This window comes from Ascidiella aspersa, chromosome 4 (assembly GCF_963924565.1).
Source record: "Ascidiella aspersa chromosome 4, kaAscAspe10.2, whole genome shotgun sequence".
NCBI lineage: Eukaryota > Metazoa > Chordata > Ascidiacea > Phlebobranchia > Ascidiidae > Ascidiella > Ascidiella aspersa.
In genome coordinates this window covers 13321375-13438417 of record NC_139450.1, presented here as the reverse complement: position 1 = coordinate 13438417, position 117043 = coordinate 13321375, and the positions used below count along the sequence as shown (strand labels likewise).

The 117043-nt window shown below is 38.0% G+C and overlaps 6 protein-coding genes across 6 annotated transcripts; 2 read left to right on the top strand and 4 right to left on the bottom strand.

The window, feature by feature from the left end:
- Positions 1 to 2868: 2868 nt before the first annotated feature.
- On the bottom strand, positions 2869 to 75347 carry LOC146148004 (hemicentin-1-like). Its single transcript, XM_083386408.1, has 108 exons — positions 75285 to 75347; positions 73134 to 73706; positions 72560 to 72671; positions 71937 to 72054; positions 71403 to 71525; positions 70730 to 70871; positions 69872 to 69988; positions 69135 to 69272; positions 68526 to 68623; positions 67841 to 68006; positions 67286 to 67442; positions 66710 to 66831; positions 66306 to 66447; positions 65844 to 65971; positions 65540 to 65690; positions 65027 to 65151; positions 64038 to 64192; positions 63463 to 63625; positions 62674 to 62925; positions 62017 to 62168; positions 61542 to 61662; positions 60686 to 60961; positions 59308 to 59514; positions 58637 to 58743; positions 58438 to 58567; positions 57428 to 57677; positions 56132 to 56301; positions 55485 to 55630; positions 55099 to 55230; positions 54830 to 54971; positions 54391 to 54552; positions 53945 to 54017; positions 53468 to 53667; positions 52827 to 53018; positions 52008 to 52200; positions 51555 to 51724; positions 50695 to 50852; positions 50303 to 50429; positions 49747 to 49853; positions 48867 to 49044; positions 48008 to 48178; positions 47434 to 47547; positions 46785 to 46978; positions 46050 to 46176; positions 45621 to 45763; positions 44850 to 45082; positions 44154 to 44284; positions 43334 to 43530; positions 42434 to 42625; positions 41612 to 41804; positions 41105 to 41227; positions 40358 to 40522; positions 39591 to 39741; positions 39118 to 39254; positions 38316 to 38514; positions 37722 to 37878; positions 37464 to 37579; positions 36073 to 36262; positions 35373 to 35522; positions 34870 to 35040; positions 34329 to 34444; positions 33409 to 33614; positions 32553 to 32645; positions 32071 to 32267; positions 31136 to 31261; positions 30130 to 30285; positions 29701 to 29782; positions 29418 to 29533; positions 28498 to 28672; positions 27825 to 28015; positions 27203 to 27409; positions 26805 to 26892; positions 26314 to 26447; positions 25709 to 25889; positions 24830 to 24983; positions 24118 to 24239; positions 23666 to 23798; positions 23440 to 23540; positions 22963 to 23189; positions 22463 to 22600; positions 21765 to 21891; positions 21043 to 21239; positions 20799 to 20933; positions 20032 to 20204; positions 19101 to 19329; positions 18416 to 18532; positions 17688 to 17820; positions 17130 to 17290; positions 16473 to 16644; positions 15769 to 15939; positions 15167 to 15337; positions 14444 to 14614; positions 13056 to 13226; positions 12453 to 12623; positions 12046 to 12192; positions 11526 to 11647; positions 10841 to 10978; positions 10357 to 10491; positions 9841 to 10006; positions 9161 to 9280; positions 8611 to 8745; positions 8168 to 8290; positions 7610 to 7738; positions 6816 to 6944; positions 5596 to 5718; positions 4654 to 4777; positions 3877 to 4035; positions 2869 to 3276 (listed from the first exon to the last, which is right to left on the bottom strand). The coding sequence occupies exons 2-108, from the start codon at positions 73582 to 73584 to the stop codon at positions 3072 to 3074; spliced, it is 16704 nt and encodes a 5567-aa protein (XP_083242534.1). The 5' UTR covers positions 73585 to 73706; positions 75285 to 75347; the 3' UTR covers positions 2869 to 3071.
- Positions 75348 to 81296: 5949 nt separating this feature from the next.
- LOC146148003 (uncharacterized) lies at positions 81297 to 93105 on the top strand. Its single transcript, XM_083386418.1, has 21 exons — positions 81297 to 81525; positions 82492 to 82550; positions 82613 to 82656; positions 82789 to 82844; positions 82973 to 83080; positions 83515 to 83659; positions 83742 to 83795; positions 84046 to 84156; positions 84432 to 84532; positions 84953 to 85106; positions 85666 to 85841; positions 86260 to 86449; positions 86776 to 86814; positions 86924 to 87028; positions 87405 to 87469; positions 87953 to 88027; positions 88633 to 88798; positions 89197 to 89269; positions 89598 to 89646; positions 90671 to 90860; positions 91600 to 93105. Exons 1-21 carry the CDS (start codon positions 81476 to 81478, stop codon positions 92245 to 92247), a joined length of 2658 nt encoding a protein of 885 aa, XP_083242544.1. The 5' UTR covers positions 81297 to 81475; the 3' UTR covers positions 92248 to 93105.
- Positions 93106 to 93546: 441 nt separating this feature from the next.
- On the bottom strand, positions 93547 to 95718 carry LOC146148002 (casein kinase II subunit beta-like). The gene is made up of 3 exons (XM_083386435.1): positions 95594 to 95718; positions 94658 to 94847; positions 93547 to 93936 (listed from the first exon to the last, which is right to left on the bottom strand). The coding sequence occupies exons 1-3, from the start codon at positions 95604 to 95606 to the stop codon at positions 93846 to 93848; spliced, it is 294 nt and encodes a 97-aa protein (XP_083242561.1). The 5' UTR covers positions 95607 to 95718; the 3' UTR covers positions 93547 to 93845.
- A 1196-nt stretch (positions 95719 to 96914) lies between these two features.
- On the top strand, positions 96915 to 102057 carry LOC146148001 (uncharacterized). Its single transcript, XM_083386425.1, has 6 exons — positions 96915 to 96979; positions 97585 to 97750; positions 98149 to 98221; positions 98550 to 98598; positions 99623 to 99812; positions 100552 to 102057. The coding sequence occupies exons 2-6, from the start codon at positions 97718 to 97720 to the stop codon at positions 101197 to 101199; spliced, it is 993 nt and encodes a 330-aa protein (XP_083242551.1). The 5' UTR covers positions 96915 to 96979; positions 97585 to 97717; the 3' UTR covers positions 101200 to 102057.
- A 441-nt stretch (positions 102058 to 102498) lies between these two features.
- Positions 102499 to 107884, bottom strand: LOC146148000 (casein kinase II subunit beta). The gene is made up of 5 exons (XM_083386427.1): positions 107599 to 107884; positions 107051 to 107201; positions 104546 to 104621; positions 103610 to 103799; positions 102499 to 102888 (listed from the first exon to the last, which is right to left on the bottom strand). Exons 1-5 carry the CDS (start codon positions 107736 to 107738, stop codon positions 102798 to 102800), a joined length of 648 nt encoding a protein of 215 aa, XP_083242553.1. The 5' UTR covers positions 107739 to 107884; the 3' UTR covers positions 102499 to 102797.
- Positions 107885 to 112563: 4679 nt separating this feature from the next.
- Positions 112564 to 114939, bottom strand: LOC146147999 (uncharacterized). The gene is made up of 4 exons (XM_083386431.1): positions 114603 to 114939; positions 114023 to 114186; positions 113676 to 113758; positions 112564 to 113225 (listed from the first exon to the last, which is right to left on the bottom strand). The coding sequence occupies exons 1-4, from the start codon at positions 114617 to 114619 to the stop codon at positions 113136 to 113138; spliced, it is 354 nt and encodes a 117-aa protein (XP_083242557.1). The 5' UTR covers positions 114620 to 114939; the 3' UTR covers positions 112564 to 113135.
- Positions 114940 to 117043: the final 2104 nt, after the last annotated feature.

Genomic DNA, 117043 nt, shown 5'->3' with positions numbered 1-117043 from the left:
TATAGACTACAGTAAACTAAAACAAAAAATAAAAAATTATGAAACCATAAATTCAATTTCCTCATTAACAGGCAAGATATCAAATTACAAACAAATGTCGCTGTTCTGGTATTGTACCCCAGGCCAAAGATTTTGGCATTATGAAACACAAAGAGCTCTTTTTGATTGAAGGACGCATTTTCGTGAAAGATGCGATGTAATTCGATAGCTAAAACACAATCCAAAAGGCGAACAAAGTTAAAATCTTCAATTTTTACTAAATAGTGATGAATATTTAACGTTACTTTGTAAAGGTCGTGATTATGAGCAGCTTTTCCTTTTGAAGCAAATACATGAAAAAGCATGAGAAACATGTTGAAATGTCATATTCACATTTACCTTGTTTACACTTGTCCTGAGCAAAACAACCTGATACGTTACGTTTGATTATTTTATACCCCAGGCAATGCTACTATAGTATAAAACATAAGCATGCGAAGTTTTATTCCGCCTTGCTTAGCCCAATTTTTAACGAGTACTTTAGATCTTATCTATGTTGACAATCCTATTCTGTCTAAGGTCCCCCGAAGACCACCTCGTGTACGCGAGAGATACCTACAGGACCAAACAAGAGTGGTTGCAAGACAAAAAAGGTCGTGGATAACGATGGACACTTGCGAATTATGAAGTACGTCGACGACGCGGACTTGAGTGCGTGAAAAGAATAAATGTACGCCATTTGTCCGTTCTTTTATCTGACAATAACTTTTTGTTTAAGCCTTCCCCTGAGGCTTCAATTATTTAACTGCTATTACAGATGAATCGTTTTGTTTTTGTTACAGAACCATGCCTTACCTTTCGCCGCAACAACTACCCATATAACCTTGAGAATGGCACAATGCATTACGTCATCTGGTCGACCAAACCTTTGACCCCGGATGAGAGCAAGCGTATCGTTGAGATGTATTTTCCGCGATCCGATTACGACATCATCATCCTGGAGTCCCCTAGAGCTGTGCAGTCGGTGCCGAACACCCACCATTACCAAGTGATAGCACAACCGCGCCGAGTCGGAATGCTCTTTGTTCAAATACCAGGTTACGACCAGGAAGTTTCCATTATCTAAGGTCGGGATGATTTGATGGATCCTTGATCGAAGTTTAACAAACCAGAGTACCGGTATACATTGAAAAAAGGATTAGGCTATGTGACTATGTAGTGTTGCAATAACAAAAACGCCTACCATTCCTTAAACCAAAATTTTGTATTCGTCATCTTTAGCTTATCCTTGGTCCTGGTCCCTGAGTCGTCGAAATGTTTTTTGTCGAAGAATGATCATTTTCACTTAAACTATAAATAAGTGAAAGATCAATCTTGAACTATTTGCATTCATACACGCATGTTTTTTGTAATATTTCTCACCTGTATTGTTAGGTGTGGTCAGAGTGTAGCAAGGATCCCATTTTAATATACCAATTCGCTGCATAATGTGCTTTAACTTCAAAGGAGACATTCGATAAAAATATGGTCAATATTCCCAAAACATTTGATATTTTGCAATAGGAATAACATTCTTTAAGGTCGCACTCAGCATACTATGTTATAAAACATTAGGGCGCTATTTTTTTGTTGCAAAATCTATTTTCTAGCAGGGAGTGGACATTCCAACCTTCTCGGTTCAGACTAGTTTCGATTGTAAGTTTTTTTTAACTAGCGGATCAGTGCCGGTTTCGGTTCGCAGAGCTCCGGTTAAGCTCCGGTTAAGCTCCGGTTTGACCATTGTTACTAAACCGGATAGCTTCGCTTCGTGTGCAATATAATTTGCGTTAAACCTAAAACAGTAGGTAAATAAATGCATAGAATAACTATTATTGAATTGTTACTCGCATTTAATCTTCAACGAAGTCTTAAAAATGCGAGCTGTGCAATATTGAAACCTCTTAAGTAAAGGCCAAGCAAAGCCATGGGTATAACAAATCGGAGATAAGGGCGCTAAATGTGCTAGTGCTAATACAATATTTAACAATATTGTTTACAATTAATACAAACGCTGACGTTAAATAATTCACATATGTTATTTAAATAATTCATATGCATTCGGTTCGACGCCCTGTTTTAGAAAACCACTGTGTCTGAAGTGAATACTGCGCGGCTAATATTTTAAGCGGAAACTTTATAGTTGTTTAAATTTGTTTTTGTTCTAGTTATTCTACTGTATTTAGGCTTTTTACGTACATTTGTAACCTATTTCACTCAAATCGATTGTTAACTTTTTTAGGCAATTTACCATGTTGCTATTCGACTTAATAACAAACAATGTTCGTTTAAGTGTTTGTTGTCAGGCAACAAGTCTAAAATGTCTTTTAAACAATATTTTAAACCATAAGTAAATCAAGTAAACTTTTGAAAAAAAAACTTTGGTAAAATAATAAATAGTTAATGTGATAAGAACCAAACATCACGAAAAGTTTTCTTAAGAATAACTGATTGTAATTTATTCAAACAAAAATCGACTAATTTTTAAGCCACAACTTTAAATTACTTATAAACAATAAACATATTTAGGCGTTTATCCAGAGGCGTAATAGACAATTTTTTGTTTTGAATTTGTAGTTGATCTTTGTTTCTTCTTTTTGCTGCAAATATATTCCTCTATAAACAGAAAAAGCTACAGAAATGATTTGGCCGAGTTTTATCAATTTCCTGTTTTTTTATTCTGTAGTTTCTTCAGTAATATTAATTATCATTCACAGACCGGCTGAATCTGCTTACTCTAATTTTGCAAAATAGCTAATTTCTTATGTTTAGTTTTCTTTGTGGTATTAACGTTAAGTCTTTGCTGTAATCCAATTAACACATTCCCAGTCAAGAGCTAAGTTACCGTACATGTTGAAGAGGAACTACAGATTTATTGGTGATTGTTAGTAAAGAGGGCGGCTTGAAATACAACAGCGGGCGCGAACGGCGAACAAAAATGAATAAGTGAAGCTTTGTACAAAACCAAGGCAACATAACAAAACAACAGCGACGGCAGCAACAATGAAAGTCCATAAAATACACCTTTGCCGTCGCGCGCCCCTCTTCTCCGTCGATTAGAATGCGTACGCGGCGACGTTGATAAAGATAATGAAACGGGTGTGATACTCGATAACGTTGTCGTAGGTCCTCGAGGTGGCCTCCGCTTCCACGTGGTAGGTCCTGGATCGCTGCAAGGGACCGGTGGTGTACACCACGCCTTTGCCATCCACGGTGGTGCGGATGTCGAACGGACCGCCGAACGTTTCGCGCGCGCCAAACCTGAAAAGAAGTGACCCTGGTTGAAACAACAGGCTTGAACTTGCGAGAGGGGGCCGCAAAACGCCAAACAAGCGCTTTATAAATAAGAGCTACTTGTTTACAAATCAATACTCCAAGTAACAGAGAATAGTTTGTGCTCATTTTTAAATCAATGAAACGCCACTGACTTGATCAGTGGTTGTCCACCAGTGGTATACAGGCCTCCAAGGGGCCTACAAAGGTTTGTATTTTGTTTAATTGATAAATTACAGTGCTGTATATAAAGCTGACTAGAATTTATATGTAATCCTTGTTTTGCAAAAATATAGGGTAGGCTTAATAAAAATTAAATTACATATTTTGCACTTCAAAAAGGTTGGGAAACACTGTCCTAGATAATAACACTAATTTGCACTTTATTGGATCCTAGTTTCATATGATTGATTCTTATTCGCCAACTCTAAGCGTGCAAAATTTTTCATCCAAATCCTATAAACACACCCATGTTTTGCATATCGGAAAATTAAACTTCCAATCTAATACGTACGCCAGCAGCAGCAGCAGCTCAAACACTGCGGACGTCGCATCATCGCGCGACACCAACAAAATTTAGCGGCTTACTTGGTGTTCGGGTGCAAGTCCCCGTCGCTTGTATAGACGGCCAGTCGTACGAGATCAGTGTGGGCTCCGATTCCGTGAGCAAGCGCCACCGTTTTGTACTCGATCGCATACTTGGCTTTCAGGTCGCACGTTGGGCCCACGCACCGCTGCAGGCAGTAGCTGTTAAAAAAAAGGGTTCAAAAGTTATAGCAAAAGAGCTGCCGGAAGCTTAAATACCATATTTACCGATCCTGGTTTTAAACGACATACGAGAAGAACAGGAATGAAAAGCGATACATATTAAATGGTGTCAGACCCCACCATGAGTAGGTACGTATACCCGCCGATATAAGTCGTTACTGATGAGCTTCCCTATATACTTGAGATAATTATAAGGACCGTCTGCTTTGTAGTATAATCTATTTCAACGAATTTTAAACGACACACTTATATAGATTCGAAGACGCAATGGCCGAAAAGGTATTGCTTCTTGGTTTAGGTGCATATATGTAAAAACAAACGCTATAGGACCAACTGGATATAAAAGAAAATCAGTGGACTTTTAATTTGGAAAACCATAATTAGATTTCAACGAAGTATCATTTAGACGATATTTAGCAGGCCATTACACGAACATGACCATGACACCGTTCCTTTTTTTTGTAAGAATAACAGTTAAATGCATTAGCTGGTTTTGTTTTAGTTCACCGACGGATTGTTAAGGTAAATCTGATTCAAATTCGCACGACGCTAAAGATTTGGCATAATGCCGGAAAAATTTGTTGAAATCTCACTTACCCGCCCCTGGTTCGTTCGTAGTCATGTGGACAGGGAGTGTTCAAACATGAGGCAGATCCTCGCTTGTTGAAGCACAGTTGATTGGGAAGGCAATTCAACCGCCCCTCTTCACACTCGTTAATATCTGAAAACATGTAAATCAAACCGTTAATTCCAATCTTTTCAACACATAACTGATGGTTTCGCAATATGGAATGTCGAAAGTCTGCCAGCCATTCGTTGGAACTCGCTTAGGCCTACATCGCCTGCAGGCTAAGTTGGCCTACATCATCCAGACCAGGGGTTCTCAACTTTTTTTTTTCGTAGCCCATTAACGTTGCAAAAAAATTCGGTGGCCGAATAAATTTTTATGAAAATAAAAACTGTAAAATAGGTTTCAAACAAAACACAGCAGAACATATTTCAACACAAATTATTTATTCAACCGTGCATTAGTGAGATACTTGCGGCTGAACAACAAATTTACATTCCTTTTTATTTCCTCCCCAAGCCACTAGTCCTGTAAAATAAATTATAGTGACACAAATGAAACTTAGACTGTTTTTTTTTCAATTAGTCTGTGGCCTACCTCAAATGTTCTGCTGGCCCACCAGTGAGCCATGGCCGACTGGTTGAGAACCGCTGGTCTAGGCCAACGTATTGGCCTACATCGTCTCAAATATAACGTTTAAGACATTGTAACATTCTAACTATTATTATTTAACATTCATTTATTTGTCAGCACTAGGTCTGATTATTACAAATCAAGAGGAATCAATGTTTTTTAAATTTACATTTATAAACAGTGTTCGTCGAAAAGGGCTGACTGTTTATTTTTCCATGTTAATAAAACAAGGAAAAAAAACACCTTTTTGTCCAAAAAAAGGTAAGACAAAGTCATTTTTGATCAATGATTTATGTCATTCTGGCCAAAGACTAAATTCAACAAGAACTTTAGCCAACCTTCGCAACTCTTCCCGTTTGCAGCAAGTCTGTAGCCGACCGGGCAAAAGCACTTGAAGCTTCCGACAGTGTTGTTGCAGCTGAATTGGCAAATGCCACGGACCTCCAAGCATTCGTTCATGTCTGCGAGAACATGTGACATATATTCTCACTGGGAAAAGTAAGGTTCTCCCAACACAATAAAACAGAAACATTTTTTTTAAGTTCTATGATTCGTTGCGACAAACAAATTGTGCATTTATTTTTTGCTTTAAACCTATGCCTAGAAATCTGAGTAATTTATCGTTTTAGTAGACATATTTAACCTGAAAGAAGGTTTTTCTACGATGGATAGACACAAGAGCTCTGTCAGTTGTGGTATAAACGTCATCAAAATATTTATAACCGACATGCAAAAATGATCCCTTCTCAATGGTTTGAAAGCGAAACATGCAAAAACAGCGTTTCATGCGAGAGCCGTGCGCAAAACAATCCCATGCGATAAGGCCGCGCGAACCTTGGCACTCTCTTCCGTTCCAGCGCAATCCAACAGGACAGGCGACGTGGTGGTGGCTCGGGGGCCTTTGTGCAGAAAAGATGACGTAGGGACCTCTCTTGGGGATCCGGATGAGGCCGGCACACGACTTGGAATCGGCAAGGTACTCGGTCCCGGGGGGACAAATGCATCGAAACGAACCGACTGTGTTGATGCAACGGCCCGGACACGGCCTGGAGCTGTACTCGAGGCACTCGTTCAGATCTGATTTTGTTTTATTTTTATGATTTTAGTTTTTACATTGTTCGAGGCTCGGGAGTCGGTCGCGGCGGGTTAGTGGCGAGTTAGTTGTGGTTAGGGTGCGAATTGAAAACAGTGTATATGTTAGGTTCATGCAAATGGTTGTTTGAAGAAAATTAAAGCGTCGATGAAGGTAAAACTTTGGTTGGTTAAAAGTTTTGGGGCATATTGGTTATGGGCTAGCAGTAAAATGTTGTTATGAAGCACATGCATGTGGGTAACATTATCAAACGTCTCGAACGAAACTTTAGCCTTGATATCAATAAAGTTTTTTTCAAAACAATCTAACAACATTTGTCTTTATCTGAGCGTGATTGAAACTGCAAATTGAAAGTGTCAGTTAGTTTTTGGCAAAACTGCCCTTAACGACATAAAAAGTATTAGGTTGGTGTTAAAAAAGGCGTTAGGGCTTCCGCCGGACGACGAGCTCACTGACGACACCTACCGGCACACGGTGGATTCGTTCCTGTTGCTTTGAATCCTGGGGGACACGTGCACGTGTAACCGCCTCGTGTGTTGCGACAGATCATACCCGGACCGCATTCGTGTCTATCGCTCCTGCACTCGTCGATGTCTAAGTGAAAAAAAACAAACGTAAAGATTTTATTCGCTTATTTTTTTTACCCAACTGCTACCTTGCAAAGGACGCTGTTCCAGCCTGTTCTCGGGCGCAGGAGTCATTACGATATTATAAAAAAATATTACGACTATTACTACAACGAAGTTCTTATTATATTGCCCAGCGCTTTTTGCGAAGGGACGGAAAACTGTAAACGGTTAAATGATGCGGGATGGACAACATTTTATATACAATTTAATAACCTTGGTTGTCGTTGAATGAAGGAAATTTAAATAATTAACTAACAAACACTGAACCTTATGAAAACGTTGTTAATTTAATTTAAAATCGCACCCGACAACGTTTCATCAGTAGTTTATCTTTAATGAAGCAATATGCTGCGGGCATTATACGTATAGTGTGATAACCACTGACCTAGCGTAAGAGATAAAAATACGGCAGTTAAAACATGTTTAAGGAATAAAATGTATTTAATTTGAATACACAATAAAATAAGTACTAAAACTAAAACAGAAGATTTTAGTCTGATTTGCGACACTAGCCGACAAATTCGCCAGGCCTACATAGTGGGTGTTAATTATTCATATATAGAAAGGACGTTTTTCTAATTATTAAACAACCGCCAAGAATGTCACGTATATTACTTAAGATTCACTTACCAACGCAGACCGCGCCAGGGTAGGGTTTCTCCATTCCGGTAGGACAATCATCGATACAGCGGTACCCGCCTAGTGTGTTTTTACAACGCTGGTCGTCGCGGCAAGCTTTTACCAGACACTCGTTTATATCTGAACACAAAAACACGTGTCACCTTTACCATTCGCAATAACTTCGTAATGCGATGTCATCTATGAAAAAGCGAGATCGTGAATATTTAGCTTTTTTACCAGTAAACTAGGATTTCCTAAGGTAAAACAAAACTGAAGTATATGTCAAAACCAAAAATAAAATCTGCACAACCAACCCTAGAAAGACCAGAAATACGACACTTAGAAAATTAAATTCTTGTGGGTCAAAAAAAGCCTGTTTAAACATTCGCGCGAATAAATTAGGTCATAAGTTAGACTCATTTTATAGGTTAAATTCAATTTGACATTAGGTTAGATTCAATTTGATGATAGGTTAGATTCAATTTGATGATAGGTTAGATTCATTCGTCGGAAAACCGTTGGGACAACGCGGAAGAAATTGCAGTCATTAAGGCACCGGAATCTCACCTTGGCATCTGCCTCTCCCCAGTGAGCGGAATCCGTGTCTGCATGAGCAAAAGTACGAGCCGATCGTGTTGGAACACTCGTGCTCACACAATCGCTCCAACGAATCCTCGCACTCATCGATGTCTGTAAGGCGCCACATATAAAACGTTTAAGACAAACCTTACCATCCTGAGGTACAAAATTCTTACTCTAACAAAGAAGATTTTTATTCCATATAATTTCTAAATTCCATATGCATGACTCTAGGCTAGAGTTTCCTAAACTTGGGTCCATGGACTCCTTGGGGGAACACGCAAACCAAACAAATTGTTTATCGGATCTGTGTTAAAAAAAGAACCCCTGCTCTAGGCCATTCGGAAAGTATAACACAATCATGACTAAGAAAAAGCGAATCAAGCAATTTAAAAAAAAAAAAAAAAAATTTTTTTTAGGTTAGCGTTTACCTTCACACGTCAATCCGTCGTCCGAACGCTTCGAGCCTTCGTGACACTTTATCACGCATCGGTAGGAGCCGAGGTTGTTGAGGCACACAGTGTTCGGCCGGCAAATCACCTCGTTCGTTTCACACTCGTTTACATCTGGCAAATAGCACGAGGAAGAAAATGAATCGCTTACATCACAAGCACGTCTTTAGCGATTGAGCGTTAAAAACGACGCATTTTTTCGGTATCGCCAACGCCATAACATCAAGATGGCACATACGGTAACGGTTTCAACGACTACCCACTTGCAAAAGGCAATATGGGCTTTAGAAAGATTTTAAATTTGACTTCATGTTCGTTTGTTTACTTAGGTAATGAAAAGATTGCTTTTCCTAGCTCCATTTGTAAGCATGTGATCTGTCGAACCCACTTTTTTGTAAAACCCAGCATTTTATATATTTTTGTAAAATTGCACTTAGGGTGCTGGAACGCTAGTACTTCTAAATGCTGAAGTAACAATGTTTTAAAAACACACTTACATACACAAGAGATTTTTCTGTATGTAGCCTACCTTTGCAAGTCCGCCCGTCCCAGCTGACGTAATATCCCGTAGGACAAGAGCAGCTGAATGACCCGAACGAGTTGAGGCAGATGTCAGAGCAAGGTCTCTGCGTTTCACACTCGTTCTCGTCTGCAACAAAAGAAAAATCTCACAAACGGTCGGACACTGCGAATTGCTGCGGAAATTGTACAAGGCTAAATAAGGCCATACCGCCAACACAAGTGAAATTGTAAAGAAGCAACATGTGTGTATCGCCACTCCACTGTTGGAACAGCAGCATGTGTGTCTTTCATTCCACAAGACAATGGGCACATGTGCTACTTCAACGGTTAGTTAAACCAATTTTTAAAGCTATTTGTTTTTTAAGCATTGGTTTGCAATGCATTAAGAAAAACATCTGTATGTACCAGTGTTCTAAATGCGTCCGTGATAATAATTAATTAAATAGTTTGTATTGATCCTTGTTTCAACAATAAATTAATTCACGTAGTGTGTATAATAATTTTCCTTGTCTCAAAAGATTTAATGGAGAACTCCATTATTTTTAACAAGCAAAGGGGTTTTTAAGTGAAAAATGTTTATCATTGGACTTCATCCAACGAATTTTTTTTTTTTTGTATAAAAAATGTGCATTTGTCAAGCAGCTGTTAAACACCTTAACAAAATCCACCCGAACTCCCAATCCTTACCCGTGCAGTGCGTTCCACTCGAATGCAGAACGAATCCGGAGGGGCACCTGTCGCTCGGCTCCCCCCTGCCGATTGTGACGTCAATCTGGAAAGAGAGTTCCTCGCGATCGATGTCGTACACTGCCAGGATGTCGCTGGCCGAGAGACGCTCGACAAGGAAGGGCATCTACGACGTCAAAAACAGTTTTTAGAAAGGGTGTGAATTTTGGAAAAAGGAGGCGGGTGATTTATGCCTATGTTTTTGAAAAACTGGCATCCGACAATTTTGACAGAAATCCATTAGTGATAAATTCAAATTCGGGTTAGTTAATTTGGGCGACGTTTAACGATTCACGACCACATTGCATTGATCGTTGGCTTCGCATTAATTTGCCATGAACAATTTGGTCATGTACTATATTACGTTCCGCTTAAAAAAGAAAAATAAGTGTTCGCTTTTTCAAGGGAACACCTTCTAAGTGAGTCTCCTTGGACCAAATAACTACGACAAGGACCGTATTTTTGCACAACGCTTACTTGGCCACGAGATTCGTTATAGGTTATGGAGTGATTCCAGGTGTAGGGCATAATGTGGCCGTCTAAGCTGATTAGGCGATCTGAGTATGCGTACAAGGAGCCGTCTCCGGTTTGCACGTAATCCTCTACGTAGTCCTGTAGAAAGAAAACAATATTAACCAAACTCTTAACATTAAAATACAAACTTAAATAGGTGGCTATCGTGACGCTAAGACGGTGTAGAACAGCATTTTGACAACGTTGAAAAGTAAAATGTACCATTTCGGAACCAGTGGAGAGCGGTTTTGTTCCAAGTGTTATCAAACGGTTGGACCATTCATACCTTAATGCCACTTTCATAGCACAATTACTACGATTTGATCAGTCCTAAGAAAAGGGAATATGATGACACAGCTTACACAATTCACTTAATGATAACGCCCCCAAATTAGGGATCTCCGTGTAAATTAGGTATCCCAACAACACTTTCTGTTAAAAAACTTACCTTGATGCTGACCCGGGTGAATGGGTTTATTTCTGGGAAATCACCTTCCAGCTGGGATTCCATGATTAGCCTGCCTCTAGAGTCAACTCCTCTTGCCCGGTGCTCCATTTTCACCACTTTGCCGTTGGCGAACTCGACCTGGTATGCAAACCAATTGCGTTTGTTAGTTTGTCGTAAAAGTGTTTTTAAATACTTTTCGAGTTCTACAGTTTTGTGTTTTTTTGTCAAGTAGGCCGACGACAACAATACGACCTGATGACAATTTGTTACGAAGATTGCAGTCGATTTAAAATGTTAAAAACTGGGTTAAAGCACAATGTTACCAAGGTCTAAGGCAGTGATTTCCAACCAGGGTAGTTATAATGCTCATAGGTGCCAGAAGAGGTTTAGATTCTTAAGGATTCTGATTTTTTCTGTAGGTATCTAGATACAATTATTTGGATACAACAAATCAAGAAAAGTTTTTTTTAACTTTGAACACTTTTGATTTCATTGTAACATTACAGTTAACCAGTTGAGGACAATAGGGAAGCCGTACTTTATATTTGTTTTCTGCAGCTTGCTGTAAGCCAAAAGGTTGGGAACCACCGATCACGAAGTAACCTAACATTTAAAGAGTTAACAATGGACAATACCAACGCTATATAATTAAATGCAAAATATACCGTTTACTGTAGTGTCTTACCATCACGTTGCGATCGAATTTACCGCCGGTTAAAGTATAGCCGTTATATGCTCCCTCTATTTCCCGAGCCATCGTCCAAAATATTGGTGACAGGACCGATATCTGTGTCCGCAAAGCCGGGCCTAAAGAAATATCACACACAGTTAACATAATAAACTATATTCGTATTGAAAGGGGCCCTATATATTCAGTCAGACTATAGCTTTAAAAGCTACTATGTAAGCTACTATTTCGTAAAAAAACACATAAAACAACAAAGTTAAGTATACCTTACGTGCAAAAAATTTACTAAATGTGGCATATTAGCAAAAGGAAGGAATGTTTAACATGTATAGGTTTAACAACGCGACAAAAATCGAGGATTATTCTTCATTAACATATTCAATCAGATATTTTTTTTATTCTGTGCAAGGTTATCAGATATTTATCGTACAAGTCCTAGGGGTCAATCCCTCTCGGAGGAGGATGACGGAGCAGCATATTGCTCCTCCGCAGTTCAATTTTTTTTGTAATAACTAACCAACTGTGGGCGGAATGTTTGAAATTGTTGCCACAATCCTTGTCTTGTCTTCGCCGATCTCTGTCCCGTTCGCGAATATGTCCGATCCGCCAAACGAGATTCCGTTCACAGTGCCAAAGAGCACCCCTTCGCCTTGCAGCGGCCGATCTGTTGCAAAAGCGTACACGTTAAACAGGGTTAAGAACCAACATCGTGTTCATACAAGAGGGCAAATTATACCCTAACGGACATATCTTTCTAAAAAATGAAAATATTGGTAAAAGTTTTGTTATATTTAGGGCGTTGTACAATGTACATGCATTATCATTTGGTTTGCTGTTAAAATAACTGAAATCAAGTTTTTCGGCGAAACCTTTTTTGCAGTTACAAGGCAGTTTTAAAAACAAAAAGACCGGAGTTCGCTATACCTCTGCATGCAACCATCTTGCATACGTCGGTCTGGGATGAGTCGCCCTGGCACCAGGAGCCGGCGTGTCGGGGTCGCGGGTTGTTGCACCTCCTCGTGTGCGTACGAATTCCGCTTCCGCACGTTTTGCTGCAAGAACTCCATCGCGACCAGGCCGACCAGCCGCCGTTTACTGCGAAATGCGCCCAGGACGGTTAAAATACAAATCACCTGGTCAGCTAAAATTTTAAGCCTCGATATTTTGGAATTACGATTGTGGAAGAATGAAATTCGGAAAACTTACTGCTTTATACAATTAAGCGGCTAGCTAACCATATACACGAATGTATCGTTTAGCTTGATTTTAAATGTTATACAAATTATAGGGCATTTTGTCAAAACGCCATCTTTCATACCTACACTACACATATACGTCGCCACAATAAGACATACAATATATGTTGATAAAATACGAACATGATTAAAAAGTGGGAAAGAACATTTGTTAATGGTAGAGACCGGTAGAATAATAAAATTAAAATTAGGAGAAACTATAACCATATAGAAAAAAAACTTTTATGTTTGGACTCTTTTTACGCAAACTACACTAGTTGCGACTACGTACCCGGACATGCTCGGAGTCCGCAGGGCTTCAGTGCCGTGTCAGTTCCGTAGCAGAACCTTCCCCCGAACCTGGGCGGTGGGTCGGAGCAGGATCGGTATCGATTGGCGCGTCCGCCTCCGCAAGTTCTCGAGCAGGTGCTCCAAGGACCCCAGCTCGCCCAGTTGCCGTTCACTGCCCCGAAAATTAAAATGGTAAAATACCTCAATGAAAGATGCACGCACAATCGCACATATGTGTTTAACAACTGTGATCTAGCCATTCTGAAGTTGCTTTGGCCAACGATTTCCTCAGTTGGTAGAGCGACGGTGGCAGTATGGCCGGAGGTCATAAGTTCGAGCCCCATTGCAGGCTAGAAATATTTCCAGCCCACCCTGCCTGCATCATTGGTCGACAAATTTGGTGAGTCTGCGATGGTTTTCGGTGTAGGCTACTTGTTTTGAGACCTAACTGTTGCACACATGTGGAACATTAAAATTTCCGATCTGTGTCTGGGCAAGCTCACTAAAGCGTATTGTGGTGTAACAAATAAAACTTCATCGATGGCTTGGAATATATTACCGTTCACAATGTTGAATAGGTGCAAATTTATTCATTCACAGCAAAAAATTCACATAAAAAAGGTGCATTGTGACGTTTGTTTCTGTGACTTTATTAACAAACTGGACGATCGTAAGTCTAAAAAAATATCCAGTCGATCCCAATCAAACATAAGTTGGCCACACCTGAAACTTTATATGAAACATTAGCAATGTTGGATACTTAGCACTTCATTTCAATACCAAAACCCTATATTTTAGACAAAAAATATCTCGAACCGATCCGATGTCAAATGACATAATTTCTATGCTCAAACAAGCAAAATATACGAAATGAGAATGTTCATAGGTAATTTTTTTCAGGTTATTAGACCAAATTTTGCTCCTACTATATTGTTTGATAAACAGCTTTAAATATTAACTTACTGCGTTGGATCACAAATCATGGCTAAAATTCCTATATTAATTTAGGATCTTGGCCACAGATACCACCCTAGTTTTGGCCGAGTGATCGATACTGCCACTATGATCAGTATCGCCTTCAAACCGATAATATCGGAGATCCCTTATGAAGATTGCAAGACTTCAAATCATCCCCGTATCAATCGGTTTAGCACACTTTAGCTGCTTATCACAAAACCACAAATTTAAAACCAACATCAACAATACGCATTCTGGTATATTATTAAATATAAGTGCGCCAAAGGTGTGTCGATAGATTAGAGATAGCCTAATGCATTATTGGCTGGCCGTCTTCAACAAACACAACCAAAGGGCAAAAAACGAACAAAATATTACTAGTTAGTAAACTAAGACACTATTAACAAGTCGATAGTAGGTCAATAGATTTACCTGAGCAGGCCTCGATATTGCAGTTGTCCTGTTGGCGATTGGACCCAGGACATGGCTCGCCCCCAAGACTGGGAGGGGGCTTGCTGCAGGTCCTTTCGCGCACCCTCTGGCCGCCCCCGCATGACACGCTACAGAAGTCCCACGAGCCCCAGTCGGACCACGCTCCGTTCACTGCCGAAAAATAAGGGGTGATTACGCTTGTAATTGAAAAATTTAAGCGGACAATATTTTTCATTTCGACGATATATCGATTATTGTGTTTTTAAAGTGTCTTTCTAAAACGGTACATTTCATTTGGTTTACATTTCGATTTTGTGCTATGCTATTAAGAATGCATCAACGATAACCGCGATTTCCAATAAAACGTGCGTCACTACTATACTTGCGCGAATGGTTCCGACAGCGAGAGAAGTTTTTATAACGATATCGAGTCAATACATTACCAGACAAATGTAGTAATAAAATCAATTGGATTTACAGACATATATATTACAAATGATACCTTTGAAAAGGCTTACCGAAATCAGTCGGCCTAACCAGGATTTTTGTGAAAGTAAAATAGACAATTATTGTTATGTAATTTTTAGGGATATATAAAATCCAGGTAATTTCTTGTTCAACTCGTTTTGTTACGCAAACGCACTAAACTTGTTTTGACGTATTAAAAATAAAAAACGCAAACATTATCACATAAAAAAACTATTAGAAAATCCGCAAAGTTACCCGGACAAGGTCGGACGTTACACATTCGCGACGAGGTTTCAAGACCAAAGCACTGGCGACCGCCTGCCGATGGGGGTGGGTTGTTGCACTGGCGGAGTCGCATTTGGGACCCTTCTCCACACGACCTTGAGCAGGGAAGCCACAAATTCCAGTTTGACCAGCCCCCGTGAACTGTATAAGATACAAAATAAAACTGAGAAAACAGTTTTTGCTACCAATAGCAAGGTAATGTAAAAAAGAATTTCATTACTCGAAAATACTACGCAGGATTAGCGTGAAAATTTGTTTGGGTTGTTTTTATGCCTTAATTATTTTGGGGGTGGACTATTTTTCCTCGAATCTGCTCGGCAAAGCTTAGTTGTATCTTAGATATGACAAACGAAAATAAGGTTACGTGTACATCTAATACAGCAAAAAACTTTTGTATTATGTAAATTATTATATAAAATAAAACAAAATAAATATTATGTAAATTAAAAATAAACTTTCTCGTTATTTTTTACCGACACACCATTCACACCGGCAACGCCATACTTTCTAAAGCAGTATTTAGCCTATTGCTTTTTTCAGCATGTTTCATCCTACTCTTTATGTACACTTACCTTCGCAACGTTGATCGACGCACATCAACTTCTCCGTCGCGTCGCCGTTGCAGGGTAATCCCCCATACTGGGGTGACGGGTTGTTACACTCACGTGACCTTGACCTCGTGCCGCGGCCACAGGTCACCGAGCAATCTTCCCAATCCGTCCAAGCGCTCCAACGGCCATCGACTGCGAGAAATAAGTTGGTCTTTGGACAAATACGTACTTAATTTGTGGCATTTTTTTTTAGGTTGATACCACCATAATTGTGAGAAAAAAACAATATTATCGTTGCATTCGATAAATAAAAGAATTTTACTTTATAGAACAATTAAAATGTTTTCAAAAGGCGATTTAGATGCAATTTTTTAGTTTGAAACTTTAATTTTATGACTTTGCATGACAGTCTGCAACGGTAAATATTTCCTGGGAAAAAGTGTCATGTATAGAATGCTGTGTCATGTTTTTTACCATACATTAAACAGGCTGGAGTAATATTTTAAATGACAAAAAAAGAGTATAATTTCTTACAAACACAAATTGCGATGTAATCAAATTAAATAAAACAGTACACAGGATGCCGAATGACAAGACTTCCAAAATCACTTTCTAACATAAAAAGAAAAAAAAAACAGCTAATCTATTTTCCACAACAACTTAACAACTATTATTTGAGGTGACATGAAAATGCGCTGACTAATTAATCCAACAACAAAACCTACCAGGACAGGGGTTCTGCTTGCACTCTTTCCTCATGACCGGTGTCCCGAGGCAGCTGTAGCCTCCGTTGGCAGGCGGTGGACTGTCGCAATTTCGGCGCCTTTCCTGCTCGCCAAATCCGCAAGTAGTCGCACAAGAGCCCCACTGACCCCACGCGCCGTAGCCGCCATGAACCTGAAAGGTATTTTATGCCTTTAAGCGCAGTTATACTTGTATGGAAGCGTGAACTTTTTTGTTAAATGTGACTTTTTGGGGTAGATTTATTTATTTGACAGTGTATTATTGCGGTTTGATCCAACCAAATGTCGATTTATAGTACAAAATGCAAATATTCAAAATCGTTTTTTGTATTTATTGTGTACTGACGAAGATGCTGAGATGTAGTATTCCGAGAGCAGATGATTGGAGGTTATTCGCCATGTACAGTATGAGAATATTTATGAAGTATTTTTTTAGAAAAATGTGAAAAGTCACAACGCTCAAAGTGGGGTATTATACAAAATATGAGCTTGTGTATAGACGTAAAAGGCATATTAAGTATTATGCCTGTACCAGATTTGAAACACAAAGAGAGACCGTATGACAAACAACAACAGAAGCCTCTTGTATCCAAATGGATGGATGTTCAACAGGGCAGCTATAAACACATAAAAGCTTACCCGGACAGTGACTATTGCTTGCGAGTATACGGATCCCATAAAGTTGCTAGCTGAGCACTCGTACTGGCCGGTGTCATCCAGACGCGAGCTGACCAAAAGTAGAGAATAGTTTCGAAGTACAGTAGCTCTTTCCGATATGAAGCGACCGTCTTTGGTCCAAACTAGAAAAAAGAACAACAATTTAGTATAGATTAAATTGTCGCAGTCAAACATATTTTTCCTTTAAAGTGCTTAATAGGCTGTTCATATATACTTAATCAGGTGAAATATTTCTCTTCATATTCAAATCCGGTGTTATTTTTTATGTCTAATATTCAAAATTGAATTAAACTAGCCACTTGTTTTTCTTTTCTTTAAAGTGCTAAATATTCATGTTCGACCCGGTGTCAATGTCGGAGTTATTATCATATAAAAACAATAAAAAATTAAATTTGAAGCTTTGATCACTTTCATGAACATGTACAACTGTGCGAAATAAGATTGTAAAGGACAGTATGGTATAATCCAAGCCTGTACGGATTTATCTTCCTAACATGTTGATTTCTGTCCTATACTCACCAATGTCAGGACTAGGCTCCCCAATTGCCAGACAGTTTAATATGAAGCTGTCTCCGGCGTCCACCAGCACGTCTTCCGGCTCCACCGAAAAGCGAGGTGCCATCTGCAGCGTCAGTTTCACGTCCATGTCGATCTGACGGATGGCGAATACAAATTTACCAACAAAGATTATACGACATAATGTGTTTCCTATCAAAAGGCCACAAAATAACCCGAAAAATCTTAAATTCCTGAAATAATGAGTAAGAAGTGTTCTAAACAAGTCATTTTTAAATCACTCAAGTCCAAGTCATGTCATTTGTGAAACAATTTAACAAAAAATAAAAAGTCCCTGTCTAAGTCATTAGTTGCTCAAGTCAAGTCCCAGTCCAGTCATTATTAGAGCAAGTCATTTTCAAGTTAAATCACTGATATATTATAATAATAAAACGACAAACCATTTAAATTGATAATCTCGTTCGATTATGAGCAGTTATTGAACTCAAAATCAAACAAACAAACATGTAACAATCTAATCGTATTGCAAAACTTGAGATAAATAAAAACTTGAGAATAGCTCACTTTTAAAATCAAATTAAAACACTTAATTTCAACCAAGTCACATGTCAAAACGATTTAATTCCAAGTCAATTCGTTTGTCCCAAAGACTTAAGTCAAGTCATTGACTAATAAACACTGTCGAGTATCAAAATAGCTCTTCGTAATATATGGCAAAGCTTTCCACTTACACTTCCAGCGTCGTTAAAGGCAAGACACGTGTAATCACCAGCGTCGTGCATCAACGTGTTGTAAATCATGAGTGAACCGTTGTGAAACTGGTGAATGCGATCTCCAAGGACGACCTCCTGCGAAATGGATGAAGTTGACGTTGAATACATTATATTACAAATTGTTTTTACCGTGTACTGATTATAGCAATGGAGAACGTTTGGAGTTTTAAATAATGCTGCAATAAAAGTACGAGCACATAACACTAGTGTTTCCACCGTCTAAATAGTTTTGTGGAAGAGCAACAAAATGTATATTTAATTACGTGTTTTTTAATATCCGCAAAAGGAGTAGAAAATTAAATATTCTAATAAAAGTGACAATTTTGGAATAACATGTCTTCTAAACAATAAAAAAAAGGTTTCTTAAATAGATATTTGTCTAAGTTAACCAACCTGTCAGTTCTGTTAAAAGGTAACACAGTTTTATTGTTGGCTTGTTTTAGTTAAATATCTGTATTATATAAAAAGGGATTAATAGCTATTTGTTTTATAAATGCAAATTCAGAAGCAAATCGTATATTTTAACAGTAACGAACGCGAGATCTGTTCGCGCCTGCATGCCCAGCGGCACCTAACATTAGTTGCACAGTACATCGATTTGTTAACACAGTCCAATTCCTTTATTTATTTTTGCTAAACCCACCTGTCCGTTCTTCTTCCAAGTGATCCTGGGCAGCGGGTCGGCGCGCACCGGACAATCGAGCCTCGAATTCCCGCCGAGCAAGTCGATTCGTTCTGGGTCGAAGTCCCCGTCCAGCACGGGCGGCGACTGTACATTGACGACTGCGACAGCGCTGCGGAAGCCGGCCGGGTTGCTGGCCTCGCAAATGTAGCGCCCGGCGTCGGCGGGACGAGCGTTCTCAATCACCAGTCTGAATGGCAAAGTACGGTAGTTTGGTACATTTAGGTTTGGCATAGGGTATTAAAAACACGGGCTTGGAGCTTTTAGGGCATAGAAAGGCTGGCTGCCGACACGACCGTGAAACAAATGTATAGCACGTAGGCCGTATGCTAGACATTGTTTGTAAAACTGGGCCGCGACCTAAAAGAGATCAGCAAGTAAAGGTGCAGTACATGTAGTGCATAATAAAACATAAAATATGCATATTTAAAATAGATTCCTCTGGCATATATTTCTTTAACCAACGTTTCGGCTTACTATCCGGCAAGCCTTCGTCAGGGACTAACACACAAAGCCAAACAGGGCGCAAAGTAAAATCACACAAGGAAAAAGGAGATAAAATGTCGCTGTGTATTTTGAACGCGTCTCGGAAATACAGCATAAATGCATTCAAGGGTTAAAGCGTCAGCATTCGTCACCAAACAGTAATTAAACGAAAAAAAGTTAACAAAAATATTAAGATGCATGGCGTTTTTATTCTGACAAAATTTCTTAAAGCATGCTAGAGACAAGTAGGAAAATTTTTTGCATTTAAAATTTTTAAATATGCAAACACCTAATTACACGAAAATTTACACGAAAACATCAATAAAACCTTTAACGGAAGAGCCGCACAAAACTGGTTTTGAAGAGCCTCGCTTTGGCCACTCCTAAAATAGACGTTGTAAAATACCTGCTGCGTCCAAGCGCAAACTCCAGGCTGGGAACCTCAACGCTGTTGAAACGCCAAGTAATATCTGGAGTGGGGATTCCCCGCGCGGCACAGAGCAGCTCCAATCGTTCACCGGCCTCTACCTCGACGTCTTGGGGCAGTTCGGTGATCACGGGCGGGGTTCGAACTAATGCCTTCAAAAGAAATCGTGCACGGTCAGTAAAAGCAATGGTTGTGAAAAATAAACCTGGCGGTATATGGTCAAAAACAGCACAACAAGTTAGTTATCAGATTTGAGTGCGACATTGTTAGTGGTGTAGACATGTGGAGGTATTACACGTGCTGTAACCGTTTGTTGGGAAACTGAACTCACTACGAGTCATTATGGCAGTTTGGAGTTAAACTCCACTAGATGTATAAAAAACATAATTTGTGTTGTAGCCCCAAAAGTTATTGTTTTTTTGTTGATCGATTACGAAAAAATAGTCATCTCATAAGACGAGAAAATTCGAGTCGGATTATATTATTCTTTATTAGTAAAAAGGTAACATTGTTTATAAATCATTCATCGAATAAGTTTGTTTCAAGGTTTACACCTTATACAATTAAGGTAAGTTTAACACAAGGCGGTCCTTAATTAGATTTGTTTACGTTTTTGCCTGAATATATCGAACATTCGCAAAACTCTCTTTCGCTGCAATGCAAAAAAGCCTAAAACTATCTGTAGCTATATGTCTGGTGTGCAACCTTGTTTAACGATTGTCAAAAAGTTAGGCTTTGTAACACACCTGAAACTCTATCGAGCTTCTGCCAGCCTCATTGAAAGCAGTGGCGATGTAATGCCCACTGTCTGTAGAACGCGCTTTCTGGATCAACACCGAACCCCCGCTGTTTTGCTGAATCCTCAAACCGTCGACATAGAGCTGCGCGAAAAACGGACTTTAAAAACAAAATCAAAACAGCAAAAATATCGGAAAACTGTTCGATTAATAAGTTTTATAATTGGTAATTAATTTAAACTAAAAAACCCACCGGAAGTCCATCTTTGGTCCAAGTGACCTCAGGTCGGGGTTTTCCGTCCACGGAAACTTCCAGATGAATACGCTCACCTTCATTAACGGTGATGTCAGGGTCAAGTGACGTAACAATCGACGGCGGGGACTGGACAACCAGCTGAAAAAAGCGACTCGCCGTCCCTGCTGGGTTGCGCGCGGATACCGAGTATAGGCCTGTTGAATATCGAGTAGTGAGCATACGGTTAGAAATGCAAAATTGTTGCAATAGTTGCGTTGTTTATGTGTGTTCTCACAATATATTTAAACAGGTGTAACAGCCATGCACAAAAGTATATTGTAATGTCTACTTTGTTGGTTCATTAGGTAAGAGTGTGGGAATAAGACTTAAATAAGTTTCAACAGACATTTTCACATAAATATACAAACATACACATATTTTTTTAATTAGAAAATAATTGGGCACCAATTTATTTTCGATTAAGCAAAAAAGGCCATTCCGTTTATCACGTGCGTATAAAACAAAACTATCGAGACTACCAAACAATAAAAGTCTAAAAAGATGTATTTTCGCAATCGTTATATTAATACACTCAAAACAATTCTTCCGCTAGCTATTTTTTACTACGCTTTACACGAGATAAAGCGAACGGTTGATCAGGCGTGCATAGAACCCCGACTTGAAACAATGATTTTCTTTCAGAGATTATAAATATCAGAAGGTTCATTTGTGCAGCTTACCAGCATCACTAAGCGACACGACGGCTATTTGCAAAGCTCCGTCCACCGACTCCAGCGTGTTACCGTTCCTCGTCCACGCAATAGTGGGAGACGGATGCCCGGCAATCTCTACCGGGATCGACAGCGACTAGATAGAATGTTTTTGTTGTTATTTTAAGTGGCGAAGTTTTTGTTTGCGATATTGTTCCACAACACTTTTCAACTGAAAGCGATTTAATTATTGTCCGACACTGGCTACGGTATCGTTGTCCGAAAATCGGAAGATTGAAGCAATAGGTTTATTTGGCTCGATGTTAATTTTGTTTTTGGACACCGACGTGATTATGCAAAGAACGCAGTCTCATTTTTATTTGCAAGTTAGGGTTTCAATCCGGGATTCGCAAACCGCCACAGGTTCTAGGAATATTTTCAGAGGTTCACCAATGACAGTTGAGTTTCAAGTGGTTCTTTTTCTAACACAGGATACTAAAGAACAACGCCTATAGAGAACAGTTATTGAGTCTGTAAATAACTAACTTATACAATTTTTTTTTGTCCGTAGACTTTTAAGGTAGTCGAATATTTTTTTTATAATTAAGTGTTTAAAAAAAGAACGACTCATAAAGAAAGACGTGGACGAACTGCACATACAACATGATTTTACGTTTCTTCCGCCCAGACTTAACATACTGTAAATATACGTTATAAGAGCTACACACCTCTCCTACAGTGGCGATCTTCGTATCGGGAAAGCTGGTGTCAAACTGAGGCACCGTGAAAACGTCGAGGCTACGGTCACTCAGCGCCACACCGGCCGCATTCTGAGCCACGCAGGTGTAGGTTCCAGCGTCGCTGGTCTGTATGAAAAGCGTTTAATTAAGATTTAATAAGAGATTTTTTTATAAAAATTTTATAAAATATTTTTTTTAAATTTAATAATTTTTTTTAATTTTACTGCATCACAGTTGGACGATTAAAATACGTACACAAAAGAGGAGAATGACACACTCCTGGTTGAAACAGGTAAACATATCAAATTGTTGTTTTATATATTTAAAAAGACACTTTTATGCGTGAGCCATTGGTATGATTGTAAAAAACATACCAGACTTTTTCGGCGTTTATATGAGGGACGTTGCGTGGCTAATTATTGCGCGTTGTTGTACACATATTTTACTGATTAAGGCTTAGTTGTTTTTGAAAAAAATAAAAAAAAAACCTGGGAGACGCTTATCAACAGGCTGTTGTCTTGCAAATAGACGAATCGTTCGTCCTCTCTGTCCACGACCACTGCTCCTTTGCGCCACGTAACGGTTGGCTGCGGAACGCCGGACACGTCGCAAGGTAGCGATATAGAGTCGCCCTCGAACACTGTATAGTTTCGCTGGCTTTCGGTGATAGTGGGCTGGACACGAACCTTGAGGTCGACATCGTAACTTGCTTGGCCTTATTGAAAAAAACGACAGATAAAACAAAATACGACTAGCGTTTGAGCGTATTAAGGATATTCACAAGGGGGCAGAAGATTAATTTCAAGTCCAATAAATGCAAAACATTTATTTTTAAGACAATAATAACAAAAATTGGTTAAAAATACAATAAAATAGTCGGAAGACGCAAAATAGTGGCAAAAAGCAGCTAACAATTTGTCTGCACTCAATAAAGACAAGAAGCACGTTTCAACGCAACAACTTACCTGCCACATTAACCGCAGTGCAAGTGTATCGGGCGTCGTGTTGATAAACGATCGATGTGAAGACCAGGCCGTAACTGGAGTCGACGTAGATGTCGTTCAAGCTAAAGACGCAGAACAAGATCACGGATGGTAACAAAGACATATCACATTAATTACAAAACATTAAAATCGAATTTATACACTTCATAAATATGTCAAATTTATACTATTCATATAATATAGCTACTTGTCGATATTGAGTCCGTTCTTTGTCCACGTGGCCTCTGGTGAGGGGGTACCTGTGACGTCACATGGTATTCTGAGGTACATTCCCGGTTCCTTGGTGTAAGTTGTGGGCGCGTCGGCAATTGCTGGTTTAACTTTAAAAATATTGTTTTAAATAGTAAGGCACATTTCTTGATACTACCGTTAGTTTCATAGCACCACAATAATTCCAGCTTTAATGTTTTACGCATTGCTAAATAAAGAGTAAAACTATAAGGTTATTATGATGATGTAAGATACGAGCAGTTGTAATTCATTGGTTGACATTTCAGAGTATACTAATTTTTAAGAAAACCACAACACCTTAAAACACCTTACGTCCTTTCATGCATTGAGAACAAATTTTCGAGTTATATTTTAAGACATCTTACACTGCCACCTTAAGGAAGACTTAGTGCCGGTTTAACGCCTTACCTTGCACAAACAAGGCGATGTCCCGGTAGGTGCTGCCTGCTGGGCTGTCTACCACGCATCTGTAAGAGCCGGTGTCGCTAACAGCTGCTGAAGCTATGCGAAGTGATCCGGATGGTAGCACGCTAAAAGTCCAGGAAGTAAACTTGAGTTTACAATGTTCAAGTTATATTAATTTAAGGTGCGATTCGAACGGAATAACGCATTACTATCGATAAGTGTTGTAATGACTTAAGTCAATGACTTGACTTAAACGCACCTAAGTCACTTTTTTGAAAATGACTTAACTTGACCTAAGTTTTTTGGGCAAAATGACTTTACTTGCCTTAAGTCTTTTGGGAAAGTGACTTGACTTGACTTGACTTACGTCTTTTAGACAATTGACTTGGGTTAAAACTAAGTGTTTTTGTTAAGCATTTTTTTTTATTAAACTGGGTTATTTATTCTAGTTTTTGCACATGAAACCATTTGTTTGCCCTCCATTGCCTTTTTCGGAATATTTTAGTTGAGGTATATATCATAATCGGACGAGTATGCCCAATTTTAATAGCTTTTAAGTGTAAAATTTTTATGACAAGGACCTGGGACTTAAATTGTTATTTATTCAAAAAGTCTTGACTTGGACTTAAGTTATTTTTCAAATGCCTTAACTGGGACTTATCATTTTAAAATGACTTGTTTACAACAGTGTTATCGATGCAAACTCATTGCTTACCTGTTGGAAGGGTCACCCTCAGTGTCTAGCTTCTCGCCGTTTTTGATCCAAGATACGCTCGGCTTGGGCAGGCCTGTGACCTCGCAGTCCAGGGTCACGGGGTTATTAACGGTCACGGTAAGATTTGTAGAGCCAGGCAAAATACTCGGAGGAACTGCAATATTAAAAGAAAAGTCTGTGACTGTTCCGAGTGCAAGTTTTTGACATAATATATTCGTTTAACAGAATTCCAAAATAATTAATCAATTGTGCCGTGGAAAAACTGTAGACACATAAGTATGTAATTGCTCAAAAAGCAACTAGTTTTACATTTTCCTTTTATTTCTAGGGTAGGGTAATTTATGTATCTAAATATTTTTAACGAAGTGCGCATTATGGTCGAATTTCCCCAAAGCATATTAATATTTTAGCAAGAAAAATTAACACCAAAATGATTTTTAAATTGTACACTGCTACACAATATCATTGGCAAAGCGTCTACCAAACCGCCTCAAATACCTAATGCCCGATCCAGTGGTTGTCCACTGAGGGCCGCGGTGTGCCATTTCTAATGCTCAAGGGTTCAGATAGGTATTTGAGAATTTTTAAGAATCTCATTTTATTCTGTTGGTATGCTTCTTGATACAACTATTTGTGAACGATTAGAGACCATTATATCAAATGACATTTTCCCACTTGTTTTAAGTTGATTGTGTTGTTCTATTTCCCTTTATAGTGGCATTTCAGTAAAATACTCGACGAAAACTTCAGACGGGGTGAAAATCTATGTGTTATTTTAGAGGGATGCCGTAAGCCATAAAAGGTTGAAAATCACTGGCCCATGCAATTGTGTGTGTTTTGTCTGCTCATAACTCTTTCAGAAAAATGTTGACAATCGACCTTCAACTTCGAGTTGTATGATCCTCCTTGCCGATCCAGCTCCGTTGGACACAAGACACACGTATCTCCCCGCATCCTCCACCATCAAAGCGTCCACCACGATCGACCCCTCTTCCTGGAAGAGGAAGCGATCTGGGACGTTGTCGGACGAGATCGGGGCGCTGTCCTTTCTCCAAGACACCTGTTAACATAATTATTTAGTATTGCAATAGGTGAGATATTAAAATCGCAGTAAAAATTTACTAACATTTTAAAGATTATCGCTATATGTACAAGAAGGTAGGGTATAAATTACTGAAGCCTTCTGTAACTGTAAAACATGTATAAATGGATTAAAAGTTGTTCCTAGGGAATTTAAAGGATGCCATTTTTTAGTCAATAATGTTTGCAAACCTTTTAGGCTATTTTTAAAACTGAAATCAATACAAATCATTCGGGAAAGAGAAATATATTTTCACTTAAGACATTATTGTTTGACCACGAATAAGGAGTTAGATTTTCAAAGATGTGTAACAAATAAAAAACTGCTTCAATATTTTAATTAGCGCAACAGATTAGTTATATTAGAATTTAGAACAGCAGCATTCAGTGGATTCTTTACCAACCTTGGGAACGGGGAATCCTCCTGCTTGGCACGGAATCTTAACAGTGTCGCCTCTAGTACCAGTTATCAGGTCGGGACCGGGATATATCGTTGGCGGGTCGTAAATTGACAAATGGATGTCCTGTGACGTGCTACCTGTTACACCAAATCATTTTTGTAACGTTTATAAGGAACGCATAATGCCAATATCAAAGACTCGATTATGTAAAAATATGCGTTCATGTAGATCACGATTTAAAAAAAAATCCATAAACGACATATTGTGGGTCTATTTGCATTACTTTTCAACACTTTATTGTATTTAACGTAATGAAACCGTTACTTGTTTCGCCTTGCAAATGTCATATATTGCAGTAAAAATGACATAAAATAAGACGCGTTTAACGTAATAATAATTATTTAATTAAACAATCAATGACTTTATATCCCAAAGTGCGATCTTCAGATGTAGACGGTTAAAGGACTGGACTATGTATAGAGGTATAGACTTACCAGCGATGTTGGATGCGATGCAAGTGTAATCACCACTTTCCGATAATTGAACGTTGAACAGATCCAAGAATCGGCCATCATTTTCCAGCTGGGATATTCAAATAGTAAGTTAACTTGGCCTGCTCTAGGCACCTGCGCCAACTTATATGCGTGGAACTTTGTTGGTATTGCCTCCTAACAAGCAGGTCTAATGAAATTTCACTTCTGGCTTCATTGTAGCTCTTAACAGTACAAAATACTGTTACACCTCTCACTTATAAACGAATGGTCTATTTCGAGTTTAATATCCACGAGTGTTATCCTTCATTTCAAGCATAACCAGTTTGACAAAAATACTTGAAATCACATTCATATTAATCAAACATAATGCAAACAATATATTTCCGAAACATCCATACCTGCCGTCCATTCTTGAACCAGGACCACACGGGCGGGGGTACGGCGTCCGACTGGCACTCCAGGGTCACATTGTCCCCCACTACAGCGGTCACGTTCCCTGACCTCTGATCGATGGTAGGGGGCAGGTTTACGATGACGTCGAAGTCCTTTTCGACGGTTCCTGCCGGTGACGTGGCTATGCAAGTGTACGTGCCCTCATCGGAAAGCTGGGCGGTAGTAAAATGTTACACGTGAATAAAGAAACATTGACATAATTTGTCGATTCTCCAAACTGACACTAGGCTTTATGACGTTTATGTGATAATGCAATACAATGGTTTGTTATGTCAGTTTTACATTTTGTAAAATACCCTTAAAATGGTAAGAAAATACATAGTTAACCAAAGTAAATATAGGAATTAACAGGAAACGTATAGGAAAGTACATCGCAAAGCTTTTTTCTCATTTTAGCATAACAACATGGGAGCAGTTGAAAACACATGGAGCTATAAGCCTAAATCAAGATGCTGCGCATGGCAATAAACGACATCGCCAAACAAAACGACTTTGCCAGCAAAGTGGTTAAAGTCACTTCGGGAGTTATACTAGTCCTATCTACAAGGAACATTTGGCGAAACTGACCTGCGCACTTGGTACAAACATGCGACCGCCGTTCTCTGGTATCCTGGTGTTATCCACCAATGGCAGGTCGTCTTTGGACCACGTGAGAACAGGAATGGGCGTGCCGTTTGCGTCACAGACCAAATCGATGGCGTCGCCTACGTTCACGCTGATTCCTTCGGTTTTGTCGGAACCGGTAATGCTAGTCCGATCTAAAAAGGTTCAGTTCTTGTTTAATAAAAACATTTATTAAAAGTCGCACACAACTTGTACCATCTAAATTATTTCTACATGTTTCCATGTTTACGGAAGAACATAAATCAAGAAATCCGAATCGATAGGCGGCGCTGGATAACAATAGTCGCTATAATAAATAACAATTGATTACAAAGTGTTGCAAACTAGTGTAATTGGCAAAAAAATTAAAAGCCATGCTGAAATGCAATCAGCATAAAACAAATTAACACTTATCTAACTATTTAAATAAATAAATCAGGTGGCACTATACAAAGACAAATTGTATTGAATTCTCGACAAGCTTTCGCACAACCGTGATTCTTCAGGCCAAAGTGTCATATAGTGCCACCTGATTCATCTATTTAGAATTAGAAAAATACGGCTATCGACAAATATTAGACTATTTATTTAAACATCCAATTTCAAATAGTTTTATTTTAACACAATAAACCATTACCGTAAACGTTCACGTCAAAGTTCTTGTCGGCGCTCCCGGATGCTGAGAAAGCCATGCATGTGTACCTCCCGGTGTCGCCCACTATCGCGCTGCTGACGAATACTTGCTGCGAGTCGAGCAGGGTTCGAACCCGCAACCTCTCGTTCGAGCTCAAGTCGGTCAAACGTGTCTCGTCCTGAAAGCGAGCAAACGAATTGGTAATATTTAAAGGTATTTTGAAAACAAAAAAATAACCAAATTTTTCAGAATTAAAAAAAAAAAAACAAATTTGGCTTTGTAGTTCGGATAAAAACGTTGCCTAATGTTTCTTTATATGGAAGAGTAATGACAAACCTGCTTTAATAAATTTTAAAGATTTGAAATACAACCGAACACATGGGATACTTTAAAACTGTTTATTATAGCGGTATAGTCGATTAAACATAACCTTTTGGAATAACTTACATTTTGATTTAATAAGATTAAAACATAACTGAATGCCATGTAGCACAGTAGGCCTATGCCTTTAAATTTGCCTATCATTTACTCACAGGTACTTTATTATCCCTTATAACGCCTGTGCAAAATAATTTATTTTTAAGTAATCTATATTAATCAAGTTTTAAAGTCATTCTTTAATTTAGACAGGAACTTAATTGTTTAAACCAGGGATATCCAACCTTTTAACAGAATGGGCCGCAAATTTCGATGCCTGTTAAAATGCGGCCTTAAACTCAAATACAGTCTCAGAAAAAATATAAATTTTGGCCTTGATATTCTAAATCTAAACAATTGTTTTAAATAAAAGCTACTGAAAGTGAGAATAAGTGGTTGGCCGCACGTAAGTATCAGGCGGGCCGCAGGTTGAACATCCCTGGTTTAAACAATAATCGCAAACTTCGTCGTGCTTCTTCTAACAGAAAATAAAGTTACAGACAGACCTTATTCCACGAAACCGAAGGAGGTGGTATTCCGGTAACTGAGCAGTCGAGCAAGATGGGCTCATCCACGAAAACAGTAATTTCCTGGTCGTCGTCAGAAAGGAACATGGGAGGAACTGAAAAAGATTTATTGATGGTAATGTAACTACACAAAAAACAAACAGTGACCTATTGAAAACGGCGTGATTTGTTGATGTTAACGTTGTACTTAGCAACTGCTGTTTTCAGATATACAGACCACCAGCAAAGTTGTTGTCTGGCTGTTAAAATAAAGTACACTTACTGTGAACGTCCAGTTTAAAGTTGTCGCTTACGCTTCCGGCACTGTTGGTTGCAGTACAGGTGTAAGTAGCCGTGTCTGATTCCTGTTTAAGCAGAACGTTTTTGACGAGGGTGAAATTTGTTTAGGAATTCAAAAATGGAGATATAAAAGAAAATGTGTCGGACACTTTGCAATTTTTAACAATATCCGAAACCATAAACCACATAAGGTAAGCCAAGATTCAAAACGTTACGATACCGGGTCTACAATTAATATTGGAATTAAACAAAAACGATCCAATAAAATCGAAATTAAAAAAAACGAATCATTAGAAACACCAGACTTGACTTTATTTTAAATCGTGTTTCTTCACTTAAACTTCAACATCAAGAAACTACGATTTACGTGGGATTAGTAATAATAAGTGACAAGCTAAAAATTCCGACTTACGTGAACGTTTAGTATCTTCAGTTGCCTTCCTCCCGCCAGCACTTTGACGCGGTCGGAAAGAAGAAGCGGAAGACCGTTTTTAAGCCAGCGAATCTCAGGGGAGGGAAAGCCCCCCTTAACCTCGCAATCGAAGCTGGTCTGAGTCCCTGCCAGAACCTGAACAAGGGATTGTATGTTAATGTAAAGGAATCAGGTGGCACTATGTAAAGTCAAATTGTATTAAATTCTCGACTTTCGCACAACCGTGCTTCATCAGGTCGAAGTATAAATGAATATAATTAAAATGCACGTAAAAGCACAAGCGCGTGTGAAACGCGATAAAAAGGTGACGTCTAGCATTTACACAGGTACCGACTCGCAAACGTGCGACTGACACAAAAAAATAATAACAGAGGTCTGCGCTGTAAAGTTCATTGAGTGTAGCAAGACGTGCTATGAGCATAATGTGACATAAGGCCGAAATCTCAATTGAGCTCAACATTGATGGTATCAAACTTTTTTATTATGCTTTGTTCGACTGTAAGTTTGGTGCCGTTCCTTACTTTTTTGATCACCAAAACTCGGAGGCATTTTATATTAATGCAGCACGTTATGGTAAACTAACATAACCAAACTGGGTTTTACGATATTTTATTCATTTTATATGTGGTTAAATTTTTACGATTTTACGCATTTCGGTAAACCAGGATGTATTGAATTTTTTAGTTTAGTTACCCTAGAAAAAAACTATATCGATTTTATTTAACCTTTTAAAAGATAAACATTACATGATAGACAATTAATAACAAATTACGCATAACCGGCGTAAGTTTTACAATTTCAAATATTATTCAGTTTATGTGGATGAGCAGTCAACAAAAAATGTCTTTAATTGTCGATTACTTTATAATAAAAATAAAATTATCCATTTAGGCCCAAATACCTGCAGTTTAGGTATAACTGATCCAAACTCTAGAAAATAATCTAATTATTGTAAAAGTGAAAGCAAAAGTTGTTTTTGCTTCACCTCTGTATGCTCTGTTTCATCGCCACCAGTCATCGAAGGGGGAACCAGGATGTTGACGTGAAACGAAGCGCTTTCAGATCCCGCCACGTTGCTCGCTTGACACACGTACTCCACTCCGTCAGTTACCTGTTGTTGCAAAAAACATAAATGAAAAACATTGCGGGTTGCTCATAGAGTAGAGATGTCAACCGCGCAGCGTTTGCGGGCGCCTACGCGATTTAGCTAATTAACGCACAATAAATATAAACATTTAGCCGCGCCGTGCTGCAAACCACATGCGGTATGTAAAAGTCTCCTTAAGTTAATTGAAATAACAAAAAAGTGAAATAACAAGCAGTTTACACATGGATGTTTCATCCTTAAAAAGTTAGCTGTTGTCCAAACTTTTATGCTTGAAGTAGCTTTCTAGGTGTTTGTATAGTGTTTTTAAAGTGTTGGAACATATTGCTTACTGTGCTCAAATTTTGCGGGCAAGATTTTGAAAATAATTTGCCTAGCAGCGCAGCTTGCGAACAACTTATTAAAGTACGGTGCGGACAAAGAACATACATTTTATATTCTCACCATCTCTATCATAGAGGTGTATATAGTATTTCATATTTTTCTTTGGGGACTACATTTTTGATCGATTTTCACGGAAACCCGTGCACAAATGAATTGTGTGTAAAATGTAGACATACAAAAAGTTTAGAATTGGTTGAAATAAATGTTAACTTTTTTTGTTTTATCGCTTTATTTAAATCTTCGGAACAATTTTATATTGGAAATTAAAACAATATTATAACAGTTTTCGAAAGCAGTGTCCTTATTACCACCAAAGTAAGAATAACATTAGCTTTGTGATTATTGACAATTAATCAGTTATATAACCTTACACATGATATGAAAGCGTGTTTTACCGTAATTAATTTCGGTGCAGAGGAACAAATAATTACCTGAGCGTTGTAAATAGTCAAAGCTTGTCCGAGGTTGGAGACCAACAAGTTTTCGTGCGAACTTTCGGTGACCCTCACCCCGCCCTTGAACCACTCGATCCGGGGTGCTGGTGTACCGCTCACGATACAATCCAGCACCGCGCTGTCGCCCCTCACTACGTCAATGTTTTGAGGTGACGTCACGATAGACGGCGGAACTGGAGAAATAGTTATTTAAGAAAAATATAATTGATAGAACGTAATTTTCTGACAAACAAATTGTAATAAGTTAAGTGTACAAAAGTTGACGCAAACAATTATAAACATACTAACTGTACGACGTTTTTTTGAATAAAGTATTTATCTAATAATGACACTCAACTTATTTTGTAAGATGACAAATGACAAAAATAGCAAATTACAAAATCCAGAAGACATGCATTTTAGAATACTGGCGTTAAGGACTTACGATGAACCTGCTTAAACTCGTGGTTTGCACTTACCGTAAATATCGAGTTTAGTAGCTTGGCTGGCATCGCCGGCAACATTGGACGCGTGGCAAGTATAAATCCCCGTATCCACCTCTTCTGTTCGACCTGTTTAACATGTTAAAATAATGAACGTTTAGTCGACAATTGACAGAAACAAGTATACAAAAAATATTTAGTCATGCAACGTAAAAATGAACGAAACTTCATTTCAAATATTACAATTAATTGAAATATTTGTGCAACCGAATGCTACGATATACAATGTAAATATAGAACAATTGGGAATTAATTTTGAAACAGAAAACATGTTTTTCGTGGGACCACCAACGTCTAAACCAGGGATGTCCGACCTTTCAGCAGAATGGGCCGCATTAAAGGGGTGACGACACCCGCTCTTCGAGAGTTCACTGGCGCGCAAATATGCAAGTAAATCTCGGCCTTATATGCAAGTAGCCTAAATCTCGGCCCCATTTGTTTTGGCGAAGCGCGAAAATTTAAGTTTACATGCCGTATCATGCCATGGTACGCACCTTTGGGCGGAAATTATTTCCTTAAAATGGTCCGCAAAAAACACACACATAGAAAAACACACATCTTGCTTAACAATGATGTGTGCACAAGCGTTTGATAGATGTTGAAAATTAGACTCGCTTCTAGTCTCTTCTACACGTTTTGATGATAGTCGAAACAATTGTTTTAACAAAAAGGTTACTGAAACTGAGAATAAGTAGTGGGCCGCACGTAAACATCAGATGGGCCGCAATGCGGCCCGCGGGCCACGGGTTGGACATCCCTGGTCTAAACGTATCATATAAATTGAATTCACCAGTCCATTCATGTCAGTCCAACTCTGGTTATAATCACTTACCAATTTGTAGCATTGCCCCTCCTGCTCTCAGCGTAACGCGCTCGCCGGTGCGCACTATTTCGTTCCCCTTCATCCACGTGATAGCGGCCTTAGGAACTGCGTAAACGTCACAGGTAAGTGTAAGCGAGCTGCCCACGTTCGACGTCCGGTTTCTAAACGCCGGACCGGCAATGCTGGGAGGCACGTTGACCGAGACCTTGAAATTTCTACAACAAGAAAAAGTGATTTAATGATTAAAATACTGTACGATCTAAGAAGGCCGAATATGACGATTCAAACTTGCGACACGGTAGATAAATATCTACGAAAATAATTTTGTTGTACCCGATTTCAGCAGCACTCTGGGAAAGCAAAACTAAAAATTTTCCATCGTTTGTAGAATGTCCTAGATAAAACATTGTTATTTAGAACATATGCTTTTCTGCTGCCAATAACGCATGAATTTTAATTGAACACTAACGATACAAAAATGTTTAAAGAAAACTTGAATTCCCAAAAGTAAGGAATGGCACCCAAGTGAGGCTCACAGTCGAACAAAACCTAATCAAAAAGTTCGATGCCATCAATGTCAGGCTCAATCGAGATTTGGGCTTTATGTCACATTAAATCTTTATAGCATCATTTGCCACACCCAGCGCACTTTGAAGCGCAGATCTCGTGTTATAATCGTTTTTGTGTCAGTAACACTTTTTTGCGAGCATGTGCTTGTGAATATCTTAGACGTCACCATTATTAACGCCTTTTACTCGCGCTTGTGCTTTTACGTGCATTTTAATTGTTTTGGTTTATATTTTGACCTGATTGAAGCACGGTTGTGCGAAAGCTTGTCCAGAATCCAATACAATTTGTTTTTATTTTGTGCCACCTGATTCCTCTTTATAGAATTAGACAAATATGGCCATATACAAAACTTAAATTACCTTGATTCAATTCCCGCCGGGTTGGATAGAAGGCAAACGTAGCTCCCAACGTCTTCTTCGTCGGCGTCATTTACCGTAAGGATCTGGCCGTTTGCGGAAAGAAGAACTCTGCCGTCCTTTAATGGCAATGTGTAGATCATTAAAAAGGCAATAGAGTTGACATCTATTATAGGCACTGAGCTCAATGTAATAAATGGCTGTTCCAGACCAGCATGTTCTGTTTTGGGTTGCACTTTTTTCACTCTTTGATGAAGTAAAATTAGCCCTTATAAGACGATAGGCAAAAACATGCGAGTGGTAATTAATTTCACTGTTTTTTTCTGACAAAACTGAGTTTTAACCAGGCAGTATTTGGAAATATGTCATTTTTTAGGGTTAAATATCATATTATGAACTTCTACAACAAAAACGCTAAGATTTTCTTTAACTTAAATACAGGAGTGTTTACTCTTACGCAAAAAAAGGAATAAGAAACTTCAAAGTAGTGAATGATGCAACATAGCGTATTTCAGGGTGAATATTCATAAGGAATGGCACGTACCAGTTCAACGTCTACAGGAAACCCATTCTTGGTCCATTTTACCTCCGGCATGGGGTAAGCGTTCACAGCACAGGATAGAGTAGCGATTTCGCCCTGGTTGACTGTGATGAAACCAACTGAATCGGGTAGCACTGGTGCAACATGTGTCACAACGTCGTACGTTTTCATTGCCTAGATTAATTGCAAAATATGCGTCGTTGATTGTTGCATTTTTGATTGATAGAGCAAGTGTTTATTATATTACCTCCAACAACACGTTACCGATAACTATAGAGGTTAACTTACGTTGGGTCTACAGTATACTTAGCAAGATAAAGTTCGGAAGATTAAAGTGGAAAAAAGTTCTCTTTGTTTAATTTTTATTTCGCTTTCAACGAAATAACAAACTGTTGATTTAATTAAACAAACATGTGAAATTTGGCAAACGCCCACTTAAATACAACCATTTCGTTTCACAAGCAACATAAACGTTCATTATATAACATCACAAAATGGAAGCTTACCTCTCCAACAGGGTTAGTGGCCACGCACGTAAACGGACCGTTATCAGTTGTCTGAAGTCTGAGTACAATGAGTAGCCGGCCCTCGGATAGAACGGAGTAGCGCGAGTTAGAACGATCTAGTGGCAAACCGTCCTTCTTCCAAGAGAGTGACTGCAATGACAAACATGAAATGGTTCAAAACAGTTTCAATCGCCAGTAGACATTAATGAAGTGGATTGAATGGATAGAGATAGTGGTAATTTACTTCTTAGAAAACGGAAAATCCTACAAAGTTGCCTTGATAAAAGGGAAGACAAATCGTATGCATAAAATCGATTTCTTTTTATCTTTTAATAATATAAAAAGTACATTTTAACCCGGCCTGCAAAGATTGGGCTACTACTCATTGGTAATCGTAGCAATTGGACATAAATAAATGGTTTTCAATCCAAACACGGATCCGGAAAGTGAAAATCATAAAGCTAACGACATAATAAAGTTTAACGCCCACAGTTTATCATCAGAGCGAGTTTTTTTAACTGAACACGCTCACTGTCGTTTGTAACAGATCTATTTCATAGGCAAACCTAATTTTGAAGGCAACCCAAAGTTTGCACCAAAATAAATTTGCACAAAGTTGGTATTTTGCATTCTCCGACAATTTTAAATATATTAAACGCTCAAATCCCTATTGCGGTCAAAAGTAAAACCTCTCGTCTACCGGTTCGGGTATTCCCCTTGCGTCACACAGGAGCACAACGGCGCTGTTCTGGAGCGCGATCCTCCTCTCGTACTCGGGACCCGAAATGGTGGGAGGAACGCGGACGCTGACGCGGAAGATCTTGTTGTCTCTTCCTGCTTTGTTCTTGGCGCGACACTCGTAGTGACCAGAGTCGGAAAGGTCCGAGTCGCTGCGAAAGTCAATAACGAGTGAGGCAAGTTGGTAAGGTACTACGTTGACAAATATCGTAAACCGTAAACAACCTAAAAATGCACAATGTTGGGTGACTTAGTATTGCATATATTACAAACTTTACTGTAATCAACTCCATATATGTAAACATCCCAAGGTTTTTTATTTAATGTTCATTTGGCAACGCTTATAAACGTTTGGATAAAGAGAAAACATAAACGGAAAATGCATACGGGAAACTACTTTTGCGAAAATAGTCTACAAAAACTGTTAATAAGCATTAAAGAAATACAGCATTGTATCGTATTTCGAAAACTTTAAATCTTTAGGAAACCAAGGTATTTTTGTTCAGATAATATTTTAAAGATAGGGTAGAGCATTGGGTAGAGGGAAGAATTTTTGATTTTAGGGAGGAAATTCGTTCCAGGGGGGATTTGGGAAGAAAAAAGAGGTGAAAAAGTCGAGAGGTCATTTAATCGTTTATACGGAATAAAAAGCTTATTTAACTGAAATAAATATAATTGTAAAGTGTCTGTAATGGTTTATTGTTTCTTCACAGCTACAGTCATTTATCCAGTACTAGATTGGTGTCACGAAAGACAATCTAAACACTTGATACAAAACAAAATGCTAGGATTTAATTTTCTGAATGCCATTTTGTTAAAATCAAGTCTTTTGATTGGACATAGTAAGAAGTAACAGAGGAAAATACCGTAAAAACAAAAACTAAAATAAATAAAAACAAAAAATATTTGAGCTTTTGGCGCATCTACCCGTCATGTATTACTTTCTTTGACTAGGTTTGTACCTTCTTTGACTAGGTTTGTAGTGAATATTCGTAAGATGTTCGGAAATTTCTAACTTTGTTAGTTTGCCGCAAAGAAGTAAGTTAATTGCTTTAAGGGGCTTTATTCGCTCTTTGCTGTCTTGGTTTCTGTAGCAGATATGTCTATTGTAGTTTTTTTATTATTATTTTAATTTTGAGTCTGTTTTACTTGAGGTTTGTTTTTCTTTCAGCAGGATACAGTGAAGTGATAAATAAAAAAGGTAAAAAAATATTGATTTTTGATAGTGAGGAACTGCCTGTGTATGGGTTTGTAAGGGGGGAATATGAAAAAACTTTGAAAACCACGGAAGTAAAGAAATACATTTTTGATAAACAGCAAGAGGAATAAATATGAGTTAACTCTTTCACGCACCTGACAGTCAAAAGTCGACCTCCCGCTTGTACTTGGTATTTCTTCTCGTTGATGTCGAGCTGAATCCCATTCCTGTACCACTTGATCGTAGGCTCTGGGTTACCAGAGGCCGGACACTAAACATGAAAGTGAAATGTTCATTCAATCGTTTTTAAGGTTTATTATCACAACTCTAGATTTGTGCTATTGCAATTAAATAAATCAGCACCGCAGTTAATTTAATAAGAATACCTATGCTAAAGTCTTAGGCCAACTTACGCTGAGCGTAAACTCGTCCCCAACTCGAGGCTGGATGTTGGTTGGCAGGTTGTTGTCGTCGATGGTGGGAGCCACGTTGACCGAAACCTTCGTGTCCTTCTCATCGCTACCCACGTCGTTCGTTGCAACGCAAGTGTACACGCCGGCATCGGAAGCTCTACGAAGAAAATACAATTGTTCAGGCAACTTATAGTTGGTTTTGGTCCTTGTTCATGGTCTGGGCTTTAATAGTAGTGCGTGTGGTTCAAGCGCAAAAAATAGTTCGATGAGAAGACATATAAGGCAGTCTTTTTATCATTTCTTCCCACAAAGAGAGTTTATATACACGCACCCTCGAGCTGAAAATCTTAGATGGATATCGTGTTTTTTTTTTCAATTTGCAAAACTATAAATCAGATGACACCATTGAACGACAAATTATTTTTCAATATTGAATATTCTATATAGGACCTTCCTCTCATGAAACTAAAGTATACATAAATATAAAAGGTAAAAGTTCGGCTAAAGTATAAACTCGACAAAAAGTCCACTAAAAGACAGAGTTCGAAATTCAGGCAACATATAATACTCATAACTTCAGGGTGTATTTTATACCGGGCGCTGATGATTTGCAAAGTTCTTCCTCCTGGATAGACGTAGACACCGAGGTTTTCGGGGGTCAAGGGTCGGCCGTCTTTGAGCCAGGTCAGTTCCGGGGCGGGCACGGCGTTGATCTTGCAGTGTATGTGCAGGGGAGAGCCTTCGTTGACGTCCACTACGTCAGTGGTGTTGCCGTCGGCAAAATTAGGTGACACTGCGATAAAAACATACCACAACTTGTACGACCGTGTAACGGATTAGCTGTGGAGCATAATGGTTGGAGGTTGTAGTAAGATGTAAAAGGAATATCAAAGCCCATACAGAACAAGGTATCATTTTGAACATTTCAAATAACTCTTTATTATTTTTAACAGGATTAGCTGTTGTTTGGTTAATGCCGATAACCTATAAATTGGACTGTAATATCACGAAATATGGTTGCTTCTCATATTGTTTATTGGACAGTTACTATCTAATTGTAAAACGTTTCACCGCGAGAACTTTTTCTTAAATAAATCAGGTCCATTTCAGAAATCTCAAATAAAATTAAAAGATTATTATCGATTTAATCACTTTTCGATCTGACCATATTATTATGCCCATATTTATCTTTTAATTACTAATTTTAATAATCTACATATTGGGATTGTATAGAAGCTTTGAAGAATTTTATCTAGAAATTGGATAAAGTTAAACATAATTCTGTGAATGGAAACGTAAAAAACATCTCATCAAAACGCAACTATTCGTAGACCAATAATAGACTAATAAGGCGTAGAACCTTTGCATTAACTAAAAAGCAATCTTCAGTTCTTACCTTGAACTTCGACGTCGAATGTCTTGCTATCGTCCCCGGCCACATTGCTCGCCACACAGCGGTACCTGCTCGTGTCCACCGTCTTACTGTCGTCTATCTCAAGCAGCTGACCAGCATTTGACATTCGTATGCGCGCACTGCAACGAACGTTTCTCGTGTATCCGAAGAACTTAGCGAGCTTGTTTCGACCCGATAATGTTACAATGTTGTTGACCACTACTTTCGGACGTGTTGTTGTAGTAAATAGTTAACAACTTGTGGATTGCGAAGTACCAAAAAATGTGTTCTAATTATATTAAGAATTTCCAGAAAAAATAAAAATAACTGGTACGAAAGTATTAATATGAAACTTTAAATAGCATGTAGAAAAATAAGTCACTTCATCAGAAAATACAGATACTTCCTACTTGTTTGTTTATTTTTTGTTTTATTCTATGGGAAATAAACCTTTGAAATACAAATGATTTACTCACCCTTGTTCCAATTGAATTCTTCCTTTCCACCATCTGATTTTCGGGAAGGGATTTCCCTCGATTATGACACAGCGAAGCGCGATCGTGTTATTTATCGGCACACCGATTGAGTCTGGGAACCGTTCATCAGATCCCTCAATGGACGGGGGAACTGCATAAAGCGAAAATTTGAAAAACATAAATGTTGAGCTTCAATTTAATGAATTATAGTTAATAATCGACGCGTCAAAGTCGAAAATCAAACATAGCTGGTTTAGTGTGGCATTTTGGTGATTTGCAATAAGGACCAAGTTGAATGTCCTTTAACAACCACTTGGATGTAGCACAAAAACACAAATGTGTATGCAAGCATTTCTTCCCAGAAAAATTACTTTCAAACGCAGGGGTTATTATACTTGGGTCCATGGACCCCTTGGGGGTCCGTGAACTAGTGTTAGGGGGTTCATGAACGTCTAATTGAAATATTAATGTTTGTTTAAGAAGTAAATTAATTTATCAAAGAAAACAATTTAATTAAAAAAAAGGTTTTGCAGTTACTGTATTAATACTCCATTTCACTTTCACATGTTTGGACCGAAATCAGCAGATTTACAGAGTCTTTTTTATATTGTGACGTAAATTTATGACGTAATTTTTTAATTATTTTTGCCTACCGTGGTCCTAACGAGCCCCCAAATAAATTTTAGGGGTCCGGTTGTAAAAAAAATCTGAGAACCACTATTGCAACGCAATCAATCACATAACCGCGAATTGTGGTCCATATTTACCGTTTACGTGTAAGTCAAAGCTCTTGCTTGCTTGGCCGGCTTCGTTGCTCGCTACGCAGGTGTAGGTGCCCTCATCATCCAGTACAGTGTTGAATATCCTCAAGTAGCGCCCGCCAAACTGAGAGGTCATCGTCGTGCTATCGGTCAGGTTCAACAGAACACCGTCTGCGCGCGTTAGTTTTGTTATATTGAAGTAATTGTATAGATAAAATATGGAAGTAATTGTAAATCAACAATCATTTAACAATCACCGCATGCGTAGGCTACTATACAAACGTTTGGTTTACTTTCACTGTAAAAATAGACGTATTTTTGTTCACAAATAGTTATAAGTGTATGATCTCTGTTAGTTTATTGTTGGAAGTTGGTTTATTTATAAAATATATTTTTAGCTGTTTTTACTTATTTTTAGTTGTGTTTATCTAATATTTGATTATCATACTCAATTTCATAATTGAAGAAAAATCAGTAAATAATGGCGACCTCTTGTTTATACCATGTTCAACCATTTTGACAAAAAAATAGGGGCGAACCCCTTGTGTATTACACATGTTTAACCATTTTGACGAGGTATTATGTCGGGTTAGTACACAGTCACTAATTTGTATCGTTTTTAACCGATAATCCTAAAAATCCTAATTTTTTAAATTCGTAAAATATTAAATTACTATTAAACCCAACTGAAAAAGGTAAAATGTTCGCTATAGTAATAGGGTGATATTTAATATTTATGCTGCAAAAACCTACCCTTAAGCCATTGTATCGTTGGCGACGGGACACCATATGCCGAACACCGGAGCAAAGTCGGGGTGTTCACGTGAGTAGTGACGTCATTGGGTGAGCTGTCGTCATCGCTTATGACTGGAGGATCTGTAACAAACTTTGTATTTTAAGAGGCTCTTGGTAAAATCGCTTGGTAACTAGGACAAACATGGATTCGGCGTCCTAATATAGCATAAATATTCTGTACAAATTTTCAATAGCTCTCGGTTAAACACCGGGCTATCTTTTCGAGTTTGAATAAAAATACTTACTTCGCGATTCATTAGTGACAACAATAAGACTTAATTGTATACATAACAAAGCACAACTAAAAAGTAAACAGTTAATTTGCACCTTAACAACGTTACCATTTTCAATCACAGGCTATATAAGGTGGGCTCACCAACGAGAGAAAAAGTTTGTAAAGTACAAAATCTTGATAAATGCGATAACATTTTTGATCATACGATCAAACGAGCTTCAATAGCTTACCTCGGACATTGACGTGATGCTGCTTCGAATCTTCTCCAGCTTGATTGATGGCTCGACAGCTGTAGTCTCCCGAGTGCTGGAGGTCGGCTGAAGCCACCATGAGATAACGTCCTCCCTCCTCCAACGTGTAATCCTGATGTCCTCCGAGCACTCCGTGGAGAGAGGTGGCGATCCGGTAGCCGTTCTTCTGCCACTGTTAGGCCGAAAGAAATGTCACTAAGTTTGAATGTTTTGGCGAGGAATAACACAGTGTCTTGCGTTGCACAAGAAGATGCCCTATAGTGCAAGGCCTGAGTGAATACATACCGGGGAAAATCGCGAGTTATTTTTAGATACAAATTATTTTGGATAACTTGCTCTAGTAATTAATTCTGAACAGACTAATAATTCAAAGACCTGTTACCTTAAGCATGAGTTGTTTTGCTTTTGAATATAGTACGAAAGACATATTTTTGTTATTTAAGCATGAATTTTATTGCTGCCCTATGGCAAAAACATTGCTCTACACCCGGGATACCACACAGAATAACCGAATAAATAATTTATGGGCAGACTGTTGTTTTTAATTATTTTGTCTTACAAATGTCATTTATTAGATTTTTGTAACGCTTCCCGTGTGACTCGGCATTTTATTTTTTTGCAGAATGATAGTTATACTTGGAAAGTATTGTTTTTATTCCTGTGCCAAAACTATAAACTTAAAAAACGGGCAAACTTGCCGGCATTGCTTCGGACAACACAAAACATCAGTTTCCTTGGATCACCAACGATACCTGTCATTCTGTACTATGAGGCACTACATCCTTAAAAAAACACTTTTACCTCTACGTCAGGCAACGGAAATCCCTTCACTTTGCACTCGAGGGTGAAGGCCGACCCGCGATTGACGTCATGACTGTCGGGTACGTCACTTCCTTCGATCGAGGGCGTCGAATAAACGTCGAGCTCAATTTCTCGAGCCGAGTTGCCGGCCACGTTCGTAACGACACACGTGTAAAGCGCCGCGTCCCCAGCCTGCGTACAATTATTTTTAATTGAAATCTGTATAGAATTAGACACCGAAATTTTTATTGTTGCATTGGTATTTAGCCTGGAACGCTTAGATCAGGGGTTTATAAACTGGAGTCCATGAACCCCTTTGGGGTCCGTGAACTAGTTTTAGGGGGTCCATGAAGGCGAAGGCCTAATTGAAATATTAGTGTATTATTTAAGATGTAATCAAGTTTTCAAAGAATGAGTTTAATTAAAAATAAAACGTTTTAACACAGAACGTATTTAGACTATATTTCACTTTTACATTTTTTGGCCGAAATTAACATATTTCTGAAGTCTATTTGTATTGTGACGTCAATGATACATTTTTTGAAAATTTCAATGATACATTTTTTGAAAATTTCTTGTTAACCGTGGTCCACGCGAAGCAAAAATAAATTTTAGCGTTCCGCGGTAAAAAATGTTTAAGAATCCCTGGCCAAGATCATGTTTCATGTAAAATCGTAATTCCATAGTAAATGGCAAACCAAGTCTGTGGGCTACTACTACCAATAAGGTTGTACGAATATTTTCGATAAGACATTCCAAACTAGGGCGTTCTAACTAAAATAAAACACTTTTACTTTACCGGGTAAGTAGAAAATATCCCGATTTTCTATCCGGCGGTAGAATAGACAAGAAAAACCTATGTGGTGACTATGAGGTCACAATTTTACAATCAACCCTTACCTTGGCATTGGAAACGAACAGAACCCTTCCCTCCGACTGGATCCTCACCCTGGGTGTCGGGTTCAGGGGTTCGCCGTTTACCAGCCACTGTATCGAGGGAACCGGAAATCCTTCGGCATCACACGTCAGCGAAATGTTGTTGCCTTGCGCCACCCAGCGGTTCTCGCGCTGCGAGTTATCGCGGACCGTCGGTGGAACTGAACAACGGATGGATTAAAGGTTATGTACATACTGTAGGTATGACTATGAACTCTTCAGCAAATTACAAAAAAATGTTAAGCTGTACCGGGTCTTAAACTGGATCCCTTAAGGTAGTATCCTGCCAATATTTCTCCCGGGTAACACCGTTTTTTTTTTCGGGAAGTAAAAAACAAAATTATTACTTACACCAACACTTATCAGGTAACTTTTAGCATACTGCCGATGCGGAGTTTAATTCGGGCCCTACCTCTTAGTGGCGGCACCATCTCCCTTTGGGAATGGTTGTCCTGAGGACTGGGCCTAAACCTAATACTGTCACTTCAGGCATTACCGGTCTCCTTTTTGGCCAATTGGAAGAAGAAGCCACTGGCCCTTAACCTTTAATTTACTCTTACTTTCTTTACTTTCTTTTAGTTAAACAACAGAAGATACCCTTATCAAAAAATTTTACATTGCAAAAGAAGCAAGATTCTCGAAGTTCAATTATCAAAAAATTGCGTCCCTAAACTTCAAAACAGGATATTGTGCATCCTAATTATGCCAATTTACATATTTCGATAAAACGGTTGCGATTAAATATCGTTTGCAATGCATTCATTCTTTGGAATACAGTCGTTACCGTTGACATCGACTTGAAAGTGTTTCCTGTCATCCCCGACCTGATTCCTCGCCACGCAAGTGTACTTGCCAGCGTCCTCGATGTCCGACCTCTCCACCACCAGGAACCGGCCGTCCTCGCTTAATTCGGCCCTTAGTCAGGAAAAATCAAGTTTGGATACTATCATAAAATATTTTCTCTTTAACCAATAGAAATAACTGGGACTTATACATTTATGGTATGTCGGGTTTCATTCCAGATTACGCCACCATTTTACTGAAAAATGCAAACCGAACCGAAATGCAACCCGTTGACTAGCACAACGCATAACACTCTAAATAAACAGTTATAATTCTGGCCTTTAATCCATACTAAATTTAAAAGCGGTTCTCACATGCAGCGGTAAGCCTTTAAAACATACGACGTATAGCCTACTCAAGCTAACCACGATACCAATATCTGACCATATGCGATTCTATTATATTTAACGTCAGGACAACAAAAAATGTAAAATGTGCAACGCTGTAACAAACTTTTCTATGAACCCTCATTTCCGCTTATGCATAACTCATATATTACGACCGTCATTCTGAACAGGCTAACTCTAAATTATTGCGAGAATATTAAGTAACGCTTCGTAGTTCTCGATAGGCTTGTTCGTTAAATACACCAACCAGCATAACTTAAGCGTTTCGTGAAAAACATTTCAGTCATTACCTGTCGAAATAGCGCGAGAGGGGTCGGCGATTTTTCAGCCACGTAACCTGTGGGGTCGGGGTGCCACTAACTTGACATTCGAGCACGAGCCGGTCGTCACGGTTGACCACCACCGTGACGGTATCGCCGTTGTCGACGATAGAGGGAGGCTCGTACACCACAACTGAGAAGGTCTTCGTGTCGTGGCCTGCCACATTGCTCGCGTTGCACATGAAGGTTCCCGAGTGCGAGACCTGAGCGGATGCATAAGGGAAGAGAAGAGGAAATTGGGACCAAAATTAACGAAACAGAAGACGAAATACGTTTTTAGATACCAATCATGTTGAATTTACTTTCTCTAGTGACTTTATTCTATTTAATGATCAAACACTCTGACTTTTTTGTATATGTAACATCCTTGTTTTGAACGTTTTTTGCATTATTATTTTTACATTTTTTAACATCCTTATTTTTTTATTTAAAGATAAACTGCATAATATGGTTTACGTAAACATTAGTTTAATTGCCCTTTGCCAAAAATAATTTAAATATAATCTAAGTAACGCATCATTAAACGCAATATATTTAACTTAGAATAATTACTTTTAGTTCAGATATATGTTATGCGTTATGCCAAACGTCGAAATTTTGCAAAAAAGTAGACAAAAGGTGAGCTATAATTAAATCAACAATTATATATAAATTAAAGACAGGTTAAATGTAAATGTAACCAAACAAAACGAACAACCTTCTGGATAACAACCTTCACGTGGAAAATTGTAGCCTACTTACCTTTGCGGAGTAAATATCAAGCACCCTGCTATCGGAGAGCAGAGCAGAATCGTTGGGGAGAGCGTGGCGGTCCATCGACCAGGAAATCAAGGGTAGAGGAATACCGTCCGGGTCGCATACCATGTGGATGCTGTCGCCCACAACTGAAAACGCATTTGATTTGATATCATTGTTTAGTAGACATTTTCGTGCACTTTGATAAAAAATGTATTAATAGAAAAACTACTGGGAATAGATATTCTATTATAAAAGAAAAGTATACGTAAAGCATAACGAACATGAAGTGGCTCAACACAAAATCTAACCTTTATTTGAAGCCTAAAATAACCAACTAATTAGTTTCAAACGGATAAACGTCAGTTTCAAACGGATAAAAAGTTTTCAAACGGATAAGTTTTTAAACGCTGGCAGCATTGATCGTTTACCTACCATGATTAAGAACGGTATGGGACGGACCGGATATGGTGGGTATGACGTGAACCCTCAGTCGAAAATACTTTCGCTGTTTCCCGGCAACGTTTGTCGCTTCGCAAAAGTACATTCCCGCGTCGTGTTCCTGAAAGATTCGTACAAGACAGAATTCATAAACATCAAACACAGTTTGTTGGTTGCTTTTATCATTTCCACAGCAAACTGTTCGTTGAGCAATAACTACTCTGGTGTTCAAAACACAAGGTACGTTACAGCACAATATAATTTGCAAAATGTTTACATGGCATTTATCCCTGTTGTGTGAGTTTTAAGAGTTTTTAAAAAAACGCCGTTATCAACAGCATCTATTGCAGTGTTTCTCAACATTTTATGGCTACCAGCAACCCTCAGAAATGACAAATAGATTGCGGTACCCCAACAAGATTTTTCCGTAGGTAATACACCATAAGGTCACAATAAACGGAATTGAAACAACACACATCAACTGCACTACGTATGAAGTTATAATTGGATTTATTCAACTCAATTGTTTGAAAAAAAGTTGTAAGTCTTGAGCAAAAATCTGATTCTTAAAGATTCTCAAATATCTCTCAGCACCCTTGAGCATTAGAAATGGCACCAAGGGTGAGAACCACTGATAAATTATCCTAGTCGAAAAAAACTCCGTCATAAACTACGCACAAGCTACCCAAGTAGCTTTTTAAAATTAAAATCGAGTCTCGGCCAACCTACCTGCGTCCAAGAGATGTCGAGCTGCCTGTCGTTCTGCGTCAGCCTTAATCCAGGCCTCAGTAGGAGAGAGCGCGAGTCCTTGAACCAGGTGATGGTCGGTGGTGGGAAGGCGTCGATGTCGCACTGCATCGTCACCGGCGTGTTTTCGATCACGGTGATGTTCACCACTCGGTCGCCGTCGATGCTGGGTGGCACTACGAAGAAGATATTACAAATTCGGAAGGCCGTGTTACAGCTTGCAGCGCTTTGCAAAGTTTTTCTAACATGTTCCGTCGAATGAGAAGGCCTGGGACTAACATTAATGTTTGTTTAGGAATGTCTCACATTTTAGGCGTGAATCTATAATGACGAAATACATTTCATTAATTATTTTATTCAGAATCTTTTGAAAGGTTTTTACATTTCTTATAAAATATTAGGATGAGCGAATTGAGCGTGAATTATTTAAATAAATAATTTGGTAAACGTTGTGATGTTGTCGAATCTAATTGTGCAAAAGCCTCCCATGACGGACCAGTAATTCAATTTGAAATATATAATTCGTATGGAAGCCATAACATTTGAAAAATAATTAAAATATCAGAAATTTCATAAAACTAATTTTAAGTTTTTATTGCAACCAATAATTCTATTGCGGATAGCTACTTACAGTAAACATCAAGATCGAAATCCTTGGAAGATTTCCCGGCGGAGTTTTTGGCTTCACATTGATAAACTCCAGCTTCGCTTTCCTGCGCTCCACTGATCTTTAGTCTAGTTCCTCCTGCAAATAAACAAACCATGTAAACTGTAATTTAAAGCTTGTGTTTGATTTAAACCTTGTTTACCTACAATTGGAAATTCGAATACCTTCGAATTCTTTCTCAACAATAATTTTAAGTAGAGCCAAAATACATTTATATATGGAGATAAAAAGTCAATTTGGTATTTTTTTAAATGATAGGTCATTAAAAACACACAACGAACAATTTAGATATTTTGTAATATTAACACAAATTTATGTACGAATTTGTAATGTAGCTTAATAATGAATTGCAAAGCCAAAAAGTTCGAGTAGATCGACAGCATCTTGATTAAGACGTTTCGATACAAGCTTGTATCATTTTCAGTTAGTGGGAAACGTCTTAATTAAGATAATGTCGATCTACTCGACCTTTTTGGCTTTGCAATTCATTAACACAAATTGTTTTCAGAAAAACAAAACCTAACAATAAAATTCTTACCGGCTGAAATAGTATAATCTCCCGCCCTTACAGAGATAAGCGGCTGACCGTCTTTTAGCCACGTGATATCTGGAGTGGGGATTCCCGTGACGTGGCACTCCATTGTGACGTTGTGGTCGAGTATGACGCTGACCTTAGTGACGTCGTCTTCTCCACGAATGGAGGGTGGTACTGCGCAAAGAGGTAATAAGATGACGGAATAGGTAAGTATAAAGTAACCAATCTCAAGGAAACTGCCAATGAAAAGCAGATCAAAATAACATAAGGCCACACTTGGTCGTAATGCGTTCAATTTTATTTCTATTTTTAAAAAGCCCGAAGTGTGAGCAATCGAAATGTTAGCGTGGTAAAGTTACGGAAAATCCAATTTAAATAAAATCTAAGTAAGAACACAAAAGTGTTAAAAGTAGAATGATTTTTCTACCACCCCAAAATATTTAACTATATGTAAACATAGTTTTAAGACATGGCCTCGTGAAAAAGGAACATAATTTTGCCGATATTCCTAATTCTTTTACGGTAAAAAGCTTTTACAATATTTATTGGTAAGATTAACAGTGAGTTTGCTAAAGCGCATTTAGATATAAGTGTTTTATGACCTAATTAATTATGTAAGCATTCTAGTACTTGTGGTCAAACGACTTATGCAAGCCTTTATGTTATGAATAAATTCCCGTACAGTGTACACTGATAAAGACTTCAGTATCGGATCGGATCCACTAGTTTCCAGTTAGTTTACGGAACGCCGTTCTGTACCGTGGAAGCCATACTTTCACCAGTGGTTTTAAGTCATTGCGACATAGACATGCTTGCACAAAAAATATACCGTAATTACACGCGACGCCTAATAATTACTCACCGATTACGTCCAGGTGGTAGTCTTTCCGGGACTTCCCTGCAACGTTGCTTGCCTCGCACCAGTAGCTGCCCACATCGCTAAGCTGGGCGCTGAGTATGTGCAAGCGCTGCTTGTTGTTCGTGAAGACCAGGCCCCGGGAAGCCTCGATCAGCTGATTGTCACGGTTATACCACTTTATCTGTGACAAGGAAACTGGTATGTTACAATGAAGGCCAGTGTTGTGAGCAAAAAAAAGTCCAAGTCAAGCTTTTTTGAATAAATAAGCAGTTAAATTTCAGTCAAGTCATATTTAGAGCAAGTCAAATCCAAGTCGGCCTGGTCGTAAAAATTAAACGTTAAAACTATTAAAATTGTTAAACTCATCCGATTATGCAATTACAAAGAAAATAACACAAAACGAAAACGTACAGCTAGCAAATTGTTTTATATGAAAATACTTCATTTCACTTCAACATTTTTCCAAAAGACTCAAGTCAAGTCAAGTCAAATCATTTGTCCCAAAGACTTAAGTCAAGTCAAATAATTCTACCCAAAAATCTTAAGTCAAGTCAAGACATTTAAAAACAGTGACTTAAATGCACTTAAGTCATTACAACACTGTTGACGGCGTATGCCAAAAGCTGCTTCGAGGGTTTTTGTTTTTGTTTGATTTCATGCTTAACCATCGGAAAATTTTCCCCTTGGTTGGGGATTAACAGAAAAATGACACAATTCGAAAAACTTAAAAAATTCGAGTTTGATCACACTGTCAAAGACAGCGAAAATTAGAACATGTACCCAATGAAGAGCAATCAAAGCCATAGCAAAAATATCTTTTTGCAAAGTCGAGCAAGCTCCTTTACCAGAGTCGCTTTAAATTTATTTAACAACAGCTACCAACCTCGGGTGTAGGCTTCCCCTTTTTAATCCTGCATTCCAGAACTTCGGAGCGCCCAATGTCTATGACCTTCGAGTGCTGTTTACTGTGACCTTGGATGACAGGAGGTACTAAAATGCAAAAAAACACATATAAAGTAAATTACCTGGGTAATTTTATTTTCGTAAAGTAAATGTAGTTTAGAAGCAAATTTGGCGATTTTAATTACATAATATTACAAAAATTGAATTAAAAAAACTATTGATTGGAAAAATAGAACTAGCTATTAAATAAACAAACAAATTGTAGATAGATAATGATTTGCAAAGCCAAAAAGGTCGAGTAAATCGACATCATCTTTAATTGACTAAGACGTTTTGATACAAGCTCGTAGTCGATCTACTCGACCTTTTTAGCTTAGCAATTCATTAACAAGCTAGATTACAGATCCGTGCATAGTGTACCCAAATTGTAAACAGTTGTGGCGTTCCTTTAGAACACATATGCTGAATTCTGTACTTTAATCACTATAAACACACAATAAAATCTGTTTAACAGAAAGGGTAGTTTAGAAACTTACCGTACACCACTAAAGACATCTGGCGGCTATCCTTCCCATCCCTGTTACTCGCCACACACTCGTACGCCCCTTCGTGGCGACCGACGTCAGCTTTGGAAACTTGCAAAACTCCGCCGTTGTCCCTCAACTACGTTGTACATGATAAAATCAGTGTAAAAGAATTCAATTTTGATTCACTTGAATTCATTGTGTAAACAGGCATTCATTGGTAAGCCATACCATTGTTTGTTTAGAATCGCAAGATTTATTTTAACTTCATTTATTGATTCTACCAATCAATAAAGGCATCATTAAAGGCCCTGACAAAAGAAAAATCACTTTAAAATTGAGACAGCCTTAATATTGGTTTGGGAACATAAGCTTGATATAAAAATAATCAAAGGGTTTCTTACCCTGAAATATTTAACATCTCCGATTGGTTGCCCATCCTTCAACCAATGAATGGCAGGAAGCGGGATGCCGTTAGCCACGCAGCGCAACTCGTATTTGTCTCCTTCGTTCACTGTGTGTTCGACTCGGTCGACGAGCGGGTAGATCAGAGTCGCTGGAACTACAGAGGCAATTTAAAACAAGCGTTGAAAGAAAAGCACGGCTGTCAGATCCTGGTTTTTATTAGGAATAGCCAATATTTTCGGGACGAAGTCGATTTGCAGCGCAAGTATAAGACGAGTATAGGAAGTATATATAGGAAAACAAGGCAGGTGTGTACAAAATGTGCCACCTAATAAGGTCGGCATTACAATCCTATATCAGTGCTCTTCAACCTTTTTTTTTGGTGAACCCTTAAAGTTGTTTGGGCGAATTCATGCACCCTGTATACTTAAACTGAGGTAAACAGCGATATAAAAAAATCATTATGCATAGCATTATCATCATGTCAATTAAAGCTGAGTTTTTACGAGGGGAACTGCCGAAGTTTTAAACACTGTCGGTGAGAGTTCGATTATGGCTACAGGCTGCTTGCGAGTAGGCTACTATACAGAGGTTCATTTATAGATCAGTTGAAACCTACATCTTTTTTATAATATCCTGAATGTCAAATATTCATGGTTCATTAAAAGTTTGAGATGCACCTTTGTATACCTTTTTGTACCGGTGTACCCCATGTATATTTCCCCATGTATATATATATTTTTTCGTGCACACCGATTGAAAAGCACTGCTCTATATCTCCAAAATGTTTTAGTCAATAAAAATGAATATTTTTTTTACATTTAACAGTTACTTTAAATGATCATTTAATGTTTTTTACCATGAACGACAAGCGTAACTTGCTTCTTGGCGCGCCCAACAATATTAGTCGCCGTGCAAGTATACTCTGTTGCGTTATCAACAGTGACGTCGCTGATGACGAGGCTCTGTTTGGCGTCGGAGAAGGAGATGCGGTCGGAGGGAGTAACTGGATTCCCATACACTTCCCATCTGCAAAGAAAGAGTTTTTAAACGAAGGTTAATATTTTGTTTATGTAAACAGCAATACAAAGAACTTGTTGTTTAATAAACATATTATTCATATGTTCGTCAAACTGTACACCTCCTTAAAGAAAAACAACGATACGAAAAGCGGTTTATAGGTTTTTTTATACTTTATTAGCATTTCACGTGTTCCCTGGTTGAATATCATTAAAAGGCATCCCTAATACTCACAAAACATGTCGACTACTCAACGTTTACCACTATAGACTTAAAACAAAATCCGTTGTACCTTATTTCCGGAAAGGGGTGCGCGTAGACCCGGCATCGTAGGGTGACGGTGTCGTGCTCCACCGCGATCACATTCTCGCTGGGGTTGGCGATGACGGGCGGTACCAGCACGTCGAGGTTGTGCTGCTGGGTTTGTACCCCGACCCGGTTCGAAGCCACGCACGTGTACTGACCCCTATCAGCCTCTCGAGCGTCTGGCGATAATAACTTATCACAAACAACGTTTTACGGATCCAGAAAGGCACGGGTCTTTTTGTTTAGACAAAAGTCCCTTTTGTGGTCAGTAGAACATCAATATTTAATTAGGTACTAATATTTTTATAACATTCTTTTACGGTAAAAGGAAATCTTGTGAATCGACCACATGTCCTAATAAAATTTTAAGGCCTAATAAGCGTTTTAGGGTCTATAGGGCGGGTCTTCGTTTGTTGGGGCCATTAATCATAAAGCTGACGACACTTTAGTCTACGTGCATTTCTGACAAAAAATTTCTGACAATACAAATCAATAAAAGGGGAAAAGGTCATTACACTAAATGCTTTTGTGTATCAGTAACAATATGCTGCAGCTAAATTCGGTTTTAGCCAACCGGCTTGACCGCCATCCGGTTCTTGACCGCCGGTCATTTAATAGTGTTAAAACAAGTAAAAGTGTAAACCTATAGGCTACAATAGTATTTTTCTATTTTAGTAAGTAATTCAAAATGACTGTATACCAAAAACTTTCAATCTCAAGATCTTATTCTTAACAATTAAATTTAAATCAGTTAAAAGCTAACGCATTGCAAATGTTCAAAACAAGTTAAAAGAATTATGCTCACCTGATATGGAGAGCTGTGTTCCGTCGTCGCTGATTCGGAGGTTCTCGCCCCACGAGAAAATCGGCGTCTCGTTCTTGAGCCACACGATCGTCGGCGGTGGATCCCCCGATGCGTCACACGTCAGCACAATGCTGCCACCCAGCGGCACACTCACGTTGTACGTCTCGCCGTCGCCATCAATGGAGGGAGGAACTGCGAGTAATATCGGACAAACGCAATTACCTAACATGTCGAGCCGCTTGATTTATAAATGGTGAAAGGGTTTGAACAATGAAAATGCTTTCCAATAAACTTGTTAAGTTGTGTTACATGTCAGCCAATTTTTTTTCGTGTTGTATTTTAGGAACTTGGGACGATAACAACTCGATTTAAAGGGGTGGGCAAACATACCAAGTTTTGCAACTTTTTAAACGAAAATTATAATCGCAAGAGATCACAATTTGAAATGTTTTTTAGATAGTTTTAGGACCCAAAAAAATATCTGAAATAATAATAATTTGTACAAATCGAATAGAGACATATTTACCAACAATCCTAAAACATATTTCGTTTAGTATTATAAGTTAAAACGCGAATAAGTCGCACTGTTGGCATCAAAGTAAGTTGCTTTACAAAATCAACATAATACTTTAAATTTTAACCTTCCACGTTGACTCGGTGGGTTTTCGTCGCGTCGCCCGCGTCGTTACTCGCACTGCACACGTACTCGCCCTCATCGGCAACTCGCACGCTGTCGAACTCGATCGCCTGCTCGTCCTGCATAACGCGCAATCCCGGCCCTGACGTTACCGGGCGACCGTTCTTAGTCCAAGTGATCTTGGGTAGGGGAATTCCATTCGTGCTGCGAATCAGGCTTTGACTTAAACAACTTGGCCATTGAGTGCTATTGGCGTGTTTATATTCTGCGATTGAACTTTTTTTTACCCTTCTTAAGTCTTGCAAACCAACGATAACAGCACACTTATGGTGGAGGCTTTTCAGTAAACAGCCAATCTAATCAGAGCAATTTGTTTTAAACTAAGCTTTTTCAAGGATATACATTCAAACAAAACTTTTAGCTATTATTTTTGAAAAACGGTTTGTTTAAAACTGGTAGTACTTTTTTGCCATATACTTACAAGCAGGTTAGCAGAAGACGGTCATTTACTGTCACTGTGTGGTTTTGATCTTGTCCAGTGATGGTGGGTGGAACTAAAGCACAGAACACAATCAATAGCAATCAGATGATCATGTAGTCAGGACCAGGAAAAACCAGCAAATTACTTATAGAATAGTTAAGCTTATAGAATAGGTAATATTATTACTTTTTAATTTATAACTGTACATTCAAATCAAGCAGATAAAGTTTGTTCAAACGACCATCTTAAAAGCACTGTGACCAATTTTCTATCTAAAAAAAACAGTCGCTCTAGACTCGAGACAGACACAAAAATTGTTAAACGTCAAAGCGTGGTTAAAATTGGACACTTGGCGCTTTGAAAACAGTCATTTCAACCGGACAAATACAATTTTGCAAAAGAAAAAATCTGAACATCAAAGTGTTTTGAGGAAAGTTTATACTTACCGTGTACGTCGAGGTCGAAATTCTTTGAGTCTTCTCCAGCAACATTGTGCGCGATACACTTGTAAGAGGCGGTGTCGGTCACCAGGGCCGAATTGATTCTAAGCACTTGGCCTCTGTCGTCTATCTGCAGTCGCTCGTTGTCAACTGACAACTCATTCAAACCTAAAAAATTGTTTTTTAAAGGTGCAAAATGAGTCGAAAGGAATAAAATCGTAAAAGGGGGTCAAACGTAACAAAAAGAACTTCTGACTGTGAAACTGTTGATAAAACACTTATAGCAACTGCCTCTACCAGTGCTTATTGTACTGTGAGGTAAATATGGTCCAGTAGTAATTATATGGAAGCATTTTCCTAGGAACTCCGGTTTAACTAGGAACCTTTTAAGGGCCAAGGGTCTTGGTTAGGTTTATTAAAATAAAATTTATATTTTATGTTATACCTTTAAACCAACGAATGCTGGGGAAGGGAATACCGGTAACAAAGCACTCCAGCGCCACCGAATGGTCGATGTTTACCACGTGACTCGACACGCCTTGGTTGTCACGTATGCGAGGTACGGTGTAAACGTCAAGTCGAATCCTCTGTTAAAGCAAATAAAATAATACCAATGGCAGGTTAGAATATTGCCTCATTGCCTTATAGGACGCGTTACTCAGCTGACACTAAATACAAAGAAATGTGACTATGTTTGAGTTAATAACAACATACCTTGGTTGTATCACCGACCACGTTGTGAGCCACACATTTGTAAAAACCAGTGTCTGATACGCGGGCGCTGGTAAGGCGGAAAACACGACCTCCGTTCAGAAACTCGATGTGACCGTGATCTTGCAAAATCGACTGGTAGGACACAAAGGAAACTAAATTGTTTTAAACATGTTTTTTGCTGGAAACGACCTGATAATTTACTTCAGATTACGTTAGAAATCTTACTAGGTGGTAATAAATTTCACCCATACTTAAACCACACAAAATTAAACTGGGCGTTGGATAAAAAGTTATACTATATGCCTACATTTATTTGAGTAATTTAAGCAACGGTGGTTTTGTCTTTAGGAAGAAAGCGCCTTGTTATAAAAGAGGATCAATCTTACGAGTTTTAGCTGTTCTCCACCGAACCAGTTGATGGTGGGCGGTGGAACAGCATTAGCCGGACACAGAAGATCGACGTCGTCCCCCTCTCGGATCCAAATCATCTCGATCTCCCCTTCTCCTCCTTCCCCGTCGATCTCAGGATGTTCTGTGTGACATTGATATGAATTTTATGGGGGTAATTAACTTTGTGATTTCTCGCTAATGATCTCATGAGTGCTTTGCGATAGCCTGGCGTGTAAGTACGATAAACCTGATTAGCCAATAATATTTATTCGCTGAAACTTTATAAGGATCTTTAGTTTTTCTAACAGTAGAATAATAACTAGGGGCACGACAAATGAGATAGGACAGTATTGAAAGCAGTTCTTGTATTTTGGCGCCCTAATCTTTACTAAAAAAATTGTTATGCTGGATCATTCGGGAAAGAATGCTTTTCAAATTAAGAGCGAATCAAAAACACTAGGACGCATTAGACATCCCTTACAACCCATAGTTCGTCAGATTCAATGGGGCGTCTTAGCAGTTAGCAAATTCCAATCAAGATACTAAAGCATACATTTTAAATCGAACAGCAGTAATATTGCCCAGCAAGTCCACACTGGGCTTTTATCGCGGAAAAGACCAGCTCATGCAAGCGTAAGCTCACCGTGAACTTTGACCCGGTTGACGATCCTGACGATGCCGCGCTCGTTCTGCGCCTCGCAAACGTACTCGCCGTTGTTGCCGGAGGTGACCACCTGTAAGGTCAGCGTTCCGTCCCGGGATATCGCCACATTCGGGTCGCTGGTGTCCACCTCCTCGCCTTCATAGTACCACCTGGAACAACAGTTGAACTACAACAAAACGCTCAAATGCGAATAACGAATCTTCTAAATTATAGGTCGGCAATGCTTGTTAAATATTTTTCGATGACGATAAAACAGGGCTGTGGAGTCCATTTTAAACAACCCGAGGCCGACTCCGTCAAAATTATCTTCATAAGTCGAGTCACGTTTCCAGCTATAACGCCATAGTATTGCACATATCCACACAACCAAGATATAGGTGGGTACATAGCGCTTCACTTATTGGGTTGTATGGAACTCTTCCTCTCACATACAAGAGTGGAAGACGGCCCATTGCTATTCCATTTTTAGATTATTAAGGTGAGTCCTTAATGGTTATCAACTTGCTACTGCGCAAGCGCACGGGTTTCGAGAAGTCGCGTGCAGTTTTACTCGAGTTCCAATTGGTTCAACGACTTATCTTCCAAAAAAGAAAGCCAAATCTACTACTAACACAGTTTACTTTTAGTTTGTACAAATCGGGATGACCAGGATCCCGATTTGTTTTTCTAGCCAGGCAATAATGATTTCAATATGTTTTTATTGACCTGGAGTAGTATACAATGGGCTTTTTTGCAAAAGACATCATCCAAGGATAACTCATCCCAAAATGTCTGTTAACTCACTTTTAGAAAAGAGCAATTCTTACAAACACAACTCATACCAGTGCTGTAATGACTTAAGTCAATGACTTGACTTAAGTGCCCTTAAGTCACTGTTTTCAAATTACTTGCCTTGACTAAAGTCCTTTGACCAAAATAACTTGACTTTGACTTAAGTCATTTTGTCAAATAAAATTTATCTCAAGTTTTGCACATTAAACACTTTTATTGCTGTGCTGTATATTGCGTTTGTGATTTTTAAGTTAAAGTGTTGCTTATAATCGGACGAGTTTACCAATTTTATTAGTTTAAAAGTTTACTTTTATGACAATTACACTTGAAATTAGCTTGCTCTCATAATGACTTGAATATGACTTGACTTAGGCAACCGAGGACTTGGACTGGGACTTGACTTGTTATTTTTGCAAAAGACTTAAGAAGTTATTTTTCTTGACTCGGACTTGTCATTCCAATATGACTTGTTTACAACACTTACTTTTACATCGACAACTATACCTTATGGTGGGCTTCGGGTCGCCGGTTGCGTTGCAAGGAAGCGAGAGGCTGCCCAACTCGAGCGGGTTGATCTCGCACAGACCGCTCAGCTGGTTGACGACACAGTCCAGGTTTTCATTGATAAAGGGAAGCCTCTGCACATCGACAGTTACCGACGAGCGGTCGTTGCCGGCCGGGTTGCGCGCCACACAAATGTACTCGTCGTCGTCGCCCAGCTGGGCCTCGTGGATCTGCAGCTCGCTCGAACCGGCTAAAAGCATTGTCTCCATTTTAAAATAACGTTTGGGAGGTTCCGTTGGATTGCAGCGAACCAGCGAGCGCTGGTAGCGGTTAGGACAGTGATTCTCACGATGATGTGCCACTTCTAATGATGAAGCCTCAAGGGTGCCGGTAGGTATTTGTGATTTTTTAGGAATCTGAATTTTGCTCAATTGGTAAGCTTTCTGATAGGCCTACAACTATTTGTGTGCGATTAGGGACCATTATATCAAATGACATTTTCCTACATGTTTTAGGTTGATTGTGTTGTTCCAGTTCCATTTATACTGAAATTTCAGTAAAATACTTCAAAAAATTTATTTTTTTATTTTTGAGGGGTGCCGTAGGCCAAAAAAGGTTGACAATTACTGGATTAGCAGAATCCTTAAATTAATATTGTTTTGCGCAACAAAACTATAGGGCTGGAATGTTTTCTTAGGTCACGTAACAATAAATCAAATTAAATCTTAACATGGAGAAACAGAAATTGTTAAGTACGACAATACATCGCCATCGTTTTTTAACAAGTGCTGTTTGTTTATATGTCTCACACTTAACGAACATTAGAGAGAAATTTGTCTGTTTTTTCGACTGTTAATAAACCACCACACCATGTTCATATAGGCGAGCCGTCAAGGCCACCTAAAATAGTTCTACGTGTTTTAGCAGGAACTCGTTTCAATGTGAAATTAACAATCATGCAGCCCAGCAGAAAAAGGCGGGTTAGTCTTTAAACCATTTAAACAACTCACATGAAGTCACCACAAGAAACCTCGGGTGGTATTCGTTGTCAACTACGCTTTCGCCTCTGTACCACGTAACCGTCGGAACGGGAAGACCGGCGGAGTGACAATGGATGCTGGCGGTCTCGTTTACCAGCACCTACGTGTAAATGGTGAAATAGTGTTTAAAATCCCTAGTGTTGCCTTTAATCTGCACAAACTTTCCCACCTTAATTTGTGATGGTCCTCTTCTGATTGTGGGAGGCACTTGCACATCAAGGTACATGTTGCGTTGGGCACTTCCGGCTATGTTGGTCGCCACACAGGTGTATTGGCCTTAATGCGAGCAAAGAAGTGAAGTTGCGGCATAGTTTGCATGTCAGTAAAACTTATCAACGATAACATTGTATAGTTTAATGGCACATTGAAAATATGTTTGTGTATAATAACTTGCAAAGTTTAATTGGTCGATAGTCCCGGTATAGCAAAATCTTACAGCACGTAAAAGTATTTAAAAATTTTTTTTGAGTAGCCAATTTAAAAATCTATTGTGGAGTAATTTTGATTAGTCCTAGTCGTAAAGGTTTATTGTCTGAATATTGCAAAAGGGACTTGAATTTCAAGAATCAGGACGCTATCAGTTTTTTGTAGAGGTATTTTTTAATCTGGGGTGCTAACTTTTTATTTGGTTTAAAATTAGATTTTGCGGATTTGAGCATTTTAAACATAATATGAAAGCAGAAAACAAAAAAATAGCATTTGCAGTTATGTAAAGAGTCCCAAATTAAGATGGAAAAACATTGAAATCTACCTAATTTCACAGCTTCGCTCTAGTTGGTCGCGGAAAACCTCAAGCGCCACTAGAAAGCTAAAACGTTCAACACAACGGCAACAAAATACCTGCATCGCTAAGCGTCGACGCGAAAATAGTCAAATCGCCGTTGTCCTCGATCACCAGGTGGCGTTCGTTGCCGCTGAGCTCCGCGTCATCCTTGATCCAGGAGTAAGCAGGAGGCGGGTCGCTCCGGGAGATCTTGCACTGCATCGTGATACTCTCGCCTTCCGTCACGATGTACGTCTCGCTGCTTCCGGAGCTTCGTGGCTTCACTGCATGAAAAACAGTCCTTGAATTTTTTTTTGTGGAGACTCGCCTTTTCTTCGAACTAAGTTATGAGAGTGCCGTCTGTTTTCTTTGATGTAATTTGTAAGTCAGTGAATATGGGTCAGACCCCGCTATGAGTGCCAATAAATATCTGCACAACATTAGGCCGCGGAAAAGATTTGTCGAATCTTCTATATCTAATTTAAACACAAAGACCACCTTTGAATGAAATGCAAAATATGTTTTTTTCTAATCTGAAGACTATTAAACAAAATAAACATATAGTGCGATTAAAAAGTGTTTTATTCAATTCTATCTTACCTTTCAAAAAAAAATTATATATCATTTAATTAAAAATCCTAAATCCAGATATTCCACAAAATCGACATTTTGAGGTTTCTAAACGGCCCGGCAATACCTCATGGAACAATAGATATAGCCGAGGTGGATAGCAAAATGTCGCTTTTGTCGAGTAAAAATATTTAGGTATTTCCATTAAAATTACTAAGAAAACCAGTGTATTGTGTCACAAATTTATGTATATATTTTGGGAAATATATGTTATGGCAAACTCGGCAATTGTGTACACAAAACAGTTATTTACAAGGAAGTGCGCCGACGACCCAAATCCGTTAACTAATGTTTTACTTACTAACACAGTTACTGCTGCACAAAATATTTTATTGTTCGTTGTGTGTTGTTTTCGCCTTATTTTCCCTATTGCGTTGTCACGTAACTTTTCTTGCCCCTTCACTTCTGCACCTCACCTTTCACCTGTTTTTACCTTATCTAGTCACGTTTGCTGTTGACACCTTTTTAGTTTTCGTTACTGTAGCAATCACATATTTTTCGAATGACCTGTATAGTTTTGGGATGGCTTTATGGTATTCGACAGTCAGATTGGGCAAAGCTGGGACAACCGCCTGTATAGATCGTCTAAGTTTACGCCCGATTTTAGTCGCTGGCCGCTATATTACTCCCTTTTATTGTTTTATACGTAAGTTCGTTTGTAGCGTCCTATATTACAACACTGATATACGTCTTGCGTAGTGCTCAGGCATCCGACAGGACGTAAAATGGAGAGTCCTGAAACTTTGTCCTAATAGTTACTGTTTCGGAAAACAAAACACAAAAATGGACAGCAACTACGGCGCCTAAGCCCAGCAGTATACTCACAGTATACGTCCAGATGCACGTCGATGCGATCGACCCCGGCGCCGTTGCGGGCGGTGCAGGTGTAGACGCCCTTGTCGTCGGCGTCGGGCCTGGTCACTGTCAGGCTGCCATCAGAAGCGACCCGGTAGCCGAGTTGGTTACCCAGGGAAATGCCAACGTCCCTTTTCTTCCAAGATACCTCGGGGATCGGGTTGCCGACCGTCACACAGGGAATCGTAATCGATTGCTCCTCAACCGTGCTCAGCTGTTCGTTATCTCGGACGATGTGAGGAGGAACTGAAACGAAGCAATTTTAAGCAACGAGGTTACGGACAACAAAGAAATACTTACAGTCCAGCCACAAGGGGCAGCACAGAGCACCCGCATAGGTGAAAAATTTTTTTTATTAATTACAAGCACCGGGAACACTGGCCATACTTTATCGCCTTTTCTCGCAATTCTATTTGGATGCAGTTAGATATATTTAAGCTTATATATATCTAGATATATATTATTCTTATAAATTTATGTTTCATGCCTAGTTCGAGTACACATCCGCCGACGATAACGAAATATCGTTCGTGAAGGGTGATAATGGCGATTCTCCCGCTAAATTGAAACACCTCGTTTGAATCATTTTGGCTGTGGATTTGGCAATAATGCAATTCGAGCCAGGTAATTTTATAAATTTCATACCACTGGAGTGTAAAAATTGATAGCGTTTAAATGAAGGTTTCAATCTTTTTTAATATTTTTTAATTTGCCTAAAGTCAACATAACAATTGAAAACATCCTGCAAACGTTATGACAGCAACGCTTTGGTTGCATCTTAAGTTAATGCTAATCCACATCTTGATAAAATGTAAATAAATCTTACTCCAAACTTGAAGCGCGAGGTCCTGGCTGTGGCTTCCGATGACGTTGGTGGCGGTACATACGTAGGCGCCCGCGTCATCACGCCTTGCGCTGGATATAACGATGCTGCCGGCCTCGTTGATCTGAGAGTTGTTTGTGAATTATAACTGATTTTTTTATCGTTAAACGAACGGTACTCAAACCTATCGAGACATAAAATCGTGGAAAGCTAGTGACATGAATGCCACCAAACAGAATTGGCCATCAGATAAAATTCGCTGAGGGGCTTTGGGCTATTAAAGTAGAGCATCACCAATCATTAAATTGGATGACCCGGTGCCGACGCCTACGTTAATTTTCTTGTAAGCGGAAGCTGTCTTGAAATATCATTTATATTGCAAAAGCCGCTGTTTAAGTCCTGAAGTGTACTACTTGTATACTTTAAAACCGCTAGCTCTTTCCTTGTTATAAGCTTTGTTGTTCAAAACGACACCTACCGAAACTCTCCCTGTGGGCGTAAACGGTTCCCTGTTCTTGTACCACAGGCGGGTGGGCGGGGGATTTCCCGACAATATCCGACAGGGAAGGACGATGGATTCGTCAACGATGACGTGCTTACTTGACTCGCCGACGTCCACTCGCGGCAGGGCTGTAATGAAAATTATTTATATTTTAGTTTGGCCAGTAAATATTGAGGAAATCAAGTTTTTACCACAATCCTTAATGCTTTTAGTTGTTAAATTTTTAGAAACCCGAGTCCAAAATTATTTTATTTTAGTTTGGCCAGTAAATATTAAGGAAATCAAGTTTGTTACCACACTCCTTAACGCTTTGAATTGGTAATACTTTAGACACCACAGTCGAAAATTATTTTCATTTTAGTTTGGCCAGTAAATATTAAGGAAATAAAGTTTGTTACCACACACCTTAATGCTTTTAGTTGTTAATATTTTAAACACCCCAGTCGAAAATTATTTTCACTAGATGAAATATCATAAACCAAGTAAATACAGTCCTGATAAACAGCTTAAAGACAAACTTGTGACTGATTTAAACTCGAAAAAAGTTTTTTTAAAGCAAACCCAGACGTTTTAAAGCAACCCAGGCGTAAAAATTTTCTTAAGCACCCCATACATAAGTTTAACCTAGCCAACCTGTCCCGGTAATGCTAAGCTGGGCAGTGGCGACGGTACTGCCGAAGAAGTTGGTAGCCGTGCAAGTGTAGGCGCCTTCGTCGTCCAAGGTCAGGTCGCTGATGGTCAGGCCATTTGTCTCTTCCGACTGCCTGGCCCGGGAATTCACCTCGGCCACCGTGTGTTCCGCATGGTTGCGCGTCGCCCCGACAAACCACGTGATCGCCGGCTCGGGGTAGCCGTCCGCCACGCACAGCAATGTTGCGTTGAAGCCTATGGTACGGAGTTGTATTATTAGTAGGAATAACCTGTCGTTGGACTTCGGTATGACTCATGCGTGTAGTGGTAAGCGAACGTCCAAGTACCTAAAGCAAGGGTTTTAAACCACGGATACATGTACCTGACTGACCTACAGCGTTAGATTTTTACTCGCGATATATCGAAACAATATAAAGTGATTAGTCGGAATGCGAATAAACATATTTCATGCCACAGTTAGACGAGAAATCGACGAATAAGTGCACTTTATCCGTGCAACATAGACGAGTCGAGAGTCAACACTTGTAAATAAAACGGCGCAGAAAATAAAATTGTAACTTCTTCCTCAAACGAGAAGAAAAGGCGGGTGAATAATAAACATAATGGATTGTTTGTTTTTCTTGATATACATTTTCTTCATTTGTTTAATAAATGTTATCCGTTTTAACAAACAAATCTTACAAGATAGTCCCCTAAACGACTAAGTTCATGTAGCGCAGCAACAGTTAACCAATATCTCATAACTGTGGTCAAATTAAACGTGCCATGTACCTATGTCGATCCCGATATCCAAGGGTGGTTGAATGATGACAGGAAGCCATCCGACTTCCAGGATAATTTCACCGCTGTCGGATCCGGCCGAATTGCTAGCTGTGCAAGTGAATATGTCCGAATCGGATCGAGCAGCTTGGTGTATGGTAAGGTGGCCGTTGCTCTGAAATGTACAAAGTTATCGGTACTTAAAAAGCCGATTTTGAAAAAAGCTTCAACACCCTTACCCGACGAATAGTTGTTTCTCATACAACTTAATTAGTAATTACTTATATTAAAGAATGTCAAAAACAATTCGAGTTGTTAAAATAAAGCGTATCTTAAACGAACGTTTTGGCCATTAATTTAGGCGAGAACTAAAACAAGGTTTTATTTAATAGTTTAAAAACAAATTATTCGATTGATTAGGTTTTTTGTCAGAACTGGTGCTACCACCGTTGGCGTTACTGTAGTATTCTGTTTCAAATGAAAGTTGTGTTGGATATTTAATCCTTGATTTTCCGGAAATAACGCAACGACAAGAATATCAACTAACGCCGATAAAACTGTGAAAAAACGACGAGCAAGCTACTAACCTGGACTTCGTAAGATGGTCCGGTAACGATGGAGCGACCCGACTTTGTCCACCTCACCGTAGGCTTCGGAACACCAGCGGCATTGCATTGCAGCGTTACACTTGTGCCTTCCAGTACCAGCAGCTCTGATTCGACGACCGTTACGATCGGTTGCTCTGTGGGGTGAACAAAAAATGCAAGTTGACATAACCGCTAAATTTAAAGACTGGCTCAATTTATTTCAGTTTTGAGCATATTGTCATGCTTGTCTTCCGGAAAATTTACTAGATTAAAGTGAAGGTTGTTTTGCGCTTCGCGGAAACTAAATTGACTTCTAGTAAGTTTTTTTACCGTTTTAATATATTATTTTCAGGCCAAAGCACATCATGACTTGTTGCGCTCGTGTAAATTCATAATCTCTTCAACGTGCAACTTCTGGCAAATATTTCATAAATGCCAGTGTATTTAAAATTATGCAAAATTTTTTAAGTGTCCAGTGCGTCCCCTCTACTTTTTAATTTAAAATAAGTAATTTAAACAAATTAACGCAATTGTTTTCGCGCTTCGCGCAATTGGACTTAAATTCATTTGCAATCTTAAACATTTGCACATAAGTTCGTTCGATAACAAATTATGTTTTTAGGATTAGCTATTGTGTGACGTCACGCCATAACGTAACTTTATGACGTCATGTTTGAAAACTTTCGTGCCTCCCTCAAACTAAAATCCTGGATACCCCTGCATGCAATGCAGTGGTCGTTGGTAGACTCAACTGCACAGCAAAAAAAATAATTTATAGGAGGCGTTCCACGTGCCCGTTTAAAATAAAATATTTAAAAAGTTACAGCTAGAAGCAATATTCCAGAAGTTTTGATAAACGTGAGTTTTAATACTCTTGTTTCCTAATGAGAGCCTGGTAACGATACTGCACAAAACACGATAAAAATGAACTTAACTTAACTTTGCAAAGTATGAGTTTTATTGACGATGGTAAAATCGAGAATGTTTACCCGTAAATGCCCACTTGACCGATGCTTGGTCGGTTCCAGCTCTGTTCTTAGCCTGACAGGCGTAAACGCCTTCGTCGTCAATGTTTGCGTTCACCACCTCGAGGTAACTCCCGTCTCGACCAATCCTGGAAAAAAATTGACCAACATGGGAATTTGCGAGCACAGTAATAACAATGCGCTAAAGATGGCTCGAGTACATTCACCAACGGGATCCGTGATATAAAATGAAGTAGCAACAAGGTCATACCTAGGCAAACTACAACCCACAGCCGGTCAGACCAGTCGAAAAATTAATTTATTTTTAGTATTTTGGCTAAATGATTTCTTGAATAAATTACACCTGCAGTGCTTCCTCGCCTATTACTTATTTTAAAAGCTTGTCAAAACAGGGATAATTACAGCTTTCTCCTTACGAAATCAAATGTTAAACTTTGACAATGATCAATACATTTCACATTTACTTTGACTTGTTTAATTTAAAACATTTCGTCGTATGGAAATACATGGAAATACCTGACTTTTCCGATATCCCTCAAGTGGGTTGTTCCCTTGAGCCACTCTAAAGTGGGCTCTGGGAGACCGGTTGCAGAGCATTCGATGCGAATCGTTCCGCCTTGGCTAAAAGTGGTTCGATCTGAGGGCGAGATGCTTACCACAGGTGGCCCTGCATAGACATTTACATAGATTCTTGATATTCTTAGCGAAATTTTGTTCAACACGGTTTCAGGACATTATTGTTAGAAATTTATTGTGTTTTATTTATTCCGATTCTATTATTTGCGGATGCTATATCCAAAGGTTTGTTTAGGCTTCTTACGTTCCACGATGAGTCCAATGATGTTACTGGTTTCTCCTCCGATATTGACGGCGTTACATTGATACATCCCCTCGTCATGTTGTGCAGCGTTGCGGATGAGAAGTGAACCGTTTCGCAGCTTGTAGACTCTAAGTTTGATTTAAAGCGGTTGTTTAGCAAAAAACTAAATATTAATATATAAAATTCCGTTTGAAACTTGCTGTGGCTCTAGTGAATTTGTTTTGTTGGCCGTTTACCCGTTACATAAACTACATCTGATTATTTTGAAAGTGTATGAAACCATTCTTCTTCCTATTTTAAAAGTTTTTTTTTCTTTATGATCGAATATGAAGCAGTCGGCTTTGATTGACGTTCCAATTTTTGTCAAATCAATTCTAATATTAAAGTGTAAATAGATTGGAATAACGTCATTTGAGCAGTACAAATCGTGTAAAATTAAAAACAAAGTCGACAAAACCACACCTTCTTGAATGTAGAGGTGCTCCGTCCACTCTCGACCACGTGATCGTGAATCTGACGTTGCTCGTCACGTGACACGTGAGAACCGCGTTTCCGCCTGGAATCACCGTCACGTTACCCGAAACCGTGATCACTGGAGGGCGCTCTGTTGTAATAATAACATAATTGGATTTTTTGGATCCAAGTTAAAACTAACTGACCTATATACTTTGTCCTGCCGCACAAAACACAAGCGATTTGTCGCAACGATCATATAGTACAGTACACCAACTTTTCAAAGAGTATAAAACCGAAATGCTAGACATTTAATTATACATAGCTTCGCCTAAAGGAGGAATCACTGGAAAAGTTAGTGCTCGTAATTTGTAGGTAAAATGCAATCCAAATTATCTTAAAAAACACATTACCTTCAACATCCAGGAACGTTGTTCCGTGGTTGTAGCCCTTGGAATTGTTTGCAAAACATCGGTAGTTGCCCTCGGCTGACTCGGTGACTTCAGGAATTCGATAAAAGTTGGTCGCAGTGTCACTGCACACAAGAAACAATCATTTATGATGAAAACATTAGGCATGCGGTTTAACTTGAACTGTGGTACAAACCAGTCTCTAATTGTCTGGCCATTTAAACTGAAAAAAAAACGCCATGTTATTTTCAAGAAGTTAAAAGGAGAGATGATACTAATTTTTTTATATTCCAACTTAATTTCCTTTTTGTTTGAAGCTCGTAAAAGCCGCCACACGATATCCACTTGTTACTAAACTCGATATTGTGGGACACTCAAGCAATGAATATAAGGAGGGGCAAGACACACAACATGTTGCAACTATTAAACTCAGCTAATTTAATGTCCAATCAAACTAATGTTTTGCGTTAGGTTCTACACTTAATTATCCAAACTACTGGCATCGCACGCTAAATCGTTTTTTTATTCTATAAGGCCAAACAGCTTGCATGGGAAAAAAATTCGGTTTTGCAAACTCACAGATAATGAATGGGATCTCCGAGTTCCCTCCAGACTCCTGACACCTCCCTGCTCCAAGTCACGTGATAAGGAAGAAGGCTGGTCACGTGACATGGAATTTCGGCCGGGTAATCGAAGTAGCCCGGATGAGTTTTGGGCATTTTCACCACAGGTTTGACTGGAAAAAACAACTACAGTTCGCAGATCTTTTTGAACAAAATCATTAACTTCGACCCATGCATTTTTGTAAACTACCTTATTTTATTAGTTCTATTTGTGCCACTAATGTGTATTAGATCCAATATATAGTTATACGGGTTGGGAAATGTATAGAAATGTCAGCGAAAATTTACAAATGTTAGTAGTTTCGTGTTGCCATTATTTGAGGAATTACCCTTTAAACTTAAAAAAAATGTTGCCTCTTTACACATATCACAATTAAATTCAAGAACACATCGACTTGGTTGGCGAACAGTTTTTTCACCATTCGTTAGTTTCGCTAATATAATAGAAGTCTAAATTGCGATTAACGGCTTGGCAGTGACAGCTGAGAAGCATTACACACTGTAGCCTTACCAGCAAGCACGTTGATAACTGCGTTCTTGGTTGCGCGTACAAAGGGAAACCCGTCATGGGTCGATCCGCGAATAGAGATGTAGAAGGGCTCGTTCGGTGGGATAAACGGTTCCACTGTGTATAGGTAGGGCTGTTCGACGTCGCGGGGTGAGGCCAGTTCGATATGCTGCGTAAGAGAGGAGAGAATGTGATAATCGCAACAAAGGTTAGTTCACATTGATTCGATGGTCGACGCAATGTTCGTGTTATTCAAGCAGTAAGCCGAACTGTATGACCGAAAAAAACTTTCTCTGTCACAAAAAGGCCTCTGTTGTAGAAAGTGTGGATCATTGTTGATTGCGAAATCGTTACGTATAACAACTTTTAATTTAATAGTGACATTTTGTCGTGCGCAAAGCTGAATCTTTTGCCTCCTTAAAATAGTCGCCCGTATTCAGCTACAATAACTATCTGAAAAATAGGGATACCACCAACGCACCAAGCTATATGTATTAGCTTTGCTTAGGCCATTTTACATATATGTCAAATAAACAATCCGTTCTTGTGCAATAGTTTGACAAAAATAGCAAATAATATCGGGCGATTAAGCAAGGTTTTCTTTCAAAGACAATTATTCTTTAGTAATGGACACAGCTAGCCTTTTCGTAAAATCAATTTGTTAAAGTCAAGTTGCACACCTGGTTACCTTAATTGGTCTTCCACCTATGTTCAGCAAGTCCATGGTGCGAAACGTGCCTGGCGGTGGCAGCCCAGTAGCGTTCAGCAAAACATAAGAGTTGATTCCTTGGATAAAAGACAACTGTTACTAGCCGCAAACTAATTCACACACAAGGGAACGTTTAAATATTGAGCCATGTTCTAATAAAAAAAGAATACAGTTCCATTTTAGTTTAATATAGAACAAAAATCTAGCTTTTATAACTAAACCCAGCACTGGTTCCGAGTTTATATTATCAGCCTATTGAATCAGTACTCTTCCTACGATAATCTAATGTTTGTTCAAGTCAATTAGAAAAGGTATTTGTCCAAGGTAAACTATCTAACGCAGCGTGTTTTAGAACAAATTTTCGTTAACAACTTTAAAGGTTATCTCGCAAACTTTAGCAAGTCCTTTTTCAAACGAAAATACAGACTACATGTCGTTGACATCATGACTATCGCAGGTACGGTTTTGAACTGATAAAAAATATAATTCTCAACGTATCGAAAGAATGACTAATTACCCATTATCCCGTAATCGAATTGCAATAAAATATGTCGAACCGTAAACGTGTTAGTGTTTTTTGAAACTTACCTGCCACAGGCTGAAACTCGGTCTCAAGCCAATTAAAAGTAGGTCTCCTGGAGAATCGCGCCTGGAAATCCAAAGTGCTAAGTCCGGTGACACGAAGGGTGTGCTCACCGGTGCTGTCCACAATCAACGTCCACATGCCTTCAAGAGATAAGAATCGAACGCTATATAGTTATTGATCGTCATGTACTCTATTAGCGAATTAAAAAACACATAGTGACATATTAGAGCAGTGTTCCGCAACCGGTGTGCCGCGAAACCATGCCAGGTGTGCTCAGGTTTCCAGATGAGTTTAACTTTTTTGGTCACGGGTAATTTTTAACAATCAGTAGAAATGCCACAATCCAGGTATAGGTTGTGTAAAAACAAGTATAAAAGGTTGCGGAGCACAGAGTAATCACGGGGAGCTGATAAGATGTAATTTAAGTATTTCATTATAAAATTGTTGCCACGGTAAGTTAATTTGACATACACTTGGAAAAGGTTAATAGATATATTATTTGTACTTGTTTTGTACTTAAGCTTGTAATACATTGCGATACTTAAAAATAAATATCATCATTGTATTTATTTTTTCTTAAAGACACGTCTTTTTTTCAATCAACAGTGCCACTGTCAGGAAATGATTTAACTTTTTTGGGACTGGAATGGGTAAAGTAATCTATTGTTTTTATTTGAAGATAGTAAGTAAAGGCAACAGGCTCCGATAATGGCATAAAGTGGAAAATCTGCCAACTCACCTGGCTCCGGCTCTTTAAGGTTGACAATCAGAACTTTGTCCAGATTGAGAAGCTCGACGAGACCTTCCTGCTCTGTGGTCTGGTTTCCGTGCGGGTCAATCAGCGTCAGACGTCGACCTTAGCAGACATAAAATCGTCAAATGCAAAGCCAAAGAACTGCCATAAGCCATCGGTACATGTTGATGCAACAAAAGATGTCACTCTGGCCAATGCACCGTAAATTCGTATTGACTTTCGAAGTACGCCAGGTCTTACGTTTAGGTTATCAACAACAGCCCGAATTTTTAAACTTACATTAAAAATATGTCGGACCAAAGACATCACTGCAGGCACTGAAGGTCTGCACAACGCACGCCCTGTTCAACGTTTTATTGCAGACTACAACATACCATTTTTTCAGAAAACATAAAACAATAATTTGTCGGATTCACATTATATATTTGTTCATTTTTAAGATAACGGATTTAATGCGAAATAAGCAGATTTATTAATATACAAATGTTTTTTTAAATAATATAAATAGCTGATATATAGATTAATTTTTTGCAGTTATTCAATTACAAATTGCAGATTTTTGGGTGCACCACAATCTTGTAGGCCCTGGCCAGTGCCCATTATGCCTTAAATGAACTTAATTATAATAGAGTCTTGGTAAGTTCCTTTAAATATTACTAATTTAACAGTTAGATTCATATTTTCGTAATAGGCGATACATGTTAGTTGATTATACCGCATTGCGTAAACTATAGTTACTATACAATGGATGCATTGCCATTGGTATGTCGCTAATCAAAACTAGTTTTCGGCCCTTGCACCACATAAAGTTCACTCACTCTTGGCCGCTAGTCTTTAGCTTACCCGGACCGCTGACAGATATAGTGATTTCCTGAAGTTCTGGGTCAAAGGGAATGCGCCACTGGTGCGTCCCCGCTTCGTCATGGTCCGCTGCGTGCAGAACGACCTTGTGCGCTTGCACAGAAACCTCGATAAACTTGACAACCTGTCGGCAAAGGTGTTTAAAGCGCTAGGTTCGCCACTGAAAATGGTTCAATAGTCAAGTACATTGGTGTCACAGACTCACAATTCGAGAACAGTTTATAAGATTGCACAGTTGCATAATGTTTTGTCCTATATAGTAGCGAATATAACATTGCGATCATTTTGTTCCTATTTAAAACAATCTTTGTAAACGGCCGTATTTGCCTAATTCTAAACAGAGGAATTAAGTGGCACTGTATAAAGACAAATTGTGGACTTTGAAAACCGGTTTGACAAACATTGTTTCTATGTTAATTTTTCTATGTGCGTATAAACTTTTTTATTATTTACATTTTAGGTAAGAAACGCCTAAACAAGTATAACTTACGGTAACCATAAGCAATGAGCATTAAAATTCGCCAAAGTACTTGGTCAAAAGAAGAAACTATGCTGCTTTTAAATTGTTTAGTATCGAATTTGCAAACCGAAAAGCAATAATTCCAACTTTTTCAATGAGGCAATTGATGCCTAACAACAGGCGCCTACTACTTACCTCCGAAACTTCATCCTTTGTAATAAGAAAGACCTGACCAGAGCTGGTGGCTGCTATCTTCTCGTAAGCTTGATAACCATCGTGGTCCTCGTTTTCGCATTTGCCGGTCAGCACAAATACGACCTATAAAAATAAAAAAACGGACACTGACAGTCAGTTTAAAGTTTCTCACATGATTAATGTGGGAATACTGGGACTTATATTATGTTGCTACTTTTTCTTAGAATATGTTTAAACTTTTTTTAGTTTAAAGGTTCATTTATCCTAACTGAGTAACAAATTTATTGAACATGAGAAGTATATTTCGCATAGCAGGATGTGAGAATTAACGTAGCTTAAAACCTATTTATAGGTCAATTTCGCAGGAAGGCCGGATGAACTGCAATAAGTTTACGTCGTAACTGTATGCAGCATTATACTCTAAAGTTGTTTTCAGTTGCCACCTATCAGATTTAAAATTATCTTTAATTAAAATTTACTTTCTTGGTGAGAATTATATCATTGATAAAATGTGTGACATCATTGCGGTTATACCTGGCTCTGTTTTCGTTGAATAATCTGCAGAACCTCTGGGAGTTGATAGTAATCCTTAGATCTTGCGTCCGTAAAAACGTAAATAAAAGAACCGGGGAGGGAAATAAGAAGGGCCTCCCTAAATAAAAGAAATACCAGGTTATAGACCTACACTTAAAATTCAATTTCCAATATCATTTAATTTAGTCTAATATAATTGTTTATTAGTTTGGTACCCAGAATCTAATTTAAAGTAATTTTATTATTAGGTTGATGAAAATTAATATCAAGTATTATCTTTTTTGTAGAGTTCAAATACCGTAATTGGGCTGGATTTACTAGCGCCCTTACTTGACCCGATCTGTGCGACGTGTTATCTTGATCAAACCCCACTTCAAACCTACGTTGTTGATACCACAGCAAAGGATCTCAAAAGTTCAATTACCATTCAAGTTTGTTTATAAAGGCTCAAAGTGGCAGACGTTTCAACCAATCGGGATTTCAAGCGACATTAGGAAAAACAACGAGTTGATATAACGACAAGGGAGGGTTGACGTCAGCAGTCGACTTTAAAATCACCAGACTCTCGTGGGTTAGAAAGCGTGAACGAGTGTCCGGCTACAAATTAAACAAAGCGGTCTCACCTAATGGCGGTAATGCTCATCTCGGGACAGTCTCCCCCTCCTTGTACGTACAGGTTCTTTAAACTCTTTTGGAAATGCTCCGGGTCGCTGGTCACAGTGGTCGGTCCAACCACTGAAAAGCAAAGTACACACGCACCACATCAGTATACGTAAACCGCATTCGTTCCACGGACTGTTAGGAAAGTAAATCAAGTGTCTTGTGTAAGAGGGTTTACAACACAGAGAATGTGGTGTAAAATAACAAAATTACCGCAAGTAGGTATTTGGACTTAGTGAATATACCCCAAAGCACATTTCCCTGCTTAGACAAACCGCGTTCTTATCATCCAACACTTATGCTAAACACATTATGCTATATTGTAGTACTTAAATTGCAACACAAAATGTTTCAGGTTGCTTCATGGGGTTAAAAAACATATACTTTTGTAGTAAACTAAACTTAAAATAACCTCTTTTAACAAATTGTGCCAAATTACTTGAATTAAACTTTAAATACTGCACCCGAAACAAAAAACTAAATGTTTGCTTTATCAATAAAACGTATTTCAAATAAATTGGAAAGAGGTAAACTTACATGGATCATGAAAGGGAATAAGCACATAGTTGTGTAGAGGCTTTTCCTGTCTGCTGAGGGTCGTGTTAAGGATTTGCTTTGCCCCGGCGATCACCTGCTTCAAATCGTCCCACATGGAGCCGGTGACGTCAAACACAAAGGCCAGGGACGAGGCGCCCGGGACGATGTCTTCGAAATTGGCGGAGTAAGTGTCCCCCTTGATGTCTCCCCTGATCGTGCCGCGAATGTCCCGTAGCTTTGGCTTCCTAGTCCGGGTCCTGGTCCTAGTCCGCACGCGAGGTTTCACTTGGACTCTGGTCGAAGGCCTGCTTCGCGGTCTGCTTTGGGTTCTGCTCCTGACCCTTTGAGGCCTCGTCCTGGTTCTCGTTCTAGTCCGTGTCCTTTGAGCCTCGACACAGGCCAGCGCAAGAAGCACCAAGGCCAGGGCCACCAGGGTCAAATGCAGTCGCATTTCGTTTAAACGTTCTTTAGTGGGCGACTTCCGTTGTTCGCCAAAGCTGTGCCGATTGAGATTTCAGACTTCTGTACGCTCTAGGCCCGTCGACTAACAATCTTCATTTCTAGCACCTTGTACTGAAAGAATACATATTTTAAAACATGAAAATGCCTGCCACGCAATATTTAGTTTAATCTATGTAGTTCACCCTTTTCTTAATTCTGGTACTAACTTTAAATGATTCATTGCAAAATATAACTTCATAGTATGATAAAATACGTTCTAGTCACAAACTGCAAACATAAGACAATGATTTGATGCAATTTTTCAATCAATACCATGCCTATTTTTTAACCTTTTGGTTAAGAAACGAATAGCTGCTAAAAAAAAGTATCAAGTTATTGTCACATCTCGGGATATATTCTTGTCAGCACATTGCAAACTCTGCTGATTCACAAAATTAGCGTGCTGCCAACGAAGCATGGAAGACCACTCCGCTGCTGACGCATTAGCGCAGTGTGAAGTGTCCCCTGTCCAGTGATTAGATAGGAGAAACGATCTGTTTTTGGACAAACAAGATGCAACTAAAACCTTTTCGAAATCGAAACTACATAACATCCAAAACAAGTGAATATAATACAGAGCTCAGCTAGAAAACCTCTGTGATTTTTGCCGCCCAGTATCCACTTTAGACTACCGGAAACCTACGGGAACACCTGAGCAGAAGTTTACCCACGTTTTCCTACGAACTCGAAAACAACAGAAAAACTTCTTTGGTTTGGCAATGAGCAGTCGAATAAGTCACGAAAAGGTATCCTGTTTAACTAACACATTTGCGCTTGCGCAAGGTTGAGTGTTGTAGGCTCGCAAACAAACAACACCCTGACTCGAGAAGGGCTCCCGTTGCGATAATCCTGCTGAGCAGAAGGACAGCCTGGTTCTGCTGCCTGTTTACGAAGTCCTCAGTAGGGATGACTCACCACCCCAAACCGATCCAACACTTCTAGGCCTTATTAAGAAAATACCACCTCAAAAGGGACCGAATACTTGCCAGGCTATCACCTGTCATCTGTTTGAACGCCGGAGAAAGCCTAATGAATATTCCTTTCTGATTGCAACCGGGATTGCCGCAATTGGGCAGGACGAGCGGAAGTACATTCGAACTGATACGGTTCAGATCTTGTCAGACGGCAATGTTTTTCGCGAGCCATTGCAATTCAACTTGTTGGCCAGAAAACAAGGCGCTGGGCATTACAATTTGTACAAAACGCCCTTTCCTTTTTTGCCCATTCAAGCATTTACCTGCAAGCCAATCCCTGTGCCAAGGTAACTAGATACAATAAATTTTAGTTGCACCACGCTTTTTTATGTTTCTAATGCTCGGGCATTGTTGTAGAAATATCATTTGGCACGGTGATACGTTTCTTATTTTATTTTTCGTCTTGAATAATACTGGTCAGGCAGCGTATCGTTTTATAAACTGTCAACCGTCCTTGTAGCGTCAGTTAGCTAGCATTTTGCGAAATGTTATATCACAAAGTCGACTTTAAAATATATTGACAAATATTTTGCGCTTGATCATGAAACACAAGGGTTGCCTTTGCACTTTTCCTTTCTGCGCATTTGCTTTTATCATATTGGGTGACAGCCTATCCATACTGTTCAAAAACTGCAATTCGAAAGCTTTTATCTGCGCGCCAAGTCTCTTAGCTCACCTGAAGAAGCGTATTGGGCCTTCAAAATCCAGCTGACTTCCTTCGTCTGATCCCTGTGCAGCCGACCCTGACTGCACTTCGCACACACACGGCGCGTCTTCTGACTCGCCGCACACACACGACAGTCACTGCGGAAAGGACTCCCGCAGTGCGACTGCCAAGAGGGAGAGAGTTTTCATTTACTTTCTCGCATGACATAAATTTGACGAAAACCCAACTGGCAGAAAACTTTCTTTCTTCAAATCTTTTCAGTCTGCTGTTTAGGCTTACTAGCGCTTATACTGGTTTTGTATTGCATGGAAATGACCGATATGAAAATCATTTTTCTTAAGTTTATTTACATGTTCATATTTTTTAAATTAACACCAATATATTTTCCAAACAACGTTACTTGTAGGATGACGCAGTAAAACATAAATACGCTGCAGTAAAGGCTTTTACCTTTTATGTTAAAAATACCTTATTCGAGAGTAAAAACGGGATGTTGTGCTGTTACAAATACAGCTGCGCCATATCAAAAGCAGAAGTTAAAATTGAAACCGCCTGCCTTTGAAAACAAATCTTTTATTAAGATATAGAGGGGCGTATCTTTATGGAATCCAAAACCTTTGTCAGCAGGTTTCTGCTTGTCGATCACTGTTCCGCTGACGCGTATATAAACAATAAAACTCAAAGTTTTAAAACCAGAGTAAAATCAGGATCAGACATTTTTTTTAAAAAGGAATATATATTTCGCCTATATTGGCATCGTCAGTTCCTTAATTCGAATGAATTCATTGGCGAAAGTCATCTTGAAAAATGCTATTCTATGATCTCCTAAATTTAATATTGTTTATTTTTATTTGCACGTTTTCTTTATAACTTACAGTTGCCTAATAAACGCACAGTTTAGATAGGGAAGTGTTAACTTATTGGTAGACATTGCTAGACGTTATTGGCAGAACGTTCACCTCTGTCTCAATTCATTCGAATTAAGGAACTGACGATGCCTATATAGGCGAAATATATATTCCTTTTTTAAAAAAATGTCTGATCCTGATTTTACTCTGGTTTTTAAACTTTGAGTTTTATTGTTTTATTAACATATTGCAACTATCCGTTTTCGTATATGTTTTGCAATTCAATAAAAAGTCCTTTTGCTAATTGCTTCTTATAGACATTTTTTAAATATATTTGCATTAAAAGTATTATATTTAGAATCACAACCTGTTAAAAAATGACATCCTGCACATTTTCTGTCGCTGCACAGATTCGTATGAGCGAGACATAGGATAAATTCGAATTTGGAAGTGGGAATTATGGAATTAATACTAGCGAAAGAAACTGAGTTAATTGTTTGTCGCCAGCCTGAGTAGTAACCTTTCAAAAACTATAGTTGTTATGGATAACTTTATTTTGTATTTAGAATAATTAATACAAAAGAGCTACCCGCGTTTTCTGCATTTGTCGTTTCTCTTGACCAGGTTGGATATAGTACTTCTATAAAGTCAGGAGTGGTCCCCGCGTGTGAGGAGGTATCATTCAACCCCATATAAAACTATGCGAAGCGAATAACGACAAAGACGAAGCAGTTAAACCAAACACGCCAATCATGGCACTTTCTAAAGTTAAAGTTTTGCCCACCTAACCTATATGATTAATTTCAGTGCATGGTGACTTTTTACTATGAACACAACGGTGGGACTATCGAGGGTCATATGCAAATTACAATGGCAAACGATAAAAGGAATCACAAAAGACAGCAGTGTGTAACAGCGACTAGCACTGTGTGTACTCGACCCTTTTTAAAATGTCGTAGGACCTTGGAAACAATGGCCCTCTCACCATAACAATTGGCAAAAGTCATCTTGAAAAATGCTATTCTATGATCTCCTAAATTCATTGTTGATTATTTTTATTTGCACGTTTTCTTTATAACTTATAGTTGCCTAATAAACGCACAGTTTAGATAGGGAAGTGTTAACTTATTGGTAGACTTTGCTAGACGTTTTTGGCAGGTCCGTCATACGCGAAGCAAAACGTTCACCTCTGTCTCACCATTGTAACTAGAGTTTTCTGTAACTTACTTATAACCGTTACAGTGCTTCTGCTAATTATTACGTTTCTTAGTGTTCTTTTCGGTAAAATATCATTCAGCATAGTTGGTTACTATTGAGAGTATAGAATGGACAGTGTTTCCTTACAAAAGTGCTATTTACTAACCAGGGGAATTTTAGGTTTGAATATCAGTTATGGCAATAGTTTGTATCGCACGGTACAAGTTCCAAAAAAAAACGTTACGCGAAAGTTTTTAGGTCTTACGCAGCGTTTTAAATTTTAACTCAGGTACAATGTTATAGCAATTGTCGTAAGTTGGCCAGACAACGTGAAAACAACTGAATTAAAAGAGGTCAAAATCGTACTTTAATTTGCTCAATACACGTTTTGACACATATGTGATTACTTTTATTAAATACAATCACACAATCAACAAAAAACTTTTTTTTTTTTGTGACAGACCAATTGCTATGGATTGCCGGAAGCACAATCTGCGACGTTGTGGATTCTAAAAAACAAGAAATTCGTTTGAAACGATGATGACTGAAATAAAAAGCAAAGTTGTATCGATTTTACGAAAATACGCGGTTAAATTTGCCTCTTAAAGCTGTTCTAAAAAGGTACGATGTCTGGCACCGATTCCTTTATATGTAAGCACTGAATTATCATTTAATTCATTATTCTTGTTTTAATTGCGGCATAAGAATGGCCTATATTTAATTATTATGACAAATGACATGACGTTTGACCCCAAAACAAGTGTACAGTTTTGCCTCAAAATGTAGTATATTGTTTTTTTTTTCAACTTCAATTTAACACTGTAAATAAGTATTGCAGTGGTTTGGCTTGCTTCGTCCTCGTTGTCCCATAGCGTCACCGCGCGGCTACAACTTTTTAATTTACAATAATTAAACTTTACGCTTGATGGCTGTAGATTTCGACGATCAGCAATATGATGACCAGACACAACTTCGAATCACGAAAATCAGAAATTGCGTTTGGACAATCAGACAGCCGCCGCCCAACAATTAGTGGTTGTACTTTCAGGCTGAATCACTCCCACTAACTATAGTTTAAATCAAGCCGTAATAGTTACATAATGCTGCGTGAGACGTACTGTAATGTAGCAACTCAACTTCCCGCATTCGTTACTTTGATCTAATGTAAAACCGTTGAGCGATCTTCAACCGTAAATCTAATACCACGTGAAAGTCTAGCAAACACATATATGATTTGCCGTAAAACACAGGCTACTTGTGAGGTAAAGTTTATATAATGTTGCTGACATACTCGCAACTACTTACTTGCTGGCACTTGTTAGACTTTGCTGTGTTCACCAAGCTGCCAAGTTGCAGTTGCTTGTCGTCCTCTCGTCACCAGACCCGTTTGCAACTGATGAGTTCAACCCGGTCTGGCGCTCAATAAATAAGGCAAGCTCGGCTGGTTATTGCCGAGTAAGTTGTCCTCGATTACAACCATAAATCATTCGTCGTCGTTGTTTTTAGAGAAAGCGCCGGGACGCATTACGACGGCGTCCGCAGCGCAGCGAAAAACATTAATAAGACAATCGCCGCGCCGCGCACGCAACTTCTTCTTCGCAGTTCTTAACCGGGCGCAAGTTTCCATAAAAAATCGATGGGGACGCGGGTTCTTGGCGCAGCAGGACGCCGCGAGACCGCGCCCGCTTGCTCTAAGCTTGTTTAATTTGAGAAAGCGCGTCCTCGGCGACGCAATAAAGAAGCGACACTGAGCCTTTGTTATATCAATGCCCGGGTCCGCGTGCACCCCCCCGCCCGGGCGCAGAAACTTTCCGGTCAGCGCCTATTTTAAATGTGGTAACGAAGAGCAAGATTAGCTGGGAACTGGGTTACGGCCGGACGGCGTCCGACTCCCGGCGAACATTGACATCGATTCGCCTCGTAAACACGTTGCCTCTCCTGATTGAGGAGTAGAACATGAACTGGGAATCTTAGGCTCCTACAGTTTTATTTCGCTGTGACTTGTTGGGCTACAGCGACCTGGCATCTATCCCAGTTCGACTTGGCATCGTTTTATAATCTGCTTCCTGCATTTGGCATATTTAACCTATCGCCTCTTGAAATTCCGTATCGCCCCGCAGGTACTATTTTACAAGGTGTCAGTTTTTCGTGATGGAACAGAAATCCTTCAAATCTTTCCTCAAAATAAACAATAGCAGTACCATTTGAAAAAAGTTATTTATAGGATAACTAATTTCAAAATAAAAACTATGTGTAGAACGGTTTAAATGATGTTCATATATCTTTGTATAGTTAAAATCAGAGGGAATGTGCGATTAAAATTCTCAATGCCTTAGAAAGGTTAATTTAAGAAACATTTTTGTGTTGGGTATTGCTGAAGCAATAATAATTCAAGTAGGGCGAGTGTTAAAGCTTCATTGGGAATTGTAATAATAAGTAATGCATCCAGCAGAGTGGATTATCCCACAAGTCGCTTTTCGCAATAAGTCCTAATGCGATAAGCAACCAACGTCCGCACATGAGTTTTTATCCACATGACTAAATAAAATAAGTTGTCGCAATACGGCGGTCTAAAACCCAACTTCAATTAAAATTTTGGAGTAACGAGAAAATAAACCGTTTTATCAAAGGCTTCCATTTTTATGTCAACAGCAAGTTATTCTAAATTTTTTTGTTAAAAGTTTATGATTTCGAGAAAGGCATTATTTGATTTTCTAATTGTTCTTTAATCCGAGTGACATGCCACGACTCATAAAACGAAATATTTTGTTAAATTATTGTATGGTCAACCCCAAATTGTATCTGCTTTCCTCAAGGTCAATGGATTTTGTTTTATTAATTGCGGTATGGTAAAAGCAAATATACGCTAGTATCTGTTGGTCGAGTTTTGACTGCGAGATCATGGACAAGCAATAAGCATGTGTTGAACGTAGAATACTTTACTGGCAAGCGAGGAATGCCGGGCATTCAGATAACGTTAGAGGCGTGAGCGACCGCGGTATGAACTCAATCGTCAAGTGAAGAACGCAGGAGGCCGAGTTGCGAGCCGGGCCGGCCGCATTGGCGTCCTACTGTGCGGCCGCCCGCTGCTTCGTTATTTTCCCGAAACGAGGTTACGACTCCCCGTCTTTCCGCATGTTTGCCCGCCTATAATTGAAACTCGTCGCTGCTGGACGAACTGATGGCCGTTTTAAACATTTAGTACACCTTAGTATTTTTTCTCCCACGTGTGAAATTTAAATACAAAACTCGAATATGTATATTTTAACAACAATTCACATATAGCTCCGATTTTATGGCCTTACTTCGTGAACCATTTGAACAAATTACGACACATTATTCACTCTTAACCAGTTTCAATTCTTGTAATGAAAGCTGGCCTGATATTAATAAATGATAGTAGGCTTACCATATTGTCAAAACCAATAAAAAGTTTATTTCACTCCCAAAAGAACATGGAGTTTTAAGTTTAATGAATTCAACAGGCCATTAATTTTTCGGACAAGAATACCAATCCTCCAAAATGAGGACATATGGTTAGGCCCAATAGTATATTGTTTAATGAGGTAATTTTACTCGTGCTGGTTAATTGGGCTATAGAGATATATTGCTCAGTTGTGGACCGAGGTGCAAATTTATAACGATTGATACCAAAATAACTTGTAGCAAGTAACACGAACATTGATTTAATTTATTTGAAGTGCTACGTACTTCTATGACTACGTGTTAGAACGTTTTTATTTATTGACATTAAGATGGATATTTTGCCCGGCGTTACAACAGGCCCACATTTACGAATTCAGCAAGTAGTAAACTAGCAGAATCATGTGTGGACCATTATTTTTGATACAATTAAATTAACTGGCATCTGGCAAGAGGCTGATATCAACCACAAGAGTACGCAACGCGACAGGCAAAATACTGCGCGACAAGCGACACTTACGTGTAGACACCAAAACAATTTATTCCCCGAACTAAGAACTTGTTTCCAGTCGAGTTGATGAAAACTAAAGAACTTAAGGAAAAGCCGAACACGGCACAATGAACTTTAATGTTTTACTAATGGTTATTTAGTTGTAAACCGTCTGCCAAACCATTTTTGGCCAAGAAGCCTTTCATTTTCATTAACGCCAATCCGGTGCAAATTTCACATTGATGGACAAGGAGAAGCAGACTTGTGAAACAAGTTTTGGATCACGTTTAAGGTAAGTTCTACAAACAACGGTTTTAGAAACCTTAGCATTACTTTGCTACCATAATTTTTTAAAACACTAGTTTACATGATTGACTTTTTGGAACAGTGTATTTTTGCCCACCTATCTTTACTGATATTATCAGAGTCCTTAGCTATAACAACTAAATTGCCCCCATTGTTCAAAACTAAATCCCCCTAAATAGAAACTGGCTTTTAAAAAACACCTATACATCTTCACGCCAAAAGCAGAATACAACCTGTAGAATCGAAGCACAGAATACAAGCTATGGAATCAAAGCACACATATATAGTAACACAAAGCATAATTTGATGTAATAATAGAGACTATAGATTACTCGGCCATCACATCTGTTAAACAAGGTAAATATTTTGCTTTGCATACAATATGCACCTGTCCTGTGTTTTCAAAGTTGACTTAGCTGATAACTTGAACCAATGTATGTCAAAATTTACAATTATTTGGGAAACTACTTGAAGTAGATAGGTCATATTGGATAGTTACATGTAAAACACTTCAGTGAAAAAGTTTTGTCGAGCCTCATTGTATTCTTGCAAAAGATTTTTTGGGGGAAGGTACTGGAATGCAATCAGTTGCATGCGCACGCCTTAACTTTTCTTTAGCTGAGAACACCTCCAGTATGTGTATAACTTGAATAAAACAAATGTACATCTTAAAAGTTAGTGCTGCACATACGGGATCTTTGCAAAAAGTTAAAGTGCAGAACTCAATTTCAAATCTTACATGCAAATGCATTTTTTGCAAGAATTGTTTTAACTTTTAGCTTCATAAAAATAAGTGCAAAGATTTAAAACACAAAATTCATGTTAAAAACAATATTATTAAATAATATTTAGCCTTGTTAATTACACACTTGGTTTTAGTAATATATTTGATTATAACCCAATTGATATTATAGATGCACAATTATTATAAACAAAGGTTTTATGATTCCAGGAAAGATGTAGAAAAGATTTTTGATTGCTTCCTTATTCTCAATAAAAATCAAGATGGAGGTAAAACAAGGTTATATGTTATGTGATTGCCATTTATTAACTGAATGACATGTTTTTTGCAGAAGCTTCAAACATATACAAATTTCCTGAAGACTTCAATGATAAGGTAAACTATTTAATTAAAATGCACTTTTTTCTAAATTTGTATTATTAGCATTTTCGATGATATTAGTAGTACAACATACAATGCAAATGTTGTATGTTTGTCAACTTATAAAAACAAGTATACTTATTTAAGGAAATCTTGCAACAGTCACTCTTGTTCTGTTTTCCATTCAACAATAGCAAGAAACTGTAAGTACTTTATGATACACAAGATGTGAAATATATATTATAATTGTTGATAGTTTCAGAGAAAATGGTACAATTATTTTATAAGTATATTATTCAGTGATATTACAATGTTACAATTTCATTTTTAGGCAACACGCCAACCATTTCACCTTTATATTTACCGATATTGAAGGAAAACATAGATTTGGATTCTGCAAGTTAACAAATGGTGGTGCAAAATGTGCATGTATTTTAAGGTAATCATTTTTTATTACAATATGGTAATGCCAATTTTAAAACTTTTAACATTGGTGTACTGCTATAACAGTGGACGTGCACTTAGCTACTGACCACAGGAAGTTATTTTTAAAACATTAGAGCCTAAGCAAGCATTGTTTATGAATGTTACACCGAGATGTCATTGTAACAGTTGCCAGTCATGTAAAGCTTTAGGCTAGGGTTTGGTTTCTAGACTAAACAGTAAGTAACAACATTTTATGACAACATTAGGAAATTATAATGAGTGAAAATGGCCTTTTAACATTTTAGATATCAAATTCCGGAAGCTATCACACAGTTTTTACAAATCTAATTTAGTAATTATTTGCTTAAGTAAATGTCATTGAATCTTTTGTATGATAATATCTTATTTTAAAAAATATTTAATACCTAATATGACAACTTCATACAGTTTCATGCCATGGTTTGAGATTTTCTACAAGCTCCTGAATTATGCCAGCGAGTTATCATCCCACTTGGAAGATCTCACTTCAATTCTACTCAATTTGCACAATCAGGAAGTACCAGTGCCACATGAAACAATCCAGCTAAATACAGTGAGTTGATAAAGAATTTTAATTACAATTTTACACTTTTATTGGCCTGCCCTCCACACTTTTCTAAACTCCATGTATTTAGACTCTACTTTTTCGGGTTCCAGATCCAAATGAACTCCCCTCAATTCCAGAAAATGTAAGACAGTATTCTGAACATATTTGTTACTATAGCAGAAAGCAACATACTATATTGAAATAAATTTCCCTTAGATTGACCTGTTACATCTGTGTTATTCTAGATTTTAGAATGTATTGTGTTGACCCCACTCCACTAATATGTCTTAAGAAATATATTTTATGTTTGTGACTAAATTAATTTTGTTTATTTAAAATTGGAGGCTATTTAAATGCTTTCATACTTTTTGCTAAAAAGGATTCTTTTTTAGAGAAACATATCTGAGTACTATGCGGCACTGAACCAGCATTTTATGATTGATATTTTTGCCAGTCTCATGTTTGAGAGAAGAGTAATATTTACATCCTCCAATCTTAGCACAGTAAGTATATGTAGGTACCTGATATATTACTAACAAATATAGTATTACTGACGATATATTAATATGTCTAAGTTAGGATAAATTGCCCATTGAGCTATGTATTTTACTTAACCGTTTGATGTATTGCTTTTTTTTTTTAGTTAAAAGTTTGTAATTGTAAAACAAATTGTAGATTTTTCTATGATTTTAAGCCACATAAAATACTTAAAATTTTCATTAAACTTTTTATAGTTTATTTAGGATTGTAAATAACATTCGTTTTAAATGTATTGCAGTTAACTTCATGTGTGCATAGTGCAGAAGCGCTCCTAAGACCTCTACACTGGCAACATATATTTATTCCAGTCATGCCCCCACATCTGCTGGACTATGTCCTGTAAGTATTAAACTTGCTTTGAAAGTTTTGATCTGGCATTGGTTTAAAATTTCATGGTTATTTTGTGGTAGGCGAAAGCAAGGAATAATACCACACAGCCATTTTCACATATGTATATATTATGCTCTTCAAAATATGGCTCTTTGATGCACTTACTTTGTATTGACCTCTGTGTCATCTTCTGTATTGTAACTAGGTGAATAGTAATTGCGCTTTTGTTTCATGTGCCCATGAGTCATGACCAGTACTTATGTTTTGTTATCACAGTTTTAGAAACCTCTTCCGGCATAAGTTTGAAAACAAGTTTTACAACAAACTTTTTAATAATGTAAATGTTTAAAACTAAAAACACATACATGCATTCACTTTATAATGCTGCAGACGTTAGGTATCCCCACTTAACCCAATTTGATTTTACAGTGCCCCAATGCCATATTTGGTTGGTATTCACTCATCCTTAATGCCCAAGATCCGCAGCATGATTGACAATGATGTCGATGTAATTATTGCTGATGTTGATGCAGAGATAGTTGAAACAGCCCACAATGACATAGAAAATATTCCCAATGACATTGTACGGTTTGATTAATTCATACACTATTATTCTTGCATTTAAATGTGTTTAGAAATGTTAAAACTACTGGCATTTGACTACTAGGGTAAGATGGACTTTGTCAAATTATTTTTTGTTGTGTGATTAGCAATCAAATAATGTAAAATATGGTCTCAAAAGCTAAAAACATTTCAACCTAGTCAATATAAACAATTACTAAATTTCCCTAATTGGTAGTGAAATATTGTTTAATGTGTGTAACAAGTGAGTTTATAGGTTTCAAACAGGCTTTACTTTGAGTAGTATATGTCCTTGTACAGAAGCCGTCTTGCTCAATAAAATAAGGGTAACATTGCCAAACTCAGGAAGTTGTAATGTTGATTAATGAGATTTGTAATTTGTTACTTTATTTGTAAAATAATGCTGACGTGGCTACAATTTATAGAACCCCAAACTAATCTTGAATAAAAATTCCTTTAAATATTTATACCTTTCTGTAGTAAATATATTTTTACAAAAGTTTATATATTTTAACATAGTTAAAGCATTTTGTGCGACTGTTTTTTGTTATGATTTACAGACTTCCTTCCTAAAATCTTTGCTTCGTAAGTCCAACATCCAGATGGGAACGAACCTTGCAATGGCCTTTTTGCGCACACAAGCCCGTCTGATTGGTGGATTCAAAAGTGGCTTGTCCTATCATTCAGGAGAGGAAAAAATTGTTTTCAGTGATGACAAATTTATCGATTCCTTCAAGTAATCAAGTTATAATATAATTTTTTTATTGAACTATGTATGTAAAGAGTAAAGACCTCCTTGCTTATTTTTACTCTACTAAATAAGGAATAAACAAACCGAGTGACAAATGACCACTTTTTAAGACTTCAATATGTTTGATCAGATAAACATTATTTTAATATCCTTCTGTTAAAATTCAACTTCTTTGCTTTTATGTCTGAAAAAAGTAATTTTAACATTACTTTAACCAGGGAACAAACTAATGTTTTTTGGTTATCTATTCTGCTCGGTCAAGGCAAATAAGTTGCGTGCCTTACAGAGAAAAAACTTGTCATGAAGTTGCATCATGCTTTCAAACATGTTTAGTAGTTTAACCTTTCCGAACCCTGCTGACAACTTCGGCCTCGTTCCCCAGCTAATTGATCCTATTTCCTAGATCGACCACAAACAAAGAGTTTGCCACGACCCTCATTCAGCTGCAGTCGTTTAAACAGTTCATTGATGGGCGATTGGAAATGCTCAATTCGGGTGGAGGTGTTCGCGACACTTTCGAGATTGAGTGTACGCTGGTGGACAGTGCAGAACAAGACCAGGACGTGGTAAAAGAGTGGCTCAGTTCTGCCAAGGTGTGATTTTTCGTTAAAGAATAGTAAAGATTGCATAAACGATACCTTTAATAAGTTGTCCTTCATGTTAGAAAAAGCTTAGAAGTTATTACAAAATTCATTTCCTTCACTTTTGTGTACCATGGCAAAATTAACTACAAAATATGTTATCATTTTTTTAAATCAAATAAGTCGTTTTTAATATATTTTCATTAAAAGGTCACTTTTATTGTAATACAAAATATACAGGTTTTTGGCGTTTTATAAACATCTGTGACTGTCCGACATAAAAATGTACTTTTGTGGCACATGCTTCGCCGTAATAACATTCTTCTGTTAAATTGCAGAAAGGTGGAAACGAATTGTTCTCCCAGTTTAAGAAAAAGGTCAGTTTGGTTTCGCTTGATGATTTTTTAAACAACATCAGCGTTTTTTTTGTTTGTATATGGTTGACCTTGTCAGTGCAACTGCTAACACTTAACGTCTAACTCACAGGCAAAGGGGAACATGAAGTTTGCACGCCAAAGTCTTGATGCGTGGAGGCAGCAACAACTCAATGCACAAGCTCAGCAAAAAACGTTAGAAGAAAACCCTCAACGGGTAAGCTGTGATCAAATGTTTGCAGTATAGGGGTATTGTGTGTTGTATATTTCCGCGTACAAGTATTGGCATAACTACTTTTGTGTAAACTATTTGGCTTCATATAACTTTGTGGTATATATTTTTAGTCTATTGGTGACAGTTCAATTTTTCTCTGTCATTTTTAAGATATGCCAAACTAGGTTTACCTTTGTGAAACTTAAATGATAACTACTTTGTTTAAAATAGCATGTGAAGAGCTTAGCACCATATATATTTTTTGAGTTTGATTTCTGAATATGAACTTGGACTGCATACTTAAAATATTGTCAGTAAAGACATAGCAGCAAAGAAATGCCTGTATAAAATTGATGACATGGTAAAAAAATGGTTTCAGATTCGTCCAAGTCGTCCACCCCCTCGACCTCCTGCACTGTCTAATGATCAGCTTAATGAAGCAAGGTACATCAGTTTTTGTCAACATCTGTCCAGTTTCTTGTGTTAATTAATTGTCACCTACTGTAAGCCTAATTGATATTAAACGCTTTAGGATCAAAATGTTTGTTAATGGACACTGGAGTGTTTTATACACTTAGATATATGCATTTTGAGGAAATTTATATAAAACAAACCAACACTGGCTGTCCACACGATTAAATAGTGCTAATATTCGGCGTGCCTGTACTATTTGCACAATGTAATTTTACTAACCTTGGTTGTAACTTTTATCCGAATCACTGCACAAATTTTGAAATAATAACTGGATTTTTGTAAGAAGTGGCGACTATTGAATCTATATTTAACTGGGAAATGTAACACATTTTAATCAGGTGTTATAGTATTAGGGAGATTGGTTTGACAGTACTCTTATTCCGGTGTCCCTAACACACTTTTAGCATATAATTAATGGCTGGTTGATATGTGATTTTAATCTGGTGTGCACAGAAATCGGAGGCCTAAACCTCCAAGACCACCTCCACCTCTTATCAAGAAGCCTTTCAAAAGGTCGTTTAAGCCACGGTAACACTGCCTGCAAAGCTCTAACCGATCACATTTGGTTATTTCCTGCTTTTATGAACTCAAACCACCTTTTGTTGCATTTGTTTGCTTGCCACTAATTTGGATGTGTTCTTTAACGAATTTATTTTTCTTTAACTTTTTAAATCTGGTATGGAGTACCTTGCCATTTACGCATGCATTTCATTTGTTCCCCGTACATATACTTAGAGTTCAGCAAGGTATAGTAAATATATAAAAAAAATCATTTTATCGCGCCCAAGTGCCTTTATCCAGTCAGGATAAAACACGTTTACTATGGCTAAATGAACACCGTTTGCAAACATTGTGATTCATGTGATGGCAGCATTTTTGGTGTAATGGTTTAGAAATCATTTATTAATTTTAAATATCAAAATGGTGAAAATTTGTATTAGATTTGATTTATAAAAAGTGGTGTTTACATTGATACACATCAATAATAAACTGCTGCAACCTAACTCCATTATTTTCAGTACAAACGTTATTTTGTCAACGAAATCAATATAAAATGATTAATTTTTATTTATTTAAATCTTCAAAAATATACAGAGTTCTAAACGACTTTTTGTGCTAATTATCATTTCTAGAGCTACGAGAAGGTACAACACCCTTGATTTAGGGGATGACGAGGACCTTCCTCAAACCCCCAGCTCTGCTGACTCCAATCGACTTAGAGGTTTTAGCAATTTTTCGCACGTTGATGTCGATCTCGTTGACCAAATGGAGACGGCCTTTGACGAAATTGTCAACTCGGTAAGCATAGTCAAATGCCCGGTATTTGTCGCGTACTAAAACTGTAGCCTTGATCATATCGCGTTTTATTAGCAGGAATCTTAAATAGAACACTTATCTTAGATTTAATTAGAAACCTACGTTCATTTTGTCAAAACTGTTTGTTTTTTGTTGTTTTATTGTAAAAATTGAAGGCTTGATGTACCTTAAGTTTGCAGTGTCCAAGAAAGACAGAATGTAAAAAAGTATTTCTGGGAAAAGTTCAACAGCAGCTTTTACGCCTATTGGATTAAATAAAATAAAACAAACAAAATGGTTGAAATACTCGGCTAACTAATAGTCGCAAATTTTCGAAAGTGAAAGGCATCAACTTTTTTTAAGATTTTTTTAACATTACAAAAATAAAATTTAAACTACAGAATTCTTCAAACGGTAACCACCTGAGAGAAACCTCCCCCGACCTTTTGTTGGACTTTTCAAGCTCTGGATCAGGTAATTTTTTTTTGCATTCTTTATCAATCTTTTGTCTTTTGTGTGGATGAATAAAGTGTTTTTCTATGAAATCTATATGTGATATTTTTACATATTGGTTAGATAGTGATTCTTGTACGGGATTCGTCGAAGCTGTTTTCACCGCTCAATTATATATGAAAGATTGTTGTTTTTGTTAATGAGCGAAAATTTGGGGCTCGTTTAAAATTTGGGTCAAGTTAGCAAACGTTTAGAACCGCTGGATTAGATAATAATCATTGTAAAGATGCAATATGATGGCTATTTACTTGTCAATATTTTTGTCAGCAGTATCGATTTTTGTTTTTAGATGAACTGCCTCCACTGACCAGTCCTACTTCATCTGAAAGAGACAACGAGTATGTTGAATTAACCTGGCTAGTAACGTATTTATTTTTTCGGAAATCAACCTATCTAGGACCGTAAAAAAAAATATACCACATGAAAGAAAAAGTCATAATAAAAGTCGAGTCATTGTCATGAAAATAAAACGTAAACTACTAAAACTGGTAAAATGGTCAGTTTGTAAGCAATACCTGAAAAAAAAATACGTAACATATAGCAAGCAAATTGTTTTACGTGCAAAGATTAAAGTGAATATCCCTAATTTTGTAAAGTCAGGTCATTTAAAAACAATGAAATAATAAATGATCGACAAGTAATACAATTAAGTCATCACAACACTCTTAGATACAATAACGATGTAATTAGGATGTAAAATATTGTATAATTACTGATTAGCGGTTCCTACTTTGAGAAATAGAATCCAGCTGAAAACTTGTTTTATTGATTGGTGTAAATTATGTGGGATTAAATCAAACTATGTTTTTGTTTGCTGTTCTTGATTTTATATTTATTTACTCGCTTTCGTAATATTTGAATTATTTCAATCGATATTGTTATACACGACAATGATTTCTGTCATTCCTTGTCTGCATAACCATTATTGAAACTTGTTTAATATCGATTTATGTGACGCACGTTGTCATAAATGTTTTCCCTGTTTAATTAACAACAACAGCAAACCTGAAAACGTTGTCTTGTTCATTAAAATCCACCTCAATTTGGTATCACTATTATTTTTGCACGATTATCAATTCGCCGGAACACAAATATTATCGCATGGTATTTTCAACATTCGCCAATCCGTAAACCGCATTCAAATCATAAGTGCTGTAACGGAGAGGAAATCACAAATTCTAGTAGTTGTCAATCGAAATCGTAAACTTATCGTTTAATTTGTCAACCCAGTCACATATCGTTTGTGTCGTTAAAACGCAGCACGTTCGAAGAGGGCTTTGTGATTGCCCTGCATGACACCTGTTTTGATTTTTTTGTGTGCCGATTGCACCTGCATGTGGTTGTTTGTTTGTGATTTTGCAGCGATAAGTCTAGTCGAAAATCGTCACTAAAACGCACCTCGCCTGTTTCGAAAAGACCGAAGAACATCCTCATGAGAAAGGATGGCTCGTTCACGATCGAGGGCGCACCGACTCCGTCTCCTGTTTTTCTCGCCGGTCCACCATCCACGCCACTGGTAGATCTCAGTGTAGCAAAAACGCCAGAGAAAAAGGTAACGTTTTTGCCATGACTTGCTGATGAATCAACATAGGCATATTCACTTGAGCGTTATGATCTGTCTAGCGCAATCAAAAACTTTAACGAGGAAATTTCCGGTTATTTAGCCTGTAACGTTGGTATTTTAAACCGTAAAAATATTGTGTTTTTCTTTGAGCTGTTGATATTTTAGATGGAGATTTGTATTGTTAATTAGCTAGCTAAATGTTTGAAAGGTTTGGTATACTATAGACCAGCCTTTCCTAACCTGGGGTAAATTTACCCCAGGGGGTAAACTTACTCGTTTTAGGAGGTAAATCCAAGGATATGTATTCAAGCTCTGAATATTCTGGTTTCGTTTTCTTTAACTAACTTTTGCGAAGCGGCTTCTCTGCACTGCTAACTATCAAATATAAAGCACGAAACCGACTTCATGTTAAATCTGATATTCGTTGTACATTATCACTAATTTCCCAGACATTGCAATTTAACTCGTTGCCAAAAAGCAAGGGCAGCCGTCACACTGACTATAACTGAGTAATTTGTTACTTTCGTTTTTTTGATAAATGAGCACCACTTTATATATTGGGGGTAAATTTGATATTCATTTTTTTTCAGAGGGTAAAACATACAAAAAAGGTTAAGAACCCGTGCTATAGACTGTTGTATGCTGTATTAAGGCAACTTAAAGATTGCTGGTGATATTTAAACCTTCCTTGTTATTTCCCAAACTGTTTGAACCCTTCTCTTTTTAGGCAAAGGTTCAAACAGGTTCAGAAGACCTCATCGGCCTGTCGTTCTTCAGCACGAATGAAAGCGGAAAACCGCCAGAACCCACAGCAGTCCCTGCCTCGCTGGGCAAAACCGACTGGGTCACATTCGACTCCCCGATCCCAGCAGCGTTCCAGCCAATCGAGAGCGCCACCTCTGAACCCGGCGCAGGAACGGACGCTGACCTAATGCAGTGGGGCCAGAAGAAAGCGAGCGAAACGCTAGACCTCGAGAAACTCTACATCAAGCCCGCTCTCCCTAAAGGGATCACTCCTATAACGCGCACGTCTTCGCTGCCGTTTCTACCTTCTCCAGTCGCAGCGCACGCCACCTACTCGACAGATCCGACCGGTGTCTTCCAAGCGAACACGCGAAGCAGCAAAGCGCGGCTCGCCAACTCAACGCTGGGCAGCAATCCGTTTCTCAACGACCGGTCGTCTTCCGTCGCCGCGGGTCGAGGCAACGCGGTTGCCGCGCGAAGGCCGCTGACGACGCAGACCCCGACCAGGCACTCGTTCTCGGCGAGACAGCAAAAGCAGCATGCGTCGCGCGACGATCAGGCGAAGGAAAGACCCAACAGCGAACTTTTTTCGGACTTGCTCACGAATTGGAAGTCGAAAGAGGGCCTGTGATGTTTGCTGTGCAATTGAAATGAGGCACAGACCTTGTTTTTCGTTCGCGGACGGTCGCAACGCGCACTTACTTCACGTGTTTTTGTCGATTCGCTGTCTTCCCATATCAACCTGTTTTTCAGATTTTCGCAACAGTTCAACCACAACTAAAATGGTGGTGGACTACCCATCGGCGCCCAATGAGATTTCCAATTCAATTTGATTGTCTGCAGTATGTCACCTAAACGTTTTAAAAACATCATTTATTAGTATGGTTGTTATTTGTAACCTATAGGAGTCGACCATTTTGCTAACGAAATAAAGTGTTTTTAGACTAGTTAATACTTTCGACGGCGTTAAACAAAGTTTCGTAATTTTTTCCCTATGTTCCGTTTTTGTTTGTTAATCGTATTACTGTACATTTTTAAAGATAACTTATAAGATGTTGTTTATGTAATGTGTACACTTCTTTGTAGGCTATATTCTTATTTTTTTCACTCGATATCGCACACATTACCATACAATACTTGTTTGGATAAATCGCGGATTAGATTATTGTCATTATCCAACCCAATTACAATGATAGAAACAATATTGCTGTTTGTACAGTAATTTACCCCAAAGACTGTGCCAAAGCATATTAAGTTGCGAAATCGCTGTATTTCGCATGATTTAATCTTGTACCGTGTTCTGGTATCCTGAGTAAAGCTAGACTGATGGTCGTTATTTTTGGTGCATTGTGACAATCTAATCCCTGTTATAATCATTTCAACGATGTTTTATTATATCTATTCCGGCCTTTTTGTTATAATAACCGGTGTATACTGACTATTATGCACATCTTTACACTGGTGATACCCAAAGCAATACAAACTCTAATCATAAGTGGTCCGTGTAGCCTACGTAACTCGCTACTAGAATAATGATTGGCCGACCAGCTAGAAATATAGGCAAGTTAACCCATGAGAAAATCGCAAATACCTAGTTTAGTATTTTAGTCACATGTCAACTTGTGCGACATTAACTTTGTTCAGGAGGCGAGTAAACAGCTGCGAACATCAAACGTTCAACGTCGACTTCCTCGTCAACTGTCATCATTGTTCGTCCGCTATTCTGCCATTGATTTAATGGTAAAGCTATACATTGTATTCAGGAGTTTAAAATAGGCGAAATACTTATCCGGTCCTTGCTGCATTTCAGTCGATGGGACTCGTTCAACTGCTTTGTCACGTCGATGCTGAAATGTCTTCTGCGAACCTAAGTAATCCAGGGCCTTCGCAAAACCTGCAAGGAAGCTGCCGATTAGGAGGCACGTTACACAGATACACGTTTATTGACGGTCGCAGCGACAATGCAAAAGTGTGAGGGGCCGAAACGCGACTAGGGCGAGCCAAGGGAACGATCTTGAGCGGCGATCGGTACTGAGGCTTTGCCCAGTCAATGGTCGCTGCCGAGTGCACCTTAAAAACGAGGGAGAGAGAGGATCCGAAGCGATACAACCGAGCCAGCACGAGAACACGCACACAAATACCGACGCGCAATAGAAATGTAGGTTAAAGAAATAGGTGGCACGAATGTAGTCGTGGTGGGTAGTTGTGGCGGTCCGGACCGGCGCTTGCTCAGTGACGCAGCTTCGACGGGTTCTTCATTTTCTGCGAGGCCTGGTACTGCAGTTGGTAGGCCATCGGGTGGATTTTGAACCCGAACAAACTGAAAAGGAAAATTTGTTTTGGTTTATTTTTTTGTCGTGGTTGATCGGTGCACGATCGTGATCGAATTAATTCGCGAAAGATTTTAGAAACGGAAGTCAACGTTGATCTATGCATACACCCAGTCGCTCATTAAAATGTCCATTAGTTGAAACTGATACCCTTTGTGGGGTTGTTCGAAAGAAATAATATTAAACAAAAAGACCTGTTTTGTAGAACCTAGGGCTGTTTTTTTATAAACCAAAAAATTATACTTCGCTTACACCAGAAGAGCGATTTTTATCTACAGAAAATCATATATTTAGAAATTCTTTTTTGTTTTAGAGGTGGTAAAAAAAAAAAATACAAAACAGTTAGACATGCAAGAAATTACTACTTAATGAAGTAACGTACATTTTAATCTATTGGAAACTAAACACTGTTTGAAACGTGTTAAGGCCTTGTTTTTATAAATTACTTCGGTTTGGAACTATACCTTGCATTTCAGTAACAATCCTATCACAACAAACCCTTTTACAGTCTTATGATAAGTTGTACAGCAGTAAACATTCAGGAAATAAAAGCAGGAAACCAAGCATTAAAATGTTATCTTGTTTCCAAGAAAAAAAATTTTCTGTAAATAAAATATTTAGTGTGTTGTACATCATGTTTAAAAATACGTGTTTGGCAATATTTAATATTGCTTACTATTAACTATTTTTATAATGTTAGTAACTTCTTACCGTGGAACAAATTGGTTAGTGGGTTTCTTTGGACGATATTCTGGATGAACCATGAAAAGCATGTGAGGGAACCCAGTGCCAAAGTAGGCACCATCTGTGTGATGGTGCCTGGACGACTTCGGGGTGTACACGTCCTGACACTTGGGACAATAGAGCTTCACCATGGCCTCACCGGGAACATCTGATAACCCTGGCAAAGGAATTAACAACTTGTTCAATGTTTAGTAACTCTGGCAATTGTTTAATCTGAATTAGAATAGTGATTTACATCAGCATCATTGGGAAGGGATTACTAAGGACTTTCAAGAACGATAAATAAGGTGATTTTACAGGCAAAAGTACAAAACACAATCGGAATAAATATTCTAAACCAGGGGTTCTTAAACTGGGGTCCATGACCCCTTAGGGATCCGTCACCTAGACTTTAGGGGTCCATGAAGGCCTAATTGAAATATTAGTGTATATTTAAGAAGTAATCAATTTATCAAACACAGCAGTTTAATTAAAAATAAAACGGTATTGCACTGAATGCATTAAACTCCGTTACCCTTTCACATTTTTGGACCGAAATCAGTAGACTTATAAAGTCTATTTGTATTGTGACGTAAATTTATGACGTTATTTTAAAAAAATTTTGCCTATTGTGGTCCATGCGATGCCAAAAAAATTTTAGAGGTCCGCGGTAAAAAAAGTTTAAGAACCTCTGTTCTAAACATAATCCTAAAAGTTTATTCCACGCTTTTTAATTAAGTGAGCATTCTACAGAACTTAAACATAATAATGTGAATAATTAAAAACATTGTCTCTACTTCTTTAAAATCTATATTAGTAATGTGCTTAAAACAGGCTTTAGCCATATTAAACAGGTTTTAAAGAATGTCTGCACACTGTTTAGCTGTGGTGTGATAGTGTTCCACTAGACAAAAAAAAACTTACCGATAGGTAGCATTGTTTGGTTTTCACAGTATACTCTTGAACAATGACCAAAGTCACCTTGTTGATACTTCTCCAGCTGGAAATATATTAATAGAAAATGGTAATATAAATGTGTCACAGACAAGAGTTTCGATAATTAGGACTCAAGCATATCCTTAAATTCAATACAGAGAAATTTTAAACTGCCTCAGGCCAAATTTTGACATAAACGCGCTTGACCTATGTTCGAGGCCTAAGCAAAACAATGACAAAACCTTGTATTGAAATGAGACCAAGTAATAAATTATTTACATGTTAACCTGCAAAAAAATTATATTAAAATACCAGCACTGAGCTAATCTACAAGTGGATTGTCCTTATAGTCATTCAAATTTTACACAGTATTCACAGACCAATTCTATTATTTTTATGGCAATTTTACATGCTTTTCAAAACATTGTATACACAAGTGAAATAGAGAATTTTTAATAATAATATGTTAAAATGTCACACAAATTACTGTTGTTGCCAAAACAAACATCTACATATTGTATGAAAATACTGGTCTGGTGTTTTCCATTTTTCCCAGATATATACGCTTGGTAAAAAAATGAGGATAAAATCCATGCACATCTAAGTAGGAATAGATGTTAGTACAGTGGTTCTTAAACTGGCGGGCGTGCAAGGTTCACAAGGGGGGTGCGAAAATTAACAAACTCTGTATTAATTATGACTAAACTTTATGGTGATCATTGAATGGACAACATCAAGTTATCCCACATTAGGTTTTTCTGTCAAGTACAATATTCCTGTTGATTTTAAGGTTAGTATTTTGCTTAATGAAGCAAGGTACATCAGTTTTTGTCAACATCTGTCCAGTTTCTTGTGTTAATTAATTGTCACCTACTGTAAGCCTAATTGATATTAAACGCTTTAGGATCAAAATGTTTGTTAATGGACACTGGAGTGTTTTATACACTTAGATATATGCATTTTGAGGAAATTTATATAAAACAAACCAACACTGGCTGTCCACACGATTAAATAGTGCTAATATTCGGCGTGCCTGTACTATTTGCACAATGTAATTTTACTAACCTTGGTTGTAACTTTTATCCGAATCACTGCACAAATTTTGAAATAATAACTGGATTTTTGTAAGAAGTGGCGACTATTGAATCTATATTTAACTGGGAAATGTAACACATTTTAATCAGGTGTTATAGTATTAGGGAGATTGGTTTGACAGTACTCTTATTCCGGTGTCCCTAACACACTTTTAGCATATAATTAATGGCTGGTTGATATGTGATTTTAATCTGGTGTGCACAGAAATCGGAGGCCTAAACCTCCAAGACCACCTCCACCTCTTATCAAGAAGCCTTTCAAAAGGTCGTTTAAGCCACGGTAACACTGCCTGCAAAGCTCTAACCGATCACATTTGGTTATTTCCTGCTTTTATGAACTCAAACCACCTTTTGTTGCATTTGTTTGCTTGCCACTAATTTGGATGTGTTCTTTAACGAATTTATTTTTCTTTAACTTTTTAAATCTGGTATGGAGTACCTTGCCATTTACGCATGCATTTCATTTGTTCCCCGTACATATACTTAGAGTTCAGCAAGGTATAGTAAATATATAAAAAAAATCATTTTATCGCGCCCAAGTGCCTTTATCCAGTCAGGATAAAACACGTTTACTATGGCTAAATGAACACCGTTTGCAAACATTGTGATTCATGTGATGGCAGCATTTTTGGTGTAATGGTTTAGAAATCATTTATTAATTTTAAATATCAAAATGGTGAAAATTTGTATTAGATTTGATTTATAAAAAGTGGTGTTTACATTGATACACATCAATAATAAACTGCTGCAACCTAACTCCATTATTTTCAGTACAAACGTTATTTTGTCAACGAAATCAATATAAAATGATTAATTTTTATTTATTTAAATCTTCAAAAATATACAGAGTTCTAAACGACTTTTTGTGCTAATTATCATTTCTAGAGCTACGAGAAGGTACAACACCCTTGATTTAGGGGATGACGAGGACCTTCCTCAAACCCCCAGCTCTGCTGACTCCAATCGACTTAGAGGTTTTAGCAATTTTTCGCACGTTGATGTCGATCTCGTTGACCAAATGGAGACGGCCTTTGACGAAATTGTCAACTCGGTAAGCATAGTCAAATGCCCGGTATTTGTCGCGTACTAAAACTGTAGCCTTGATCATATCGCGTTTTATTAGCAGGAATCTTAAATAGAACACTTATCTTAGATTTAATTAGAAACCTACGTTCATTTTGTCAAAACTGTTTGTTTTTTGTTGTTTTATTGTAAAAATTGAAGGCTTGATGTACCTTAAGTTTGCAGTGTCCAAGAAAGACAGAATGTAAAAAAGTATTTCTGGGAAAAGTTCAACAGCAGCTTTTACGCCTATTGGATTAAATAAAATAAAACAAACAAAATGGTTGAAATACTCGGCTAACTAATAGTCGCAAATTTTCGAAAGTGAAAGGCATCAACTTTTTTTAAGATTTTTTTAACATTACAAAAATAAAATTTAAACTACAGAATTCTTCAAACGGTAACCACCTGAGAGAAACCTCCCCCGACCTTTTGTTGGACTTTTCAAGCTCTGGATCAGGTAATTTTTTTTTGCATTCTTTATCAATCTTTTGTCTTTTGTGTGGATGAATAAAGTGTTTTTCTATGAAATCTATATGTGATATTTTTACATATTGGTTAGATAGTGATTCTTGTACGGGATTCGTCGAAGCTGTTTTCACCGCTCAATTATATATGAAAGATTGTTGTTTTTGTTAATGAGCGAAAATTTGGGGCTCGTTTAAAATTTGGGTCAAGTTAGCAAACGTTTAGAACCGCTGGATTAGATAATAATCATTGTAAAGATGCAATATGATGGCTATTTACTTGTCAATATTTTTGTCAGCAGTATCGATTTTTGTTTTTAGATGAACTGCCTCCACTGACCAGTCCTACTTCATCTGAAAGAGACAACGAGTATGTTGAATTAACCTGGCTAGTAACGTATTTATTTTTTCGGAAATCAACCTATCTAGGACCGTAAAAAAAAATATACCACATGAAAGAAAAAGTCATAATAAAAGTCGAGTCATTGTCATGAAAATAAAACGTAAACTACTAAAACTGGTAAAATGGTCAGTTTGTAAGCAATACCTGAAAAAAAAATACGTAACATATAGCAAGCAAATTGTTTTACGTGCAAAGATTAAAGTGAATATCCCTAATTTTGTAAAGTCAGGTCATTTAAAAACAATGAAATAATAAATGATCGACAAGTAATACAATTAAGTCATCACAACACTCTTAGATACAATAACGATGTAATTAGGATGTAAAATATTGTATAATTACTGATTAGCGGTTCCTACTTTGAGAAATAGAATCCAGCTGAAAACTTGTTTTATTGATTGGTGTAAATTATGTGGGATTAAATCAAACTATGTTTTTGTTTGCTGTTCTTGATTTTATATTTATTTACTCGCTTTCGTAATATTTGAATTATTTCAATCGATATTGTTATACACGACAATGATTTCTGTCATTCCTTGTCTGCATAACCATTATTGAAACTTGTTTAATATCGATTTATGTGACGCACGTTGTCATAAATGTTTTCCCTGTTTAATTAACAACAACAGCAAACCTGAAAACGTTGTCTTGTTCATTAAAATCCACCTCAATTTGGTATCACTATTATTTTTGCACGATTATCAATTCGCCGGAACACAAATATTATCGCATGGTATTTTCAACATTCGCCAATCCGTAAACCGCATTCAAATCATAAGTGCTGTAACGGAGAGGAAATCACAAATTCTAGTAGTTGTCAATCGAAATCGTAAACTTATCGTTTAATTTGTCAACCCAGTCACATATCGTTTGTGTCGTTAAAACGCAGCACGTTCGAAGAGGGCTTTGTGATTGCCCTGCATGACACCTGTTTTGATTTTTTTGTGTGCCGATTGCACCTGCATGTGGTTGTTTGTTTGTGATTTTGCAGCGATAAGTCTAGTCGAAAATCGTCACTAAAACGCACCTCGCCTGTTTCGAAAAGACCGAAGAACATCCTCATGAGAAAGGATGGCTCGTTCACGATCGAGGGCGCACCGACTCCGTCTCCTGTTTTTCTCGCCGGTCCACCATCCACGCCACTGGTAGATCTCAGTGTAGCAAAAACGCCAGAGAAAAAGGTAACGTTTTTGCCATGACTTGCTGATGAATCAACATAGGCATATTCACTTGAGCGTTATGATCTGTCTAGCGCAATCAAAAACTTTAACGAGGAAATTTCCGGTTATTTAGCCTGTAACGTTGGTATTTTAAACCGTAAAAATATTGTGTTTTTCTTTGAGCTGTTGATATTTTAGATGGAGATTTGTATTGTTAATTAGCTAGCTAAATGTTTGAAAGGTTTGGTATACTATAGACCAGCCTTTCCTAACCTGGGGTAAATTTACCCCAGGGGGTAAACTTACTCGTTTTAGGAGGTAAATCCAAGGATATGTATTCAAGCTCTGAATATTCTGGTTTCGTTTTCTTTAACTAACTTTTGCGAAGCGGCTTCTCTGCACTGCTAACTATCAAATATAAAGCACGAAACCGACTTCATGTTAAATCTGATATTCGTTGTACATTATCACTAATTTCCCAGACATTGCAATTTAACTCGTTGCCAAAAAGCAAGGGCAGCCGTCACACTGACTATAACTGAGTAATTTGTTACTTTCGTTTTTTTGATAAATGAGCACCACTTTATATATTGGGGGTAAATTTGATATTCATTTTTTTTCAGAGGGTAAAACATACAAAAAAGGTTAAGAACCCGTGCTATAGACTGTTGTATGCTGTATTAAGGCAACTTAAAGATTGCTGGTGATATTTAAACCTTCCTTGTTATTTCCCAAACTGTTTGAACCCTTCTCTTTTTAGGCAAAGGTTCAAACAGGTTCAGAAGACCTCATCGGCCTGTCGTTCTTCAGCACGAATGAAAGCGGAAAACCGCCAGAACCCACAGCAGTCCCTGCCTCGCTGGGCAAAACCGACTGGGTCACATTCGACTCCCCGATCCCAGCAGCGTTCCAGCCAATCGAGAGCGCCACCTCTGAACCCGGCGCAGGAACGGACGCTGACCTAATGCAGTGGGGCCAGAAGAAAGCGAGCGAAACGCTAGACCTCGAGAAACTCTACATCAAGCCCGCTCTCCCTAAAGGGATCACTCCTATAACGCGCACGTCTTCGCTGCCGTTTCTACCTTCTCCAGTCGCAGCGCACGCCACCTACTCGACAGATCCGACCGGTGTCTTCCAAGCGAACACGCGAAGCAGCAAAGCGCGGCTCGCCAACTCAACGCTGGGCAGCAATCCGTTTCTCAACGACCGGTCGTCTTCCGTCGCCGCGGGTCGAGGCAACGCGGTTGCCGCGCGAAGGCCGCTGACGACGCAGACCCCGACCAGGCACTCGTTCTCGGCGAGACAGCAAAAGCAGCATGCGTCGCGCGACGATCAGGCGAAGGAAAGACCCAACAGCGAACTTTTTTCGGACTTGCTCACGAATTGGAAGTCGAAAGAGGGCCTGTGATGTTTGCTGTGCAATTGAAATGAGGCACAGACCTTGTTTTTCGTTCGCGGACGGTCGCAACGCGCACTTACTTCACGTGTTTTTGTCGATTCGCTGTCTTCCCATATCAACCTGTTTTTCAGATTTTCGCAACAGTTCAACCACAACTAAAATGGTGGTGGACTACCCATCGGCGCCCAATGAGATTTCCAATTCAATTTGATTGTCTGCAGTATGTCACCTAAACGTTTTAAAAACATCATTTATTAGTATGGTTGTTATTTGTAACCTATAGGAGTCGACCATTTTGCTAACGAAATAAAGTGTTTTTAGACTAGTTAATACTTTCGACGGCGTTAAACAAAGTTTCGTAATTTTTTCCCTATGTTCCGTTTTTGTTTGTTAATCGTATTACTGTACATTTTTAAAGATAACTTATAAGATGTTGTTTATGTAATGTGTACACTTCTTTGTAGGCTATATTCTTATTTTTTTCACTCGATATCGCACACATTACCATACAATACTTGTTTGGATAAATCGCGGATTAGATTATTGTCATTATCCAACCCAATTACAATGATAGAAACAATATTGCTGTTTGTACAGTAATTTACCCCAAAGACTGTGCCAAAGCATATTAAGTTGCGAAATCGCTGTATTTCGCATGATTTAATCTTGTACCGTGTTCTGGTATCCTGAGTAAAGCTAGACTGATGGTCGTTATTTTTGGTGCATTGTGACAATCTAATCCCTGTTATAATCATTTCAACGATGTTTTATTATATCTATTCCGGCCTTTTTGTTATAATAACCGGTGTATACTGACTATTATGCACATCTTTACACTGGTGATACCCAAAGCAATACAAACTCTAATCATAAGTGGTCCGTGTAGCCTACGTAACTCGCTACTAGAATAATGATTGGCCGACCAGCTAGAAATATAGGCAAGTTAACCCATGAGAAAATCGCAAATACCTAGTTTAGTATTTTAGTCACATGTCAACTTGTGCGACATTAACTTTGTTCAGGAGGCGAGTAAACAGCTGCGAACATCAAACGTTCAACGTCGACTTCCTCGTCAACTGTCATCATTGTTCGTCCGCTATTCTGCCATTGATTTAATGGTAAAGCTATACATTGTATTCAGGAGTTTAAAATAGGCGAAATACTTATCCGGTCCTTGCTGCATTTCAGTCGATGGGACTCGTTCAACTGCTTTGTCACGTCGATGCTGAAATGTCTTCTGCGAACCTAAGTAATCCAGGGCCTTCGCAAAACCTGCAAGGAAGCTGCCGATTAGGAGGCACGTTACACAGATACACGTTTATTGACGGTCGCAGCGACAATGCAAAAGTGTGAGGGGCCGAAACGCGACTAGGGCGAGCCAAGGGAACGATCTTGAGCGGCGATCGGTACTGAGGCTTTGCCCAGTCAATGGTCGCTGCCGAGTGCACCTTAAAAACGAGGGAGAGAGAGGATCCGAAGCGATACAACCGAGCCAGCACGAGAACACGCACACAAATACCGACGCGCAATAGAAATGTAGGTTAAAGAAATAGGTGGCACGAATGTAGTCGTGGTGGGTAGTTGTGGCGGTCCGGACCGGCGCTTGCTCAGTGACGCAGCTTCGACGGGTTCTTCATTTTCTGCGAGGCCTGGTACTGCAGTTGGTAGGCCATCGGGTGGATTTTGAACCCGAACAAACTGAAAAGGAAAATTTGTTTTGGTTTATTTTTTTGTCGTGGTTGATCGGTGCACGATCGTGATCGAATTAATTCGCGAAAGATTTTAGAAACGGAAGTCAACGTTGATCTATGCATACACCCAGTCGCTCATTAAAATGTCCATTAGTTGAAACTGATACCCTTTGTGGGGTTGTTCGAAAGAAATAATATTAAACAAAAAGACCTGTTTTGTAGAACCTAGGGCTGTTTTTTTATAAACCAAAAAATTATACTTCGCTTACACCAGAAGAGCGATTTTTATCTACAGAAAATCATATATTTAGAAATTCTTTTTTGTTTTAGAGGTGGTAAAAAAAAAAAATACAAAACAGTTAGACATGCAAGAAATTACTACTTAATGAAGTAACGTACATTTTAATCTATTGGAAACTAAACACTGTTTGAAACGTGTTAAGGCCTTGTTTTTATAAATTACTTCGGTTTGGAACTATACCTTGCATTTCAGTAACAATCCTATCACAACAAACCCTTTTACAGTCTTATGATAAGTTGTACAGCAGTAAACATTCAGGAAATAAAAGCAGGAAACCAAGCATTAAAATGTTATCTTGTTTCCAAGAAAAAAAATTTTCTGTAAATAAAATATTTAGTGTGTTGTACATCATGTTTAAAAATACGTGTTTGGCAATATTTAATATTGCTTACTATTAACTATTTTTATAATGTTAGTAACTTCTTACCGTGGAACAAATTGGTTAGTGGGTTTCTTTGGACGATATTCTGGATGAACCATGAAAAGCATGTGAGGGAACCCAGTGCCAAAGTAGGCACCATCTGTGTGATGGTGCCTGGACGACTTCGGGGTGTACACGTCCTGACACTTGGGACAATAGAGCTTCACCATGGCCTCACCGGGAACATCTGATAACCCTGGCAAAGGAATTAACAACTTGTTCAATGTTTAGTAACTCTGGCAATTGTTTAATCTGAATTAGAATAGTGATTTACATCAGCATCATTGGGAAGGGATTACTAAGGACTTTCAAGAACGATAAATAAGGTGATTTTACAGGCAAAAGTACAAAACACAATCGGAATAAATATTCTAAACCAGGGGTTCTTAAACTGGGGTCCATGACCCCTTAGGGATCCGTCACCTAGACTTTAGGGGTCCATGAAGGCCTAATTGAAATATTAGTGTATATTTAAGAAGTAATCAATTTATCAAACACAGCAGTTTAATTAAAAATAAAACGGTATTGCACTGAATGCATTAAACTCCGTTACCCTTTCACATTTTTGGACCGAAATCAGTAGACTTATAAAGTCTATTTGTATTGTGACGTAAATTTATGACGTTATTTTAAAAAAATTTTGCCTATTGTGGTCCATGCGATGCCAAAAAAATTTTAGAGGTCCGCGGTAAAAAAAGTTTAAGAACCTCTGTTCTAAACATAATCCTAAAAGTTTATTCCACGCTTTTTAATTAAGTGAGCATTCTACAGAACTTAAACATAATAATGTGAATAATTAAAAACATTGTCTCTACTTCTTTAAAATCTATATTAGTAATGTGCTTAAAACAGGCTTTAGCCATATTAAACAGGTTTTAAAGAATGTCTGCACACTGTTTAGCTGTGGTGTGATAGTGTTCCACTAGACAAAAAAAAACTTACCGATAGGTAGCATTGTTTGGTTTTCACAGTATACTCTTGAACAATGACCAAAGTCACCTTGTTGATACTTCTCCAGCTGGAAATATATTAATAGAAAATGGTAATATAAATGTGTCACAGACAAGAGTTTCGATAATTAGGACTCAAGCATATCCTTAAATTCAATACAGAGAAATTTTAAACTGCCTCAGGCCAAATTTTGACATAAACGCGCTTGACCTATGTTCGAGGCCTAAGCAAAACAATGACAAAACCTTGTATTGAAATGAGACCAAGTAATAAATTATTTACATGTTAACCTGCAAAAAAATTATATTAAAATACCAGCACTGAGCTAATCTACAAGTGGATTGTCCTTATAGTCATTCAAATTTTACACAGTATTCACAGACCAATTCTATTATTTTTATGGCAATTTTACATGCTTTTCAAAACATTGTATACACAAGTGAAATAGAGAATTTTTAATAATAATATGTTAAAATGTCACACAAATTACTGTTGTTGCCAAAACAAACATCTACATATTGTATGAAAATACTGGTCTGGTGTTTTCCATTTTTCCCAGATATATACGCTTGGTAAAAAAATGAGGATAAAATCCATGCACATCTAAGTAGGAATAGATGTTAGTACAGTGGTTCTTAAACTGGCGGGCGTGCAAGGTTCACAAGGGGGGTGCGAAAATTAACAAACTCTGTATTAATTATGACTAAACTTTATGGTGATCATTGAATGGACAACATCAAGTTATCCCACATTAGGTTTTTCTGTCAAGTACAATATTCCTGTTGATTTTAAGGTTAGTATTTTCGTTTTGTGAGGAGATGATTCCATAAAAACTTTATGCTAACGCATTAATCACGTGATTAAGTTACCTGCTATAATCGGCCATTCAAGGAAAACATGGTGTGTGCCGCACGCACGCATGCGATTAAAAACGATATTTGTTAATACCAAAATTTGTTTAATTTTTTGTACTGTTTAATAAATATCTCAAATATTCACAGAGAAAGTGCTACTACTTGAAAAACACTGTTCATTGTTATGTTACACACTACCAGGTTTATGGCTTTTTAATCATTTTGTTTTCACTTTTGAAGAGTTTTTGCATGTTGCGTTCTGTTTTATAAGGCTCAGTTAGAAACTTTTACCCAGCATTAGGGTTGTTCAGATTTAACTTTTTTTGAAAAATTATTTTTTCGCTTTGATTTCCCATTATGTGTCACATAAAAATCAGTTTCATAAGTTTACAAAGCAATTACACAAGATTTAGGGGCTCCGCAGACACTCCAAAATTTAACACTAAAATTGCTAAAATCTGGGACTTCCCCTAATACGATACTGTACGTTGTTCTTTAAAAACACAGAAGCCTTGTAATTTGTATATTAAACAATGGCAAGAAAGCATTACTAATCTATTTTCCAGTTTTATGTAACTTAAAATGTATTCTTAAAGCCCCCAAATCCATACTCAATTTTTAGAGATTTGAGTGTTTTCAAGGTCCCTGATCTGGAATTGGCCACTGAAACCGCGGTAAATTTGTCAGAAATTCCGCGTTTCAAAATATGGCAACCCTAGGTTAGGCTGGGTTAAAACAGTTACATCCTTTCCATAAATGCAACTTACCTAGAAATAAGTTGCTGTTATACTTAATGTTTTTTTATTTTGAAACAAGGTGGGGCGTGAGTTTGGTTAAAATTGTAAAAGGGGGGCGTGTCTCAAAAAGTTTTAAGAACCACTGTGTTAGTAGGATTAAAAGCTTTTCACGGTACACTTAACATAATTTAAGTTAAAGAAGGTTTATATTTAAACACAACAATAGGTAAAATTTACAAGATATCTTAGGGTGGAATTCACAAACATGCAGGAGTGAATCGCTTTTATTTAAAGGTTCGGGTTCGGTTAAGGTTCATGTACTTTCAAATTATTCAGTTCAGTTCCAGTTCGGCTCCTTAAAATCTTATAAAAAACGGTTAAGGTTCGGTTACGGTTCGGAAAAAAATTGACCTAAACCGCTTCATAAAGTTCCGGTTCGACTCCCTGATATAACCTCGGCAACTACTTTTGAAACCACCCGACCGTGAAATTTAAGTTATACAACATCGCTGAAAATGCATCACAAATCACGAAACTGATCCAGGATCAGTTGACCCGAGTTTGTGGAATAAACCCAGCTCAGGATTGTAAATCTCAGATCAATTGATCCAGGATCATGGATCAATACTGATCCGAGTTTATGAATTCGACCCTTAAAGGTAGGTAGGTTTAAAAGTATTTTTTGCTCCCAGTTTCCCTCTTCTTGGCAGTTAAAAAATACAACCCAACAAATCACTTGATTCACCATAAACCATGGTATATTTATACAGATTTACAAGAATTTATACAGATTACAAGAATTAAACTATTGAAACCTTAAATCATATGGTAAGGAAAATTAAGCAAAATGGTTTTAAAAGGACATTGTAATTAATTATATAGGTAGAAAGTTATTTTTTTCTCACCATCTGTGCAATGCCACGGTTTGTTAAGCAATATCTGGCATGAATTAATCCATAAAGCATCTCAGCCGCCTGCTCAATTAAGTCTGATTGATTTGTGTTATCGTCAATGTCATCATCCGGTTCCAAATCAAGGATCATGTCCAAAGCTTGTCTTAAAGATAACAATTTGAACCAAACATTTTAGGAGAAATATTAAGAAAGACTCATGGGCAATAACAACACTATGCTTGAAAGGATTTAAAAAAAAATAATAATATATTAAAAAAGGAAACACTTTTTTAAATTTTTATCTGTTTCCAGTTTGATTGACACCACAAATGGCTAAAAATATCAATGTGCCTCAAAATTTATATTGATTTCTAACTCTTATTAATGCATTTGAATACTTAAGTATATCACTGTATAACTATAAAACTTATTACAGTGTGTCATATTCAAATAGTATAATATTTTATCAAAAAACTTTTTTATACCAGTGAATTAAGAATGCTTCTGTTTACCTTTGGCAGAATTTAAGAAATATGTTTATAACACAATTACACAAATACCTGTAATGAGGCACTTGGTCACCAAGACCTGTCAAGTTAAATTTGTCTTGTATGTAGTCTTCATCGACTTCACAAAAGAATTCATTTCCTCTCAGTCCACAGAACCACGCTATCCACGACACTTCTTCCGAGGAACTCATTACCTCTAAAATTTGGACTCCCCAGTTTCAATTATGCCTAAAAGGCTTTGATAATTTTGTCGAATGATTTTCCCTAAATTTAAATGGTTGGCATTGGCCAAGAAATTAGAGGCTGCTGACAAACCCTAAATAAAATAAATTTCATACAATTGTTGGTAACTATTAGAAAGTTTTAACCTGGGGAAGACCAATAAGTTGTTCAGAACATCGATTGATGATTTCAACAAAGCAAGAATATATTCATTATTTCTGAAATGTGATGGTTATCAAGCACACCACAAGCTGTCGACAAAACAAAGCTTTTGCATAGCACTTGAGGCAATAGAACTTAAGTCAATTAAATTATTCTTGACATTTGCAAAATAAATATAAACCATTGGCACTTAAATTGTCTACAGTTTTATTCAGGATATGACCAGCACCCAAACCGAGCGTTTTTGGGATTCATTCTACTTTATACAGCTTTTATACTGGCGACTTGAATCACTGTGTTACAATATAGATTTGTGAATATATACTCGATGAGCAACATCAACTAAAGAAAAGTGACTGTTTTGAGTTCAAAAATTTAAGGACAGGTATTTTAGGGCTGCGGGTCCAGTTGGATTCAGAAGAAAACGAATAGGAGACTTAGGCAGCCAGCCTTAAGACCCAGCGCCTACTGACCGGTAGCAACTACCCTTCTAATCACTAAATCAACAAATTTTTAGGTATGCATACTCTATCAGGGTGTTCTATACCCAGATTAGTGGGACATTTGTAACTGTCAACATAATTTTCTGTGACTTGTTATACTTGATTATGTAATCCCCCTTTAAATGAACTAACCCTGAGTCCCTTACATTTAAGTGGGGAATTTACAGGCACAAAAATACTGTGCAGTTTAAACCAGTCATGAAATGTTGACAGACACCCATGGCACCACTGATGCAAGAAAAAAACTAGAGGGTGACTTGGTGCATAAAAGGTAAAAAGTGCACCCTGCTAGTTTACCTCATGAAGGATGCATAATCACTTTTAAACAATCGCAGGTGGAATTCAACCACAGTTTGTTTTATGGGGTTATATTGCACTGGTCTAGAATCCTACCACAACAAACATAATTTGGATTAGGATGTGGGTTAGCGTTTAGGTAGGTTAAGCAATATTATTAAATGATAAATATAATAATACTTTATCCACTATCACACAAACCAACAGCCTAACCCAACTATTGTGCATTGCTTTAATAATAATTGTTTCGACACGGTGGTAAAATTCTAGACCAGGTGGTTACATTTCTAACATTATTTGGGTAAGGGTGCGAGTTAGTGGGTGGAGTAAATCAAGTATTATTATTACCTTTATTATCCAATATTTATTTCTTCATTGCAATTCAATTTTAACAACGCGTTTCTTCTTTCGTAATTATAAAAAGTAGGATTCTAGACCAGCGCCAAAAAGGCATATATTACAATAGATGCTTTAAATATTATACAAGTATATCTTTACATTGCACTATGATGTTGCGACGTATAAGTGACATTAACTGTCAATATGGACATGGTATCGTTGTACAATTATTAAGGTTGTTGACGTAAATCGTTTTTTAAAAAACGCTTTCGGTTGAGGAAAGTTGAAATAATTCAACTTTGACGCCTTCGGTTAGAAGCGAGGAAATTTGCTGTTAACGCTGGCAACTCGTTATGTGTGAACTGGACTTAATGCGTCCAGTGTGAACCAGCGGAGTTTGACCTGTGTATAAAAGTCGCAGTTCGACGTCCAAATGGAGAAATATATATTAATCATATATATACCATTAAACATTATAGAACTGGGTACTTCTAACCGCGATAGTCACAATTTTGGAAGTATTGCCTGAAAAACAGTTTCATCACTTACCCTTTTCACCGTACACAGACAGCCATTTTTAAGCTGTTTTGTTGAAGTAAAAACGTCAAAGTGGAAGGGCGAAATATTGGTAACTTTTTCTAGTTGGAAAATAATACATTTATAACCATCTTGATGTTAACACGAAACTTAGGCCAAAAGCTATTCATCAACAAATTTTTAAATATTATTTTTTTGGTTTAATTATTTGAATATTTTTTACAACATACTTATGGAGTTGTGGTATTTCCATCGTATGAAATGCTGCCAATCACTACAGTACATAGACATCTTATAAATTTGAGATTTCACATTAAAAGGATTGCACAAATCATGGACTGATTAATTTTTCTATCGGATGAAGGCAATCCCATGGCTCTTGTAAGTGGTTTCCTAAATTATATGAACACAGTTCGAATTTTTAACTCGACAAAGCAAGAAACATGTCAGGACGAAAGGAGATCTTCTCGAGAGAAACGGAAGTATTAGCGAGATTCCCGGAGAAGAAGTCAAGAGAATATATCTACAAGATCCTAGAAGTCATCTCATTCGAAGTATGCAATCTCGAAGGTATCATCGATCGAAAATCTGGATTTGTGGACTTTACGTGCCACACTGGACCTCAGGCACAAGAACTCGTATGCAAATAAGGCAGAATTCCTGAAGTCGAGTTCGCTCGACGCTACGAAGCAGAATTCACCAGCGTAGAGCTCGCCCATGTACCTCCCCGCTTCAACATAGGAGAGATCATCAACGTAGTTCAACCCAAACATCAAAGAAACAAAAAGAAATAAAGACCGTTTCGCAGGACTCCCCGATGGTAGAATCACCCTGGAAATAAAAACGAAAGATTTGAACATGAAAACGAAAGATCCCAGCTACAGTAGGGTGCCAGGGCCTCACTTTCCCGGTTAGGTACCTGGGCCAACCACCGCAATGCTACCTCTGTAAAGACTTCGGTCATATTAAAGAAGACTGCATAGCCCTCCTACTAATCCCCACCACTCCAGCGAAACTCCCACCCCCCCAAAAGCCAATTCGAAGCCACTACATCATCTCACCATAAGGAAATCACCAGCAACACATAAAGCAATCCACCACCATCAACAACCAATCAACCAATCAAAAGCAACTTCCGAACCAACCAATAGCAACAACCCAACGGACCTGATACACTTTGGGCCGGAAGAAATAGTTGAACAACACGACGCTGCCCCCAAAACCAACAAATCAAAGTCCGAGAAAAGGAAGAACAAAACAACTCCCCCCACAAGCAAGCAACCCAAAGAAGACCAACTCACGAGCACCTCAATCAACCAAATCGTCAACCCCACCGACTCCCCCCACACAGGACCCTCAATTGAAATGTACATATTGCAGCCGACCCACCAGACACCGAGAAGGTGACAAAACATACCACTGTTCAAAATGCTACACCTCATTTGAAAGATGTATGGATTGCGGACAACTATTTGACCGCAACACCGTTTGCCATTGCGGGTTCTAATCTGCAACACATTTAACCTCGATGCCAAAAAAGCAACTCAAGTAACCCAAAACAAGAATTTATTCCTAAAACCACAGTGCCATGCTCACGTACACAATATTCTCTCCACATTTGTTTCCCCCTTTTTTGTTATTTTCCCATCACGTACTTGTTTACATTTCTCGCGTCCCCAAATAAATCTACCCCCCTTAGCATCTAAGGATGCTGCAAAAAAAAAAAAATTATATGAACAACATAAACGATTTTGATGCGTAACCAAAGTATGTTTGGAAAAAGCGTGTGGTCTGGTGGTTAAAGATTTAAGATTCGGCTATAAGATCTGCTGGTGGAAAACAACTTGGATCCCATTCTCACCACAAAACTGCTTCATAGTTTTTAACAACAGTGCAAGACGATTGCATAACTTGATTCTATAAAATTCAAGTTGTGACGTCATAAGGGAGTGAACCGCTTTTGTTATAGGCATGGGTTCGGGTTCGGTTAAGGTAAGGCAAGGAGATTTAAATTGTTGAAGTCTCTTTGGTTAAGGTTCATGTTCTTTCAAATTATTCGGTTCAGTTCCGGTTCGGCTCCTTGGAATCTTACCGAAAACGGTTCAGGTTCGTTTACGGTTAGGAAAAAATTGACCCAAAACCGGTTCATAAAGTTTTTCGGTTCCGGTTCGACTCCGTGATTTAAAGGCGGTTTCGCGGATCATTTTATATTCCTACGGACATAATTGATCAATATAAATGCATTCGCGCGACTGTTTTATGTCTTCTAAATGTCAAACTCACGAGAGTGTAACGGCCCTACTCGAAATATGACGTTTGCTGACGTAAAGTCAATCAACGACCAAATTTATCCCACTTATCGAAATTACTACTATTAGGTTACAGCTGTTTTATTTTACCGCATAGTCTAGAGCCGTGATAAGACTTTTTCCAAAAAGCGCCGTGATAAGACTTTTTCCAAAAAAAATGTAAACTTATAGTTCTAGTACTAGTCAATGGAGTTTATTGAGCGCTACTTTTTTCGCAAAAATCTAACTTCCTTGCAGCAAGGTCATTGCATCGTGTTTACCCCAACCAGCCCAAGATTTCAACTAGTTGGGCCATGTTTCCGTTTTTGCAGTTTTAATTTGGCTAACGGGACCTTTGAATTCAATACCGTCCTGTGTGACCGGTGGTTCCCCGCCAAGTAAGTGGAGTTGGTTGCGATTCTACGATATATCAACCATAAAGTCAACCTTATTAAAATCCAGACACGTGACAAAAAAAACATTTGTTTATTTCGATGTGCCTACCAAAAAAAGCAAAATGAATCTAGCTGGGTGCTTTTTGTACTTTGCATTATTTTTATATTCCGCGCGAAATATAAAAACGTCTGATCAGTCATACGTCAGCTCTTTGGTTAGTTACAATCATGATTTATAAATTCACATTACGTTTTGTTATAGGCTATCTAATGGGGCAGTTATGCGGCGTTGTTCTTGGAAAGTTTCATGCTGGGGTAGCAAACCATTCTATTCTATTAGGTATGTTGGGCGAACACTTTGCAAGTTGCTAACACGTCATAATTTTTGAATATTTTTTTATTGTCGCATTATATAAACTTTGGCCTATTTCACCTTAAATGCAATTAAACTATAAATATTTAAAACTCCTTAGTTGTACATTCGTAAGATAATGAAGTTGCAGAATAGCAGAAGAATAAATAATTAACGATTGGACTTGTCGTTATATTACAAAAACTCTTTGGCGCCAATTCCATATAGCAGCGACGAATATTTTGGCGTAACTTAATCCATGCAAATATAAGTGCCAAACCAACAAAATATCAAGTATGTTCACATTGTGTATATATAAAACTATGTTCATTGCTCGGTACACCTTGACGTCCATTTGTGCCCTTTCATACAATCGTACCATTAGGCAAAGTTAAAAGTAAGGGAGGTTGTACCGCAATATCATTTCTCGCGTGGCCCTGGCTTTATAATGACTAATACAAATTAAACGAAAAAAATTGCAATACGAAAGCTTTCAGTGAAAGGTGGTCACAGTCGTATTGTCCTCAGCAGAAATATCGTTCACTTTGTTCTTGTTTTCCAACTCCAAACGTTCTTTGTAATTCTGCAGGAAAATTACAATATATTACGATGTAAAGATTCAAGGTTCTGCAGCGTGGTTCACTTAATGTTATTTCGAAGCTGATAATATGCTAGAACACAAGCTTTAAAATTCCTAGTTTAAAGGGTAAAAACGTTAGTGAATCTTGAATAGTGCTCGAGCGTCGTCAGTGGATTTCCTTTGTAACCAGTTTATCACGGATGCCAATGTTCAATACAGGACGATTGTCGATACACGTATCTGAAGGTCTAGGTCTAGGGCTCTAGGCCAAAGATAAGGCTTTTATTTGTAATCGACCCTCCAGTTAAGTAACGCTGTTCTAGTATAATGTTTAAGTTTCCATAAAAGCACATTTATTAAAACAGTAAGTTGAATTGAATAAGCTTGACACAAACCCAGTTTTTATATATTGTAGCGTATATTTCCCACAGCTTTATTACTGAAATTACTAACCTTTTTGCGACTTGAAAACATACGTTTCTTCATAGGCGTTTTCTTAGTGTCGGAATGGGAACTGCAGCAATCGTAAGTCAGACCTTAATAAACCGAAATAGATATTTTTATAATATTGATAATAAGTTGAGAACACATTGCTTTTATAGTATTTTACCATTATGATTAAAATAAACAAATATGGTGTGCATAAAGTATAAAATTGCAAAAATTGTTGTTCCATTTTTAAGGTTTTCTCCCTTTTAAGACGTATTGTTTAACACTAACCGCACAAGATAACAAATCAACACAAAATGACAAAATAAAATTCAAAAATGAACTCGGACTAGGATGAGCTACAAACCAACCAATTAGGAGCAGAATTAACATGCTGGAGACAAAAGCAATCCCACTGCCGAACAAGGCCAGGTTGTATTTATTTCCCAGCAAATCCTGGCTATTGAGATCGGACAAACTTTTCCCTGTGACGTCGATGAGGAATTTATTGACGTCGTCGGTCAACTTGTGTAATCTGAAAGAAAAAAAGCTTGCAGTCTACTATACAACACAACAGTCCCCATTCTACTAAGAAGGTCTGATCATAAAAAATACTGCATTTTAAATTGTACTACACAGAAATAATACCATTTCCATTAAACTCATTACTTTTTATCTAAATTATCCGTTTTTAAGATATAAATATGTCATAAACGAATGTCCTTATTTTGTTTGGCTTTCTTAAGCTAATAAAATATATGTTATACCAACCCTTCTTCAAGTCTATACGACAACCTATTTGTTATACACTCTACCTTTCTGAATATGTTTCCCCCAACTGACGTCTAATAAAAACATACATTCGTCAATCTATAATAGTATAACGTTATGTTCTGTTCACAATTCGTTATTTTGTGCTATACTAAGCGTTTTTGTACGCTATTAACTTACTGGTCATACAGAGACATAGCGTTCCAATCAAGGCACAATAAAGTGTAAAAATTATCTTCAACTTAACAAAAATGGTTTCACTGATGTGCTGCTTCAACCCTAAAGGCTAGAACAATCCTTCGCATAACAGCAGGAAACTCGGTCGTGATTTTAATTACTGCTACTAAGTGTTGTCAGTGTTAAGCTACACAAGGAAGTCGTTATAGCTGCGAGACAACCAAGGGACTGATATTACGCACCAACTCTGTGTTTCGCATAATCACACGGCGGCAGGTAGATGCTATAAAGCAATATCTAGGTGGCTATTATTTTTCTTTGATATAATTTAGCTTCTCAGTGATAAAATGCACTCGAATAAAATATGAAAGATTTGTGTTACAAAGCAAACTAGCATTTGACGATTTCAAAACGCCAGAGGCAAAAACACGTAAGAGTTGAAATGTCAGTAAAGGAATATTGAGCAGTTACCTCCATTGTGCGTAGAAACGTTCATAGGAGGTATGTACGCCTACAATACTCACACAAATATACGCTACACTCCCAAATTACGTCATTTGCTATAGTCAGCACGAAACCTATTGTTCGAAATGGCGGCTCTTAAACTGTTAATTACAGCGGTATAGTTTTACTACTTCAGTCATTTAGTACCATAGATATATATATATTTTACAAATCGTTTCGCGGCAAACTAGAGATTCTTTAGTGTCACACTTACAGTAACCTATATACTTTTTTTTTATTGCCGCGGAACGATTTGTAAAATATATATATATTTATGGTACAGTGCAATGGCGTAGTCAGCCTAATTTTTTTTTTTTGAGGGGGGGAAACGTCACACTTTTTTCTTTAGCTTTTTTCATTGTATTAACTGCCGTATCGAACACAAATAACAATGCTAGTAAACCGTTTCGAGCAGCAACTGACTGAGTTTTAACGCAATACTCAAAAACCATTCAAAGAGAAAAAAATGACTATAGTAGTAAAACTACATTGATGTATAGCAAACGTAATATTAACTGCATCGTTTGTGACATAACAGTCACATGACAATTGAAGGTGTGGCAGCCTGTGATCGACTGTTGTGGTACTGCTTTGCTTATAAATGCTACAAAACAAATTATTGAGAGTAAAATATTTATAAATTGGGGGGGTGGGGGCATTGACACCCCCCTGGCTACGCCTATGGTACAGTGTTACTAAAACGCTTTTTAGCAAGCGAGTAGAATAGAATACACACTAGCCAATACCCATAGGACAATTAAGTAAGGTATATCATTTTGGTACAAATCGTTCGCCTTGATGGGTATTGTAGGCCCTATAAGGTTAAATTTTATAGGTAAAATGTATTGGATAGTTATTTAATAGTGTACTTCAAAAACGACGCCCGCCTTTAACCACACGTTGACAGACACGATTGGTTTTCTTAGTCTATTTTTTTTTATTGCTTAGTCTAGTTTTTAAAGTGCTACTTTTCATTGTTTTAGAGCGGTACAAGCTGAAAAACGTAAAGCATTCTTGGTTTAAGTATTATCTGAGAAATAATAACTATTATGTGTCACTTTATTCTTCTTCAGATATCTCAAAAACAAAAATCCATGAAAAGATCGTTTCAGTAACCTAATTATTATTTTGTCGAAAAAATAAATCTAAAACGTTGCAATCGTATTTTATTTTTGCAAACTTGTTACCTTAACGAACCAATAGGGCAAGTTTTGGTTAGTTGTGGGGATTTGCGATAAAATTGGACCAGAGTCGATCTCCGATATTAAGTGGTATTATCGGTAATTGACCGATACCAAAATGGTATCGATGACGATCCGATACCAAATTGATATCGCTATTAAAGCCATGATTTGCGTTCAAACGCAGCGAATTCTACCAGAAACGGTAAATTTATCAAAAAATATTGCACGTTAGCGAATGCAAATAACTTAACTTAACGCTGAGGCAAATTTGAAAAATTTTACTGGAAAAAGTTACCTTTGTGCGTTTCTATTTCATTTATTTTGCTTGTTATAGCAAATGATGTCGTAATTTAGCATCGGGTCGGATCGCGGCATTTCATGCTCGAAATATCGACTATCGGTATCGAATAAAAGGATTTCTCGGTACAAATATTCTTTAAACTTTTTTGTCTCGGTCAAAGTCAGTCATTAGTAAGTTTTAGTCGTTTAAAAGAGAAATATATTTCGCCACAAAATAAAGCATCACCAATCTCAAGAAGAAAAACAACAACAAAAAACAATGCAAACACGTAAACTGGTTGCTAGCAATTAAAAGTAAAAGTAAAAATGACAGTAGAACCAAAAGCAAAATACGGGGTAAGTAATTGTGGGTAAAAAACACTAGACAGCTGACTGGAAGGTCCATTGGACCCATCGCTGCACCGGCCGTATCGCGCGTGAATTTGTTTCTTGTCATAGCATACTTTGTGTATTTTA

Excerpts from the sequence above, each read along its gene's own strand:
- LOC146148003 (XM_083386418.1), top strand. The coding sequence starts at position 81,476 with ATGGACAAGGAGAAGCAGACTTGTGAAACAAGTTTTGGATCACGTTTA. Across the intron at positions 83,660-83,741 it reads AAACAATCCAGCTAAATACA|ACTCTACTTTTTCGGGTTCC; the intron begins GTGAGTTGATAA and ends CCATGTATTTAG. Across the intron at positions 89,270-89,597 it reads CTTTTCAAGCTCTGGATCAG|ATGAACTGCCTCCACTGACC; the intron begins GTAATTTTTTTT and ends TTTTGTTTTTAG.
- LOC146148001 (XM_083386425.1), top strand. The coding sequence starts at position 97,718 with ATGGAGACGGCCTTTGACGAAATTGTCAACTCG. Across the intron at positions 98,222-98,549 it reads CTTTTCAAGCTCTGGATCAG|ATGAACTGCCTCCACTGACC; the intron begins GTAATTTTTTTT and ends TTTTGTTTTTAG. Across the intron at positions 99,813-100,551 it reads CAAAAACGCCAGAGAAAAAG|GCAAAGGTTCAAACAGGTTC; the intron begins GTAACGTTTTTG and ends TTCTCTTTTTAG.
- LOC146148000 (XM_083386427.1), bottom strand. The coding sequence starts at position 107,738 with ATGAGTTCCTCGGAAGAAGTGTCGTGGATAGCGTGGTTCTGTGGACTG. Across the intron at positions 104,622-107,050 it reads ACCGTGGCATTGCACAGATG|CTGGAGAAGTATCAACAAGG; the intron begins GTGAGAAAAAAA and ends ATATATTTCCAG. Across the intron at positions 103,800-104,545 it reads CCAAACAATGCTACCTATCG|GGTTATCAGATGTTCCCGGT; the intron begins GTAAGTTTTTTT and ends TTCCTTTGCCAG.
- LOC146147999 (XM_083386431.1), bottom strand. Across the intron at positions 113,759-114,022 it reads GTTAATTCTGCTCCTAATTG|GTCTGACTTACGATTGCTGC; the intron begins GTTGGTTTGTAG and ends CGGTTTATTAAG. Across the intron at positions 113,226-113,675 it reads TGTTTTCAAGTCGCAAAAAG|AATTACAAAGAACGTTTGGA; the intron begins GTTAGTAATTTC and ends ATTTTCCTGCAG.
- LOC146148002 (XM_083386435.1), bottom strand. Across the intron at positions 93,937-94,657 it reads ACTAACCAATTTGTTCCACG|TTTGTTCGGGTTCAAAATCC; the intron begins GTAAGAAGTTAC and ends TTTCCTTTTCAG.
- LOC146148004 (XM_083386408.1), bottom strand. The coding sequence starts at position 73,584 with ATGCGACTGCATTTGACCCTGGTGGCCCTGGCCTTGGTGCTTCTTGCG. Across the intron at positions 61,663-62,016 it reads CGCCCACAGGGAGAGTTTCG|ATCAACGAGGCCGGCAGCAT; the intron begins GTAGGTGTCGTT and ends AACAACTCTCAG. Across the intron at positions 42,626-43,333 it reads TGTTCGTTTCCAATGCCAAG|GCTGGGGACGCGGCGCTTTA; the intron begins GTAAGGGTTGAT and ends AATTGTACGCAG.